General features: G+C 40.4%; 1 protein-coding gene across 1 annotated transcript; it reads right to left on the reverse strand.

Annotated features, from left to right (window-relative positions):
- Positions 1-2,815: 2,815 nt before the first annotated feature.
- AHR (aryl hydrocarbon receptor) lies at positions 2,816-102,151 on the reverse strand. Its single transcript, XM_045003469.1, has 11 exons — positions 101,795-102,151; positions 91,132-91,319; positions 38,561-38,676; positions 28,541-28,630; positions 26,415-26,538; positions 23,016-23,146; positions 22,406-22,608; positions 19,228-19,337; positions 16,233-16,374; positions 13,712-14,972; positions 2,816-5,820 (listed from the first exon to the last, which is right to left on the reverse strand). The coding sequence occupies exons 1-11, from the start codon at positions 101,848-101,850 to the stop codon at positions 5,665-5,667; spliced, it is 2,577 nt and encodes an 858-aa protein (XP_044859404.1). The 5' UTR covers positions 101,851-102,151; the 3' UTR covers positions 2,816-5,664.
- Between the last annotated feature and the right edge of the window lie 42,028 nt (positions 102,152-144,179).

The following is a 144,179-nucleotide window of genomic DNA, read 5'->3' on the forward strand; positions in this document are numbered from 1 at the left end:
TTCCTGCAGTGTCTGGAACAAAGGGTAAATGGGATGACTCAGGTAACCACAGGTTGATTAGCTTGACATTGGTATCAGATAAAACCATGGCAAGGCTAACAGACACAATTAGTAAAGAATTAAAGGATGGTAGCACACATGATACCACTCATCATTTAATGGAAAACAGGTCTTCTGGAACTCATGTGGGGTTTTTTTTGTTTACGAGATTACAAGTTTGGTTGACAAAGTGCATTAACATAATAGACTTCTGTAAGACAGTTGACTTAGCACTATACAAAGTCAATATGTAATAAGTGGTCTAGCTGATAGCTTGCAAATCATCAAAAGGGAATCTTCATCTTGTCAGAGAAAAACTCAGTTCTCACTTTTTGATTGGGTGCAGCAAAGTCAGATACTTTATTTCTCAAGCAATTGCACAGAGGGAGGGAGTGCGCTAGGACACAGGGTTTCCTCCTCCTAGGCAAGTCTCTTTACAGGTAAACAATTACAGCCAGCATTTATACCTTTTGTTACATACAATAATAAGCAACAGCTGCATTTTGTTTATATATAGGTCATCTTCATCTCTTATTTTTCTGACTTATTCTGACTCTAGTCTACACTCCACCTTATCGTCACAAGGTCTCAACAACTTCTCTCACAGTTCTTTTCCACTCGCCTTACACAATCCTCGCTTCTACAAATCTCGCGTTATTAGCTAGCCTAACTCTTGCTAACAAACTGTCATGCATTAAAATTCCCTACAAATCCCTGTCAGTTCTTTCTCTACTTCCACAATCTCATGAGGGTGCTTTTAGTGGGGTCTCCACAAAGACCTGTTCTTGGTCCAATGGTATTCAATATCTCTATCAGTGATCTGGAAGAAAATATCAAAGCATTGCTGATAAAGTTGGGGGAGTGGAAAATAATCATAAGGTCAGGGCAGTTCTGCAGAGTGATCTGGATCACATGGTAAGCTGGGGCTTACTTGAACATGTGATTGTAATACAATTAAATGTAAGGTCATACTTATAGGAAGAGAGGCTCTATTTTGGACGTCAGGAACTCAGAGAAGGACTTAGGGAGGACATAGTTGATAAACAGCTGAACATTAACGCAGTGTGATGTGATGGCTAAGAACGCAAATGCAATCCTTGCATGTATAAATAGAGAAATATCAAGCAGAAGTAGGAGGGTGTTATCACTGATGCCATTACTGCAATACTGTATCCAGTCGTGTCCACACTTTAAAAAGGATGTTAACAAATTGAAGAGTATTCAGAAAAGAGATACAAGAATGACTGGAGCTTTGTAAACTTAACTTACAGGAAGAGAGTAAAAAAGCACAATCTATTTGGTTTAATAAAAAAGGTTCAGAACTGACGGTGTCAGTCTATAAAGTAGTTACATAGTGTGAAGATTTCTGATACTGGGCACTGAAGATAGATAAATTCAGGCTAGCAATAAGACATTTTTTAAATCAAGGTTGGATGTCTTTTTAAAAGAAATGATTTAGCTCACCCTGAAGTTATGGGCTTGGTGCAGGAACCACTCATTGAAATTCTGGGGCCTGTGTTAGGCAGAAGGTCAAACTGGATGGCCATAATGCTCTCTTTTGGTCTTAAAATCTAGTAACCTGATGGATGGCCTTTGAGTGTTTTCTTCATTTAAAATTAGTCAAAAATTGTGTTAAAATACTCAGACTGTGGGTTATGTGCAAATTGTTCATGCCAACTAGACACTTTTAATCTGTGTGGTTTTGATCAGCTAAGTAACAGGGTACCGGTTCTATTTACCCACCTAATTGAAAGGAGAGCAATGTTTGGAACATGTTTGGATGAATAATCACTTGTGCTAAATTTAATGAGACATTTGAGATTCATTAACATTTTAAAATGCCCAGCAGCTATCCAGATAGTCAGATAGCCTTACTCCAGGAATATTTGAGATCACTTTCACCTTTCAACTAGTTGTAATACTACTGAGAATGGACAGAATATTCTCCTTTTGATAACTCCCTTTAATGTTAAGGACCATATTCCTTTATGCACTGAGGAACAGAAGAGGGAAAGTACAAAGCTTAGGTATCGCTCAAGCCCTCCTCTGTGTGTGGAGGGAAGTGCCTTTTTCTAAAAGGAGTTAGGGATGACTACATGACTCAAATGGAAAATTCATGAGTTGGTAATGCCATCTCTAACTCACCTACAGAAATGCTTATATTCAAGGAGAATAAATGCGTTTTTCCTTTTATAGCAGACTTTGCTCAGTATTTTTTATTAAAAGAGCACAAGATCAAGGTTTTTTGTTTTATATTAACTGTAAGGTTCTCACTGATTTATAATCATCTCTTTGAAAGCAACTGTTTTCCTCAAACTCTTTCCTCATATGTGCATATTTCTTACTTTAAAATGACTGCTGGTCAGTTTGTATATACTCAAAAAAACCTGATTTTTTTTCCTCTCAGAGGAAATGTTACTACATTTTTCATTCATAATATGGAGCCCTATAAAATGAAGTTAATACAAAGGTGTTAAGTCAGATGTTGGGCCTATCAAACTCAGGTTTCCTGGTATCAGATCATTTGGTTAGCAAGTAGTGTCTAATCCAACTCAATTGTTGCCGATATTTAAAATGTTGATAAGCTGCCAGTTACCATTCTGTGTCATTTTGATACAGAACTACAGTTCAAATGTAGGTTTTTATATACAGCACTAAACTGTCTACATGTGCTTGTGTCTAATCCTTTGGAAAGTCCAAAGTCCACAGTGGTGTAATCACAAAGCTTCTGCGATAGACAAAGAATTGTTTGTAGTGAAAGAACATACATATCAGCTACATTCAAATGATTATTTTATTACCATATATTATGTTTTACAAACATTACTGAAGGTCAGTAAGAACACTACAAAAACATACCCTAACCCAAGAAATGTATTGCATGGCATGTGCAGGCATAGCAAATCAGAAATAAGAACTTAAAGCAAAACAAGCCAAGAAAACTGGTACAAAAAATGGATAGTAATACTGATTAACAATGGGTTATATCTTACTCATAACAGAACTGGAGGGCTAATGAAAAAAATCAAAAATTCCTGGGCACTTTTGAAGTAGTTTGGTGTAGATTAATAGTTCACTAACACCCAGTCATAATCATGGGTTTGTTGTAGGCATAGCTACAGAAAATAAACTGATATTATGTATATAACAAAACTAATGTTTATAATAAGGCAGTACACTAGTACTGCTGCTTCCTTGGCACTTAGTGGTAGAACAAGTTTTTGGTTTAGCTAGACTGAGCAGATACATTTTTCTTTATACTGATGTAAAAATGTACATTATCCCTTTGAATCTTTCAGTTTTACAGAATTTATAAGATTGTCAAATTCATACTCTTAAAAGTGATGCACTAACGAGAAATGCAAGCTGTTCTAGAAATTGGTTAAAACTTACCTTAAATTAAAAATTTAAAATGTTAAAATGTGAATCCAGATGCTATTAAATCAAAACTTTGTTTTCAGTGTGAGATCACTAAGTTTGAAACATTTAAAAATTTCATTTCGTGTCCCAAGCTAATTTCTTTTTAGGGCTTTCCAGAATAATGTAGAGTATTAATACAAGTTATTTCCCTGACATTCATTTCTCTCCCTTGGTAACTTTATTTAAAGTAACTGGTAAAGTCATGCATCTGAAATTCTACAACTAAATTTGATATTCTGTCTAGCAGATCATATTACACTATAGAAGGAAATTAGTTTTACTCATGGAGAGTGTGTTTCAAAGAGGAAATCAAAGAAATGGGATGAAAATCTAATACACAGTATTTAGCTTTGTAGTTATTTCAGTGCAGATTGCACAAATGGTGAAATGAAACCTCCCCCATTGCATTTTCAACAATTTTGCAAAATATTCTCTCCTCAAGTTAAAAAACTCCAGTTGTCCTTGTATTAAACAATATGAACACCAACCAGGAGGATGTTGGTTTATTTTTGTTTCCTTTTTAACAAACTGTCTACACTGTAAATTTATATTATACATAACAAACGTAAACATTTCATCTTTATATATATGATGTAACACTTTAAAATTAACTGGTTTAAAATATTTTACAGACGTTTTATTATATATGAACTATACAGCACACAAGAGTATGCAATAATTTGAACATATACATGTTTCTGTATTTTTCCATTATGCTACTATTTTGCACCAAACATTGGTGTCTACAATTCTAACAGTTCTCTCAAATAAAAAAAAACTCAAAGCAATATTTTTAGCTTTTCTGAAAACAAAAAAAATACAAAAATCCTTTTCATTACAAGGAAAATCTTTCTGAACTTGAACTAATTTTTTTTCATTTTTATATTTTGCACATAGATCTCTTTTCAAGTGGGTTCACAAACAAAAGAAAAATCACTTATTTTCCTTTAGAGTGCAATTTATCAGGGATAACATTTAATAATAGCAGACCCTCTCTTCCCCCTGCAATGTTAAAAACTGCAGCCAATCAAACTGACTATCAGTGAAGACATTTTTTTACAAAAGTAAACCTCAATATCATTTACTATTGAGAAAGCTCTTTCCCCATAATTTAAAAGTTAACCCTTTTCAATATCAATTTTAGTGAAAGTATTTGCATAGAGCAGCCTTGTACTTTTATTTCTGAAGAACATTACAAGTGTTTTAACACAAGATAAGGCACATGTTTTTCAGCACTGAAATCTGAAACTAATCTTGAGGCATCCTCCCCCTGCAAAATCTGTTGTTTTTACCCTGTTTTACCTCAAGAAAGCAGACAAGGAGTACAGAACAACAAAACCCTTTACTTGAACTAAGTGTAAAACATTTACATCTCCAGATAAGTGTTACAACTCTGCAGACTCAGAATTGAGTCCAATTTGAAACAGTCACTGCTAAAAACTTTATAGAAAAAAGAAAGCCAATAGCACTGTATATGTTAGTTAAAAGTTCACACAATGTCAATGACTAATGGTTAATGTTTTCTAAAACAAGCTTCCTTTCAGAAATAAGGTAGCTAAATTGTGAGGCACTTAAGATTGACAGTAAAGGAGGAATGCAATGGATTTGCTTCTATAAAACCTAAAATTGCATATCAAATCCTTGTTTTAATCCATCGATTAAAGTGCTAGAACTGGAAATTAAAACAAAAGGAGCTAAAACAACAGGTAATTAATTGAAGGAAAGAGCTTAGTATACAGTAAAAAAATAAGTGCTTTTGATGCTCTTAATTTTAGATCATTCTTTTTAAATTTTAATTAAAAAAAATGAAATCTGGCAATAATCCAAGAGTGAAAACATCTTCCTTTGTGCCATTACAAGTAAGGTTGTCAAAGTGCCCATTTATTTTCTAAATAATAAAACCATTTGCCTTATCTTATGTTCTACAATGTGATATATGTAGTACATAATCCATATTGCAGCAACAACACATTTTCAATCTGACTGACAACAGCGCATGCACACTTTTAGTCAAAGTATAGTTCCTATTTCCACCCCAAAAAGTAAGGTTTTGGATTACATATCCTATTGGTATATAGTGCAACTAGCCTCAACTTATCAAAATGTATCTGGGGCTTTAAAGCCCAGTGTTCATAGCCTTATCAAGCGCTCCTTCACAGGCCAAACTGACATCCATCAAAAACCAGAGATGGGATATTGGCTTAATTACATAAATCCACTGGATGCCAAATCTGAGAAAGGTCTGGATTCTGTCGGATGATGAAGAGGCTGAAGGTGTGTGGCAGTCTGTGTGTTACTGATGACATCTAACTGAGAGGGATATGCTTCATGTACGTTTATTCCATCGAAACCATTTTGGAACTGAAAAAAAAATATGCAGGGGTTACTGACTGCTTTCTTTAAAAACTTCAAAAGCATTTAGTGAAATGCACAGGTAAGATTAGAGATCTCTAATTCTAAAATAGACAGGGACTCACTCTTTCTGCATTCTCTGGCTAAGCTTCTGGTGGTATTTATCCCCCCCCCCCTCCCCACACACACCCCAACCCCACTCCGATTGTGAAAGTAATGCTTCTTCTATAGGGAGCAGAAACTAGTCATGATCAGCTAACCTAGTGCCCCAGGTCCACAAAGTGACTCAGGTGCCTAAACCCAAGATTTAGGCACCAATGCAGTCCACAAAACCCATGCTAAGTGGCTATCTAACCATGTAGGTGTCTAAACTTACTTGGGGACTATATTTTTGCTGTAAAAGTCCCCAAGGTGCCTAAGTTTCTGTAGGTGCCTGGATGCCTAAGACAGGACTAGATCTTAGTTCTTTGATATAGGACTTGACCAAATTGGCATATTAATGAAACGTTAATGTTCATCAGCATGGTATCCATAACAGCTAGAGCACAATAGGCCAGTGTAGGATAGATTCATACCCTCCCTTGCCACAAACTAAATACTCCTGGAGACCAGCCCTTTGCATTATGGCTGGGGCCAATAGAGATACACAACATATTAGAGGGAAGTACAAAGGCACAGTAAAAGAGTCATGTTTAACATAATAAGCATAAGTCACAGCACAGAAGGCAAACTCATGGTCCTGTCAACAAGCCTTCAGTCTATAAACTACAGGCAGGGATTGTCTTTACTACAGGTGTGCACAACATCAAGCACAGATGAATCTTGACCCTTGATTGAGGCATCTAGGCACTACTGCAATACAAATAGTAAATCAAACCATTACCACACTGGGTATGTCTGATATCTAAAGGGAATGGTCTAGCTATTTCTTTATTGTTAACTCATTAAAATATTTCAATCACTAAAATATTTCAATCATACCTTTCGATAGAAGTTTTTATGTGATACTCAAAGGATTAAAAGCTTAATACTGTATATAAAAAAATCCTATACTGTGTCTGATAGCAACTATGTGTCACCTTATGAATTGGGCTTGTAAATCCACGAGAGCTATCTATGGGAAAGAAAAGAACTCACACCCCCCCCTCCTAATACATTTTTCATATTTCCATACATCTCAGAGATGACCCTAGTTAGGGGCAAGAACTGCTTTTGCTTAGGACAGAGTTTGTGGACTTATGGTTTTCCCCCACCTCTCTCCTTCCCCCAAAATTAAGATTACACAAAGATCACAGGCAATATTTTAGGATTATGAAAACTTTTCTGGCATCTAAAATTAAAAAGGAGTTGGCCGTTCCAGGAATTCTGAAACTGGTTCTGAAGAATTAATTATCAAACTTCTGAAGTAGTAAAATAAGCTTAGTGGTTGTTGAATGTAAAGCATTCTTAATGGCACAAGACTCAAGTATTTCATTTGATATACAACAGATATTTAAGACGTTAAAAGTTTATTTTTCCCTATTTACTCAAGACTGTTTGGGGTACTTTTTTTTTTAAGCAACATATTAATAAGAGTTGCTATATAAAAATATATTTTGGTTCTGCACTGCAAATCTGCAGTATGCCTTGAAACTTGTTCAGTTCTAACTTTTTAGTAATAAAACAGAGTTTTTACTCTGTTTACTAATACTGCATGGGTAAATCCTGATTTCTGTGGTCATTTGCAAATAGAACACACTGGACTAGTGAGAAATGGAAAGTTAAGATCATGGGCACAATCCTACTTTTGTTGAAGTTAATGGGAGTTTTGTCACTGACTCCAATGACAGAAGGAGTAGATACCTACCGGTAGGTCTTGAAAGTTTCTCAAAGTCAGATTTTTAGTGTGATTTCCCCGCCACCCCCACCCCCACTTCACTTGTGGAAAGCATAACCTACTTCAACACTACCAATTTCCTCGTCAAGAATGTTACAATTTCAAAATCCACTTAAGGTCATATTTTTGAGTGTGTGGTGGTGGTCAGCTTTTATGGTTCTTCCATGAGTGCGTATTCAATTCATTTATAAATTGGAATGTACCCCACTTAATGCAGCTGGATTTTTTGAATGAATGATCATTACCACATCTAACAAAATCAAGTGAGAGTGCTGAAAAGTTATTAGTCTTGATATTCTGCATTTCAGCAATTCTCTTCAAAACCTCCCCCCCCAATATCCCCCATGATTATTTTAATCAACTGATGTAATGCTTCCTATCATTTTACAAAAATCATTATATGCACAAATATTCCATATTTTCGTGGAAAATAAAGCAAAATAAAATCCTTCTGAGATAGATGCCTCAATTCTCTTTAGAAATACTCACAGAATCGTAATCAGAGACAGGGGGGAGGGATAGCTCAGTGGTTTGAGCATTAGTATGCTAAACCCAGGGTTGTGAGTTCAATCCTTGAGGGGCCACTGAGGGATCTGGGTTTAAAAAACAAACAAACATGTCTGGGGATTTGTCCTGCTTTGAGCAGGGGGTTGGACTAGATGATCTCCTGAGGTCCCTTCCAACCCTGATATTCTATGATTCTATGGAAATATCTACTAAGACACTAGCTATCCCCCACCAGGACAGGATTATTTCAATGTTCTTCATTAAATCCATTTTGTGGTGAGATCACTTATTAATATGTGCATTGTCTGGTAGACTTTGCTGAGCATATAGTAGTAATTAGCAGGGGGGGAATAGTCCCTGTTTATTAAAAGGACACTGGTCTTACAACCACTGGAAGAACTTTCCAAAAGTTGTGGTAGATTCTTAATCACTGGAAACTTTAAAATCAAGTTTGAAGAAGTCCTATGGCCCGTGTTATGCAGGTCAGACTAGATATGCTCAGGGTATGTCTACACTGCGATAAAAAACCCATGGCACTGAGTCTCAGACCCCAGGTTAGCTGACTCATGCTCACAAGGCTTAGAGGACAGGGGCTACAGAATTGAAATGTAAACATTTGGGCTCAGGCTGGGCCATGATATAAATATATTTTAACATAACATTTTGTCCTGGTTGCTTGTCTCCCTTTGATGCATTAACATTACTACAAAAAGGTGAAAAATCAGAACACAGTATTCTAGTGGTTTAGCCATTTTCATGGCCTAACAACTAAATTTAATTTTAACTATATATAATGACAGTACATTTTGTTAGTACTGTGACAATCCACTAAAGTACTCTGGCATGATATTTTTGCTGAGGAATGGAAGAAAAAAATTCTCAAAATGAAGTAACAAAAATGAGGAATAATTAGAGTGGCTATGAGTATTATAGTAAGAAATTAACAACCTACATGTTAAAAAAGAAAAATTAAATTGGTTATTAAAAATAGGCATCAACATAACAATGCTCAAGCATATTTGTGTAAATGACAATCCTGTACTATTAGCAGGGGATGAAGTTGGATGACGCAGGAGATGCTTTCCAACACTATTACCTAGGACTATGAAGGATTAATAGCACCGACTAGAGTGAGACATAGTGCAGCCAAGTGTTGTGTAAGGCCTGGTCTACACTAGGCGTTTAAATCGGTTTTAGGAGCCTAAAACCGATTTAACGCCACAACCGTCCACACTAGGAGGCACCTTATATCGATTTTAATGGCTCTTTAAATCGGTTTCTGTACTCCTGCCCGACGAGAGGAGTAGCGCTAATATCGGTATTAACATATCGGAATAGGGTTAGTGTGGCCGCAATCGACGGTATTGGCCTCCGGGAGCTATCCCACAGTGCACCACTGACCGCTCTGGACAGCATTCTCAACTCGGATGCACTGGCCAGGTAAACAGGAAAAGCCCCGTGAACTTTTGAATATTTCCTGTTTGCCCAGCGTGGAGCTCCGATCAGCACGGGTGGCGATGCAGTCCGAAATCAAAATAAAAAAAAGAGCTCCCGCATGGACCATGCGGATGTGATCGCTGTAAGGGCAGGCAAATCCGTTCTATCCGTTCTATCAGCGCTCCGTTACAGAAGATGAAATTCAGAATCCTTTTTTAAAAATCTCCAGACAGACGCCATAGCAGGGACTCAGCGCACTGCAGCGTGACAAGCGTAACGGAAAGCCAAAGAATCAAATGGATGCGCATGGACTGGAGGACTGAAGCTATCCCATAGTTCCTGCAGCCTCCTAAAATTATTTGCATTCTTGGCTGAGCTCCAAATGCTTCTAGGGTCAAACACAGTGCCCGCGGGTCAGGGCATAGCTTGGCAATCTACTCACCCACCCCCCACCCACCCCCAGAAGCGAAAGGTAAAACAATCCTCTGACTCTTTTACATGTCACCCTATCTTTACTGAATGCTGCAGATAGACGCGATAGTGCAGCACTCAACACCAACATCCTTGCTCCCCCCCCGTCATGGGCGGCTGATGGTACAAAATGATGGAAATCCATCCTCATCATCAGCATAAGCTGATCGTGCAAAAAGATGGAAATCCATCCTCATCATCAGCCTCAGCTGATGGTACAAAAGGACTGGTAACCATCCTTGTCATCAGCCTATTGGCCCTAATTTTTTCTGGTGGATGGATGGTGCAATATGGCTGGTAACCATCCTCATCATAGCAACAGGGGGCTGAGCTCCATCAGCCCCCACCCTTCATGTGTAAAGAAAAGATTCAGTTGCCCCTGGACTAGCAGTGGGATGCTGGGCTTCTCTCCTACACACTGCTTAATGTCCTGTCTGGACTATCATAGCAGCTGGAGGCTGCCTTCCACTCATTTCTCACTAACAAGTCAGTGTGTCTTATTCCTGCATTCTTTATTAATTCATCACACAAGTGGGGGGACAATGCTACGGTAGCCAAGAAAGGCTGGGGGAAGAACGGAATCAACAGGTGGGGTTGTTACAGGAGCACCCCCTGTGAATAGCATACAGATAATAATTTCTGCGGGCTCTGACACAGAGCAGGTGGTTCTCTAGCACACTTGCCTATATTAGGCAGCACTGATTCTATTTTTAGATACCAAAAAGGAGGGATTGACTCAGGGAGTCATTCCCAATTTTTGCTTTTGCGCCCCTGGCTGATCGGCCAGGGGCACTTATGACAGCAGCCAATGGTACAAAACGATGGAAGGTACAATATGGCTAGTAACCACTCTTGGCTTTTGCGCCCCTGGCTGATTGACCAGGGGCACTAGCAGCAAATGGTACAAAAGGACTGGTAGCCATGATCATCCTCAGTTCCAATTTATGGAAGGGTTTGGATGGTGCAATATGGCTAGTAACCATCTCTGCTGTCATGCAAAAGCAAAAGCATGCTTCTGTGTAGCGCTGCTGAATCGCCTGTGTGAGCGGCATCTAGTACACATACGGTGAGAGTCACAAACGGCAAAAAAAGCTCCATGATTGCCATGCTATGGCATCTGCCAGGGCAATCCAGGGGAAAAAGGCGCGAAATGCTTGTCTGCCGTTGCTTTCCCAGACGAAGGAGTGACTGACGACATTTACCCAGAACCACCCGCGACAATGATTTTTGCCCCATCAGGCACTGGGATCTCAACCCGGAAGTTCCAAGGGGCGGGGGAGGCTGCGGGAACTATGGGATAGCTAGGGAATAGCTACCCACAGTGCAACGCTCCAGAAATCGACGCTAGCCTCGGACCATGGACGCACACCACCGATTTAATGTGTTTAGTGTGGCCGCGCGCACTCGATTTTATAAAATCTGTTTTACAAAACCGGTTTATGCAAATTCGGAATAGTCCCGTAGTGTAGACGTACCCTTAGCTTCCTTACTGAACTTTGCCAAAGTATCTTCATGCTATTCCAGTCTTGGGTCTCTCAAGCAGAAGCTACTAATCTTGCAGAACTGTGCTCAATTTTAAAGGAGGTTTTATAATTCTATAATTATATTTTATGTAATTAATGAAAGAATTAAGAAAAGTAACAAGTCTTCATTTTACTTCTGATATGATGTAATATAGACTGTACATTTTCTGACTACATTCTTCTTCCTTGCTCTGTGTATGTTAAATGCCAGTTAATGCTTTAATTCAGAAAATATCTATTCATGTGCACAAGCATTTGTAGGATCATGGCCTTAGAACAAGGGTAGGCAGCCTATGGCAAGCATGCCGAAGGCAGCACGGGAGCTGATTTTCAGTGGCACTCACACTGCCTGGGTCCTGGCCACCGGTCCAGGAGGCTTTGCATTTTAATTTAAATTTTAAATGAAGCTTCTTAAAGATTTTAAAAACCTTATTTACTTTATATATAAATTATAGACTTATAGAAAGAGACCTTCTGAAAACGTTAAAATGTATTACTTGCACGCGAAACCTTAAATTAGAGCGAATACATCAAGACTTGGCACACCACTCCTGAAAGGCTGCCGACCTCTGCCTTAGAATATACACTCTTTGGAAAAAGAATCATTGTCTTTGTATTACATGTCTAGCACAACAGAGGCCCAGTCTTGATTAGTGCGCCTGGGCATTATTACAATAGAAATAAATAATACAATTTAAATGCACTGCAATGCAGATAGCTGCTATTACATTCAAAGAATTGTCTTGAAATTGGAAGTTTTTCTTCCAAAGCTGCTAATGTACTCAATTATACCCAGGAAGAATTTTGCTGACAATGTTGTCTGAAGAATGGCTACGCTATTTTAATGTGTTACATTATTTTGTTTTGCACTCTCCTGGGCAAAATATGGATATGCATACCATCTACAATGTTCAGATAATTCTTCCTTTCTGCTGCATATAAACTGAACAAAAAGGTAGAGAAGACCTGATTTTTTAAAATCAGTAACTTGAGGAACAGGAAATAATTGTTCTGATTTTTTTCTGCTGCCATATTATTCTCCTTTGACTGAGGTGCAATATAGCTAGTGACTCCGCACATTCAAAACAATTAGCACATAACTCCTAGTTTAAATCAGAATTCATTCCTGGTTTTTCTTACATGTGCCCTAAAGATCAAACTTTTCTGTGGAATTAAGATATGCTTCTGAATAATCTTTTCACCCTTTTAACAGTTTTCTCTTTTGGAAGTTTTTTTAAACTAAAAATTGTATACTCCTAAAGAAAATAAAATTGTGTTTTCATAGACAGGTGTATCTTAAAATAATTTATGTCCATGCTCTGCTTTGAACTTCCTGCGCTAGGTTAATTAGTCCCACCAAGCAAGGCCTAACCAATATTTAATTTTTATTTGTGTGCGCACATCCTATTTATGTAACTTGTGTTAATTTTTGTCATATTCTTAACATTGCAGCTTTTAGAGCAAAAGAAATACTTTAAATTTTTACAAAAGTACATGTCTAACATATTTATAAGTCTTAGTTCTTAAAAATGTTGTATTTCTTCATGGGTAAAATATGTATAAGCCAGTTCGCATCTTAACGGTGCACCACATGTTGCCGCACAGTTTGAAACCTCTCACAATACCTGCACATATGTAGGACAGGGATTCATACGATTCCATGCAAGTTATGTAAAACTAGAATTTGTATGTTAATGTGATCTTTAAAATATATTATATTAAGCAGCGAGATGTTGATTTAACAGAAGCTTTGTACTGTAAGAATCCAAACAATGAAAGTTTACCTTTCATATTCTTAAAGTACGATAGATCTATGTATGGTTAAAATGAATTGACAATGAAATGTGCCAGACAATTGTACTGTCAGCAATCTATTTACCTACAAAATAGATGCAAGCATACTCCAAACTTCTGCCACTCTGCTCAGCCTTGGCCTGGAAGAACTAATTCTAGGTTTACTACAACTGCATCAGTTTCAAATCCAATGACTTAGTTGATAATAGGTTCTGTATCCCATAAACCATCTAGTTTCCTGCTAAAAACTATTATAACATGCAAGACAATTTAACAATGACCTTTATCATACCTTATTTAACAATAGTTGTTGACCCTCCATCATAGACTTATACTGCATTTGATCCATAGAGTTGGGTTGAGTTTCTGGAACACACTGGTACATAGACACAGCACCTGCATAGCATGTTTGAGGAGTTACCATAACTGACTGAGAGTTTATTCCACACTCTTGATTCTCGGGGACTTCTTGTGAACAACTGAGAAAATCCTCCAAGCTTGAAGAACCAGTATAGGTTGATCTGTCAAAACATCCTATTGGGAAATCTATTTGGGTAAAATTAGAGAGCTGTGGCACCAGGGTTGTGGGCTGTTTATAAGGCATAAACTCCTGCCTACATGCATGAGGTGCACAGTTGACTTCTGATTTGTAAGCAAACTCTTGAGTAGTGCCATGCATGTCAGAAAAAACATATTGCACTGGCTGTTGCTGTGAATAGCTAAAAGGCACACTACCACCAGAGTTCCAATTTGTGAACATCCCATTGACTTGCATATGCTTCATCTTCTGACATAACTGCTGCTGATGCTGCTCAGCCATCTGTTTTTGGTGCTGATTAAATTGCTGCTTATCCAAATGTTGCTGTACCAAACAGCTAGAGTTCTGAACCATTGTCTGTTGCTGATGGCAACCTGAATACAAGAAGTCGGGCTTATTACTTAGGGAATCCTGAACATAGGTCAGGATTTCATCAGTTATGTCTATGTCTCCAATATCATCCACACAAGAAAATTCTGTTTTAAAAAACTCCTCATCCTGCTGAATACATTTTATATCTTCAAAGTCAATACCCAGACTTTTCATGATGTTGTACAATTCGCTATTTTTATTATCTTGAAAGAGCCCTGTGCTGTCTTCAGTAAGCATTAAATTACTTTCCTGGGGGCAGTTGGTTTGCTCCTGTTTCAAGATGTTATTTCCAGTTGGTAAGAGACTATCCTGCCAGTCACTGCTAAGAACATTGCCCAATTCATCACTGGTGTCCGTAAAGAAGTTTCTCTCAAAAGAAAGTTTATCTGAAGCGGGAGGACAATGATATACAGATTCATCTTGCCTTAACATGGCACCCAGAAGTGAGTCTGGATTAACATATTCTTTATGTAGTGTAGCTTTGGCAGGTTCTTTCCCGGGCGTCCGTTTAACATTTATCGGCAAGGGATCCATTAGGCTAGGCAAAGGGAAGGTTACCTCATACAACACAGCCTCACCAGTTGCAAACATAAAAGGAAGCTTCATGTTTCGCTTGCGTAAATGCTCTGTCCCTTCTTCTTCTCTGAAATTGACAAAAAAAAATACAGTACTTTATTACGGTATTATAGTAATTACAATAAAATAGTATAGTTCTATTTGTTTCCTAGAATTGAAGCATTAGCAAAGTGAACTATTCTATTTGCAGGCACTTAAAAAGTGCCAGTCACTGAGGAATCTGGCTATAAAAACTTAACTCTAGTGGGTAAAATGAGCAACAGATCATGATGTAAGGCAGGGGTCTCCAACCCCCGGTCCGCGGCCCGGTACCGGTCCGCGGCCTCTTAGAAACCGGGCCGCGAACCGACCCAGTGGAGCTTCCGCAGGCATGCCTGCGGAAGGTCCAGCTGAGCCGCGGGACGAGCGCTCCCTCCGCAGTCGTGCCTGCGGGAGGTCCGCTGCTCCCGGGGCTCAGCTGGAGCCGGTGGACCTCCCGCAGGCGTGCCTGCGGAAGCTCCAGCTGAGCCCCGAGAGCAGCGGACCTCCCGCAGGCACGACTGCGGAGGGAGCGCTCGTCCCGCGGCTCAGCTGGACCTCCCGCAGGCACGCCTGCGGAGGGAGCGCTCGTCCCGCGGCTCAGCTGGACCTCCCGCAGGCACACCTGCGGAGGGTCTGGCAAACGAAACCGGTCCCTGGACCTAAAAAGGTTGGGGACCCCTGATGTAAGGGGTTTATTTACTGTAATACTTCCACATGTTAAATCAATATTATGTGTGCAATTCAATGTACCTAAATGACATACTTCATATTCTACTATTCTTGACTTGCAGGGAGCATGGATCTTTCAGCACTGAATTCTCTTGGTATTTTTCATTTCTCAGTGTCAAGTAAGTGTTGGGTTTGTATGGATAATGCTAAATAATAAGTGGAATGGAATTCAGTATGTACTCTCCTGAAGTTAATTCCTATGAGTAGTATGTGTCGTCTCTGCAGCTGCAGTTGGATTTCTTCCAAGGCAAAAGGAGAGAAAAATAGAAGTAGGGTGGATGGAACCATCTTGTGCCTTTGTTTCATTAAATTTACTTCCTGAGAGAAACACAGTGGCATCTGCCATAATCAGTGTTGCATACAATTTGAGATATCAAGGGAGGGATTTACAGATAGAATTATTGCAACACTGGCAATTTTTAACTCTTAAAAAAATAAAACAAAGCTTTTTGCAGCATGTAGAGAACATTCAAAAACAGAAACATTACCCCCAAATCCCTGCATCTTAATAAGATCTATGTCAGATGGTAGGTTGGGAGTTTTCAAGCTAAACTGCTATACTGTAACAGTTACTTACGTAAGAGGTCTCTGTGTTGCAATGACATAATCAGGTCTTCCGTTTTTGTAGATCAGGCGTGCATTTGCTTGAACCCAGGCCCATCGCTTATCTTTGGTAAGAAGTCTAAACACAGTCATGCCACTCTCTCCAGTTTTTATCACTAGAATTAAAAAAGGTCAAATATACTGCTTAATATTTTTTCCAGTTAAGAAATAAACAAGAAAACGTAGCATGTTATATAAATAATTCCACTTGAAAAGCAATTTAAGTCTCCAATTAACTATTAGTATAAAGGTAAGTACTTAATAGTATGCTTCGATATTACAGAATTATGTTCTCAATAAACCCACTGACATGCAATAACCAAACCCATTTGGACCCAGAAAGTAAAATAAAAACAAAATGAATATATAATCTGCCTGCCAAGAAGCTTTACTTTGGCTATGGGTAAATACAAGAACAAAAATCACAATGAATTCTAAGATATTCATGTGACACTGACAAACCAGCACAGTTTAAAATGAACTAGCCAGTCCACCTGCCTGTAAAGGCATGTCAAGAGGCACTGCAATGTAATCAGGTCAATTCAATTGTGTGCTAGTATCAAAGCAATGTTAAATGGGCTAGCAGACACCAGCCCATTCAATTATGTTGATAAGAGAACAAGGAAAATGTTAATGGAATTGATTTTGTCTGTCTGTATTCTGTACGCAGTCAACCAACCATAAGATCAAACATATGTATATACTGTATGAAACTAATGATATTACCTGCACTGTCTTCAATTATCTATCTCTGTTAAAATGAATGGCCGGCCATTACCTTATGTAAACTAATGTAACTGGATTATTTGCATATGGATGGGAAGTAAAAGGTTAACTTCAAAGCAAGTGTCCTTCGTTTAACAATGGAAATTCACAAGCTGTCTGCATTACCTAGTCTTCCTCAGCAGGTGAAAACCCATGCTGCCTCAGTGATACTCACCAAGCTGTTAGCAGCTATAAGCAGCAGCACTGGGAATGATCCTGCCTTCTCTGATCGGTGGGGAGTTTTGAGCCACTGGACTGAGATCCCCAAAAAGCTAATTTGGGAAAGCCTTGAGAGACTTATGGACATTAGCAGACATTACATCTCTGCTATCAACTGGGCTTATATATTCTGATACAATTGTAATGTATTTTATCTGATTTTAACCTTTTTAATAACATTTATTTTATTAATAAATCTGTAGTTAGTTTACTACAGATTGGCTACCAGCGTTTTTAATAATTAATTAATTAATCAATCCTGAAGTATCCAGTAACCTGGGGTGAGTGACCAAAACCTAATGTGTGTTAGTTTTGGTTTTAATAACCTTACACCATAAAGTCCAGTTTCCCTGGGTGGTAAGTTGGGGCTGGAATGCCAAGGGGACGTTCTGCTGAAAGTCACTCCAGGCACTGAGACAATTCAGTACAACCCTCCCCAGTATTTAATGGCACCGTGGTCCATTATTTCACCAGTAGCAGGGACTGCTAAGTACAACAGCACATAAATGACGAAATCCGAAACTCTGTGTTCTAGCAGAAAGGAAACTGTAATTACAAAAACACAAAATAAAATGAAAAACAAGACCACCACACACAGAGGATTTGCTTTGAGTCTAGGCTGGGTCATGGTTAGTTGTTTTATATACTATTTTCATCATATTAGAGATAACAGTGAGTATTTCAAATACAGTTTTCAGATGCTCTCTCAAAAAGTCTATCTGCCACTGCTTCATCTTGCGATCCAACTGTCACTTTTATAGTACATACAGTGGTAAAATAATTGCATTCCTAGACACAAGCGGAACTACAAACTTTTACTTTTTTATTTTGCAAGAGTCCCTAATAGAAAAAAATCTATTTTATAAGGAGGCATTTAGTATACTTAGCACCAGAGTGGGGAAAACCAATAGGGAAAAATTATTCCACGTCTTCCCTGAACCGTCTCCCATTTTAAAAACCAAATCTTTTGAGGTTCTGAAATGTTTGAAATAATTTTCCCTTCAGTGCCACCATCTCCAATCCTGCTCTCAGCCAGAAATTGGAAGTAATGAAGCTACTTTTGTAATATTTACATTCATTGCATGATTAGATTTGATTGAGTGTGCCACCAAATTGTTCTTTAAGGCTCCCAAGCCTGCAAGCTGATCTGAGTGTGCAGATCTGGCAGATTATTAATGGGGCTCTGAACAGACACAAGGGTCCACTTACACATGTGAGCTTGCACAGGTCAGGGAGGACTGTGTGCCTACCGGTCACCCCTTTGGGTGAAAGGATGGGGGATAGCTAACCAATTTGCTTTAGAAATGATCAGTGAAGAGTAGGGTCTAGGTGATTTACTACAGACGTCTAAGGGGATAGCAGGAAATTATTAAACATTACCTCCAATGAAGAGAAGTGCCTGTGGGTCACAGAAAGTTCTCAATTTAGCCTCTTACAGGAAAGCTATCTTAAAATTCATCTCCCTAAGAGAAGTTGCTGAAATAGCAGCAGTTGGGCTGTGGGGAACAGGAACTGTGAACAGCAGGATATGACAGGAACTGGGATATTTAACTAAAATGGGTACAGATAGGAATATTAAATATTTCTTCTTCTCGTATAAACTTGTATGCAGCAGAAGGACATGTACAAAGAAAAGTGTTTATTTTGTAAATGACTAGATCAGTGGTTCTCAAACTTTTGGATACTGGTGATCCCCTTCACATAGCAAGCCTTTGAGTGTGACCCCCTAATAAATTAAAAACATTTTTTAATATATTTAACACCATTATAAATGCTGGAGGCAAAGCGAGATTTGGGGTGGAGGCTGACAGTTTGCGACCCCCCCCATCCATGTAATAACCTCACAACCCCGAGGGGTACTGACCCCCAGTTTGACAACCCCTGGACTAGATTAATTTTGGTTATGTTTCAGAACATTCTTTAGTATAAATGTAATCTTTGCTTTGTTTTAGCAGCCTGCCTCACAGATGGCAAATTACACTTACTTCGGATATGATTCTCAGCACAATGAAGCATATCAGCTGCATGAACAAACTGATATCCTGTTCCTCTCATACACAGCTCCGCTTCAGTGTATCCCAGCACAATTTTTCCTCTGTAAGACAAGAAGGAAAACAAACTGTAGCACTACTGGTGTATCAATGTACAGTATGAACACAGGAATTAATCAGTCAGGGCTAAACATTTCTGCTACAGCAGAGTATGTCATCAGTATTTACAATAAAGATTCTATGCAAGATTTTATGTGATTCTTCTTACAAAATTTAGCCAAAATACATCATGAGCCATACAGCCTTTATTATTTACCTAAGCTGACTTCAGAATACAGAAATGCTTCCACAAAATGAAACTGGATTTCCAAAAATAGATATTTAAAGTTACGCTCCTAATTCTGTATTTTGTTATGTATCAGCAAATAAGTGGGGTAATTTTGAGAACTACTGTGCAAGCAGTAGCTCCCATTTACTGTAACGGGACCCCCTGGTCTGCTTGGCACTTTTTGTGTGTGCATGCAAATCAAGGCATGTTTTACTGGTAGGTGCTAAATATGGCATTAAACTTCCCCCCTAACATTTCCTTACTAGTTGGAGAAAATTGCCCAGAATACTTATCTATCTGTTCTAGCCAAAGGTGTATTCAAGAATATGCCACTTATGTTACTGAAGTGTCTGCGGATGCTCATAGTGTAATTAGGTGGTCTGTGAAGACGTGCTTCCCATTGAATCAGAGTCAGCAAAAGGAGGCTGGCACTGCGTGCTCTAGTTCTGCAGCACAGATGCCCATAATGTCTCTGAACACCCCTTCTCTTAAAAAAAAAATTTAAGCATCTCCTTCCTCCAGGTATTAAAGACCTCTTCCATCTTCTGCATTTCATGCCAGCTGCTACTCACTTGAGCTGCTCAGTGTGAGAGTGCACGCGAACGCCACTGTACTAAAGGGAACACAAGAGTTGTGCTGGCAGTAGCACCATGCTCCATAGAAGTCAACAGGAGTCTGTAAGAGCCCTTGGTGGCCACAGCAGGATCAACAGGATATCATCAGGAATGGGGAGGAAGAATGGAAGAGGCAATAATTTTGAAGGAGCTGGGGGTATCTCCCAGAGAGTTAGACAGTGAAATGCTCAGTGGAAGGAAAGACTGGGGAGAAAGACATCTGGGGCGCAAATGGAAGATGCAAATAAATGGGGAATCCAAAGAAAGGAAGATGCAGTAGAAAGAAAAAGGAAAGAGATGTGGGTAACAAAAGGAAGAGAGAAAATAAAAAAGGAAAGGAAAGGAAACAGACAAAATAAAGAAACCGTTTGTGAATAAAAAAGACAAGAAAAATGGGAGATGGAAGGTAAAACACTAATAAATACAAAAACAAAAATGGAAAGGAAGAGATGAAGATAGCAACCTCATGGCTAGTAAATTTTACTTCTCTTTTATATATTCATATCTACTTTTCTTTATTGGGATTAGTAGTAGTTGGGGAAACATAGGAAAAGCATACTTGTCATAAACAGATAGTTAAGGGTTAAGGTCTCTTTTACCTGTAAAGGGTTAACATGCAGTACCTGATGACCACCTGACCAGAGGACCAATCAGAGACAAGATAATTTCTAATCTCTGTGGAGGGAAGCCTTTGTCTGTGTTCTTTGTTAGAGTTCTCTTTTTGGATCTAAGAGAGGCCAGACATGTCTCCAAGTTCTCCTGGAGTAGTTCCTACTATTCAATAGTGAGTATTAATTAGAAAGGCGGATTAGTCTTATAATTTGATTTCTACATTTGCAATTGTGTGTTTGCTGAAGGAAATTCTTTATTCCTGTTTGCTGTTACTTTGCTTTTACTGAGAAAGAAAGGAGGGGGGATTCTCTCCAGAGATTAATAAGTTTAGACCCTGTGTATTGTTCCATCTTGGATTACAGAGACAAGTTACTTTCTTTTTATTCTTTAATAAATCTTTTCTGTTAAGAACTTGGTTGATCTTTCCTTGGGTGGATTCTCAGGGAAAGGGGAGGAGGGAGGAGGACGGCATCCCTCTGTAGTTGGATCCCGGTATCTCTCCTAGGAAAAGGGAGGGGGGAGGAAGCAGGGGGGAATGGTTTATTTCTCCTAGGTGTAAGAACTCCATGGATTTGGGGCTCTTGGGATCCCCAAGGATTTTGGGGAAGGACTGTGTCCCAATACACGTACATTATTGGGTGGTGGCAGCTTTTACCAGATCTAAACTAGGATTTAAGTTTAGATAAATCCATGCAGGTCCCCATATTGGAACCCAACAGCTCTAAGTGGGGGTGAGACCTATGACAATACTCATATACTGATAGAAAGGGTGGAGGATAATCTGGCTGTACATTATACACCATGGGTCCAGGGGAATCTGACCAGGGTTACCCAATCATAAATGGGAGGGAAGATTTAAAGCATTGAGAACACTGAAAATCTGACCTCAGAAAGGGAGGGAGAAGGGAAAAACTCAAGAGAGGCCAGAGGATTTTATCTTGTAGGAGGAATCAACTTAGTGGGCTTTGTGCCATGCTTGGGGCATGGTTGTGCTACGTTGATCTAGAAATCTAGTAGGGTTTTTTTTTTTTTTTTAAATGAACACAAAATAATGGTTTGGAAACTGGTCCAAAGCACTGTGCAAAACAGTTATTTCATGTGGTTAATTTCTGTATAATTTTGTTTCACTTATAGCTAATTTGCAACAAATCACATTTCCACAGTAGTTTACATCTATTTGAATTGAAAAGGTAGCTGTCTGTAGTGGAGGAGGAGAAAGAGAAGGAAGTGATGAGATGCTTTGGTTTGGGTGAACTTCATCCTCATCAGTGGAGAGTATTCTAAATCATCCCTTCCAGGGGCTACTTTGATCCCTAATTCATAGAGATACTTCTGAAGAGCTATTTTTTGTTTTGATAATGCTCAGGAGACAGGTATTATCAAAGTTTCTGAAGAGGATATCTGTAGACAGTACCCTTTCTATCTACAAGTGCTTTATATCTTCCAGCAGTGGAGGAGAAAAACCTAATGACAAAATACTACTTACTACCCCAATACAAAATCACCTCCAATGCTCACCTAAAGGTATCCATTTAAACACTTTAAAGGTGCAGAGATCTATTTCAGCTGCAAGTGTACAGGGAAATGTAACAAGCTATGTAGACAACCGTGTACCTACTTTGCATCACAGCCTATAGGTGTGAAGTCCAGTTTGTGTTTAGTTCTGAAAATGAAGTTTTTGGTTCGTATCTCAAGGATGGATGGAGGCTGCAGTGGGGTAGCCACTGAAAACAAAGCCAGCTGAGGAGAGACAGGAGAGCCATCCTTCCCTTTCTTGTTCTGTCCATGAAGAAACTTTAATCGCCCTTGAAAATTCATGGCCTTCAGATGAGGAAAATATATAGTGATCACAGATTAGAGAAATATTTATGCATCAATTTATTTAACACACTTCTCTGAAAAGTGGCACTTATTTAACTTCCATCACATTCATGCTTCAGACCTTAATTAATATTAAAAAATTAATTAAAAAAATAGAGTTATGCTGCTATACTTAGATGCCTGTCTTTTAGAAATCTATTACCCCATAAACCCATCTCAAAAAGCAAACACAGAAAACCTTGTGTAAAACAGAACATCACTAGTAAACAAAAGCTGCATTGTTTTGAACTCTATGTAAGCGGAGATTCAGAGAATCTTTTATTTTATTTCTCGGACCCATTACCACCATTCTCTAGTTTTATACACTTTAGGCAATAGTGGAAGCCTTTATATAATTGTATACTCACCAAGAACCCAGATGAATTATCCAGGAGGCACCGTAATCTGCAGACAAAATTTCTTTCCATAAAGGAAGAATTCTCTGGAGGAAGCTGTTCTGGCTTATAATAGGCTGCTGGCTGTGAAGAGTCATTATCTCCTGCAGGAAAAGATTATTTATAAGGGTTATTTTTAGAGAAACACCTAGTGAAGGCTATCTATAACAAATGATCTTCCGCCCCATAAACAATCTCAGGTCATGACCTGAACATGAACAATGTAAATTGGAAACATCCTAAAGACCTACATTGACTGCACCACTAGAAATGGTTTAAATATCAGTTCTCCTGATAGGATTGTGTTTAACTGTTTATCATACTGTAAAATTGTGTCTAACACCCCTCCTTTTTTTAAGTTTATGATTCAGATTTTGAAGCAGTCTTGGAAAATTAGATTTCTCCATGGACAGTGTCCACACTGCCTTACGGGTGGGATTTTCAAAGGGAGTTTGGCAGTCAACTCCCATTTATTTTCCTTGGGCACCTAACTCCACCGAGTCCTTTTGAAAATCCTACAGCATTTCCTGTTGATGCCCAGTATTGCATTAAGAAATCACAACTCTCCAAATCCAACAGGAAAAGTGCCACAGATCAGCTGCTCTGTTCAGTTGTGCATACTGCCACTGGTTAAATGTTTATTTTTATAGAAACGTTCTCCTGTTCATATATTGTGATGTCTCAATAGCAGGTGCAGAATACAGAAATGACAAAAGCAGCAAGATTTGTTGTGTACAGTGCTGATCATGAAATCAGTGTGTAGTTCTATCCATCAGAAGCATGTGCAACTTTAGGATGTGTAACTGAGGTGGCAAAACGATACTGTGTTGGCAATTTATGATAACTATTTGCTGGGGAAGTGACATTCAGGCATTAATTTATACTTCAACTGCTAAGGTCCAAGAAACATAATGCAAAAATATTGCGTCAGTAACATGCAAACTGACCATATGATCTGCATGATTTTACACATTACAATTATGGTACTACGTCTGTTCAATGTCAGTTAATGAAGTACTCTTTGCAGACAATATATACATACACACACACACACACACCCCAAACTGACCTACCAAAATAATTCATATGAACATGTGCAATTGAGACAATTGCCACACAGTTTTCCCTGGGGGGAGAAATAGCTCAGTGATTTGAGCATTGGCCTGCTAAACCCAGGGTTGAGAGTTCAATCCTTGAGGGGGCCATTTAGGGACCTGGGGCAAAAATCAGTACTGGTCCTGCTAGTGAAGGCAGGGGACTGGACTCAATGACCTTTCAAGGTCCCTTCCAGGTCTATGAGATAGGTATATCTCCATATATTATTATTATTAGTAGTAAGAACTATAAGATCTCTTATGCAGTATATACAGCATGGCTTTGGAGTTGTGCAAAGAGCTCGATTAAAATAAACTAATCAGGTGCATGAAACCTACACAAAATTTGCTCTGGCATTTACTCTAATAGAAATTCAACAACTAACAGTATCAATGAAAAACTACACAAAGTCAATTGAGGAAACTGATTTTGATGGTATAAAAAACCCCAAACATTAAATTCTAGATCTCAAGCAAGATCTAATTTGTTGTTTCTCATATATCAAACATAATAAAGTAAATGAGTTGCACATTAGCTACAGTACCATTCTATTACACACTATTTTGGAAGTAATTTTATACAGTCTTGAAACACTCTTCAGCAATACACATTTAACTATCCATGGTACAGCTACACTCAAGAATGTCTGAAAGTTTCTTCTAACTTCCTTAGAAATAGAAAAGACCCAAACGTACACACTGGCACTGCTTTTTTGGATCCAGGGATCTAAAAGGTCATGAAACCTGGACTCTAATTTCAAGGACACTGAGCTTTAAATGAGCCAAGACCACAGGTCAAGGATATTTGGTCTTTTCCTACCTAGCTTAGTAGACATTTACCTTATTAAATATTGAAGTATGCCATCTGTCTGCAATTTAAGGCAGTTCAAGGGAAACTGTAAAATTTTAAATCAAATTTCCTTATGTAGGTAGATTGACCATAATATGGATTATTCCTTGTTTGGTGTATTCAAAGTGGAAATAATCCAATAATAAAAAGGAAGATGGGGCCTGGCCCACATATGTATAAAACTACAGTGCCAAAATGCACTTATTCAAAATGTTTTCAAGCTAATAAAGGTCTTCTGTCCTCTATGTATATAAAATGCCTTGCCCTCTTTGTCATGCAGTTTCAATCGTGAAGGTCCAAATACCATTTTCATTGCTAGAAGAAAAGCAGTACGAAAGCCTTATTAAAGCTCAATCTAAGAGTATCAATGAAGTTAGCATATATGATAATTCAAATACAACTTTTGGATGGTTTTCCAAATAATGTAAATTGTAAAAATGTTAGCACCAAAAAAAGTATCTCCAAACATGGCTTAGCAGGGGTTGGACTAGATGACCTCCTGAAATCTCTTCCAACCCTAATCTTCTATGATTCTATGAAACCACGCGGTTACCTGGATACTGACAAGTTTGGTGGCTTTACTAGGTAGTATTCAGTTAATTTGTTATTACAGGAAGCCAGCCATAAAAGACTTCTCTCCCAGTCCCTATAGGTAAGCTATATATTACAATTGCTTCTCAGTCCAAAAGATCAAATTGGCACCTACCTCATAAGGCCAATTAAGATAGTCTCTGGTTTTAAGGCTTGCGTATTCAGCTACCTCTTGTTCTTTTGCCTGCTCCTACCCAGGAGGGGGTGTACATGAGGAAGACTTCATATATGAACGGGGAATAAAAAGCCACTCTTCGACAGCCACCAATGCACTTTTCCAGTGCAAAGATGTGACAAATGCACCTCTTCAGCCATCGCAGAAGATGGGCCGAAAGTGCTGAAAAGGTATGTCACACAATTTAAATGACGTCCTGACTGAGCTAACAAATTTGATGTCAAGCTCAGTATCAGGAGAGGATGTGTAATAAATGCATAATTTCATGGAAGGGACACCACTTCATTCAAAGAGACATGATCAAGACCTTTCCTCCCTCCTGAGGGAGATGTTTAGATAAATTGATTGGTTGTTGTATGTGTTTGTATCTTCAGTTTAGGAAATAAAACTCACATTTGGGCACTTTTAGAAACATAATATCCATCCTAGGCATCACATTATTTCACCCTAATTAATGAGTAGTGACACGATGTGGAAAGCTTGGGATTTGCGCTTCAAAACAGTATTTTCCACCTGTAATTTTTCATTTAAAGTGAAACTAAAATCTTGTTTATGCAAGAGTCATGTGTTAAATGCTATAAATGGTTATCTAAAATGAGAATTTATGATTTAGAGTACAAATACATAAAAGGCAACTGTAAGCTAGTTGATTGCATTCTCACCTTGTGTTCTCTGTGCAGAATCTGTCAGTTGTGCAGGGTTTAACGCCCAATGAAGCTGACGCTGAAACTCAGGTCTGTCTTCTGTATGAATCAATTCAAATACACTCTGGTGTATAATATCAGACTATACATAAAAAGGAAAAAAAAGTTGAGAGAGTAAGACAATTCTGATGACAGTACCAAAGTCATCTTATTGACTTCAATTACATGACTGGTTGCTGAACTGGATATTACAATCCATCTCACTAGAGATACAATAATATAAGTTTGTATTTAAGAAGAACAAGTTTCATGAAATCATTTGAAAATGCTCATAAAAGAATCCAGTCGTGCTCATTAGAATTGAATTCCTTCTTGTTATAATTTGGTTTTCTTCTGACACAAGCTCAGCCTCTCAATTTATCAAGGTTTTATTTTTCATTCTTCATTGTCCATGACAGCCTAACAGAAATGTAAAAATAAGAAAACAGCTTTGCCATATACAGAAATGAGAATGACAATGTCTCTCTTTTTTTAAAAAAAAAGGAGATAAAGATGAAATGGATTTTTTTTTTTAAAGCACACTCCAGTTTATATAGGAGCAAAGTAAGTACAGTGCCAATCAGGACTTGAGCATAGTTGTTCTAGGAGACAAGGTTCCAAAGAAACTCACAAATAAAAAAGACAAGTATAAACTCTGAATGTTGGTTTTGTTTGCCTGAAATCTTTCCCTATCTAAGGTCCATTTATATCTTTAATTATTAAACTGCCTTATCATCTTCAGTAATGGTGCTTAAGAACGGGACGTGAGCCAAAAATTAAGAACTTCCTGCATCAGTGGTTGAACGAACTGAAGGAAAACTTTTTAAAGCTAAGAAAAGAATTTCAAAAGCAGGATCAGTAAATTAAGATAAATTTCTGTGCTGTAGGTTCTCTTAGAAAATATTTGCTTTCTGTGGTATCAATCATATAAACTCACAGTATCTAAATAACAAGGACATAAGGAACATAAGATGGTTTTGGCAGAAGCAACAGTTTAGCTTAACCTAATTAGTTCTTTGCTTTATCCATGTTTTATTAAAAAAAGTCAACAATTACTAGAAAAACTGCCATAAATACTAATTTTTAAATCTTAATGCAAGTTTTAAGCTTTATTTTTCATTCCATAAGAAATGCAAACTTGACATTTTGCAGTTACAATGTGCATTTCATACCTACTCTGTTTTTCCAACTTTTCTTATTTTTCAACAAAGATGTGTAACTTGAAAAAAATATATATTTTGTTTGGAGCATTTTCTTTTAAGCTAAAATTCCCAATGCCCTTATCCGTTGGTCAAGAAGATAAAAGTTAAGAGGAGATTCTATTAGGTCTAACAGCAACTACATATATCACCATCTAGCATATATATCCATCACCCAGCAAGACAGATCTGTATTAATCCCAGGTGGTGAAGAGGTTAAGTACAACTGTACCTTCTGGATATCAGTATGATCATTTTCCACTAAACAGGATTTTTTTTTTAAATATTCTGCAGCACAACATAATTTGTTTGGCTTATATATTAACTGATATCATTAAACAAAAACTCAGTTCCTTCATTTACACAGTGAGTTATTTACAAAAAAGGTACTATACTTGAAGAAAAATAAATGCAAAAGGAACTAAAAAAAATTAGTAAGCCAACCCAATACATACAGTAATTAAACTAACCTTAAAGCATATATAGTTCATTTTTTAAAGAAAAGTTTCTATTAAAATTACCTTTCTAGTGAATGATGTACCATTCTGCACCGTAAATGGTACAGCATTTCATATGATTTCAAACATTTGTTCCAGCACAGACAATTTAACTGTGAAAGTTCCCTGACTTGCTTAACACAATATTGGAAAAATATTCCTATTTTGCTTGGCGCAAGACCCCTTCTCTACTATATCAGCTAATACTAAAGTAGCATAGTACCAAATTAATCCAACTCTAAATATTTAACCGAGATTATTTTCCATGTAAATTATCGAAGACTAAATATGAGCATTGAAGCCTTAGGAAATCATTAATTAAAATCTTCTAGAAATCAACAAAAACTTGTCAGGGCGGGGGAAGAAGCAAGTAAGAGTGTGGGGAGAAAAAAAATAAAAAAGGACATACTTGCTGGAACCCCAGATAGTCCTGGATAGTTGAAGAGGCATAAAAGACTAGAGCATCTGCTGTAACAACCAGCACAAAGCCATTTAAAGCCTGGAAAGAAAAAACACCAAATTGGTTAGCTTGAAAGACAGAATTCCAGATTAAATAGCATTTCTATAAATCCCAGTGTTTCTATAAACCTACTGGCTGGTTTTGCACCTCCAGCTTTAGTTTGAACTGCAATGCATTAAAACAAAGTATCACTTTAAAAGAAATAAAAAATTTCCCTACTTACACCGTTAGACAATTAAGTCCTGATTTTACCAGTACTTTACAAAGGTATGCAATGCTGTATAATGCAATCTGAATCTTAAATTTTAAATAAAATCCTAAGTACACATTTCTGCATACTGACTTTTAAGCCATCCTTCTCCAAGCGCATAACACTACCATCTAGTTCCTATCTAGCACTTTTTATTATTGTGCAAAATAATAATGCACAGATGTGCTTTTATAAACTGAGAGGACTTAGTACTATAACAATGAACTGTAGTTAAGGATGCAAATATTTATCAAATAACTTCAGAGTGGAAAACTAATAGGCCACTCTAATTTCAAAAGAAAATAAATGCCTGAAAGCCAGGAAATTAACTTATAGTAAATTACATCTTAAAACCTCAGATATTCAAAAGTCAATAAATGCAGGATTAAGATAATCAGGTCACCTAACTCCCTCCTACCTTACACCACAAATCACAAGACAGTCATACCTCTACAAATCATGAACTGATAATGAGTCATGCACCCCAAATAGGTATATGGTAAGTGTAAATTAATTTGTAAAAGGTTAGTTGAAATACTATACTTATATTCTACATATTGAGTTTAATTTCTGATGAAACACTACTGAGGAAAAACACTACAGTAAGTCCTATTAAGTCATTTACACCAAGGATGAATTTTGTCCTTGATGTTTATTACAAAAAAAAGTCCCAATAATAGAAGAAATAAGGGAATAATGCAGGGTTAGCTCAGATTGCATAATAGATTCTCAATTTTAAGTACATAACAGATAAACATCTTTAACATTACCTTTTACTTATTTATAGGCTTATCCACACCACACTACAAGTATCATAATGAATGGGGACTTAAATACATAAAAAAACAAAAAACCACACATTATCTCAGACTTTTAACCCCAAAAGGGAAAAGCACAAAGAGACTTCATGAAGTTCACTAGTAACTTCTCTACTGCTACCAATTTTTTGTTGAAGATGTTGAGTTATTATGGTAATGAGCAGTACTATAAAACCAATATAGATCTAGTTACAACACAATTCTCCCAACCAATGTATGGTGCAAATGGAACTTTAGCAAGGCTTAGATAACCCAAACCGTTTGCACAATTAACGGATAAAATACCTCATGTGCAGTACAAAATGGAACCAAATCTATTTTACTTAACTTATAGTGCATACAAGCATTAAATGGAGAGGCAAGTAAGTCATCAAGCTCTATATGAGTAAAAAAGCATTTTGCAGATCATTTAAAATATGCAGCTGAAAACCTCTGTACTAGCAGTCGCTGCAAGTAAACAATGTTTTTAAAGAGAATTTTCCCTTCATGAAGAACTAGACAAAGTGGCACCTTATTTAAAGTCACGCAAAGAGTATTTATCTGAGTTCACAATCAATATGGTTCACAGCGATTGTTGTGACAGCAAACAGAACATTTGTGACTTGGCAGCTCATCTAAAAGGTGCTGATTTACTTTCATGGATTCCAGTCAAGATTTTAACAAAAGGCTGTCTCAAGGGACTGAACCAAGTATGTTTTGCCATTTAATTACCATAGTTGCATTTAGAGTTAGACTTTGACAATGTGTTCAAATAAGCACATTTAAAAATCTTGTTTAGTATGAAAAATTATTATTATTAACAACTTCTAGATCACAAAGTAAATGAATGATAAAATACTGTCATGTTTACAAACTAAAATAAGAGAACGAATCTCATTACAAAGAATTACCCACCACGCCTACACATTTGTGGTCCTCGGCACAACTGTTATTTCATAAATTCTCCCTCTTAGGGTGCAGATATTACTTCAATTTGTTCTTCCCATTACCGAGGTTTAATAAGGTCAAGTTAAATAGTCCATGAAATTACCTTTTTGAAGACTCTTTGAGCACCTTACATTTTAAAAAAAAAATTCAGAAATATCACAGTTATGGAACTGTTTAAAAACTTTTCAAAAATGAAGTGCCCTCAACCTATAAACAGGATATTACAGTTCTAGTCCTGGAAGAATAAGTGACAGTAGGAGTTAAAAAGAATACAGAGTTAAATTAATAGTATAGCCAATACAAGAGGTTTGCAGATCTCACAGCTGATTAAATGACATGCAGTAGTTATGTAAAGTGCCTGGTTTTGTTAAAAGATAATATAAATTAAAAGTGACAGTGCAAAAATGTCATTGCCTTTGTCTGGGTGCTCTTTTGATTTGATTTATACAGTACTAATACACCTAAAATAAAAAAAATGCTGTAAACTGTATAGGGATTAAATTCTGGCCCAGCAGCTAAAATTAGTTTCTGTACCTTTTCATCCAAAAGTCAAAGATTCTTTGCTTATTCTAATATGAAGAGACCATCTCTCCAGTCTGGAGCAACATATTGTACAGTGGTTCTGATGCTTAGTTCAGAGAGAAATGGCTATCCATGCCAAAAATGGGTTAATGTTAGGTAAGTGGCAACTTCAGTTTCTATAAAATATAAAATAAATCACTTTCCCAAAGCTTTTATTAGAAAAATAATACATAATGTTCTGTAACCATACAGGTGCCCTACATAAGTTTGAAATCTTCAATTTCTTGTTTGGTTTCAACAGTTTAATCATGTCGTTTATCTGTTTTTAAAAACTGGATAAAAATAAAACTCATTTCATTTTAAACCTAACCGATGGATGTCTTTAGTATAAGTAAGTCCTTTATGTATGTGTGTGTTTTGCTCCATTTAAAAAGTAAACTGGTCAGCTTAATACTTCCTTGGTATTTGTTTGCTGTATCTGCTTAGAGTTAAAACAATAATATGCCGAAGTACCTTTAATTCTGATTAGCTTTTCTAGTCATTGCGGAAATTAGTTTTCATCAATATTAATTTACAGTCATTGTTTTAGGATTTTTTCCCCTTTCATTTTTTTTTAGGGATTAATTTCAAGATGACAATATCAAAGAAACAGCGGTAAAGAAAGGAAAAATGTTGGGGTCATCATTCTTGATGTTACTTTTGAAAAAGTTGGTGAAGATAATTCCTTATTTTTTCCTTATTATAACAACCACCAGGACCCCTGGTCCTGTATAAGGACCACACTGTGCTAGGTGCTATACAAAAAACAGTACCCTTGCTATGTACCATATATACTCGTTCATAAGCCACATTTTTTTAATAAAAAAGGGAAGTGCCAGAGACGGGGGTCGGCTTATGAACGGATATAGAGAGGTGGGACGCAGGCCCTCCCCCCAACAGAGGGAGCAAGGAGAGGCAGCACAGCCAGCAGAGACAGAAGGGAAAAGGTGGGGCCAGAGTCTCTCTGCTTCTGGTAACACTGCTCTCCCCCACAGCCTCCAAAGCAGCCATGCCGCTTGGCCCCACCCCTCAGAGCAGGCTGTGGCCGCACTACCTGGCCCAGCCCGCTGGAACATGCTTCAGCTGCGCAGCCCGGTCTGGCCGCCGGAGCAGTTCCAGCCAGGTCAGAGACATCCTCCCCTGATAAGGTGGGAAGGGATGGGATGGGGAGAGCATGGGGGTCCCAGGCTAGGAGTGGGGTCATGCGGGGGGGTGGTGAAAGGGGTTACTCCCCTGACTCCCAGCTTCTCCCCCACAAAAAATTTCCCCACCAGTTGCTGTCCCGGCCTGTCAGGGTAAGCAGCTGGCGCGCCGGGACACTTTGTTTACTTAGGTTTACCTCCATGCCTGCGGACGCTCGAGGTAAACAAACCATCTCTGACTACCAGAGGCTTATCCTGATGGCTCGGGAGCCAAAGTTTGCTGATCCCTGAATTATAGGGTCAGCTTATGAACGGGTTATAAAAATTTTCCATTTTTACTTATCCATCTGGGGGGGGGGAGGGGAAGGGGTGTTTGGCTTATAAATGAACCGGCTTATGATTGTAGTTTTTCTTCAACTACCACATTATCTGGTTATATTTACTGTACCTGGTAGTCATATCAGTCACTACAGTGATGCTGTATAAGACATGATCTATTCAGTAGGAAAAAAAAATTACACCAGCAAATGAAGTGAGCCTTAATTGTACACCAATCATTAGATGAGCTCTCTAATTCTTTCAAAATTCTTTCTAGCACCTCTCTCAGAAAGTGAGGTTTTTGTAACTAGAAGATGCTGCAGGAAGATAGGCTGCAGTCATTCCCTGAGAGGAGGGAGTTGGGATGGTGGCAAACCCAGGGAGGGAGGAAGCCAGGAAAGGATCAGGGGGAAAGCAGCTAGGTACGACAGTGTTGGCCTTGGCTACTCACTGGAGAACCTCTGAGCTGGAACCCAGAGTAGATGGTGGGCCTCGGTTCCCCTACCCGCTACTGGAGATTTGGCGCTGACCAGGCAGATGACAGTGGACTGCCTGATTTATTCCGAGAAGACTTTATTACATACTTTAGAAGGGGGAACTATGCGGCTGGAAGGCCGAGTCACAAAGAAGAGTCTGTGGTTCCTGGAGTGTGTGGTCCACAGGGCGAGAGGATTACGGGAGACACACCACCAGGGGAGGGCACAAAACCTGGCCGGAGCTAATCTCCAGGGTGCCCAGGAGGAGATGACACCAGCAGTAAGTGCACCCCGTGACAGGTGGAGACGATGCAGCTGGACTTGATTTTGGTTTTGACTGAGGGCTATGGATGATATGAATAAATGAATTTCATACTTAAGAAAATATTTTACTTTTGCATTCTAATATTTATTTTAGGAATTTATCGTCACACATCAGTGACAATCTATTGCTACCTGAATAGTGATTGGAGTAGATCTATTCTCTTTTATCCAAGTACCTGAATTATTATTACCTTTGAAGGACAACTACAAACTAAATAGTGACTAGGTTATTAGGAAACAAACTGTGTAAAAGTTTGAAAGTGCAAGAGGGAGTGTTCATAATTTATCTGTATCATGTATTAAAACCTTTCTACTTTGTGAACAGATATTTAATTAGAACGTTGGGATAGTTTTATAAATGACTTTGATTTTGACTTTTTATTATATCATTATGATTCTTAGTCTTTGAAATCAAGGAGCTAAAGGAGCACTGAAAGAAGACAATGCTGTTGCAGAGAAGCTAAGTGAATTCTTTGCCTCAGTCTTCACTGCAGAGGACGTGAGGGAGAGTCCCACACTTGAACCATTCTTTTTAGATGACAAATTTGATAAACTGTCCCAGATTGAGGGGTCAATAGAAGATAATTTGGAATAAATTGATAAATAAAACAGTAATAAACCAACAGGATGAGATGGTGGTCACCCAAGAGTTCTGAAGGAACACAAATATAAAACTGCAGAACTACTAATTGCGGTATGTAATTTATCGCTGAAGTCAGCTGCTGTACCAGATGACTGGAGGATATCTAATGTAACGCCCGTTTTTTAAAAAGGCTCCAGGATCAGTCCTTTCAATTACTGGCCAGTAAGCCTAACTTCTGTACCAGGCAAATTGGTTGAAACTATAGCAAAGAACAGAATTATAGATTAACATGATATGTTGGCAAAAGAGTCAACACGGCTTTTGTAAAGGGAAATCATGGCTCACCAATCTATTAAAATTTGTTAAGTGTCAACAAGGGTGACCCCTAAACAAGGGTGACCAGTGGATATAGCGTACTTGTACTTTCAGAAACCATTGTAAAGGTCCATCACCAAAGGCTCTTAAAAAAGTAGGCAGTCATGGGATAAGAGGGAAAGACCTTCTCATGAATCAGTAACTAGTTAAAAGATAGGAAAAGGGTAGGAATAAATGATCAGTTTTCCACAATGGAAATAGGTACAAAGGGATCCCAGAAAACTGGGTGACTGGGCCAAAAAATGGCAGATGAAATTCAATGGTGATAAGTGCAAAGTAACGCACATTAGAAAACATAGCTCCAATTATACATACAAAATGATGGGGGTCTAAATTAGCTGTTACTATTCAAGAAAGATCTTGGAGAAATTTTGGATAGTTCTCTGAAAGTATCTGCTCAACGTGCAGCAACAGCAGCAGCAGACAAAAAAAAATAAATCTAACAGCGTGTTGGGAACCATTAGGAAAACATATGGTCACTATATAAATCCCTGGTACGCCCACATCTTGAATACTGGATACAGTTTTGTTCACTCAATCTCAAAAAAGATACATTAGAACTGGAAAAAGGTACCGAAAAGAGCAACAAAAATGATTAGGTGTACGGAACAGCTTCCATATGAAGACAGATTAAAAAGACTGACCAGCTTAGAAAGACACAACTAAGGGTGGATATGATAGAGGTCTACAAAATGATGAATAGTGTGGAGAAAGTGAGTAAGGAAGTACTCTTTACCCCTTAACATAATCACTCAAAATTAATTGGTGGCAGGTTTAAAACAAACATAAAGTACTTCTTCAAACAATGCACAGTCAGCCTGTGGCACTCCCTGCCAGTGTATGCTGTGAAGGCCAAAGTATGGGTTCAAAAAATAATAGATAAATTCATGGAGATTGCAGGGTCATTGATGGCTATAAACCAAGAAGGTCACGGACACAATCCCATGCTGTGTGTCCCCATAAACCTTTGACTGGATGATCGGGGATGAATCAATCACTAGATAATTGCCCCGGTTGGTTCATTCTCGCTGATGCATTTTGCATTGGTCACTGCTGGAAGATAGAATACTAGGCTATATGGGCCACTGGTCTGACCCAGTGTGGACCTCTTATGTTCTTATAAATAAAATAAAAATATCCAAATACAAAATAGTATATAAAAACCATGATTCGTACACAACACTTCCCCCTCCCTCCACCTACTCCCTGATACTAGAAGTGAATCAAAAGTTTCGGTTTTACAATGTGACCTGAACTTGTATTGCCAAATGTAGGCTTTTTCAAACAACCAGAGAAGACAGGATCTTCCAGTGAGCACATCACCTATAAACATTTTAGTCACATGAAGTACTGCCTAGAGCAGCTCAGCAGATGGTATCTTTCATTACACGACTCAAGAGGGTAAGTTTTAGATAGCTAGGTCCAAGATCACAAATTGTTATAGGTTTTAACCAATACTTTGAACTACACCTGGAATTACATAGGAAGACAGTACAAGGTCCAGAAGACTGGTGCTCTGTGGTAACAGGCTGAACCAACTGAGACAAGATATTGCTTTCTATACTAAGAAGCTTTTCAGTCATTGCAAGAGTAAGACCAAGTAGCATGCAACACCGGGGTCGGATTTATACCTTGTGGTCCCCACACCATCTCTGGCGGCTGCCCCAGATCCGAGCTCCCCCCAACCCCATCTGCAGGGGCTTGGAGCTCCAGCCCCCCCCCCCCAGCCAAATATATATTGATTAAAATTATTCTGAACGGTATTGTTAAAAAAAAGCAAAACACTGTTCCTAGACTCTTGGAACACAGTTGTTCCAAAACTGATGAAATTGTAGCGCTAAAAGTTTCATATGTATTTCCAAAGAAAGACATTCTCCTGGCCCTTTCCCCATTCCTTCTAGTATTAATTCAGTTGTTCAAAGAATTTGGGAAGAAGTCCCAGGGAAATAAACAGTTCTTTCTATAAGAGCTATGTTTGATCTTTTGGTTCTTTTTTAACAGAGAATTGTAGCTGTTCTTTTTCTAACCTTTATTCAGCACTATTCTTTTGAATTAAATGTATTGCATTCCCTTCAAGAAATAATTTTGCATTTCTGCTCAACAAAAGCAAATGCTTTTTCCTGGTCAGATCTGTTCTTTATACGACTATGCTGCTTTCTGTTCATGGTTCCATAATCTTCTATATATAGGGGCAATGTTCGTCCCATTATTTTACTGGGAACGGACATTTTCATTTACCAGTTTCATGATGCAATCCTCTGGTAACATCAGTCATATGTAAATTTTCAGTAAGTGTCAATGGCTCACTACCTTTGTTATCTAATTCCGTAATATCCAATTATGTGTGTCATATGGGCCTGCTGATTTCTATATTAGTAAAATCCTTGGAAAACTAACACTTCTCAACTGGCCAATTTCTGCCTTTAGAATTAACAAATAAGGGAAGATTTTTGCATTACAGCATCTTTAATGTATTATTTGCCCTCTCCCCTCATTTCTTATGTTTGTTCCTTACTTTCTCACTCACATTTTTAGCCTGGGAACAAGATCCCCTTGCACTGGAACTGAGGAAGAGAGCTGAAGGCGGTCTTCTGAGGGCTACTTTGCAAATTATAGCATAGGAGGCATTCTGCAGGTGAAACTTCAACTTGGTGGAGTGTGCTGGGGTTGGGGGAGGTGGAGGCACAGTGCATAATGTTGCATAGATCCTTGGCAGCACAGCTGCCCATAGACAGCCAGAGACAGGCTACCATAGTTTAGACAAACTCACCAGGGTTATAAGTTACACTGGCTGCCACTTCAGCCCCTAGATCAGCCCAGAATTTGGGAGGCCAAAAGGTAGCTTTTAGCTGTCAGCTGACTGGGGCACAGGTTGAAGCCTGAGCTCTGGGACCCCATGAGCTTAAGTGAACTGATCCGGGCCAGCCATGGGGTTTTACTGCACTGCAGACATACCCTCAGAGGCACACCCACAGTGTCTTTTCTGGATTCTCCATTAACTCTTTTTCACCTCTAGAACTTAGTCTCATTGCACCAAATTACTTATAGTTCCCCATTTCTCTAAATTTGGAGGACAATCTCCTAGGGAGGTTGTGGAATCTCCAGCATTGAAGATTTTTAAGAGCAGGTTAGACAAACACCTGTCAGCAATGGTCTAGATAATACTTAGTCCTGCCATGAGTGCAGGGGACTAAACTAGATGACTTCTCAAGGTCCCTTTCAGTCTTATGATTCTATGATTATTCCCTATGTGGGCCAGTTCCTTAAAGGTACAATTAAAGCCCTGCCGTATATTGTATTCAATAACTAGCAGTGGTATCTTATGCTATTATTCACATATTCTCAACCATGCATCTTTAAATACATCCACATCAACCTTTAAATAGGTCCGTGATCTGTTAGAACTTTTTTGTTTTGTTTTTTACACTGATCAGTTTAGTTGCATTAGCTACCCAACAAAAACGTGAGCAGAGTTTTGGATACCTTATAGAAAATTTCCATTCCTGACTTTCTGCAGTCCAGATGGTTTTTCAAAGACACCTACTATATTTTCTCCCTGTTCATTCTATTATAAGCCAAATCATTTCAGTAACAATTGAATTTACAATAGAAATACAAATCAAAATTAATTAAAATGGCACTTAGAACACAATAACTTTTCTTGTTCATAAAAGATGGCATGCAAAATAGTTTGAACCCAAAATAAATTCAAACATCTTGAGTATGAAGGTATCAAAAATAGAAAAAAAAAGTGCTCTACAATGTGCTTTTTAAAAAGTAATGTTTAAATAAATTCCCAAGTTAATAGCCTCCAAGTTGGGTTACAGACAGCTAGCATTTTAACCCGTCAATACAAGGCATGGTTTTGTGTATTTGTTGGGTTTTGTTGTTGTTGTTTGTTTTAAATAGTCTGTTAGAAATTAAGGGGTAAGAAAGAATTGGAAGACTATTGCCTGATAGCAGGAAAATAGCAATTGCTATGCTGGATCAGATTTGTGGTTCATCCAGTCCAGTAGCCTGTCTCTTAAATTACCAGGTAACTCAGAGGAAGGTTCAAGAAACCCCATAATGGACAATTACATAGTAATTTGACTATAAGAAGTTTCTTCCTAAACCCCATCAGTTAACTGCTGGCTTATTAAAGGTAACAAAAAGATCTTTCTTCAGCAAATATTATATCCACTGTAAAACATACCTGTAATAAAAGTTCTCCTTCTAGTAGATGTATGCTTTCTCCAGGCTTAGCTGTTCTGCAGCTGTCCTGAATGCCATTTATCTCAGGTCTGGTACAGTTGGAAGATTTTAATGCAACTATGGAAACAAAACAAAACAAAAAATCAGTTTTTCTTTGAAGGTCTTACTAGTAAGCCATGAAAGTGCTAAACTGTAGTTAAAAGAAAAAAAAAACCCACACAATGAAAGGTTCTTACATTAATACTTGGTGTTCATTTCTATCCTCTCAAAGGCACAAAGTGTAATAATATGAAAAACTACGTAGATTTTGGGGGTTTTTTAAATGGTATTTATGGAGCAGAAACACTGCTGCATGTCAATCAAAATCTAGTTGTCACAATGGCAGTTTCCTATTGTCTTGTTATTTATTCTTTATTACATTTAAGAGATTTATTTTTCACTTCCTTTACAATATGTATCTTTGCAATATGTGGCTGTTTTCATTTTACATACTATTATAGGAGAAATCAAGCGTTTTGCTATGCGTAAAGTAAGAAGGCACTTTCATTTTAAACTGGTATAATCATTGACTTTAATTCCCACCCAAAGTCACCTATCTGGCTTAAAGTTTTCATCGTTATTCTTTCAAAATATAAATGAATTTAAGAAAATTCATTTTAGCTAGTTAGGAACTGTTTTTGCTGTAAAATCAACAACACTTTCCTAAGCTGAGTCCAGGAGATTTCAGCAATACTACTACATTTATATTAAATGCAAAGAAAATTATTACATGGTTTCATCAATGTAAAGCAACAAATACTTCTGTAAAATGATAGGCTTGTTCCACAAAATTCATTTTTAATCATTTGTCCTACTAGGCGAACACTTGACCGCAAGTTAATGGATGAATCCTACAGTTATCACTCATGTCACAAGTCCAACTGATGCAAAAATATTAGTGCTCACTATTCTCATCCACTTCAGTATCATACCCTGAAGGCAATCTCATGTTGGCTGTGGCAAATTTCCATCATGTCACCCCTCTTGTCCAACATGCATATGGGGGTCGTTAGTGTGGGAGGGAAAAAAATCAATTATTGAGGCTGCACGGATTACATTTTCACTATGGTCCATTTTCAAGGACTGGAAAAATGCTTTATAGTGAGACTCAAGGAGCTCACCATACTAATCTTATCAAAAGAATATCAAGAGGTGACTTGATCAGTCTATAAATACCTGCATGGGGAATAGAAATGAGGAGAATAGCATGCTGAGGTATAACAAGATCTAGATTCATTGATTCCAAGGCCAAAGGGATCACTGTGAACATCAAATTTGACCAACTGTATTTACTAGCTGGAAGTTACAGCTAAACAAATTCAGACTTGAAATAAGGTGCAACTACTGGAACAATCTATGAAGGGTAATGGTAGATTCTCCATCACTGGAATATTTTAAATCAAGACTGGATGTTTTGCTATTAGTCTAGCTCAAACAGGAATTAATTCAGGGAAGGCCTATGGCCTGTGTAGGTGACCACAATCATCCCTTCTGGCCCTATAATCTCCAAATCATTAAATGACAGACTGTAGTTTGTGTTTCATCTTATTGTGATTTGACCATCCAACTCCAATCTTCCAGCAAAAAGAAATCAAACCTGATAATTCTTATGTGATTTAAAAGAAAAAACAGAAAAAAATAAATTATGCACCAATGTTTACAGATTAAAAAAAGGAACTAACAAGGGGACAATTAATGTGCTTCTCTGCAATTTACTTTTAATGAAAACCTTCAACAACTTTACTAATAGCACACAAATAAAATAATCCAAGTTTTCTTTTTAACAATTGGGCTTCAGGCTAAGCATTTTTCTACTTTCATGTTAAGCTAAATTGTAAACATAAGCTATGCAAGTGGGTAAATACAATTTATAATATTTGCATGCAGGATTCTTTTTCTATAAGAAAATATAGAAATATAGAAAATATGTCCTATTTATAATCTGAAACTTCACTGATTGTCACTTAATCCTGGATTTATCATCCAGTAATAATCACCCTACCATTGCAGGAATTTTCCATTGCAGGTAAACACTAAACCCTAGATGTAGCAGAATGGCTTTTCTAAAACACAGCAGCTTTATGGTTGTGTGTGTGCATTTGTCTTAAGAGTGTGAAATGTGATCTGTTCACACTCATACAAGCAAATGTAAAAAGATTAACTTGATTCAGTTTTGTACTATGTCTACAGAAGACAGCAAGTTGAATACAGACACTTTATAGGAAGAGCAATTCAAATGCCAATGTTTAGCAACCAGAACCTCATCTCTTTAATTCTAAATATATGGGGGAAATTGCGTTTAAGTTAGATCAAACTGTGTTGTAGGTAGATGCTGACTTAAATGGTAAATGGCAAATTAGTTTTAAAATCAGATGTTTGCATAGCTAGAAGTACTGATGGAAAAATGAACTGACAGGTATTTAAATATACATGGAAACTAGGTAGGCTCTTTATTTTCACAATGGAATTTCCACTTTGAGAAGCCTTGCTTCCTGGTATATTCTTGTACTGCTTAAGATACAAGAATCTTACAAAATCAAAAGTCAGACACCACGGAGAAAAACATTGCATAAGCTGTAGCCTCAACTATCAGAACTGTAACCCACTGGTTATGCTGCAGAATAGAGAGGCATGTATGGGAGCTATCACAATTAAAGAGCAGTTGCACTTTTGACCCCGCTCTGATTCCTTTCAGAGTAGCAGCCCTGTTAGTCTGTATCCATAAAAAGAACAGGAGTACTTGTGGCACCTTAAAGACTAACAAATTTATTTGAGCAGAAGCTTTCGTGGGCTACAGCCAGGGCCGACTTCACTCCCAGTCCTTATTCGAGCTTAATTTAATGGTGTCCAATTTGCAAATTAATTTGGAATTAATTAAATTAATTTGACTGAATAAAGACTGGGAGTGGATGGGCCATTACACAAAGTAAAACTATTTCCCAATGCTTATCTCCCCCACCCCCAACACACACACAGTTCCTCACATCTTCTTGTCAATTGCTGGAAATGGGCCATTTTCATTACCACTACAAACAGTTCTTTTTCTCTCCTGCTGATAACAACTCACCTTAACTGATCACTCGCCTTATAGTATGTATGGTAACACCTATTGTTTCATGTTCTCTCTCTCTCTCTCTCTCTCTGTGTAAAATATCTTCCTACTGTATTTTCCGCTGCATGCATCCGATGAAGTGGGCTGTAGCCCACGAAAGTTTATGCTCAAATAAATGTGTTAGTCTCTAAGGTGCCACAAGTACTCCTGTTCTCTTCTCTGATTTCTGAGTACCTGTCCTCAAGTTTTAGGCCCTGTGAGCTGACTTATCTCAGCGTGGAACCCCATGAGTCTCCCGCTTATAAACTGGGTCCCCAGACTACAGAGCTCTGTGTTCCAATCCTGATAACTCACCAAGCCCAAATGGATTCAATACCTGCAAGTCTTTCCTTTGGGAGGTGTGGCCAATGGTCAATACAGTGACCTGAAAGCTTTCATAAAGCAAGTTATTATTTAATCTTAACAGTAGGAACATAGCAAAGCATAAGAGAAAAAGTATTTAAAAACAATAAGAGCCCTATCATATACCTATCTTCCCAGTGGATTGCCATCCCTTGCAAACCGTAGGGCATCCCTCTTTCCTTCAGCTCCCTGGCTCCTAGAGCAACCCCCAGCAACCATTCTCCTCCTCCCTTGACAATATCTCGTGTCCCCACCAGAAGCCCTTTATCTTGCTTCTTGGGCTTTTGATACTCCTATGATTACAAACTGTGACTCTCCCCCTTAACAAATTGGCCTAGTGAGCTCAACAGGAGGTTAGAAGTCAGATATCAAAGCAAATGTGTATAATATTGTCCTTCAAGTGCATAAATAAATGGGTGGCACTCTGAAGATATTGCCCTTGTTCATGCTGACATGCAGCCAGTCCCTGCTTGAATAAACTCCTTGTAGTCCTACCATAAACCCCTTACCACTGCCAGACAAGCAGAGCCCTATTCCTAAGGCTATGGCTACACTTGCACTTCAAAGCGCTGCTGCGGCAGCACTACCGCAGCAGCGCTTTGAAGCGCTAAGTGCAGTCAAAGCGCCAGCGCTGGGAGAGAGCTCTCCCAGCGCTGTCTGTACTCCACCTCCCTGTGGGGAATAACGTACAGCGCTGGGAGCTGCGCTCCCAGCGCTGGGGCTTTGACCACACTGGCGCTTTGCAGCGCCACAATTTGCAGCGCTGGAGAGGGTGTGTTTTCACACCCTGCTGCAGCACTGCAAATTTGCAAGTGTAGCCATGCCCTCCGTGATTACAAAGCAACTCTACATCTGTCACAGAAGGTTTGAAAACTGACAAGATTTAAAGGCAGTCCAAGCTTATGTGATGGTGAAAGGACCTCCCCCTATACTGTGTGTGGAGTGAGGTCCCTCACACCAATTTGGACGAGAGTCTAGCAATGCCGAGATGTGTCTCCTTCTGATCAGACCTCTGATTTTGCTTTCACCTTTTGCTTTGAAAATGCTGCAGCTAGATTAGTCAAAGTCAAAGCAATGGCAAAACAGACAATTGAGGAACATGTTACAAGCACATTCAAGGCAGCATTTGAAGCTGCTAGGTTTCTTCAGTCCTTCAGATAACTTCCTCAAAGGCGCTCGCACTCTCTCTCTCTCTCTCACACCCACACACACTTTTTCTTTAAACAATGCGTGCGCCACAAATCACCAGAATGAAGGCTTTACAATACACCTAGAATTTTAACTTACATCACAGAGGGCGTGAGAAAATTTATTAATATTAGCAAAGCATTTTGAAGGGATTGGATGGAAAATACTATGGATACACACAGTACTGTCACACTGTAATGTTCACTGAATTATGTGCTCTAACGTGTTGTACTATGGCAAAATTCAATGATGGACGTACCACCTTAAGCATTGCCTGCTCTGTACTTTTAATCGGAAGTAACAGTATGAAGACATACTCCTCCTTGGAAGAATAACCACAAGGCTTTTTTGCTAGTAAGATAGGGTATTGCTTATTTTGCCCATACTTAGGGGGAGAAGATCCATGAAACCAGAGAAGCAGCATGGTTTGATGGACTGGATGAAAATGAATCTTTTAAGTTATAAGCCCAGCTCAGTAGCCCCTGACTCTCATGCATCTGGGTATGTTTCTGGGTCTGTCTCAATTTCCCCTTCTGAAAAAGTAGTGAGAATAAATACCTTTTGGACAGATCTCATCACCTTCGCAGTAGCTCAGACAAGTCATTTTTTGTTTCAAGCTAGTCCTAAATTTAAGGCTAAGTACTCAATTTGAAGAAAGATATGTTCTTGCAAGACACCAGAAATAACCTCTAGGAATAATAGAACTGTATGTGTTGACAGGTGGCTGAAGAAAACAGAGGCCTTCAGTCTACTGAAATCAGTCAGGATTAAACAGACCTCTGATCTCAAACTCTTTCAAAGCCAGAAAAGCTTTGTGAATGCAAATTAATCCTGCAACCTTTGCCTGAAAAGCTCAATGACAATCGTAAGAAACCCCAATCTCTGAGCTGAGTTTTTTCCTTCTTATTACAGATGAAGATGCAACTAAAGGGAGTATTTGCAGAGGCAGGCTGACTACTTACATTGAGGTGGAAAGGAGTTAGCAACTTAACTCTTCAACTGAGCATTTTAAAAAGTCATTAAGAAGTTGCTGCTTAAGTCAGGGTCTATGCAATTTTTCTATTAGGTAAATGACCTATTTAAGCCTAAAAATGTATTAGGCAAGTATTACATCAATCACAAGTAGATCTTTAGTGCATCACTCATGCAGCCCTGGAATTCAATACTAAAGAACTTCCCAGAACTGCTTATTATCAAATTTTGGCACAACTCCCACAATTTGGTCAAAAAGGTCAAAGTTATAGTTAGAGCCAGTTTAGTCTGTTTCATAACCCTTTAAATAGCGTCATCAGTTCAACTAATGATTACTTTTTAAAATGCTCTGAAGAGGGGGAGGTTCATAGTTGCTTGAGTAACTACTACCAAACACCCAAAATAAAGTTAATCAATCAAAACCAGACTTATTTCAAAAGACCTAAAGGAAGACACTATTTGGAACACAAAGTTAATATTAAACAACTGCCTAAATCATTAACATACTTTAAACAGCTCATACTAAACTGAAGATTTTTTTTTATTTATTTAAACTGATCTTTTCAAGGTTTTCCCGTAAAGAATATATTAAAAATCCATTTAACATTGATTTAAATCAAATCAGCCTGGCACTTAATGGTAATTTAAATTATTAAATCAGCAAGCAGGAAACATTGATTTAAATCCATGATTTGAATCTTGTTTTACATTTGTACTTTAGTTATTTTCCTAAAGAAAGATTGATGATCATTGGTTAGTACTCATTAAAAAACACATTGATTTGCAACTACATATACACTAAATGTGGTACATTTTGCTAACCAGAAAGATATAATTGTATTAATACACATTTACTTAAGCAAAAATTTATATTCAGATTCTTAATTTTTTACTTTTTATATTAATCTAGAAAATGGTGAATGATGCTTTTCTTAAATTTTCCTTTGCAATTTGTGACAAACTATCTGTACGGAAATTACAATCCAATTAAAAATCCACAATGAGCATTTAAAATTATTTTCATTAGTTAATAATGCTACACAGAAGAGGTAGGTATTTATTGTTATTAATATTAAATATGCAGATGAGAGAAAAAAAGTCTATCCAAACATTTTGCATTTAAAATGAACTGATTTATTAAATAAAAAGGAAGTATTCTACAGCTAATGAACTGAATAATTGTTTCTGATCACAGTCTTTCAAGATTTTAGAACTAGCATATCTCATCCTTTCACAACTAATTCCTATTCAGACAGAAAAAAGTAAACAATGTCCTGCTTTTTGAACTCACTCAAAATGTTAAATTTGACTGCACTAGTCATTTCAGTTGATTGAACTAGTTCAATGCAATTAAGAAAATGTGCTCTCTGCACCTAAACTTCAGCAGTAAATATGTACTGTAATTTATTTATTTCATTTACATTATTGTAACAGATTATAGTGATGGATTCTCCCGTAGCGTTGACAGATGAGCGTTCAGCTAGTATATTAAGTTCTGGGTTTATTTGTTTTTATGGCTTCTCACATGGAAAGCAAGTCCAATCCTGGATTTGCAAATGCGGCTGCATGTATAGTCGTTGGCGGCGGGACGGTGTGAGGCATCAACCTAATGATGCACTCTCTTCTCAAGCAAAGATCTCACATACCACTGAAAATTGGACACAGCCTTACGGCACACAATTCTCCTTCTGGGTCTATTCTGTGCAACTTATCCCCCAAATTTTAATGTCTATCTTACACACTTTGAGGTTGGCCTTCAAGGGTGTCATTGTATCAGAGGATGGGTCAACTCTTATTGTGGGTTCCTATGCTCAGTGGCTGTAGAACATCACTTTCGATATATGGGAAGCCTCCAAAGTTGAGCTCTGATGAGCATGCTCTTGATGCTAAGGATTTGGCACCTCTCAAGGACTTTGGTGTTGGGGATCAGTCCTGGCACGTGATGCTGCAGATGGATCTTAGGGCAGTGAAGGTGGAAGACTTCCAGTTGTTTGATGTGGCTTTGGTAGAGTGTTCATGTCTCACAACCATAAAGGAGTGAGATGAGTACAGACTTTATGGTCCCACCAGAGCCTGCCAAATGCCAAACTGCCCTTTACAGTCACTGAACGATCATCATATAACATGGTGCTGCTGGAAAGCATGCTAACCAGGTAGTAGAATTTCCTGACAGAGCTTAGTGACAATGGTATCATGATGCTTGCAATCTGGTTCTGGCTGGTACATGAGCTCTCTTGATAGCTGTTTGATTACAGTACAACCTTAAAGTTATGAACACCAGTTATGAACTGACCAGTCAACCACACAACTCATTTGGAATCAGAAAATATGCAATCAGGCAGCAGAGACAAAAAAGGCAATTACTTTACAGTACTGTGTTAAAGATAAACTATCAAAAAATATTCACAAGGTAAGGAATATTTCTGTGCTTGTTTCATTTAAATTAAGATGGTTAAAAGCAGCATTTTTCTTCTGCATAGTAAAGTTTCAAAGCTGTATTAAGTCAATGTTCAGTTGTAAACTTTTGAAAGAACCATAACGTTTTGTTCAGAGATCTGAACATTTCAGAGTTACTAACAACCTCCATTCCAGAGGTGTTCATAATTTGAGGTTCTATTTTATGAAGGAGTTTCCATAGGCCCCCGTGATTCACCATGTCAAAGCCTTACTCAGGTCAAACAAACAGCACATACAGGTCGTTGGTTCTGTTCACGAGCCTTCTCTTGTATTTGTCAGGCTGCAAAAGTCACGTGCATCCACAGCCAGCACAAAAGCCGCACTGTGACGCCGCATTATAGTAAGTTTAGATCTAAACGTAGTTTGTCATATTTTCAGATTTAACTTAAAAAATAAACCCGTTTAAAATATATATATATAAAATATCCAATTATATTGAAAATAATTTTCAGTCACCCTTATTAATAAAACTAAATGCAAAACTACAGTGTCTTAGGTAGGAACATGCAACAATGCAGGAAATGCAATAATTAAGGTTGCATGTGCAAGCTAAACTATGGCCCCTTAACTTAGAAATGTATGGAGCAGTTTGAATTACTCTGTACTGCTGCAACCATGTAAGACAAAGGGAGTTTATGAAAATTGTCAAAGTGAGGAGTAGAAAGCAAAATGCAACTAAACCAAATATTTAAATTGAAATACTGTATAATAAAGCAGGTTAATAAGGAAAGGAAGTATACATCAATATATGTAAAGGTATAAACAAAAAAATCTACAACAACAAAATTTCTGTTTGTGCTCTATTAACAGAACAAACTATTAATGGATTGCTAAATAGTTCATTGTCACATTGGTCCAGAGAAAAGGAATCCAGCTCTCATGTCAAATACATATTTAGGGACACAATTAAATACGATGCTTAAGACAAATAGGAATAAACATTTTTATGTAAGTTTTTACAGTGTTAAGTTACATTACACGATGGTATATGTGTCATAGTTCCTGAGATAAGTGCACCTCCGACTCCTTTGAGGGCATTCCACTTATATCTCAGGCTTCTAACGGTCACCTTTCTTGGGGCAGAACCCGTGACACTTTCCATCTAGACCAGCAGGTTAGCCTGCAATTCCTCCTGTAATTCACTGTAACTGACTCAGCAAGTCTGATTTAGTTCAGCATCTGCTGTTCTGTTCTCTCAGGGGCAATGACAGCAATAGCCAGCATCCAGCCACCTTTCATAAAGCAAGGTATGACTTATTCAGATCAACAGCATTACAGAGAAAACATATGTTCAAAACAAACAGCTTATATGCAATGTCTAGCTTGCCAGGTGTCCCCCATCTTCTGCATGGAGACCCTAGCAGGTTTCAAAGTACATCAGGTCCTCTGGCAGGGCCTGTTCCCACAGGTTGACGCTTCATGTCAGTCCCTGAATCAGGTGAGAGTGACCTGCACCCTTATGGTTACTTTATACAGTGTTCAGTTCTTTGTTTTCTTGATCTCTTTAACCAGGTCAAACTAGTATATGCAATTTTCCTTTCCCTCAGGAGTGAGCTTCTCCAGACTTGTTACTTGCCTAGGGATTTGCATTAATTATTCCCCCATCCACACAAAAATGTGATTTTAGTTTCTGCAGGAAACCACTGTAACTTCCCCATGGAGCCAGAATACAATATCAGGGGTGGCCAAACTACAGCCCACATCCAGCCCGTCAGACCATTAAATCTGGCCCTTAACTCCCGCCGGAGAGAGGGGCGGGGGCTTGCTCTGCGCAGCACCCAAGAAGCAGCCGGCATGACCCCACTCTGGCTCCTACACAGCATGTGGAGGCATGGCCAGGCAGCTCTGCATGCTACCGTGCCCGCAGGTGCAGCCCCGCAGCTCCCATTGGCCGCGGGTCCCAGCTAATGGGAGTTGCGGGACTGGCACCTGCAGATGGGGCAGCGCGCAGAGCCACCCGGCCACGCCTCGGAGCCGGAAAGGGGACATGCTTCCAGGAGCTGCTTGCAGTAAGCGCTGCTCGGAGCCTGCACCCCTGAGCCCCCCTGGTGCCCCAATGCCCTGCCTCAGCCCTGATCCCCCTCAATCCCAGCCCAGTGCCCCGTTGTACGCCAAGCCCCTCATCCCCAGCCCCACCCCAGAGCCTGCATGCACCCCCCTCGCACCCCAACCTGGAGCCCCCTCCCACACCCTGAAAATTCCTCTTTTCTGTCCCCACCCCAGAGCCCACACAACCAGCCAGAACCCTCCCCCCTCCCCCACTCCTACCCCCAATTTCATGAGCATTCATGGCCTGCCATACAATTTCCATACCTCGATGTGGCCCTCAGGCCAAAAAGTTTGGCCACTCCTGCTCTACATGCAATTTTTTCCTTTTTGCATTTTTTACCTTTTGAATGATTAACTTTGTAAGCTTAATGTTATACTAAAGTATAACTAAGTAGGCTTTTACATGCAACATCCTAGCATGCATGAGCTTTTATTTTTTTTAAATCTAACAGAAAAAACAAACGAAACATTAATTAAGCTGGCAACTAAAAGGCAACAAATATGATTGCCATCCTTCTCCATAAGCTGCGTGTGTGTTCCTGCACTAGTTGCTGCCAAAGAAACTAGGCAAAGCTATACACGCAGCGTGGTATGTTTAGGTAGCAGTCAACTGTAGTTTACAAATCTCAACTACATGCATTGCTTGTTAGGTTTGGGAGAAGTATGAAAGAAAGTTTTTCCCACGAGTATCATTTGAACTTGTGTGTGAATCCTTCATCCAAGTATCTGACTTTTGGGTTACTAGCAGAAATATTACCAAAAGTTGTACTTCTGTCTACCTTGAAGAACTGCAAAAACCTAAGATAAAAAGATTTTCCCACCTTATGTTCACTTGGCCTTCTATTGCAACAAATGACATATTTTGTTCACAGAAACGATGAGTGGCTAGATTTATAATTTTTCTTCTAATTTCTGTAGCTATATCATCCATTTTGTCAGTATGACCGTTGCCAATATGCACTCTGTTCATCGTTTCAGCAATACCAATGCCCTTCGTTGGATGACAATCCTAATTTGAGTATAAATAGGTTTCACATTCTGATTTTCCAAAACAGGTGATTACCCTGATTTCTATGCCTCCACTTCTTCCAGTCCATTACCACCAAGGATGCCCACACGTCCTAATGCACAACACCCATTTTGTTTTCTTCTTTTATTTATTTGTAATTTTGTATTATTTTTTACAAACCATTTTGTTAGGCATTTGAGGAGGTAAGTTAAGGAAGCTGGGCTAATAAGATGTGAGGATATTATGCTTTATACTGAAGCACAGAAAAATAAAGTAAATTGTGAACAGTCCATTATATTTTTACAGTTTAATTATATATTGTATTTATTATTGTGAAAACACCTAAAATAATGGATAGATTCTTTTAAATGGAAATTAAAAAATAACTGATAAATAATTACTCTGATATGGTGAAGGGAGCTGAGGGAATACAATTTTTTAGAACTTTGGAAGTGGCATAAATAAATGGATCAATACTTTCTAAAGATGACCAAAGAAAAAAATGGGGGAGGGAGTTAACTGTACCCCCTCTTCATGCAAACAAAATGGCCAAACCAATTGACAACCTGAATCCACAGCAGCTATATTATTTGCAGGTTGGATAAAACTCAGATTGTGTTTATTTAAATGGGATGTTTTTTTATTTAAATTGGGTTTTTTTGATAAAATGCTTTTTGAGGGAAAAAACTATCTAAAGATAATTTTAATTAAGATACATTATAGCTCAAAGATATCTCATCATGGAATAGGGATTATAAACTCTACTTCTATAGTACGAGACAATATATTCATGTAATTTTCAAGAAAAGTTTTGTAAATGAGTTGCAATAGTTCCTGGATTAGGGACCCTATTTTATGGGGTTTCATGGGCTTCTGTATAGATTATTTAGGTTAATCTTTCTATCTACCCTATGGGATTCAGTGCTCAGCCTAGATGATACCATCAGAGATGCTTAGTTTTGCAGTTCTCAAACTGTGGATTTGTGTCTCCAGAGATAATATGCTTGTTAACAGCAAAAATGTTTTTAAATAAACAAACATGTAGAGGTGAGAAATTACAGATCTCAACTCTATTGTGTCTGCAAATTTGTGTACAGTGTCAATCCCTTACCTCTCTCTAAAAGTGCAAAGTTTCAAAAAGTTCAATGAACAGAAGACTGTTGGGGACAGAATAGATCTGGACAAGGAGAGGAAGTCTGGAGATAAATGTGAGAAAGGAGGGACAGGCAGTAAAACAAAACTGAAACTGTTTGAGCAGCATATTCCAGAAGTCTTGAGGTCTTTCTGAGTGTAGCCTTCATTGATTTGAGATCTACCATACCATTATCTCACTAGAAGGGAAAACCTATAATAGCAGCAGGCCGTAAGAGAGACCCAGTTTGGGAATAAGAACCATTTGAGAAATATGTTTGCTGATGATGTTTTAAAGCAAGTCACACCAGTGAACTGGTGGAAATCACTTAAGCACTTGGATTCACAGACTGTTGAAGTGATCATCTCACTTTTAACAGCAGTAACTTCTTCTGCCGACGCAGAAAGAATTTTTTCTTCCTTTGGACTAATTCATTCCAAACTGAGAAATCATTTGGGACCTGAAAAAGCAGGAAAGCTTGTCTCTCTTTTCCAGATTATGAACAAACAGGAAAATGAAGGTGAAAACGACTGAGTTACCTGCAGAAGCCAAAATTTTAAGTTTCTCATGTTGACCTGGCTGACACAGTCAATTTAATTTGTCGGTTTTTTTAAATACTTCATTTAACTCTTTTAGTTAAACAGTTTTAACAAAAACAAACCTGATTTTAAAAAAACTTGAATGTTTAACTAAATTCAATAATTCATATGCCTGTTTTATTAAAATATTATATGTTTGCTGTCGAAGAAAAAAAATCCAGAATACATAACATTGTTGTTGCAGTTAAATAAAACAACTTAAATGTCTGTCTGGTGACGTTCTCCAAATACAGCACGGCAAGAAAATCCTCCAAATATTAATGATTAACCTGTTGAATTGGAGATAGTTCACCTCCCAATTACTTCATAAATATCTGCTTCAATTATCGTTGGTAAATGAAATAACCAAACAATCATTCATTTTCTGGTATAGCTGTAAAATTAATCAGAAAAGTTTTCAAAATAAATCACTTTCAAAATGTATAGTGTGTACCTTCTAAAAATGAAACCTACATCTGAGTTGTGAAGAATATGTATTAAGGTTATAACAACCAACAAGAATGCACTTTTATGTAGAAATCCATGATTAAAATAGAGTCTTCCTGACTAGTGATTTAAATAATGATATAAATCAAATCCACCCTGATTATTTGACTCAACCTTAAAGTGGAGTACACCACACTATTTTCCATTTGTTTGTTTAAAACTTAAACTCATTGAATATTGCAATGAAAACTTCTCAGTAGCTGCAGCCATGTTTTAATATTGTCATAATGGTTTCCAATTAAAGGTAAAGGAATCAGTAATGAAAGCAATCAGTGAGCCACCTAGGGCATAACTTTTTGATTCTTTACATCAGGCCTGCACAACTCGTAAAGCGGCGAGGGCCACATTACTCCAAAGAAAACAGCTGAGGGCCGAAACCCCCCGGCCCCGCAGAAGCACCCCTCCCAGCACCTCCGGGCCCCGCGTAAACACCCCGCCCCAGCGCCACCCAGCCCTGCAGAAACAAACCCTCCTTCCCCAGCGCCTCCCCACCAAAACAGCTGTGGGCCAAAAAGGAAGGTTGGGGGTGGGAAGGTGATACTTTATTTTAAATCAACCAGGGGATCCCAGCTGAAGAGGTGGCTGGGAGCCCTCGGGGCAAATTAAAAGGCCCGGGGCTCCAGCAGCCAGGGGAACCGGAGCTTTGCGGGGCTGGGGCAGGGATTTAAAGGGCCCAGAGCTCCTGCCGCTGAGGGGAGCCCGATCCCTTTAAATCCCAGCCCCAGCCCGGCCGCCGGAGCTTCAAAGGGCTCTGGGCTGCCCGCAGCCATGGGGAGCTCTGAGCCCTTTATATCCCCGCCGCGGCCGGTATTCATAGGGCTCTGGGCTGCCCGCAGTGGCGGGGAGCCCAGAGCCCTTTAAAGCCCGGCCGCCGGAACCGCGGCTGGGATTCAAAGGGCTCTGGGCTGCCCGCAGAGCGCCGTGTGCGCAGGATTTAGAATCCCCCCACGGGCCACACAGTGAGCCTCCGTGGGCCGCATGTTGTGCAGGCCTGCTTTACATGCTCCTCACTAGTCTGGGAATGGACTATATAAGGCATTGTTTTAAAAACAAGGATTGGTAGGAGGTGGATAGTAGAGGTCTTCCTCTTGAAATTGTGTCATTGGCCAGTAGGTGGTCAGTCAAAGCTGTATAGGCTGTGATCTGATGGACGGGAAATAGAATCAGAGCCCAACAGTGTTAGTGGGCTGGAAAAACAGTGTCCTGCAAGAGTCTTGTGGCATGGCATAGAGGCTCCTGAACTTGCTTCCAGCTAGTCTAGTGTCAATGAAAGACAATGACCGTCCAAGTCAGTTACTGTGTGTCACAGCTGGGCAAAGCAGTACATTATTATTTATTTCTGGAATCACCCACAATGTGCTAGACACTTTCAAAAAGTTATCTGGCTTTTTACTGATACAAATGGAGAAAGCTCTAATACTTGGAGGAATAAAGGTATATCACTGGGCATGCACTTACAGAATTCAAGAAAAATTCTCGTGTACGTAGGTATACAGTTCCAACTAATTCCCCTCTCAATCAGCAGCATAGCTTCTCAGCTGCTGCAATTAGGGTTTAAACTGAAATCTCTGCTATACATGTGCAGTCCTGCATTTTCTTTCACCCATAACATTTTTTCAAAAGCCTATTCTAAAACTGAGTAAAGCATATACTCCTTAGTGTCCATGCCTTATTATTTTTATTATAATAAAGTATAGCTTATTATGAGCACATACTCTGAGAAAAACAAAAGATAATTTTATGTTTGCAAATGGGAAAAATGTATTTTGTCACCCTTCCATAGTAAAAATTGCTAAAGAGAATTTGTTCAAACTTTGCAAACACACACACTCAGAAAACAAAGAAAAAAATTTCAGCTCTAAAAGTGAATGATTCAGATATTTTAAAAAAGTATATGAGCACAGAGGGTTTCAATGGAAACTATTTTGCAATCTTGACTATAGGGGTTGTCACTAAAACAAACTAAAATAAAGCACTATGTGGTTGCTAAAATAAAAAGTGCTTTGCATATTTTCAGTTTAGTCAGGATAAAGGACTGCCAATATTAAGGTTTCAGTAGTAATTGAATGTTTTAGAGAATGCAGATGGAAACAGACTTACTAAAAATAAATAAAATAGTAAATATTTTGTCAGTGTTGTCTTGAAAATTACTCAGCGTACAATTACAGAAAATCCCCAAGGTCCCTAGTGCTTAAACTTTAAAAACATGTCTTTGTACATATTTTAAATTAATAAGGAAAAGGAGTAGGCAGTCTTTAAATTACTTCAAAGTCAGCAAAATTACTCCTTGATTCAATTAATTATATGCACACTGTCCATAATGAAAACAAAATAGAACAGACTTATGATCCAGGCATAAAAATATATTTTAAAACTGGTACATTTTAATGAAAGCTGACTGCTAATGGTTAGTTTTTGTGTGGTGCTTTAGATTCATATACCACTAATGGTTTAATTTTAAGATAACCTTGGGTCAAAAGAAGTGTAAAATTAATGTTTGATTGCAGCTAAAGAAAAAAACCTTAGACTTAATTAATTTAGCACAAAACAAACTATTTTTGTCATAAGGAAGTCTGTTGCTTGCCCTTTCAAAATTTATGTTTGTGAGCTCCAGCCACTGGTACTTGGTTTCTAAGTCTACGCGAGGGATATGTATATTTATAAATCAGAAGACAAGAGACAAGAACTTGGCAGAAGAAACCTCCTTCCCCATCCCCCACACCGCTGAATTTCACAGGCCAAGACTGACAGGCAGCCCACAATTTCCCAGAAATTACATTTCAAGATCACAAGAATCCCAGTAATAACATGCATTTACTAAATAGAACTCAAAGAATTCTTGTGTTTCATTCTTTGTACAGTATACTCATTTATTAAGTATTCTACTTGATATGGCTTAGTAAAATAAATGAGGAAACCTTAACAGAAGTAGAAAAGCCTTTTTAAAAGGTTTTGATGAACTCCTCTATACTCTTAGAGAGCTAATAAGCAACCTTATCTTACAATCGTCACTGGTACGTTTATTTCCCAGTCTTCCTTTCTATACTCTGCTTTCAAATTCTCATTCTATATTTCATCTCAGTATTGAAAGCTTACTCAAAAATGTATTTCCATATCAATAAGAAACTGTAATATATGCCACCTTAAAAACAGGCACAATGTTGGAAAATTGTCGCACAATTGCCTCTGACCAAGATTATAAACATTTCTTTTCTCATATTAAAAGACATTTACATAGGTAAACCAAAAGCATTCAAATATACACCATATCTTCATTAAAAAGCTGAGATTTCAGTCAAAACACCACATTTAGCATTAGACTAGTAGAGAAGTGACAGGTGGGCGATATGCGTTAATGTTTTCCTGTAATGACCACAATACATACATCTGCTAGTGCATAACTACATGAGGGTATGTTTTGAAAGAGAGGGAAAACCAGAAGCATAAGCTCCTCCTTCCCAACAACCTAAGCCAGTGATTCTCAACCAGGCGTATGTGTACCACTGTGGGTATGCAGAGGTCTTCTGGGGGTACATCAGTTTATCTAGATATTTGCCTAGTTTTATAACAGGCTATATAAAAAGCACTAGTTAAGTCAGTACTAACTAAAATTTCTTACAATGAAATGTTTATACTATTTTATATACACTGTACACTAGAATGTAAATATATTTATATTCCAATTAATTTTTTATAATTATATGGTAAAAATGAGAAATAAGCTATTTTTCAGTAACAGTGTGCTGTGACACTTTTGTATTTTTATGTTTGATTTTCTAAGCAAGTAGTTTTAAAGTGAAGTAAAACTTGGGGGGCATGCAAGACAAATCAGATTCCTGAAAGGGGTACGGTAGTCTGGATAGCTTAGGTCAGTGGCTCGCAACCCATCTGCAGACTTCTCATATTTATATGCTTCAGCTGTCTCGGTACCCATTCCTCCAGTGGAAAATTTCTTAATTAACAACTCAAAGACAAAAGCAATCTTCACTCACAAATGTAGCACAACTTCTTGGATTAATGTTGCAAATGTTACAACACACAAGGTAGGACAGAAAGTGTACCTTATTCAAATAAAATAATGGGTTAAATTATTCAGGTAGATTATAAAGTAAATTTCTGAATCAGAGCTTCATCAAGACACCAGGGTTTTAACACCCTTATTTTCATGAAAATGGCCACACACATAATAGCTATGGATGGTCAAAACATAGGTTTTATACTACGGGTAAAATACTGCCGCTGACCCATATCACCACGAATGACAGAGCAGTGGTTCAATATTGACTCTGAAAAGAATGCTACTCAGAGGCCTTCTACATGCTTCCCAAGATACACAAAAAAAGGCAACCCAGGCAGACCCATCATATTTGGCCATGGTACTCTTACCGATATTCAGACTCCTAGAAACCATTCATCACACAAAGGGCCAGCTTCCTACAGGACACAACCAACTTCTTCCACAAACGCCACAACATTAACAAGCTCCCTCAGAATATCATCCTTGCCCCCATGGATGTCACCTCCCTGTACACCAGCATCTTTCACAATGACAGCATAGCTGCCTGCCTCAAATATTTACAAGACAATGGATAACCCTCAGATATCCACCCTAAACACATCCCCAGACACAGCCATTTCATCGTCACCCATAACAATTTCACATTCAACACACACTTTGTCCAAACCATGGGAACAACCATGGGTACTAGGATGGCTCCCCAATATGCCAACCTCTTTATGGGCCACACTGAAGAAGAATTTCTGGACAAATGCACCATGAAACCAAAGCAATACCTGAGATATATCAATGATATTTTCATTCTCTGGACAAACAACTTGAACACCCTCAGATTTCCAACACAACTTCAAAAAACTACCACCCATCCATTAAAGAGTCTCTGCAACATTCCCATACCAGCATCTTTTTCCTGGATACTACCATCAGCTCCAACAACCAAACCTTACTGACAAGCAACCCATGGATCATCACACCTACCTTCACAGATCCAGTAACCACCCCAAACACACCCAGAAATCTGTTATCTACAGCTGGGCCCTCTGATACCACATAGTATGTTCCGAGGAGAAAGTCTGTGATATACATCTTGACACACAAAACTGCCTTCACCGAACAAGAACACTCCACTAGAGAAGTAGATCGCAGCATGGAATAGGACAACCAAATACCCTGAGAGAACCTGCTTCAATACAGAAATAAAAGCCCCTCTGCCTGCACACCCCTTCCTAGTTGTCACCTGCCACACCACAATGGAATCCTTATGGGGTATCAAACAACTACAACCCAGACTCGATGGGGACTACATCCTGGAGGGAAAAAAAGCCACATACCACACCTTTTCTGAGCTCCCTCTTCTGGCTTTCAAACACACACACACACACAAAAACCGCCCCCAGCCTCTCCAAGCTCATTGTCAGAAGCAACTTCCCCACAAACCAGGACACACCAAATCAAAGCAGTGCCAGATCTGCCAGAACAACAGATGTAAAACCTGCAGACATATCTCCATCACTCCTGTGATCAACACACCTTTCAAGATCCATGGATCTAATATACTATCACATGTGGTGTTTCTCATCCAGTGCACTAAAAGCCCTAATAAAAACCATGTCGGTGAAGCAAGACAATCATTACACTCTTGAACGAACTCACACAGGAAAATGATAGAAGACAAAAACATCACAAACTGTGGGTGAACACTTTTCACAAAGCAATCATTCTATAGCTGACCGATCAGTCTCCTCCACAAAGGAAACCTGCACAACATTTTCAAAAGGCAAGCCTGGGAGCTTAAATTCATAACTTTGCTAGACAACAAAAATCATGGACTGAATAGACACGGATTTATTACAACAATCTATAACCCACTAACCCACCAACCCAGATACCAAATAAAAGTTTTGTTATCTGGAGTGTTTGAGGACTGAGAGATGCTGGTTAGTCAAAAATTCCGGTTAACTAAAAAGCTATACTTACCAATGGAGGGAGGTAGCTTGGATGTGGAAGGGGGCTGGGGGTGTGGGGTGGGTGCTCTGAGAGGAACTTCTGGTGCAGGAGAGGGCTCAGGGCAAGGGGGCAGGTGGTGAGACGTGATAGGGGTTTTGGGGTGCCAAATATGGGCGGTGCTCACCTTTGGCGGCTCCCTGAAAGTGGCAATGTGACCCTGCTCCTCCTACGCGGAGGCGCAGCCAGGCGGCTCTGCACACTGCCTTCACCCACAGGTGCCGCGCCTGAAGCTCCCATTGGCTGCAGTCCCCAGCCAATGGGAGCTGCGGAACCAGCTCGGGGGGGGAGGGGCAGCACAGGGAGCTGCCCAAGATGAGCACCACCTGGATACAGCACCCCAAAATGCTGGTTTCTAGAGTTTTCAGGTGATAAAGTGCTGGATAACACAGCTTTTACACTGTACTGCTCCCTCCCATCTTCTTCCCTATGACTGGAAGGGTATTAACAGGCCACTTCACCTTGAATGGTCCCTTGAAATGGATTAACTACTTACTAGATGGAACATACTGTTTAGCGTATTTAGCTGTGACACTGAGGGCTGGTCCACACTAAAAGCTCTACAGTGATGCAGCTCCATCAGTGCATCTGGAGAAGATACTAAGCCAACAGGGAGCTCTTTTGACTTAATTACTCCACCTCCATGAGAGGCAGCAGCTATGTCAGTAGAAGAAGCTTTCCCGCCAACATAGTGCTCTCTACACCAGCACTTAGGTCGGTGTAACTTATGTCACTCGGGTGTGGATTAGTCACACCCCAAGCGATGTAAATTATACTGAAGTAAGTGGTAGTGTACACAAGCCTTGCATCCGACGAAGTGGGTATTCACCCACGAAAGCTCATGCTCCAAAACGTCTGTTAGTCTATAAGGTGCCACAGGATTCTTTGCTGCTTTTACAAGCCTTGAATAAGTTTCCCAGACCTGAAGAAGAGTTCTGTGCAAGTTCAAAAGCTTATCTCTCTCACCAAACAGAAGTTGGTCCAATAAAAGATATTACTTCACCTAACTTGTCTCTCTAATATCCTGGGACAGACACAGCTACAACACTGCATGCATGCATGCATACATACATATGCCTGAGTCACTTGCTGGTCTCCTACTCAAAAATTAGACTTCTCCTGACATTGTTAGTTTCAGAGACTGACAATATTAGAACAGAAAATAGCATGACTGTAGGCCAAATATATAGGTGCTTGAAAAAAGGAAACAGGTAACAGAAATATTGTTGTTCAACCCACAAATTTCCCCATTAGCATAAGTGATGTTTTATACAATGGAATAGAAGAATCAGACATTGCCTAGATATATTTAAGTAATCAATTTTAAGCAATTAAAAAAATGTTGTCAGAGCAAGTGTCATTATAGCAGTCACAGTGGTAAATGAAATACTTGTATATGAATCTAGTTATGAAACGGTCAAGAATATTTATCAGAACAGAGAGGAAGCATGGTCCAGTAGTTAGGGGAGTAGCTTAGGACTTGGAGTTCCTACTTCAGTACAGACTTCCTGTGTAACCCTGGGCAAATCACTTAAGCCGCTTTGTGACTCAGTTCACCATTTGTAAAATAAAGATAAAAACAGTTTTCTATCTCACTGAGAGTTGTGAGATCAATATATTAAAAATTGTGAGGTGCTCAGATACGGAGGCCATTTAAGTTCCTAAGATAGATATTTGAAAATACTTTAAATTATACCAAAAGTTTATGTATAGAGAACAATACAACTTTTTAGGTACTCTTGGTTTATTTGATTAGCTGCACTGAACAGTGAATTATGAATGATTACCATTTCCCCCCCAAAATCCCCCGATTTTTTTAAAAATCAGTTATACAAGAGACATATAAACATCAGTATCTTTATACATTCAGAACAGAAAAAGAAAATCATGTTGTACATCACAGCTTAAGGCAGCAACTTTGCTGAAGGCTGGGCTTGGAAAGCCTAATAGGGTACTTTCTTGACTGAACTACAGACTGCAAAGGCTGGGCTAGCAATTTACTGCTCATCCTGCAACGTGCAGAAGTTGGGTGCTGTATGCAACTACTCTAAGAAAAGAGAGTTAAGGCTGAACTTACAGGAGGAAGCCTAGAGAGAGGAAGGAGGGGAACTGGAACCTCTGACTACTTAATCCAGTCTTCCCAAAGGGAGAGCCTCTCATGGAAGTCCTGCACTCTAAGCAATCTGCAAATGCCTCCATGTTCAGTCAATTATGTTTTAAAGAAAAGATGAAGGGGCAAACCAGGTGAGAAGCTTTGCAAAGCTTGTCCTATAAAGTCTAATATGCTGGGCTGAGGGTTTTTTTGGTTTAGTGTTAACAATACAGCTTATATGTACTATAAATTAATAAGTATGTCCATTATTAATCATTCGGAAATACAAAATTCATCAACCTTGACTGTAAAAAGTTGGAAGAAATTTATTTACTAAGAATTTATTGCTTAAATTATGTTAGCAGATAACACTGTTAGCCTTTTAGGCAGGCAGCCTACAGCTTCCATATACCAAACAGAAAATTTTGGGGGCTCATCAGCAGGTGATTTTTCTCTTTAAAAATCCTAAAAATAAGAAATTAAACTTTCAAATGTAAGTTTTTTAAACCCAGGGTTGTGAGTTCAATCCTTGAGGGGGCCATTTAGGGATTTGGGGATTAGTCCTGCTCTGAGCAGGGGATTGGACTAGATGATCTCTTGAGGTCCCTTCCAACCCTAATAATAATAATCTATGATTCTGTTTACTCATGTTTTAAATTGCCAATTTCAGTTGCCTTGATTTAAATAAATCTACCCTAAAGAACCCAGAAGGCTTTATTCCTCAGCTCTAAAAAGGAAGATTATATGTTATTTCTCCACTAGAAGTTCACCATATAAATAAAAACTACATACAATTTTCCAAATATTTGTATTACTTTTCATTCTAAATCTAAGCAATATTATATTTGGTTAAATAGCACCTGAATCAGCTGCAAGTCCCACCAACCAAATGTTCTTTCTTGTTTAATAAGTGCCAGGAACTTGATTAGCATAACACTATACACAACAATAAATAAAGCATCTGCCTGAGAAGTGGTCAGCCTGGAGGACAAACACATAAAATAAAGCAAGATACTCTGGGAGATTAAGCATTGTCATTAATTTGGATTTTGTTCTAGTAACACTTCTCATCACAAAGAAAATATTTGACTTGCATGGGCTTGCAGATCTTTTTGAAATAGGGGTGTTTTTACAGGGATTTGAAAGAGTTCTATAAATTAGTGAGATTATAAACAGATAGCATTACACAGTACCCTTGAGCCTCTTGAAGCCACCCACACCTTTACATCACCCAGATTGTACAGAAACCCCCTAAGTTATGACTAAAGGACTATGCATTCTATACCACTCTACAAAAAGATTCCCATATAGTCTCACAAATCTGCTACAGCGTTTTCTATGAGAATTTTTATCTGCTTGTGCATGATGCCTAGAAATAATTGCCATTTGTACCTCTAAGGAAGTTGTTAGACATTGGAAAGCCTGAACACAAGTACTTTTCATTTGAAAGAATTACCATTTTAGAAGTGAGCTGAGCCTGTTGGTAGAAAGCTAAGCTAGAGGGGCCAAAGAGCGCTAAGGCAAAATTTTCAACAATACACTTAATTACATGTGGTAAGAGCTACTGTAGATTTTGTAAGTTAAACGTCTTTATCTCTGATGAATTTTCTGGTCTGTTATATACTGAATATTATTCAGTATTTGTCTTCAGCTGTACATTTGATTTATACACATGGACTCTTCTGAGAATACTGAAGAGTATTTCTTAAGGGATGGACTGTAAATGGCCTTTTCTGACCCTCTCTTTTTTGCAGAGCAGATGCACTTCAAAATGACCTAGCTGTAATTATGCTGTGCCTTGGGGTTGGTTTTTTTTTTGTGGTGGGAGAGGGAATTGAAAAATGATCTTTGAGTTCTTTTAATATAGTACAGCAATTTGTTGATAACATGCATGTTTTAATTTAAATCAGGCTTGGATGAGGTTGGGAAATTATTTCATAACTTAAGTTCAGTGTTTTCCAACTTTACACGATAAACTGATAATTATAGGACAAAGTTTAAAAATAAGGTGATATATAGCTATATGGTAAAAATAAATAAATATCAACAGAAAGTCAAATGTGATAGATTCTTAACGTTTTGAAAAAATAGATTAAGATTTTGATGAAAGAAAAAATATTAATCCCCATTTTCAGAAAGAAATTGGCCCTCCATCAGCAAGTCTCAAAGTCTGGGTCAACTGACTCAGGCTCACGGCATGGGCTAAATATAGCAGTGCAGACGTTCCCGCCTGGGCTGGAGCTAAGGCTCTGAAGCCAAGCAAAGTGGGGGTGGGTTTCAGAGCAGACTCCAGCCCAGGCTGAGAGACTTGCTATCATGGGGGTTTCTTTCTTTTTTGCAGTGTAGATGAACCCTTTAAAGATAAGAGCTCTTAACACTACTTCCTGTATAGAATTATGAATTCCTCTCTGACTTACTCGTGGGTACAAAACAACACTTGTTTCCCAGTCCCAAGCCTTACTGAACATTGTTCAATCACATACTTAACACTTCAGGCTGCTCTCAAGCACCAGTAGACACAATTAAGTCAATATTTCCCAAACTTTAGCACAGTTGGCATCTACAGTTTTTCCCTAAGCTTAAAACAGGAAACGATTGCAGTGTCTCACAACAGTACTGGCAAATGAAGATTTTCTAAGGGTGACTTATGTTCTGTAAAAATCTAAGTGTGGCTTGAGGGAGAGCTGAACTAGAGGTCAACAGCAATGCTGATCTAGCAGAGCAAATCAGAACATGGAAGGGATGAGCCCTTTCTACAAAATCCTGTGTTTATTCTCCAGAAATAAATCTAGTTTTGTTTGCAGAGAAAAGTGGACCCTTAACTGAGAGCCTGAGCACTACAATGTTTACAGTGTTTGTACTTTTCATGCACTTAAACCATGTTAAGGAGCAGAAACTTTTAACTAAATTCCTGGCTCTCAAACTGCTGTTTCTGTAAGAAAATTTGAGATAGGAGTTTAAAGACTGGATGTTGCCGTTATGGTTAGTGTGTCAGCTAAAGTTAGACAAGTTAATGGCAGAAATTCCCTCGTTAGTCCAGTAAGTGTAAGAACTTTTGATGTGGACAAACACATGCATAGAATGAAGCAGCAGGCCATAACTTCTGTTAAAAACTTTTGGCATGAGAAGCACTACCAGCCCATCACCCATACTCTCCTATATCAGGCTGTGGCTACACTCGAAACTCCAAAGCGCTCCCGCAGCAACGCTTTGAAGTGCAAGTGTGGTTGAGCGCCAGCGCTGGGAGAGAGCTCTCCCAGTGCTGCAGGTACTCCACCTCCACGAGATTAGGTTACAGCACTGGGAGCGTGGCTCCCAGCGCTGGGGCACTGTTTACACTGGTGCTTTACAGCGCTGTAACCTGCTGCGCTCGAGGGGGTGTTTTTTCACACCCCTGAGTGAGAAAGTTGCAGCGCTGTAAAGCGCCAGTGTAGCCATAGCCTCAGGTATTTAATTGGTTCCAGTGTGGGGATTACAAGGCTCCTTACCATATAACCTGTAACTGGCACCAGGGTAACAGGGCTCCCTGCCATATAACCCATAAAGCAAAAGAGGCTCTCCCCAGCCTTCCCGCTAGGACTCAACTCTCTCTGCATCCTAGCATGCTCCCTCCCCCCGCCACCCCCCCAAGGTCTGACCTCAGCCCACAAAAGAAACAAGGTCTTACCCTATCATGAGTTAAAGGCCCATCGAGAAAACCCCACGTCTTTTACCTCTGGGAACTGTTCATTTTATTCTCTCAACCACACTGAAACCAGATACAGGGGGTGCCAGCAACTAGATTGGTCCCCCTCCCTCCCTGCCTGGTATCACAACTTGACTAGAACAGATTTAATGGAAAAGAAAACTGATCAGCTATTTCCGTGGGGGGGGGGGGGGGGAAGGATTTCATTAGCTTGCAAATAAGAAAAAAAGAGTCGTAATTTTAGTAAGTTATACTGATATGCCCTCTTGACTTGTAGGAGACATACTGTATTTGATAAAGTAATTACCCAGTACTACACTAGCAGCTGAAAATTCTTCTAATTTGCCTCTCTCTCTCTCTCTATTTTACATATGGTGAAATAAAACTACAGGAAGGATCCTAAGGATGACTTTTTATATTAGCCCTTTCCCTACACTTTAGTCAATTCATTTGTCCCTCTTATTTGACATCAACAACAACAACAAAACAAAACAAAAAACAGGAAAAACTTGCATTGTTTAAAATATCCCATTCCTTTGAAAATTTTATATTCCTTATGTTAGAGTAAAATAAAACTATTTCTTGCTTAGAATGGAAGCATGACTAGACGTTGTATGGACAGCCTACTAAAATTCTGAAAGACTATCGCAACTGAGCTGTATAAATGGATTTTTAATGCAGGAATCAATTATCTACCACTAATTCTTGTGACAAAATATGGCTACCAAAACCACAGAATAGGAAAAAAAGAAGTATGTGCAATCACTTAAGAGACTATTAAGACTTTTAGAACTATATTTAGTAGCTTCAGTCTTAGGCTAATACCCCTTTACTCCTTCCCAAAGGTTACGTCTACACTGCACACCCCTTGTGGCAGTGCATAAAATTCACATAGGCCTGGTGTACACGGGGGGAGGGGGGAAATCGATCCAAGATACGCAACTTCAGCTACGAGAATAGCATAGCTGGAGTCGACGCATCTTAGATAGACTTACCTCCCGTCCTCACGGTGTGGGATCGACGGCCATGGCTCCTCCGTCAACTCCACCTCTGCCTCTCGCTCTGGTGGAGATCCAGAGTCGACAGCAGAGCGTTCGAGGATCAATTTATTGGACCTAGACGAGACGCGATAAATCGATCCCCGATAGTGCGATCACTACCCGCTGATCCAGCAGGTAGTGTGGACGTACCCCAAGCTACATGCCGCAATGAAAAGCGGACTATGTCCACATTGTGGTGTGTAGTTACATGCATCAGCAAAAGGCTCTGGCAGAGGGGGAGGCAGTGAGGAAATGCCAGAGCCTTTCCTCACAATGGGGCGAAAACTCCGGCAGGTCTCTGTAGTGGTGAAAGGCTCCCACAGCAGGACACTTCACAGCTAAAAACAGCAGTTTAGATGGGGGAGGCACTGCTGGGGGAATTAAAGAGCTGTGTAGGGTACATACCCGCAGGATTCAGGCGTGTCTCTACTTGCCTCAGTCAACGCTGCTATTTACGTCTGTGCTAGGGCATGCAGTGTATGCACTCTAACCACCACCAAAAGGAGTGTGCAACGCTGATGTAGCTAATCTTACAAAGTCCCCAAATTAACCCCATATGTTGTAATTCATCTCTCGTAAGCACAACATTCTAATAAAACTATTCTGAACATAACAGCAAGTCTATCATAATCTAAGAGAGGGGGAGCTAAATAAAGAAATCCTGTAATGTTATCAACGTAATGTTATAGACAAAGGCAAAAAGCTCTGTTTTTCTACGGCTAAAACAGACAGAAGTCCCAGATATCGTTAACAGAAAACTAGGCTGTGGGCGCTGTCTCCCAGAAAAAGTACTTCAATATGTTGCCACCTTGGGTAACTCAGGCTTAACAGGGGGAGGTGCCTGCATGGCCTCTAGTTTTTCCACAAAATGTAACCCTTGCCTAGTCAGCTGAAAGACTTGTCAGCTCATCCTGTTGAAAACATGAGCTATCATACGATCACTGTCTCCATTTTGTGGCTGAAGAAAAATACCATTTTTGTAACTGCTTATATTGAGGCACCAAGAGACACTAATGGTGTTGGTTGTACTGTATATTGCTGTATTGTCCTGGCCATGTCAGAAGACAGACAGGAGGCAATGGATGTGATTTAATTAGGCCACAACTTTATTCACTTAAAATATCTGGAAAATACCCAGCAATAAATTGTATGGTGTAGGTAATCATTTCCTTAACAGTTTCCCCCTACCTGGGAAGACAGTTTCCCCCCCACTGGGGAGGACTGTCATTAGCCCTGTCCCTTCCCGTTGCTGGGACTCCACTGCCCTCCCCTTGTATCAGGATTAAGGAAACTGGAAAAAGGAGATAAGCACATGCAGGTATCTGAAGCTGTTGCTGCCTAGAAGTGGACACACTGCCACCACCATCACCGCTGTGAGCTACCAAGCCGTTGATGCCAGCCTAAATGCAGTGAAAGGGGTCTTCTATGGAGCTACCTTGTATAAAAATATCCCCTTCCCCTACTACCTGGTCCAGCCACTTCCTATTCCTCCCTGCTCCATCCAGGTAAACTTTCCCCTTCCTCCCCACTTCCACCATCAATTAGAGAGGCAACCCCCATATGGAGCAACAACCCCCTTCTCTTCTGCCAGCTGGACAAAGGCACACCACACATCTTTGCAGTGAGCACGTTTCTTACAAAGCATGTCCAGACCCCAGACCCTGAAATGGATACTGTTTAGACAGCTGCTCACGTTAGCCACCTAAACATTCCCTTTAAGGAAAACTTGGCCTGCTATAGAAGATTTTAAAAATATTATTTTGCTACTGATTTCTCCAGCTTTGGCTGTATTTATAGTATCAGATTTGTTTTCCTCCTTCTATAGGTAGGAACAGGTAATCTACTGGGGCAGGGGAGGTTGCAGAAAACACAGGTGCCAATTTCTTTTCTAAAACATGCATGGTTAAGGTAATTTAATGATTAAATACACAAACTAGACAGAGCTCAACAATGCTTTCCATTAAAATCACACAAAATATACTTGGCTGTTTAGTCTGGAAAAAAGTCAGTAAAAATTTGCTCTTACATTTACGTACCCAATTGCATTTCCTCCCTCAGAACCTGGTGCCAGAGCACCATTTATTTCACTACAAACCTTTATATAAAAAAGGTATAAAAACCACAGACGGTACCTTTCTGGAACCAGTGCAACTGACCAAATACAAATACCATGTACAGTGTGTTGACATTCAACCTATTTTCTTAGCAGGCTTTCAAACAAAACTGACCCTGTGGACAACATGTAACAATTTTTACTAAACCACTTCAGTAATAACAAGGAAAAACAAGTCAGCCAAACAAAATCTACCTTTCAGAATCACATTCAATTACTTTATCAGTTTTCTAGAAGAATAATTTGTCATCCATCAAAATACAAAGGCAGATTTATTGGCTGGTTTTCATTTGTAAATCTAATTAGTTACATGGTTCATATTGCCTGTTGCATTCAACATTGATGGACACAACTTAATACATTTGGGTAACTTCACTGAGTTGAATATCTCTCTATTTCATCTTTTAGACTTACCAGCCACTGAACCGATTACTTTTAGTCATATATTGAATTTAGGTAAGGTGGCAATGGTTACTTTTAGAAAAAGTGCACTGAAAGAGGTGATAGTTGTAGATTAGATAGTTTCATTGTTATACCAATATAATAAAAACCAGCAGGATCTTATTAAGAGGGATAAGACAAAGATGCCACATTTATTGTAAATACCATAACAAAACAAAAGACAATGTTTTCCTACTGATTTCTATTACTACTTATTCCTTATACACACACACACACACACACACACACACACACACACACACACACACATTCATCCACACAATTATTCATTCAGGTTCTGTATAGATGTTATAGTTACCAGCCTAGATGTTGCTCATGCCAAGTTACTGGCCAGGTACCTTGGTCATGAGGATGGAGCCGAGTATGTGTCAGATGCATCTGATGCTCCTGGAGGCTGGCAGCAGAACCATAGACTCAAAGTCCTCAGTCTTTAGAGTCCAGTTTTATAGGAATTTATTCCTATGTCAGTTCATGAGAGTTGCTTCATTTTGCTGTTGCTAAATCAATCAGCAGGTGGCTGGCTCCATGTTATTAGATGTTTTGTTTTTCCTTCCTTTGAGGTGTGGTGGGTGGATTCCAGTTTGCCCTCCAGGGGTCATCTGGTTGATCCCACTTGACACCTTCTTCAGCCGACACTGAATTTTTCAGGCTGGTGACTCCCTAACCATTCATTCATTGTTTAAACTAGGCATGCATTCACATACATTCTCTATCTTAATTACATCTATTTCACTGTCTCTTTACTTTTTGGGGTGTTACCAATTTATGTGAGACTCCCTGTCTTTTAACAAGCAAAGATAAAGTGAGATGAAAACTTACAGAGGGTGGGGGTCTCTATCTATACACTATAACAGCTACTGTTTTGGCTTACTTAGAGTTAAGTAATGTTTAACAAGTTTTATACCAAGTAACTCTTTGAGCAGGGTTCACACAGACACAGCTGGTGGCTTGCAAGTTAGAGGCTAAATGTTGGGAATCACAAATTTACTTCTAACATAAACCTTACGTTATAAAGTATTAATTAACAATAAATCAATAAATCATTCTTCATATAAACCATGTTTAATATAAACCTTCTTTAATATCCCTACATAATCTATGTTTTTCTTGATAAAAGTTCATTATTTTTCTTGAATTGCTGGAAATTATGCAAGTTTATTATTTAGATATGGATTTCCACAAGGGGAGGAATTCAATTTACGTTGATGGTTATTGGTAAAAAAGTGGCACTTATCTAAGTTTTAATATGGCTGTACCATAATAGGCTTATGACTGCAATTTCATCACAAATGATGGTACAAACTGGGCCCGCCCTGTCGCCTTTGCTCCCCAGTTAACTGGTACATTCTTACATATTAAGGCTGTCAAATGAGCCACACGATTTGCCAAGCATTAATTTGCTAAGTAAAGGAGGAATAATCCTCCTGTATTACAAGGTACTTTTAGCACTGTAAGTGATAATCTTTGCTGTTTATCTTCCCAGAGGAATATCTATATATCATCTATTGCTATAAAGTGTACTTTTGAAGGCAAAGGAAGAACTGCCACAACTTTAGATACTACTATTAGTGTTATAATTTGCATTCTTCCCAATATAGAGACTTCTCGTTTGACCCATATAATGCAATCATAGTTAGCTTTGTTTCTGTTATGAATTGTTCATAGCACCTAATACTAGTGTGATGGGGTGCTGGGCCATAGGCACCTATGCATGTCCCAGTATGCCTGATACAGCCCTTTGACCCTTTAAAACCAGGAACTGTAGTTGAAAGCCACATGTTCTTAGTCATGTGTACTACAGGATATTGTGTATAAGACTTTCTGCCTCACAAGTAGGGAAGCAGAAAGGCAAGGACCTGGAAGGGGAGCCCTCCACACCTGTCAGAGCAGTTGACCTTGAGAGATACCTTCAAGGAGGAGGAGCTGACTAGGAGGAAGTCAAAACCAGGAAAGGCTGGGAAGCCCTGGGAAAAGGACTGTAAGAATGATGAAGCTCTGGAGACAAGGATTGAGACAAGACCCTAAAGAGCAGTGAGCCTGGGTTGCTTTGTGCTGCTTTTAATCTTTGTTGCTACATTAATAAAGAATCCTTTTGGTGGATCAGACCATCATTTTAAAACTACATTTTTGTATTTTTTGTTTAGGAAAATTTCAGAAAGTAGCTCAGACATTAAAACGGCCAACAAATTACAACTGTCCTGAGACATAGCTGAGAGAGCAGAAACGCTTCATTCTTATTCCCACTGGAATAATTCGTCAAATTCCTCTTTTGAAATTAACAGTCTGACAGTATTCTGAGTTATTCATCAGAAATGTATTTCAGAGCCTCACCCTCTAAATGAATTTGGCTATAGCTAGCAGCCCAAAGGAAATTGTAAACCAAAAATGAGACAGCAGACAAACCTTTATAGAAGCAGGGGAATGAAGACTGGGAATTTCTCCAAGAATCTGAATTTTAGTTTTATATGGTTCTATACAATACATGGTTGTAGATTTTTGGTCGGTTGGTTTCGGTTACTAGCTAAAAACCAGGGAATCTTTAAACTAATTGAAAGTCAGAGTGTGAAAAGTGTGAAAGTTAGTTTATAAATGCTGTGAATTCCCATGATCTATATGAATTCTAAGAGGAATACTGACAGTCGTTTCACCCACATTGCTACAGAGTAGGGCCATTTAATTAACACTAGTGTCCTAGTACCACACACACAAAACCAGACATTGATCCTGTTCAAGGAGCTTAATTAGCTTAGACCAGTGGTGGGCAACCTACCACCCGCAGGCGGCACATGGCCCATCAGGGTAATTGGCTGGTGGGCCACGAGACAGCCTTTACATTGGGTGCCACTTCCTGCAGCTCCCATTGGCCAGGAACAGCGAACTGCGGCCACTGGGAGCTGCGGGTGGCCGTGTCTGTGGATGGTCAATGTAAACACTGTCTGGCGGCCTGCCAGCGGATTACTCCGATGGGCTGCAGGTTGCCCACCAATGGCTTAGAGGAACAGATCGGATTCTAATAAAAGTTGGAGACAGAGCAGAAATCTTACAGATATTGTTGAAAAGCTTTGCAGAGGATTTTTTCTGACAGATTCGAAGGAGGAAAGGTTAAGTTGTTTGTGAATAAATGTGGGTCAGCTAAGTAACCTACAATTCTTGAAAAAACCTGCAAATGTATTACCTATAAAGTTCCACTCCTTACCCTTGCACACTTTCTTTCCTCCCCATGCTCATTTATAATCCTTGATCAAATGATGAGGCCCCTTTCCCAGTAATAAATTATCTTGTTTGTAGTGGTGTGGGGCAAGATTAGCAGAGTTGGATTCCTTTTTAACATGTCATCTGCTCAAGAGGAAAATTAAAGGCAAGAAACTTTTTCATTTTCAGCCTGAGACATGAAGACTAAGGCAATGCACCAAGATCCATCTAGTTCAGTCCTGCCTCCAACAATGGCAAGCACCAGAGGTTTCAGAGAAAGGAACAAAAAAAAAAAAAAAACTTTAAAAAGGGGCTTATGATAGGAATTGTCAGAAAACATTATAGGCATAGATACCAGTCTCACCTCCTCCTCAACCCTCCCAAACACCTCCATCTAATCGAATCTGATTGGGAATTTTTCAAGTACATGATTTTTCTTTGATATAACTTTCACTAGATTATCAAAACAAAACTGGTACAAACTTTTAGTCAGGAAATGTTTTTTCATGTCCAGCCTAGAATATCTGGTCAAAATAAGAGACCTGTCCTGAGAATAGCTAACAGACTGCTATCTAAGCATGCACCTGGAGTTAGGAGACCCAGATTCAAGTTTCTGCTCTGTCTGATTCAGACCTGGGACTTGAATCTGGGCCCCGCGCAACCCAGGTGAATGCCTTAGCCACCAAGCTAGAACTGTGGCAGGGAGTGGATCTGTACCTAATCGGTTTGATCAGGAAATTCATCCTATACTTACTTGAGAAATCCTTCCCAACAGAAGATTTTTTTGTTTTTTTTGGTCAAAATTGGCACATTCCCAAAGAGTTTGTTTTGATGAATTAGCATTTTCTGACAAACCATTTCAATGAAAAACTCCCAGTCGGCTCTAAGTCTGTTGTCAATAATAAAACTAAACTTGTGTACTTCTCAGCTTCTGTGAATGTCTCCCCAGCTCTTAGTTTAAACACTCCCCCGAAATATACTTGTTTTTTTGTGCCAGTCAGATTCTATTTTGATGGAGGCTGAGTGGGCTCCTTCTTCCCCAATCTTTCCCGTCTAATAAACTTAACCCCCCTTTTTTCTTTATATCATCTTATCAACCACACTTCGCTTTGTCTACACTAGCAACTGAACAACAAAAGTTTTGTCATTCAGAGATGTTAAAAAGAACACACACCACAAAAGACAAAAGTTTTGTGGACGAAAAGCACCAGTGTGAACAAAGCTACTGCCGCTTGTTGGGGGTGGAAGGTTTTTGTCAGCAGAAGAGCCGACAAACAGCGGTGACACTGCTCATCTTTCGGTGGCACTGCTGTAACAGCACAGCCATGTCACTAAAAGCTGCAAATTTTAGACAAAGCATTAGACTTGTTTGCTCTTCAAGCCAATTCAATGTCTAAAAAACACACAAATAAAACGTAAAAAAACCCTCCTACGAGATTTTTCTGTATCTACACTTTCATGAACACTTTCATTTAACAAAGCAAAAGGTGAGTGTCTGAGACGGTAACCACTTGTCTAGCACAGTGCTCAGAAGTCCAATCAGTCACAATCTTTTCCTATATGAGTGAGCATTTCTTTCTATATCACTGATATAGGAACTTCAACAATAATGCAACATAATAGCTTAATATGAACTGAAACTCCACTTAAATCTTCTTACAAGAAAAAAATGTTAGGCACCTGCAAAGCAGACATCCAATCTTTCCTGGATTGGAGAGTGAGTTAAAGGCACTTCAAAATTTTGCTTTTAGTTAAACCACAAAAATACATGTTAGATTAAATACATTTGTAAGATATATTTCAGTAAAAAGCTACACAAAAACAAATGTACAACTACCTACAACAGAATCAGATTTTTAGCCTAAGAAATAGATATTTCAATAAATCAGGCACTGGATTTATTGCGAGTTTGATGGAAGGTTCCTAGACTGTCTGGATCTGCTAAAATGGAGAAGAATCGCCAAGAATACCAGACTTGGGTTCCACATGGTTACAGACCTGAGAATTTTTTTCTGTCACCAGAACTTAAAATAATTGTTATGACCATATCTCCAGTTCTGAGATTATCTGACTCATGCCACACTTATAATTGAATTTTGCACCACCAGGTTATAGTCAAGTATTCATCAACTAGTTTGCCATTCTGTGCCATAAGTTCACTCTCAAGAGGAAATGCTTCCTACTACATGTTTATATAACACATATTTATGGTGATAAGTGTTTTAATAATTATAATTAAGTGCACTATATGAGATACTATTTATTTTCCTCTATTCTAAAAATCACTGAGTCAGGTCTGTAAGGCAAAGGGCAGTTCTATCCAATTAGAATCTCACAGTTCCCCTCCTGATTTATAATTTATACCACAAATAACTGCAATGGTAATTGATGGTTTATAGAGTAATGCATATAGGAGTTTTAATAACATGCTGCACCAATATTATAATAAAATGGTAGAGGAAGTGAATCACTTTCCTTATATCATCACCAGTAACTAGAACCTTATTTTTAGAGAGAGAGAGAAAAAAAATGCAGCAGCTATGAAATTCCTCAGTCATGTAAAACCAGTGACAAGACATGACTGAAGAGTTAACTTTTCACTCCCCGCCCATGGAGTGTATTTTGGGATTTTGCAAGCTTTACTTATGCAAATATTCTGAAGATTCCAAGGGCTTGATACAAACCTGAAGCTACAGCAGGTGTTCTAAGTATGTTCATTGTCTGCAGAATACTCTCTCTTTTGACTCACTCCTCGAAGGACGCAAATCTTAAGTAAAAAATTGTCATAGCAGATAAGTATTTTAAATATTTTTTTTACATGTATAACAGGTGAAATTCACCTATGTGCTGACGACGACAAGGACCATATACAACTGAAGTCCTTGCAATATGGCTTACATTGAACTTGACTAGTGCATAACTCTTCCACACAGAGGAGACTCATTTAAAATGAACACTATGGACACTTGTTTATCTGTGGGGGTTTTTATGTGGTAGTATTAATAACTATTGAACTCTACAATTAATGCTTATTTAAAGAACAGTCTCCATTAAAAGGAGAACATTTATCACAACATGGTATTTAAAATACTGCAGTGTTTTGTAATTTGTGTTTTAGAAACATGTACTACAGTAGAACCTCAAAGATACGAACACCAGTGTTCCAGACTTACTGGTCAACCAGAAATCTTCTGGAACCAGAAGTAATCAGGCAGCAGTGAAGATACACACATAAAAGCAGCAAATACTTCATTACCTTGGGGCTTTAGCCAAGGGGGTGGAGGGCTAGGGCTGCAGCCGCAGGCTGTGGGAAGTCAGGGCTTCTGACACTCGGGAGCACCAGGGCTCAGGGCTTCAGTCCCACGGCTCTGTTCCCGGTTTCAGCCTCATGGGTGGTGCTGGGGCTCGAAGCTTCAGCCCTGCGGCTCTGTTCCCGGCTTCAGCCCCACAGGGGATGCTGAGACTTGGGGCTTTAGCTATGAGGGGAGCGCTGGTTTTAGCCCCAGAGCTCCCCCCATAACTAAAGCCCTGCACCCACCTCCCCCCAACCACTGAAACTGGAAGCAGAGCTGTGGGGAACCCAAGCTGAAGCCCTGAGCCATGGAGCCCCCTGCTGGGCAGAAGCCAGGAACAGAGCCATGGCACAGAAGCCTCAAGCCCCAGCTCTCCCCCCCAGATTTGAAACCCTGAGCCGCTAGTGCTCCTGAGGGTCAGAAGCCCTGATACCCCCCTCCTCCTGGTGACTGCAGCTTCAAATCCCTCTCCCCCCCAGTGGCTGAAGTCCGTAATGTCTTCTTTGGAGTTACGGACATTTCAGAGTTACAGACAACCTCCATTCCCAAGGTGCCCGTAACGCTGAGGTTCTACTATATATGAACAAAAAATATTTAGAAGCATGACCACAGACAAAATTGGTATAAATCAATTAATTTAAGTAATTTTAACTTTAGTTTATTTTTATACACGAGGCTGAGCAATTTGATGGTGGAATCACAGATTAAGAAATTCTTGAGTTTTATGCATGTAACACTGAAATAATACAGGTTTGCATTTCAGTTTTTTATCTTCTTTTAAAAACAGAAAGGTGCTTACATGCAGTTGCACACCAAATTCAATTTTGTGGACTCTTTTTTGGGCTTTGAATTTAGAAGCATTGCATACTATTTTAAAACTGAGGTCTGTCTCACTAATACCTCAAAAAGAAAGGCCACCAGCTAATTCACCCAAGCTGTTTTCTGAAGCACCAAAGATTTTCCTGAGGTGCCTCCCTTTCAAGTACTGATCTGTCTTGACCTTGATTAGCTTGTGGGAAGACAGTATCAGCCTGAGTTAATATGTTTAAAATTTTTAACTGTTAACATCAGACTAAGTTACATATGTTAAGACTATATTACATAATTTAATAAGTGTTTCAGACACTAAAAAGAATTTGGGGGGGGGGTTAAACCACATCCTGCAATGGTTCTAAGTACCTCGCCAGACATGAAGTCTACTTTAGCATGTCACTAACTGTATCCTCCACCCTACGTTTCTAGTTTTCATCAGCAGAAAAGTTCTCTCCCAAATCACTTGGTAATTGTTATTTTCAGCATCTTTGTAAAAACCTCAGATAGTTTCAATACACCGCTCTTAAATATAAAGGTCTGACATACAGTGTCTTGATAGAAAAAAAATGATGGATTGGATCTATTAAATATGCCTAACAACTATAGAAACAATGGCTTAAATTTGGGCTTCTCTTTCCATTGAGTAATAACTGAGAAATAGTTTTGGCAGGTGAATTTCTACATGCTTCCATTTGTAGAAAGGAAAATGTCAATTGCTTCTAGTGTTTGACAATGAAGCAGGACAGTTTAATTCTTTTATTGAAATTATGTGTTGTCTTTTACCCATAACCATGATAAACAGAATCCTTTGGGTTGGAGTGAATTTTTAAAAGGTCATGTAAATTCATCCCTCGGAATTATAGCAGGACTAATTCAATTATTGCTAAACAATCTCTATTGCGTACATATCCTGCCTATCCTGAGCAAAAACACCCCTGCCCAACCAAAGGAGGTTAAAAGTTGTAATTTCACATACAGCTTCAGATGAACTAGCAACTTAGCCCATAGTATGAGGAGGCAGCACTGCAGTTTATACCTTAACCATACTCCTTTCCTTTGTCTTCAAGTTATTAGCCAATTCAAATGCTGAAATTACATACATACATTTCAAAGAAGGCAGTAATAGGATGGCTGGCTCTTCAAGGGGAACTGGGCCCACCCTCACCTATGACTGATCACTATTCCCCAGCTGAGACAGATCTAGTGATAAGGAGAACAGCTGCAGAAGGGAGATGACTCTGCTGATCAGTCCTGGACCATGGGGGAGAGAAGCCCAGGAAAGGCCTCTGGGACCCTGCAGAAGACCATAGGTCAAGAGAAAAAAAAAGACGCGGTTTATACATGGAACTGCTATTGAACTCTTCTATTGTGTTTGGGAAAAAACTTTGCCGTGACAGAAATGCCTGAACAGACTTTGGGCCTGGCATTAGTCCTTCCTGGACTGGAGAAAGAGAGCAGCCCTGGGTTGCATGTTCCCATTTCTGGAAAGTATGCAGCTACAAGTGTTTTAGAAGAGGGCCTGTAGTTGGCTAGTGCTGCCCAGAGGTTGGGAGGGACTAGCTAAGGAGAGGGTGTTGAGCAGGGCACTCCTGAGATACAACACTATTCAATGGATACCCGTAGCAACCTCCATTTGCAAGACTCCAAGAGTCTCTACCATAAATCAGAACCTAAATAATCATTGGTTGTGAATCCACAGGGAAACAGAAATGCTCCCAACTCCCTCTGCTGGATGCATTCTCCCTTCCTTCCATATCAGCAGATAAATCCAGCCCAATGTTCATACATTAGGATTACCATCAGGCATAGCAGGAGTTAGCATCCCTAAGTGCAAGAATTAAGTTAAAAATATTATGTTCCTCAGCTATGGCCTCACTATGGCTAAGAAGGGACTTCAGCATGAAACTGTTTTTCCTTTTCAGACTGCATAAAATAATACCAGCTAACCCAGTTTCAACTGAGTCAGAATTCCTTATGCATGTTAACATCGTCTTGTGAGTGGTCAAAACAATGGTTCAACCTCATCTGTGTGCAGTACTGGCAGCCCCATGTCAAAAAACAACACTGCAGAATTAGATGGTTCAGAGGAGAAGGATGAAAATGATTACAAGCATGATAAGAAACATTGAAAAACGTTCATTTGACTGAAATTACATTAAATTAAAAGGTTGCAAATTCAAACTGACGAGGACATACATTTTCACTAAGTACATACTGTGGAACTCTCTGCCACATCATCATTGAGTACAAGAATTTAGCACAGTTCAAAGAGATTGAGCATTTATAGAGATAAAAAGTATAGCCATAATTACAATAGTACTAACAATTTTTGGAAGGAATATTCAATCTTATGCTTCAGGGTGTAAACCAATCTCTAACTACTACACATCCTTAGGATAAATGGACACAAATCAGACATTAGGAATGGCAATATACAAAAACCTGTAGGAGAACGCTTCAACCTCCCTGGCCACACAATAGCAGATCTTAAGGTGGCCATCCTACAGCAAAAAAACTTTAGGACCAGACTTCAAAGAGAAACTGCTGAGCTCCAGTTCATCTGCAAATTTGACACCATCAGCTCAGGACTAAACAAAGACTGTGAATGGCTTGCCAATTACAGAACCAGTTTCTCCTCCCTTGGTTTTCACACTTCAACTGCTAGAACAGGGCCTCATCCTCCCTGATTGATCTAACCTTGTTATCTCTAGCTTGCTTCTTGCTTGCTTATATATACCTGCCCCAGGAAATTTCCACCACTTGCATCTGAAGAAGTGGGTATTCACCCACGAAAGCTCATGCTGCAAAACGTCTGTTAGTCTATAAGGTGCCACAGGATTCTTTGCTGCTTTTACAGAACCAGACTAACACGGCTACCCCGTTGAATATTAAGACATAATTTTTCAGGGACTATACCTCTTAGCCCAATCAGAGGTGGTATCCAGCAGATATTACTGAAAATGATTAAATTGTTAATTTACAAAGAAAGTAAGCTGCAATTTCCTAGAGCAGTTTCAGATAACCCTTCTTTTTGTCCAATTTTAAAAGATTACAGTAACTCCTCCCTTAACATTGTAGTTATGTTCCTGAAAAATGCGACTTGAAGCAAAACGATGTTAAGCGAATCATTTCTCCATAAGAATTAATGTAACTGGGGGGCGGGGCGCGGTGTTAGGTTTCAGAGAAATTTTTTTCACTGGACAAAAAACTATTTTTTTAATATAACTCTCTCTCTCTCTCTATACACACACACACACACACACACACAGAGTTTTAAACAAACAATTTAATACTATACACAGCAATGATGATTCTGAAGCTTGGCTGAGGTGGTGAAGTCAGAGGGTGGAATATTTCCCAGGGAATGCCTTACTGCTAAATGACGAACTAGCACAGGGGTCAGCAACCTTTCAGAAGTGGTGTGCCAAGTCTTTTATTCACCCTAATTTAAGGTTTTGCATGCCAGTAATACATTTTAATGTTTTTAGAAGGTCTCTTTCTATAAGTCTATAATATATAACTAAATTATTGTTGTATGTAAAGTAAATAAGGTTTTTAAAATGTTTAAGAAGTTTCATTTAAAATTAAATTAAAACGCAGAGCCCCCCAGACCGGTGGCCAGGACCTGGGTAGTGTGAGTGCCACTGAAAATCAGCTCGAGAGCCGCTTTTGGCATGCATGCCATAGGTTGCCTACCCCTGAACTAGCATTTAGCTAAGTTGTTAATGTAGCCTCACACTCTACAAGGCAGCATGAATGGAGGGAGGGGAGACAGCATGGCAGACAGAGAGATGTGCATTGCCCCTTAAAGTATATAGAGTGGTGTCAATGTACATTGCCTTTAAAAAGATCTTCTCCATCCTGAGCCCTATCCTGTCTCTAGTCTGCTCTATATGGAGAAGAGGTAAGCAGGGGGACACCCTGACGTTAGCCCTCTACTTTCCCCCTCCCCTGCACAGCAAGCAGGAGGCTCCCGGGAGCAGCACCAAGGCAGAGGGCAGGAGAAGCACATGGCAGTGCCGAAAGGGACAGCTGAACTGCCAGCAATTGGTAGCCTGCTGGGTGGCTGCTGCACAGGGAACTTAGGTGAGTGGGGAGCTAATGGGGGGCTGCGGGTCCACCCTGGTTCCAAGCCCCCTCCAGCTAGGTGCAATGGGCTGCTCTTCCTGCAAGCAGTGGACAAAGCAGGCGGCTGCCAAACAACATTACAAGGGAGCATTGCACAACTTTAAATGAGCATGTTCCCTAATTGATCAGCAACATAATGAAACAACGTTTAAGTGAGGAGTTACTGTACTTCATATCACTTCAGTCTTTTAATGGTAAATTTTGTTTTGAACAGAATCTCTTGTGAAAAAAGTTGTCTGACATCCAATCCATCATCTCACAAGAATGGAAGACTTCCTTTTATAATCTCTGCAGTAGGAAACAAATGAATCTAGGCTAATCAACACAAAATTTAGTCTAGAAATATTGGAAGAGCACTTTTTAATATATTTTTTCCTACTATTTTAGATGTCCTGGATAGCTGAAACCTTTTCCCTTGAGGTTTGCGGATAAGATACACGTTATGAACTAACCCATTAGCTAAACTAATACTTTTAAATCAATTTTTATTAGATTTTGGAAGTGTTTATTAATGTCTTTGATCATCTCAAGTAACTCAATTTTAATGAAGTACTTGTCTGGAATTGCTCTAAACTTTTAAAATTACTCACAAAGCAACCACTTTTTAACCAGTAACAGCTTCATTAAAATATTTACTCAGTAGCAACTGTTTTAATGGTTGAAGTTCTATTTCCCTATGAAACAGATTATGTTATAAATGGCCAGAATTATAAACATCTACAGAGTTTAACCATACAAGCAAATCTTATTTCCTTATCAGAGACTAGATAAAAATCAAACAGGAAAACTCACATATTTCTGTTAACAAGTATATGTAACAGGAAAATGCTGAGTCATAACAGAAACACAAAGCATGAAAAGGTGTTTCAGCCTTAACTGATTATATCTTTAAAATTACGTAAGATACTAGCATTTTTAACACTATTAAGTGTTTTTCCTGCCTTCTCTCCCCACTCCCTGCAAAGAGTGATCTTTAGAATTACAAGAAATTCTTTTTAAAACAGTATTCAAAGAAAAGTTCAAGGGGTGATATCCTGGCCCAAAGTCAATGAGGAGTTTTGGCATGGACTTCAATAGGACCAGGATTTCAACAAAGATCTTTATGTACCATGACATTTTAGATTATACACTTCTTTGGAGCAAGGGCTGTCAATTATGGTTTGACCAACAAGCACGGGGGGGGGGGGGGGGGAGCAAACCTGGTTGTGTTTTTTAGGTGCTACTATTATCATCATCAATGCCATGGAAGTAGAAGATTTTAATAACAGCATTTCCGTAATATTGGATTGAGGTGAGATGAGAAGTGAGGTGCAAGAAAGGGGACTGCAGTAGTTGATGCAGAAGATGACTTAGAAATAGACAAGGCTGTTTGTGCCTGAAGAGGTGATACTTTGGAAGAAGCAACGGAGCCAGAGAGAGGTTGGATGTTTGAGGGAGGAAAGAAAACAGGTTGTAAGCTTGGGTGAAAGGGAGAATACTTAATTTGTCACCAATAATGAAAGGAATGTTGTGGAAAGAATTGAAAGGTCTAGTTTTTACAATGTTGGCTTTAAGAGGGCACCAGCATACGCTAGTGCTGATGTCAGAGGCAGTAAGATGTCAAACTCATAATAAGAAAAATCAATTTGAATTTAGGATGTAACTTTAAACTGAATCAATGGACCCAGGAAATTAACTTTCAAAAAGGGAAACACGGTCATGGGAATTTAGGCCTAAAAACCTGAACAGTGTCTGTAAACAAAGTGTTCATTTTAAAAACTTTTCCAGAATTACAAATAAAATCCAAAGCTGTGGCTAAAAAAGGAAGATGAGCAGACGCTAATGTAGGCCCCAGGACTAGGTGCTTACTAGGAACAGCTCTTGGGGCTGCCTCTATGGTGAAAAGGAAAAAACAGTATGAACCTCCTACCCGCTACCAGCTTAGTTTGCTCATTAGGCTCTCTGGCTCCCCTCTAGGTAAAAAAGAGGAAATCAAGGGGCTACCTACCTACTTCCAGATCTAATTTACATAAGGAGTTTATGAAGCACTTTATTTTTTCTATTTGGAAGTTGTGTTTCATTCTTATAAATAGTATTAAAAGTGTTATGTAACTGCATATATATGACATGATATAGTGAATGTAGGAATTCTTGAACATTATTCAGTGAGGAAAATTACTACCCTGATCTGGAAGTCAGGCACAATACGGTTAGAGGAGAGACTTCTTCTGGAGGCTTTTGCTCGGGTGAGAGAGGCTCTATCCCACTCCAGCACCGTATTAAAGCTGTCTGGATTGGAGCCAACCATTGGTGAAATGGCAGCTGCAGACTGGAGCTGGCAGTAGAGGATGGCAGCTGATTGCTGCAAGCTAGAGAAAATCTGATCAGTAGGCTAGGCTGTACTTGGTAGAGGTGGACCAGAGGGAGACCGTCCCCCATATTGCACCCCTTTGACTACTATCAAGTTAAACTGTATTTGAGAACGTGGTTTAGGTTTGTGAGGGCTGTGCTTTGAATAAGTGCCTTAACAAATAGCTAATACATAAAGGCTAAGATTTTGTCAGGGATATTTTTAGTAAAAGTCACAGGCAGGTCATGGGCAATAAAGAAAAATTCACGGAAGTCCGGGACCTGTCCATGACTTTTACTAAAAATATCCCTGACAAAATGAGGAGGGAGAAGGCTCCAGCACCCATGGCTGCTGCTGGGGCTCTGGGGTCACCCCACAGCCCCAGGGGCTGGGCGGCTGCGGGCCCCGGTTGGAAGCACCTCGCAGCTCCGCACTGCCATGGGCTGAAGTCATGGAAGTCTCTGGAAGAGACACAAAGATTGGTGGAGAGGTAAATAATGATGAGAGCAGGGCAGTCATCATTTCATAACCTGGGCCCATTCATACAAAATGTGTTTTAGTACAGATAAATGCCAAGTTATCCAGCTAGGAGGAACAAGGAATGCAAGCCAAGCCTCTAGACGTCAGGATTGTATCCTGGAATGCAGAGACTCTGAAGACGACCTAGAGGTTATAGTAAACAAGCAACTTAACATGAGCTCCTAATGCCATGCTGTGGCAAAAAGGACTACTGAAATCCTTGATGTATAAACACTGGAGTAGTCAGCAAGATGACTTTACCTCTGTATATGGCATTGGTGAAACCAATACTGGAATACTGCACCCAGTTCTAGGCTACGTCTACACTACCCGCTGTATCGGCGGGTAGCGATCGATTTTTCAGGGATCGATATATCGCGTCTCATCTAGACGCGATATATCGATCCCCGAACGCGCTTATATCGATTCCGGAACTCCACCACCGCGAACGGCGGTGGCGGCGTCGATATGGAGAGCCCCGGAGATCGATCCCGCGCCGTGAGGACGGGTAAGTTATCGATATAAGATACTTCGACTTCAGCTACGTTATTCACGTAGCTGAAGTTGCGTATCTTATATCGATTTTTCCCCTTAGTGTAGACCAGCCCTTAGTGTCCACATTGTAAAAAGGATGTTGAAAAATTGGAGAGGATACAGAAAAGATCCACTAAAATTATTTGAGGGCTAGAGAAGGTGGTTTAGAGACAGATTTAACAAGCTCAATCTGTTTATCAAAAGACGACTGAGTGGTGGCTTGGTTACAGTCTGCAAGTACCTTCACATGAAATAATACTGGGTACTAAAGGGCTCTTTAATTGAGGATAGAATGGCTAGAAGCTGAAACCAAATACATATAAATTAGAAATCAGGCACACATTTTTAAAACAATAGAAGCGATCAGCCACTATAAAACTACCAAGGGAAGTGGTGGATTCTCTGTCTCTTGATGTCTCCAAATCAGGCCCGGATGTCCTTCTGGAAGATATGCTTTAGCCAAGTACAAGTTATTAAGCTCAATACAGGGATAACTGTAAAATTTAATGGTCTGTGATATACAAGAGGTCAGACAAGATCTAATGGATCTTTCTGGCCTTAAACCCTGTGAATGTGTGGGAAAGAAGACCTGAAACAATTGTTTTTATATATTTTCATCATATTGAAATCAGCCCTAACACCTGACAAAAGAGTTACATCTACCAGTTAAGCAGCTAATGTGGTGAGATCGCTGCTCATCATGATGCTCTTAATAGTTTCATTGTTACCTTGTGCTTCCCATCTGTCGTACACATCTATTGTCTCTTATCTTTGATTGCAAGCGCTTCAGAGCAGGTACTGTTTTTATATTTGTATGGTGCCTACCACAGTACAAACGGTAAACTACAACAAAAAATTATTTATGTGCTGACAAGAGGCGCAATGAAGTCGTACTACACCAAAGAATGTGTGTTACATTTCAGAGTAAAATTAGGAAGTGCAACTTTAATGAAAAAACCCTTAAAGTAATTACCGTACTTTATGTTGTGCTGGGCTTGCCAGAGTCACTTGTATATGACATAAGACACTAATTTTGAATAGAAATTTCCTTCAATGACAGCAGAATACTGTCCAAATAGCAATAGAAATAGTCCAATAGCAATAGCCTATTAAAAACCACAGGAATTTATAGGAAAATGGAATAATAGACACCAGTCATATAAGCAACATGCTAAAAGTTTCTAAGATCTTTTGACATACATAACTAAAATTACAATTCAACCAATAGCACAGTTCTTTTGTATTATGCTGGCAACATAGGCAGCTTGTTCCAAGTTATGCAACTGTCTCACCCTTATAATGAATTTAATTATAGATAATGCAGTCAACAATTGCCTTTGGATATTATTGGTTATGACTAGTGGGTTACTTGTACTCCATTCAGATTGATGGCAGCTCATTACGTGAATATGACCAACTGCTGAATATCAGACTTAATTACATTATTTACAAACCTGCAGTGCCACTTGTTTAGATGAAATATAATCATCACTACTGAGGCAGGCACAGGAGACTACCCTCTAATCATAATACTGTAGAAATTAAGTGCATCTTCTCAATTAGTTCTGTTACAGAGTACCTTTTTATGTAAATCTGCTGAGTTCAATGGTTTCTTAATTTCAGGACTATTGAAATGACTCCTACAACTTCTATTATGGAAGCACTACTGCATCTCCTTAATATCTGAGAAGCAAACAAGTATATTAAAAGCTTCTTGCACTCAATATTTCTCAAAGCCAGGGCTGAAGAGTCTAAAAGTTAAATAAGAAGAGCTATTAAAATACACTTTATTTCAACTTAAGCTGACTTTTTAAAAAGTATAAAAATAGTTCTGTCTTTCGCAGACTTCCGCCTTCAGAAAACAGACATCCACTCTGGATTATTTAAACTTGGAAAAATGCAAGTGTTTTCTTTGAAAATATATCTATTGTTACAGCAAAAACTTGGGTTTCCTTTCAAGCAAGATCATATGATTACACGTTTATATTTTACTTTCCGCAGGAATTCACATACACCCCCATTTGCATCCTGTTATTCATTTAACGTTTCCCTTCACTTCAGCATGCTGTGTTAACTACATCACAATCACAATGCTAATTTTTGCATTTAACAGGTTTCTGTTATACACAGAGTATTTCAGCTCACTGTACAAAGTATGGTTCTTCTTCATATTCTATATGAGACACTAATAAAGGGCACCATTGTTTTAAACTGCACTTTACATCAGAAAAAACTTATGTGGTACAGAAATCCAGATCTTCTCTTTTGGTGGATCAATCTCTGTTGCAACTTCTATAATTAATATACAAAGTCTTTTAAACAGTGAAAAGATTAGGGTTATTCCCTACTCCTAATATTGCATCTGTCTGAATCTTAGACATTTAGATTTATTTGTACTCTGCACTTTTATTAGTAACACTATAGACGTAAACCTTTAAATACTTTGAGAGAGATTCTGAGGCCTGGTCTACACTGGGGGGGGGGGGGGTCGAACTAAGGTACGTAACTTCAGCTACGCGAATAGCATAGCTGAAGTCGAACTACCTTAGTTCGAGTTACTTACCCGTTCTCACGGCGCAGGATCGACGTCCGCGGCTCCCTCGTCGACTCCGCCACTGCCGTTTGCGGTGGTTGAGTTCCGGAGTCGACGGGAGCGCGTTCGGAGTTCGATATAGACGCGATATATCGAACTCCGAGAATTCGATTGCTACCCGCCGATCCAGCGGGTAGTGAAGACGTACCCTGAGTTACCAGCCATCCGAAGCAATAAATGAAGACACTTGTCACAATTTAAGATGAGACACCACAAAAGATGAGCAATATTTTTAACAGGTCATGCTTCTCTTTTCACATCTAACAGTTTTTAAACTATAGCATAAATGGGTGCTACATATTTACAAACAACTGTGTTGAAGACTAGAATGTCATAATTTCTTTGTTCTTTACTTAGTTGCTGGAATTACAGACTGACAAGCACAACAGGATGAAAATCTAAATGATGGGGTTTTTTTTTTATCTTGTAATTTAAGGAACTGTTAATACACACACACACACACACACACACACACACACACAGAGTTTTAAATGTATGCATAATTAATCTTCTGTCAAAACGTACAAGACACTCTACACTCCATTTCACATATCACAAAGCCCTTTAGTTATAAAGGTAACACTAATTTCCCTGTGGTAGGACTCTTAAAAAAAATAAGTGTTTATTACTCAGATTTGATTAAAGACAACGTTTTATTATCCATATACATATCTATATAGTCTTCTCTAACAGAGAAATTTAAATAAAATGTCAACTTATTTTCATCACCAGAGATAGTCATGAACATTCCAAATGAGCAGAGATTTACACACTTCAGTAGAAATTAGATCAGACAATGTTCAAGTGACACTTCTCCCCCCGCCCCCCAAAACACACACAGCTCCATTCTCCTCCATTAGTACAAGTTAAATACCCAACTAGTTGAGCCAGAGGAGTTTACCTAAAGTCTAATAATACATGAGAGGAGAAAGGAGTTTGAAAACTTTTTAAAAAACATATCAAATGCACCAAATAGCAGCCACACTAGCCTTTTAAAGCTTTAAAATCCTTATAGTGTGAACATATTCCTTTATTGGGAAGCAAAAAGATATTCAGTGATAAACCATATGTTAAGCTAAGGTGAGCAGAAAGGGGGGGGGGTAAGATTACATAAAAATAAATTTTTGCAACAGTAAATCACCAGCATAAGAAATAATAGGAGTTACCTGGATTTCATGAAAGATACCATTTTTCAATGTTGCCTTCCTTATAGTATAGTCAGATATCCTTACATTGTTCTTAATAAATCCAATTTATATCCAAAAATGATTCTTCTCTTTTCAAACTTATCTCCCATTATCAATTTTTTTCAAGACTTCTTTCAAGACACCTTAATGTTGTACAACATACAAATTTTTCAAGTCTCAAATAATTCTAGTTCCAAATATGAACACACTAATTCAAAGTTAGTGATGTAACTTGCAGTACATGCACATATTTCTTGTAGCTTGAAAATAAACAATTCATATTCACCACAGATCAATCAAAACTCTGCTAAAGAACTCACTACTATGCAACAAGATTAAATACAAAGCATATACCTGCAACTGTTTATCTCTAAATGTAGTACAATGTGCTCAATATATATTGTTGTGCGAAATGGCTTTCAACCCAAAAGATGGGATTTTCTGTTCAGTGCTATACAACCCTGCTACAAATCTGAATCTACTTATAGATATGTTACATCCAAAAGTGCATGCAGGCTTTTTTTGGTGCCAAGAAAACTATTTCCAATTAATCACTTTAAATGCATTCAGGCTCTTTTGGCGTCAAGAAAACTATTTCTAGTTAATCACTTTAAATCAGTGGTTCCCAACCTTTTCGTCTGGCAGGCGCCAGACGAAGGACCATGGTGGCGGTGGAGCATCTGCCGAAATGCCGCCGAATTTCTGCGGCATTTCAGCGGCGACGCCTCTAGATGATGTCGCTTGTCAGCGGCACGTGGCGTCATCGAGAGGCGTCACCACCGAATTTCTACAGCATTTCCGCGGCGACACCTCTCAATGATATCTCTTGTCAGTGGCAAGCGGCGTCATCGAGAGGCGCCGCCGCCGAAACGCCGCAGAAATTCGCCGGCATTTCGGTGGATGCTCGACTGCCGGCCAGCACGCGGGCGCATTTAGATGCCCCCGCGGCACCGCGTTGGGGACCCCGCTTTAAATGGATGAAAGCTAACTTTTCATCCAAGCTAGTCAGACACAAAACATATATGAGACAAAAGTAGGGGGCTGAATATGAGGCTTTTGGCATACTACTATACAGTGTGAACTTGAATTAAGACCCATAAGTCTGTGCAGGATTCATAAAAACCCTGGGCAATTTCTGGACCTTGAAAGACCATATAATGTTCTTGAGCAGGCTGAAAACTGCAAAAACTGTAATGGGAAATTCTGAAATCTGGTTTTGTCCTAAGTCAGGACAAAGTCAAAATCCTGGAATTTTGGGTGAAACAAAATACCGTATTTTTCCGTGTATAAGACTATACTTTTTCCTAAAATAGTTAGACTAAAAATTGAGGGTCGTCTTATACACGGAAGTAAGCCGAGGAGAGAACTGCGGGAATGCGAAACTGCCCATACCCAGTGATGAGCTGCCAAAATCCCAACCCCTATCCACCCCCCACCCCACCCCCAAACTCCCCTGCCCTCTCTCCAGGCGGCCGGGGAAGCGGGGACGGGACCCGGGGCCGGGCGGCCGGGGAAGCGGAGCCGGGCGGCCGGGGCCGGGCGGCCGGGGAAGCGGAGCCGGGCGGCCGGGGAAGCGGAGCCGGGCGGCCGGGGAAGCGGAGCCGGGCGGCCGGGGAAGCGGAGCCGGGCGGCCGGGGAAGCGGAGCCGGGCGGCCGGGGAAGCGGAGCCGGGCGGCCGGGGAAGCGGAGCCGGGCGGCCGGGGAAGCGGAGCCGGGCGGCCGGGGAAGCGGAGCCGGGGAAGCGGGACCGGGCGGCCAGGGAAGCGGAGCCGGGGAAGCGGGACCGGGCGGCCAGGGAAGCGGAGCCGGGGAAGCGGGACCGGGCGGCCAGGGAAGCGGAGCCGGGGAAGCGGGACCGGGCGGCCAGGGAAGCGGGGCAGGAGTCGCGCAGCTGGGGAGCGGGTGGCTGGGGACGCGGGGAGCCGGACGGGCAGCAGGAGTCAGGCGGCCGGGGAGGGACGCAGCAGGAGCCAGGCAGGGCCGCCGCCAGAGACCAGCTGGGGTGCATGGCCCTCCTCGTCCCCTCTACCCCTACCTCCGCGTCCTCTTCCTGGGCCTGAGCGGCAAAGTCAGGGGGGGACAGCTGCAGCACGGCTGGAGGGCAAAGAAAACAAAACAAAAAAACTTGTGGCATGGTCGAAACGGCAAAGCAGGAGGGAAAAAAACCAAACAAAAAAACCTGCGGCGCAGCCGGAGGGAGGGACCTGCAGCGTGGCCGGAGGGGCTAAGCAGGGAAAGAAAACAAAACAAAACAAAAAAAACCTGGGGCATGGCCGGAGCAGCAAAGCAGGAGGGGAAAAAAAACCAAACCAAACCAAAAAACCTGAATTTGGGGTTAGAAAAGTGGGGGGCGTCTTATACACGGAAAAATACGGTATTCAGAAACATTTTGTTTTGATGAGGCTGAAGTGTTGTTTCAATTTTTATATTATAAATTATAACAAAAGTCAAAACAAAGCATTTCTATCTTATCAAAATGAAGTATTTAAAAAAACTTGTGTAAAATTTCACTGAAAATTGTTATGTCCTATGAGATCTCGATTTCATCTAAACAGCATTTTCTGATATGTCACAGACCCGCTACCCCTAATCACTCTCTCATGGCCAAGGATGACATACTGTCTCAAGTATCAGAGAGGTAGCCAAGTTGTTTTTGTGGATACAGACTGACAAGAAGTCTGGTGATACCAGAAAGACTAAAATGTATTTGGGCATAAGCTTTCCTGGGTAAAAATCCTAATTCTTCAGAAGCATGGTCTGAAGAAGTGGGGCTTTTACCTACAAAAGCTTATGCCCAAATACATTTGTTAGTCTTTAAGATGCCACCGGACTCCTCATTGTTATAATGTCTCAGTTTCCCTTTTCTCACAGGGCTCCTCAATAACTCACGATCACAGTCCAAAGGTAAACACACACACTCCTTCCCGGGTCTAATTTATTTAGTCTTAAAACAGTGGCCCTCTAGGCCCCCACCCCAGTTCAGTGTCCTCCTCCTTGAATCAGGAGTCCCCAGCCCTTCTTCACCATGTTGGGTTCAATTCAGTCTGTCTGTCTCTCAGTTCAGTGTGTCTTCTTCTGAGTCAGGAGTTTGGTCTTCCAGGACCCAGTCCAACTTCCTTCACTCTGCACTAGAGTCAGTCTCATCCCGTGCAGCAAACACCCGCAGCTGCCTCCTCAAGCCAGCTATTGCTTTTCAGGCTTCTGTTGTGCTTGGGCCTCCTAGCTGGAGTGCTACCAGCTTCCACTTGAGCTCCCTTCCCCAAAGACTCCTTCTGGAGTTTTGTCTGTTCCTCCTTTATTTCCCAAGCCCTCACCTGAGTTAACTACATGACCTCATTCATGCCTACCTGGAAAGCTGAACTAATCTTAACACAGGTGGGTTGAGGCACTATTTCCCCTTAAAAGTGGCCAGCCACCCTGTGATATGAGGAGAAATTGTTCCACCAAACTTTTCGACAAGCTGTAGTGTTGAACAAAATGTCATATGCTGTACTATCCTGGTTTACCACAAAAAGCACTGCATCGACTGTTTACTCACCGAAAGACAAAAAAGCTCAACTTTTTAAAAAAGAGACTTTGGAAAATTTACCAGGGTTAGTTAATAATAATATACACACACACACACTATATGTGGGCCTGCTAACAACCAGTCAAGACAACCTAGAGCAGTGGTTCCCAAACTGTGTGTCACGACCCCAAGTGAGGTTGCTCCATTAGCAGATAAGGTGGCAGCAATCCCGAGTGTGTGGAGAACAGCATTTTACAAAATACATACAAAGTCATGCCACATGGAGGATGCTATTTTGCTCAACAAAATGGAACCCTCCAGTGTGATCTCACACACACCGTGTGTACAAAGTAATGCAGTGAGGAAGACACCATTTTGTAAAGCAAAATGGCAGCCTTTATGCAGTGCGATCTTAGGTGTACAGCGCATGCAAGGTCTCGCTGCATGGAGGATGCCATTTGAAAATGGTGTCCTCAGTGCTGTCTGGGGTTACAGAAAATAATACAACTGAAAATGAGGTTATACAGAGAGAGAGTTTGGGAACCACTGACCTAGGGGAAGTACTTTGGAGAAAAGAAAAAGGCAAAACTATTTGAAAGACAGACCTCAGTAGCATGATTATCAAAGGCAGTGAGCAATCGTATCAGACCACATTACACTTGTAGTGTGGTGTTAAAGACAGGACGTTAAAATGTCACAATTTTGCTGAAAAGGCTTTCAACTAAAAGATTAGCGTCATTTTAAGCTCAATTCCTATACGAATATGGATGATAAACTTTGATTATCCATGCAATTAGAACTTCAATACTATCACAGCAAGTGATATAACAATCAACCGTTTTTTTTGTGGGCATGGTTCTTTTGCACTGCCACAAGAGAGCCAGATTCTGGCCACAACTGGTCAGATAATTTCCACAGTAGGGGAAGCTCTCAGCTGGCGTTAAGCCAGCCACTCCTTTTCAGCCAAGGGGGCAGGCCAGGGAATGAAGGGGCGGCACAGAGCTTCGTTCCATCAATTCTTAGCTGGTGTGGGGAATCGTATGTTGTTGGCACAACACAGAATAGCTCCAAGAATGCTATAACTCAAACCAGAACCAGGGTCAATGCAGACCAGCCCACAGAACTAGGGAACCGTAACTGGTTCCTTATGTTCCTCCCCTCCCCCCTCCATCTTCCTTTGCCAAGCACAGCTTGAGCACAGGAGAGAATTTGCCTCCATTAGTTTCAGAAATTGGCTTCCTCAAGCACATTAGATAATAAACCAATTATGTGATGGGGTTGCAGGTGTTCGTTCATTTTATTCATAACAAAGTTATCTTTGCAGCCTCAAGGAAAACATCCAACTGATGGGAAATCCGTCCGAAAAAGTGTTAAGTTCAACAATTTTATCTCATCTCCTCAAAACCTTTGCAAGTTTGAGGAAAAGGCCTGGAAGATTTATTAAAAGGCAATATTGCTTCCAAATGCAAGATGACTAGTTAAGTGAAATGTAAATAGATACATTTGGTTTTCAAGAAAACACCTGATTTTGTACAGTTACCTCACTACACAACTTGACATGTCATTAAAGTATAGATACATTCAACAATTTTAAATACTAAAACAGGTGAAAGTAACATACAGCGCCAAACAGTATTTTAAAAGCAATCCAAGAAAAATTTAATCCTAATCTCTTACCATCAAAGAAGCTTTTGGTTCTCAGGTAACTCACGCTAAGCCTAAGCACAGACAGTTTATCCAGTTTGGCGATAACATCTTGTGAGAAAGGCAAGAGGCTAGCCAAGCGATCTAACTCTGCATTCAATCTGTCTCTGTGTCTCTTGGATGGATTGGACTTGGCTCCTTCAGATGGGGGCGGCTTTACTCTGTGACAAAGACAAAACACAGCATAAATGCATATTTTTTTTCCCCTCAAACTGATCATATTGCCGTAATTTTTTATTATTTTTTTTTTTAAAAACAGAAAGGTAGTAAAGCTCTGCCATTAAGCTGATGCCCACCACCATAAATCTTTTACATTTTAACATGTAATATGCTTCCCCAAAATGACTTGCACATTCCCCAGCAAAAATTAACTTAGATTGAAGTTAGGAACAACAAACATCAGGTGGGCATCTAAGAGTCCTGTTCGCACATCAGAGTATTTAGTTAAAAGTGTTTGAAAGTTGAGAGATACTGAATAATTTGTTCAGAAAAAAAATAACTCAAATGTCACTCAGAATGTGCCAAATACTTTATATTATACTGAAATACTAGCGTTAATATATATTTATTAATACTTGGTGTAAAATTGTACTCTCACATCTACACTTGTTCACTTTTAGTGCAACATATCTCAATGTATGCTTAATTTTTATACAGTGTTTTATTTTCTGCTTAACACTGCAAGAGTTCTAACAACTTGTTGGATACCAGCAAAGTATACAAGACACAAACATCAAGATGCCCCCTGGCCCAGATATCTTCAAATCTGGGAGAGAGACAGGTGAAAATATGTTGGGGGAGTTCCTGAGAAAGGAGTCACTATGAATGCTTGTAATGAGATTTTGGGGGTGGGAATACGTAAATCAACTCATTAAATCCACTTACAGTTGACAACATACTGAGCACTAAAATACTCAACTCTTAACTAATCACATTTACAGTAAGTATGGCATGACAAATTGGTGAAATATACCATCCAAAACAAAGCAATAGTGTTCTTTTAATTAATTATATTATGGTGTTTATGTAATCTTGCTTCTAGTTTCCATTATCACCCACCTTAAATTCCCAGTGCTCACTCCAAAATTTCCTACACACAAGGTTGTGAATAGGGGACATTTATATTGTATGAAATTATATCTGATTGTTAGAAACAAATAAATTCTGAGTCTTTCAACAGATTAGCTTTGCTCAGATGCCATGTATGCTTAAAATAAAGTTTTCTAATTACAGAGGGATCACTGATTCCTTTTTGTGTAATAAGTTTGTAAAGTCAGTTTGCTACTGCTTAGATTACCTTTACACGAATGTTGGTTGTGTGTGACATGCTGTCTGCAAACACTGTTCATGCCTACGTGCTTCATGTAGTCTAAGTAGTCTTGGCAGTATTTATTTCCAAGTATTGCATTCAATCAAATTAATATTCTGCACTGGCTAGAAATTTAAAAACCTCCTGTAATGAAATTTAGATACCACTGTGAAAACATGATTTGTATTGTAAAACAATTTCATAACTTCCAGTTAAATGCATGAGCCAGAATTGACATCAAATAGTGAAATACATCATGTGTTTTTAGACTTATCTTTCTTCCAGTTCCAATTACTAAGTTAGCCACTGGAGGGGGGTGGGGCAGTCATAAAATTGTCAATATTTAATCTAAATCTAAACCTTCCAAATCTACTTTTAAGGACCATGTCTTCTTATACCAGTGAAACTTGTCCACTACCTCTTGATTGGAGAAAACTTGAATTTGTCTCAACTGTTCACTCTTACTATAAAAAATGGGTTGCTGTTATACACTGAAGGAGTGTATACACCCCCCGTTTTCTTACTCAGAGTTTGTAATCTGATTGGGGCTACAGTACCGAATGTTGATAACACACTCAAAAGCCCCAGGAATAACAACCACTATCACACTTCACTACCATTAAAGCTAAGTTTGTTGCAGAAATAAAGGGTCTGCTTCCCCACTGCTCTGATGGAGGTTAATGGTACTGAAATGAGCAAGAAGGAAGTGATGGAAAAATAAAAAGGGTTATGAAAATTATGTCTATTGAACAGAGACTTATCCAAAGCAAAAACAGCACATCACGTATAGGTGTGTCATCAATTAAAATACACAGTGAAATAAGTATCTGGTTAAGGGCAGTATTAGAACTACCTCAATTATGAGCCCTGACTTTCTGAGGGCCACTCTGAGCCTGAGATCTCTCTAATGCCATATGATGTCAGGCTACCTGCAGCTCACCACAACCCCAGATAATATTAGTTTAAAAGTAATTCTGTAAACTTTTGTTCAGACAAAATGAACCAAATAACGTTTACTTATTCTAGGGAAGCATTCGCGTACCCAAATCTTGACAACTTGCATAATTCTTTTAAAAAACAAAGAACAAAAAAAAAAAACCAGACTACACAACAAAAAGCTTGGATTTCAATATTGGCCAAACAACAGACTATAAGTCACTCAACATTTCCTTAACAATCCCTATTAGTAACACTAAGTTACTGAGTGAGAATTGTTAACATGCATTACTGCCAGTTAATACAGAGCCAGATTAAAAAAACCTATTGCTTGAAGTATAGTCCTGCTGTACCTGCAATGACTGAGCTAACCCATTCATACACTTGTACACTTTTAAGTCAGTCAACCAGGTCTGCTATTCCTGTGGAATAGTTTGTAGCCTCCAATTCTTGGTAGTCATGCTTTTCTACACTGGACTTTAGTCGGTAAAACTTCTGTCGTTCAGGGGTGTGGAAAAAAAAACAACAACACTGGTGTAAACAGGGCTTTGTCAGCTTTGGCCCCCCTGCCTGGGGCAGCACCACAGCATGGCTCAGGTGAGGTCAGGCTTCAATCCCCGCTCCTGAAGTCATGTAGTATTTTTCATTGTCAGAAGGGGGTCATGGTGCAATGAAGTTTGCGAACCCCTCGTTTAGATAGAGTGCTGCACCCTCTATGCATTACAGCAAGTTATCCCTGAAGGAAACTGAATGCTATGTCAAGATTAATCCTTGTATATGTTCTTTTTACAAAAACAGTCCAGAAAGTGGGGGCAGATTTTAAGATTGTTAAAACTGCTTTAACAGTAGACTTCCCTTCCAGTCCTGCTCCTCTACTGTTTAGGTACAGCTGTGAGAGATCTGAATAAACCGAATGGCCACAGTTCCTTGTTTAGTTAGTATCTATTACAGCTGAACTGAAACCTTTCAGTATTTCAATACTTGAGAGACAGACAAGTGCGGTCATAGAACATCAAAATAAAAACAGTTGTCAAAGTATTATTTGAACTATTTTCACTGTTCTTCTATGCCGCATAGTCTTTAATCACATACCTATGTGTAAGTTTAGATTTTGTGCACACACACACACACACACACACACACACACGCTAAAACCAAAGGGCTGTAGCCTTAATTTATACCATGAGGCCAAAGCAGGTTCCAATATACACATTCCTGACTTAAAAATAAAAGTAAATTAAAATACAGTTTTGAATAAAATCAGTTGCTGAGCACCTAAAGATAAGTGAATATTAGCAGGGATCCTAAAAATCCATTTGACACGGAAAAACACAGAAATTGCATTTTTACAGAGAATTTTTACTTTTTCATTGTGAAAAAATAAAAACATAACCATTAACTACATTTTACTAAAAGTACCAGTGTCACTTATTCAATGCTCACAACCTCCCTCTCTTGTGCTCTATTTCTGAACGCACTTTAAAGTTACAGTGGAACCCAGTTTATTTGTTCTAATTGGGACCGAGGCCAGATCGAATAATCAAAAATTGGGATAATCAGGAGAATTAGCAAAGAGCTTTCTATCCCTTATTTTATGAGGGGGGGGAGGGAGGAGGACTCGGAGCCGTAACTGCCCAGGGCTGACCACTGGAGTCCCTGCTGCTGTTAGCCCAGGACCGGAGAGCTGGATAATGGAGGCTCGAATAACTGGGCTTCTACTGTATATCAATAAAACATTCTGTTCAGATACTTATGTATGTTGTGGCTACGGAACCTAAAGTTCAGTGTTTCATTTTAATAGTAAAAAACCATGGATTTTTAATCGGAGAATTTTGTTTTGTTATTATGGAAAATGGGATCCCTGAATATAATACACAACTGTTTTACTCCTCTAAAAAACAGAGGGCCTTTGAGGAGATTGGCAGCACAGGCATCTGTCACATAGCTGACAGACTTAATCCTTGGGGTACTATGTGCTGCAGATGTTTTTCAACCCATCCTTAATGTTACAAAAATGGGGGTGTTATTTTTGTGAATTATTATTTAGTTCAGACAATTCAGGATGTGAGAGAAATGTATCATGTACATACACACCATTTTATTTTAGAAATGAACAAAGCAACATACATTTTAAGGAAATGGCATTGAAATGGACATAAAATGCGTGGTCATCGAAAAAATCCATATTTAAATAAAACAAAAAAGCCTTTCTAAATTAAAATAGGATGATGTCTCCCTATAATCTCAACCACATATACAAAGACATGTTTCCCCTCCTTAAAATTGTTATTCACACCACATCTGTCTATTACCAAAACTGATGCATGTTCACCATTCTCAAACAATACCACTCCACTCAGAGGAACTAAAAACTCTAAGCATGATTTACTTCTTTTATTCTCCCTACCACCATATTCAACATTAACATTACACTCTGGTTCTGATGTGTGAGGTAGGAGTAAAGGATGATGGGATGGGTAATATCTCTGTAGACTGTTGAAAGCCTTGATTTGAAGTTGGGGCACATCTTTCTCAGTGGTGCAGCAAACCTGTTTTGTGGTTTGCCCTCAGGGGTGACAGAACCAATGAGCTTCCAAGCAGCTTTAAAGGACCAGGCTGTTCTAACTCTTCTGTCAATGGTGTGATGGGACTATGTAACCCACGGGTTCTCAAACTGATGGCCATCACCCCTCAGCGGGTCACAAGGTTATTACGTGAGGGGTCGTGAGCTGTCAGCCTCCACCCCCAAGCCCCATTTCACCTCCAACATTTATAATAGTGTTAAATATATTTTGAAGTGTTTTTAATATATAAGGGGGGAGGGTCGCACTCAAAGGCTTGCTGTGTGAAAGGGGTTACCAATACAAAAGTTTGAGAACCACTGCTGTAACCTTTTGTCCTCCACTAGGGAGTATGTATCAACACCCACCCACTCTGTTGGCTTCATCTTAACAGTTCATTTTGATTTAAAGACTGCCTGCAACAGAGAGCGCAAGAGGAGAGACTTCTGAGTACTGACAATGGAAGTTTTGTGCCAAACCCAACAGATTACAATATATAGCTTTTAAAATCATATACCATGGTTGTGCACAAAGAAAAGAATCTTCTTTGCTTCCCAAGATTGTTTTCTAAATATAGCGAAAGACTTTCTTAATATGCTATTTACATGTTCTTTTTAATGTCTCTCTGAAAGAAGCAGAGTACATAATAAATCTGAAATTAAAAATATCAAGCATCTTAAAATGCTGTCTGCTACAAACCATCCATCTAAAGTACCCAAACCATAAATGAATGTGCAGTTTCTAAAAAGAAAGACTGTATACCCGGGGTGGCCAAACTGTGGTTCACGAGCCACATGTGGCTCTTTTTCCATTAAAGTGCTGCTTGCAAGCCCCCTCCGACTCCCATTCTCCACCTGCCAGACTGGGGGGGTGGGGGCAAGAGCTCGGGACCTCTGCCTTGCAGTGGGGTGGTGGGGGTGGAGGCTTCTGTCCAGCGGGGAGGAGGGTTTCAGGGCTTCAGCCCCGCGAGGGCACACCTCCTGGGGCTCGGGGTTTCACCAGGAGTGGGACTGAAACCCCAGGCTCCCAGCAGGCATGCTCTGGCTCTCAAACTTCTGAAGACTGTCGTACGTAGAGGGCAAGTAAGTTTGGCCACACCTGCTGATTACTAACTCTTTGTATTAAGACAGGTTTCAGAGTAGCAGCCGTGTTAGTCTGTATCCGCAAAAAGAACAGGAGTACTTGTGGCACCTTAAAGACTAACAAATTTATTTTAGCATGAGCTTTCGTGAGCTGCAGCTCACTTCTTCGGATGCATAGAATGGAACACACAGACGGGATATTTATACATACAGAGGACATGAAAAGGTGGAAGTATGCATACCAACAGGCAGAGTCTAATCAATTGAGATGAGCTATCCTCCTGCTGACGATAGCTCATCTCAATTGATTAGACTCTGCCTGTTGGTATGCATCCGAAGAAGTGAGCTGCAGCTCATGAAAGCTCATGCTAAAATAAATTTGTTAGTCTTTAACGTGCCACAAGTACTCCTGTTCTCTTTGTATTAAGTGCAATTAGAGATAATGAAAGGTACCAGAATGAGCCTGGAAAGTGAACACCTATCTATAGATGAAGAAAACGCAATGACAGGGAAATCATCTCTATGCTGCCTCTTGAACCACTGTATATATTAATCCTAGCCTGAAGGGTCACCCAGACAACCAAATAAAGCAAACATTTTTCAGGTACGTTGTATATGGAGAATCCATGTAAGTAAGCATTGGACAAAGCCAATCACTTATATTTCTAGTTCGTTTTTCATTATCTAAGAGACATGCAATTAGCTTTAACTGGCATTCTAGTTTGTGAATATATGGCAATTAAACTTAACGCGCCTGCCCCCCCCCCCCGCCACCATTTTCCCACTTAGTGTTTGTGTATTTTATTTCAACAAAAAAAGGAAGTATATTAAATATAAAATATTTTTATCTAAAGACATCATAAGGATTAAATAAATAAAAATTCATAACACCAGGGAAGGGGATTAAAAGTACATAATCTATTTACAACAAATCTGACTTATGCGGATCTTGCATTCCATCCTGTTTGACATTAAATGAACTTCATGGCTTGTTATATATTAATGATACTCCAGTGATTAATAAAAACCCAGGAAACTTGAGAATTTGAATTTAACATATGATATTTTTTTAAAAGATACAAGCCTTGATAAACCTTTGTTAACACCCATAGGAAAATGACCACAGGGGGGAGTCCACATCATTCAATCAATAAAATAGAAAGAATTACATGGAAGAAAACAAAAAATAAAAGTAGAAAAGGTTCCAAGAAAGTGCATGTTCTGTAATACATAGCAAGATTTGGTTGGGTGTAGGTGGTGAAATCTCACTTTGTTTATCATGCATTTTTCTTCTTTAACAAAAGACGCGGATATTCCTACATTTAAACTAGCTATTGTATTTCTCCAAAAATGCAATCAGTATATTTTCCTTTTATACATATTACAGTGATAGTAGCTCTCTACAGAAAGGATTATATTCCAATACTTTGTACTGTCAGGGTAATAGCCCAAGATTTCCTGTGGGGTTCTGTCCTATACACTGTAGATAATAGGAGTGTTTTTTCTGAACTGGCTTCAAATTACTACCATGATTTTCAATTAGTTATTTTCTATACAAAAATCTGAGTCCCCCCCACCCCATTTAGACTTTCTTGTGAACATTACATCATTATATAGATGAGAAAAAAGTTGTTCACACAAATGGGTTGTCTGTATTACAGACAATACATCACTCATGCTCCACTCAGAATTTTGGATATGGCAAGTGAAGCACAAATACACAATTCAACAAAAATTTAATCTCTTCCTTATATGAAAGGAATGTAAAAACAAGCTACATTACCTCACTACATATAATAGTATGTCAGCTCTTGTATTTTAAACTATTTTTTCAAGAGGTTTTAAATTTGCCTGGAAGAAAGCTAACTTCAAGGCAGTTATCCCACAAGTGTCCTATATATTAATTTGAGGAGAATCAGAGGCAAGCTAGATCTTTTTACAATTACGAACAAGCTTCATAACCTCTTTAAAAGTGAGATCTGATAATCTGCTGCTACTCTAGGATTTTCTCTCTTTTTGGCCAAGAGTATGAACTATAATCAGTTTTTAACTGGGCAAAATACCCTCAGGCCTGCAGATAATGTCTCCCAAGACTGCTATCGGAGTATAAATGCAAAATGAATGTAAAATTAAGCATAAAGAGAGGGAAATAAGTATGGAACACTGAACAAATAGAAATTAATCTTGTGCAAATTATTTGTCAATCCCGCAGGATAGCAAATAATATGATTAGTAGGAGGTTTTTTTTTAAACCTGTTATAGGTAAAGCCCAAATTACAGCTAGATTAAAAACAAAAATATTTACCTTAAATTAAGAAAGGTTTATTTTTCACTTTCAGTCCTAAAAAGAGAAGTTCTTTTATGACAAGGACACCTCAAGACCAATATTAAATTTAGTTTCCACCCATATGTTGATACACACAAAAAAAGATATACACATATTCAGATTCAAATAAGGTAAGTGTGGCAAATTAAAATAAAGAATATGAAAGACTAAGCAGCTTGAGAGTCAGACATTTTTATATAGAGATACAAAAATAGAAACAGTTTTCAGATCTGACCAGAATTTATTAGGAAACAAAGCATTAAGACTACTCTAATCAGAAAGAGTGAATAGCTATACAACAGTTCCTTAAATTAAGATTTGTGTGTACTTTAGAGGATTAGTCTAAGAAAGTATGTAAACAGAGCGGGGAAGTTATATGCGCTTGCGCATAACTGTAGAAAAATAAGCATTTCCTATATACTTGAATATCTTGAAATAGGGCAACTATTTCTTTCTAAAACATAGATTTATATTGTTGAACTGTTTTAACACTTCTATGTTTTAGCATAGAAGAGGCTAGCCACATTCACATTAAGTTATATTCACATTAACTGCAGTTTCTGCAGTGTTGGTAGAAATCATTATATATTGCTGTTCACTGATTTATTCAATCCACAAACATAGTAAAATTTCATTTAAAGCAAAATATCCATTTGTACAAATATTTTAATAGCAACAGCTGTGATTGAATATACACTCAATTAACTGATCCAAAACAGGGAGCTGAATGATATAAAGGAACTTGCTTACCCACAGTGTCCCAAAATGTTTTTCTCTTTTACTAGTATGTTACAAGGAACAACTCTTAAATTTAGTGTTTGATTTTATTTTTTATACAGTTTTTTTCAGTAATGCTAATTGAAAACAAGTGCAATTAAAAAAAAAAAGAGTAAATATTTTGTTTTGGCCATGAGTCAATAAGAAATAAGTTGCTGGGGGAAAAACGCAACTAATCAGACTACTTATAAAAGTAGTTAATATATGCATCTTTATGTAATAGATAAATGTAAAAGTTAACGATTTCCTCTAGGCTGAAAGTCATTTCAGATTAAAGTAATCTTTTAGTGAAGCAGGTACAACCTTGGGCCCAATCCTATCTATACTTAGGGGATATAATTAGCTTTACTCATATAACTAAGGGTTTTCAGGATTAGGCCCATCAAGAGGTAATTTTTTTCTTTTTAAGAGGTGGCAGTAATTTCTGATTTATGTTTGTTTGGAGCTAAATGAGTAAGTACCATAAAATATAATCAATCTTTTGGCAGAATAAAAATATTAAGGCAATTGTTTTTTTTTAAATATTCCCAAACAGGGTAACACCTACTGTCATGCCCTTTGTTGAAACGTCCCAGGCGCCCTGTCAGAGACTCCACATTCAGGAATATTACATTGCGGGGGGGGGGGGGGGTGTCCAGGATCTGATGTGCAAGACTTCATACAGAGTTGAAGTAATAAAATGTGCTGTATTAGTTAAAAATCACAGTACCGACTGTGAAATACTCTACTGCAGGGAGTCAATGGTAAGCTACAAACCCATCCAAATGGGGACGACCGGGGCAGCCGTGCGCTTTTCTGGACATGCACATGCCACAAGTCCTAAGCAGCACAGCTAAGCACTGCACTGCTAAGAAACTGCTCCATCTTTGCACTGCGACCGATAAGACATTTTAAAAGCTACATTTGTCATGTAACTACTTTTAACAACTATTTTATCTGGTGGGGGCTTTGTAGCCATCGCTAGGGAACTGCCAGCTTAAATGCCTCCCCGCCTAGATCAGGTAACCCAGCCACACTAAAACCTAAAGTCATTTCTTCTTCCTTTCTCCCTCCCCTCCGCCCTCATTCTGCCTTTTAATCACCATCCTTATACAACTGGGTCATCGGTGCCTGTTCACAACAGGACTCCGAACAGAGCTAACTACAGACTTCCCTGATTGGGGGGGGGGGGGGAGAGAAAGAGTCTGAAAAGGGACCTCTTGGACCCCCAGAAGTCACGCGCACGCCCAGCCCTGCTGCCAGGGGTCCCAGCCCAAAACCGGCGAGAGAGAAGAAAAGCCCCCGCGAAAGGGCCCCAGACACTGCAGCAAACAGCCCCCGGGTGCCCCCGCCTCTGGGGCTGCGGTCCCGGGCAAATCCCAACCCGCGCCCCAGACAAACAAGGCAAACCCGCAGCTGCCGAGGCCCACGAGGAGCGAAGCGCAGAGCCCTGGGGCTGTGGGGAGGCTGGGGGCTGCGGCGGGAAGCAGCGCCGGGGCTGCAGACACCGACCCGGCGCTGGGGAAGCGGGGAGCCGCGGCAGAGCGGACGCTGGGGGCGCAGAGCGCGGCCAGGGGCCGGTTTGGGTGAGCCGCTGACAGCCCCGCAATGACCAGAAGCGAAGCCGGCCCGGCAGCTCCCCCCCGCGCCCCAGCTCGTCGCTTACATTTTCTGCACGGGCTTCCGCCGCTTGCGACTGGCGTAGGTGACACTGGGGTCCATCCTGCTGCTGCTGCCGCCGCGAGTCCCCGGCGAGCCCGCTCGGCGCCGCAGCCCGAAGCTGCCCGGCCCTGCCCGTCTGCGGCGCGCCGAGCGCTGCTCCCCCGGCCGAGGGAGGGCGGGGAGCCCAGGTGATCAGCGCCGGCGACACCCACCACCCCCGGAGAGAGGGGCGGGGGCGGCCGGGGCTCTCCAGCTCCCGCTGCCCGGCTCGCAGCAGCGGCGGCTTCTCGTGCCCGGGAAGGTGGGGGCCGGGCCAGCGCACCCCGAGGCTGCTGCCGCTGCGGGCGGGTGCTAAGATCCCTCTGTCCCAGTGCGGCCACCGCGGGCCGGGCAAACGTCTGTCACCGTCCACCGCGGTCCCAGAGGCGGCCTCCCCCTGCTCTCCCCGCCCCGCGGGGGAGGCTCCGGCGGCTGCCTACGTGAGGGGGCGGCGTGCGCCGCCATGTTGGGTAGGTCACGCCCGGCGAGAGGCCCCAGGAAGGTTCCTGCCGAGCCCAGCCGGGAGCCCCAGGTACCCAGCAGGGAGCCCGGCCCGCCGAGACGGGGGAGGTGATAGACGCTCACCCCGATGCCCAACAAAATAGCTCCCGCCGTCAATGACAACAACAAGGAAACGCACCGCAATCGGGGTATTTCCCGGCCCGACGGCACCGGCCCTGCCTGTGTGTGTAAGGGGAGAGCTGTGCACCCCCATCGCCTCTCCGCGCCCCCATTAACTCCAGGGCCGCCCGCCCACAGCTGGGACAGCGGGTGTGAGCCGCCGCAGGGGGGAAGGAGCAGGGTGCAGGTGAGGCCTAGGCCTGTACCGGGCCGGGGGGGGGGACGACTCGTGCAGCCCCGCCCCGTGATTGCACCTATGAAATTCTGAAAGATAAGAGTCTGTGGTTAAGGGGGGAAGCCATTATCAGTCTACTTTTTAAAGGGGGAAAAAAAATTACAAGCGACATAGGCTGCTAAAGTGCTGCTAAGTCCAGCTGTTCAGGCAGAATTACCATGTATTTTACCTAGGGCTGTTAATTAAAAAAATAATCATGATTAACTGTGAGATTAAAAAAATGATTAATTGCCATTTCGGTTGCACTGTTAATAATGCAATAACATTTATTACATATTTTGGATTTTTTTACATTTTTAAATATATTGATTTCAATTGCAACATGGAATACAAAGTGTATAGGGCTCACTTTATACTCGTTTTATTACAAGTATTTGCCCTTTAAAATGATAAACAAAAGAATGTCTCTTTTAATTCACCTCATACAAGTACTGTATTGCAATCTCTTTATCCTGAAAATAATTCTACATTTGTAAGTTGCACTATTATTTTTACATAACTGCACTCAAAAATAAAACAATGTAAAACTTTAGAGCCTAAAAGGCCACTCAGTCCTACTTCTTGTTCAGCCAATCACTAAGACAAATATGTTTGTTTACATTTATGGGAGATAATGCTGCCCACTTCTTATTTACAGTGTCATCTGAAAATGAGCAGGCATTTCCATGGCACTTTTGTAGCCAGCATGAAAGGTACTTACGTTCCAAACATGCTAAACATTCGTATGTCCTTTCATGTTTCAACCACCATTCCAGAGGACACGCTTCCAATGCTGATGACAGGTTCTGTTCGATAATGTGCCAAAGCAATGCAGACTGATGCACATTCATTTTCATCATCTGAATTAGATGTCACCAACAGAAGCTTGTTTTTCTTTTTTAGTAGTTCAGGTTCTGTAGTTTCTGCATTGGAGTGTTGCTCTTTTAGGACTTCTGACAGCATGTTGCACACCTCATCCCTCTCAGATTTTGGAAGCCACTTCAGATTCTTAAACCTTGGGTCAAGTGCTGTATCTATCCTTAGAAATCTCACATTCACCGTCTTTGCATTCTGTCAAATATACATGGGGAGGAGGTGACCAGCCCTCTGTGGAGAAAGAAGTGGTTCAGGGCTATTTAGAAAAGCTGGATGAACACAAGTCCATGGGGCCAGATGAGCATCCAAGCGTGCTATAGCACTTGGCGGATGTGATTGCGGTGCCATTGGTTGTTATCTTTGAAAACTCATGGTGATCAGGGGAGGTCCCAGATGACTGGAAAAAGGCTAATGTAGTACCTATCTTTAAAAAAGGAAAGAAGGAGGATCCGGGGAACTACAGGCTAGTCAGCCTCACCTCAGTCCCAGGAAAAATCATGGAGCAAGTCCTCAAGGAATCAATTCTGAAGCACTTAGAGGAGAGGAAAGTGATCAGGAACAGTCAGCATGGATTCACCAAGGGCAAGTCATGCCTGACTAACCTAATTGCCTTCTATGATAAGATAATTGGCTCTGGATGAGGGGAAAGCAGTGGATGTGTTATTCCTTGACTTTTGCAAAGCTTTTGATATGGTCTCCCACAGTATTCTTGCTGGCAAGTTAAAGAAGTAGGGGCTGGATGAAAAGACTATAAGGTGGATGGAAAGCTGGCTAGATTGTCATAGGCTCATAGAATATCAGGGTTGGAAGGAACCTCAGGAGGTCATCTAGTCCAACCCCCTGCTCAAGGCAGGTCCAATCCCCAGATAGATTTTTACCCCAGCTCCCTAAATGGTCCCTTCAAGGATTGAACTCACAACCCTGGCTTGAGCCCCCCCACCCCTGACTCAATGGGTAGTGATCAATGGCTCCATGTCTACTTGGCAGCCAGTATCAATCAGAATGCCCCAAGGGTCAGTCCTGTGGCCGGTTTTGTTCAATATCTTCATTAGTGATCTGGAGGAAGGCAAGTTTGCAGATAACACTAAACTGGGAGGAGTGGTAGATATGCTGGAGGGTAGGGATAGGATACAGAGGGACCTAGACAAATTAGAGGATTGGGCCAAAAGAAATCTGATGAGGTTCAACAAGGACAAGTGCAGATTCCTGCATTTAGGATGGAAGAATCCCATGCACTGCTACAGGCTGGGAACCGACTGACTAAGCGGCAGTTTTGCAGAAAAGGACCTGGGGTATTACAGTGGATGAGAAGCTGGATATGAGTCAACAGTATGCCCTTGTTGCCGAGAAGGCTAATGGCATATTGGGCTGCATTAGTAGGAGCTTTGCCGGCAGATCGAGGGCCGTGATTATTCCCCTCTATTCTACATCAGTGAGGCCTCATCTAGTACTGCATCCAGTTTTGGGCCCCACAGTACAAGAAGGATGTGAAAAAAATTGGAAAGAGTCCAGCGGAAGGTAACAAAAGTGATTAGGGGGCTGGAGCAAATGACTTATGAGGAGAGGCTGAGGGAACTGGGATTGTTTAGATGAGAAGAATGAGGGGGGATTTGATAGCTGCTTTCAACTACCTGAAAGGGGGCTCCAAAGCAGATGGATCTAAACTGTTCTCAGTGGTACCAGATGACAGAACATGGAGTAATGGTCTCAAGTTACAGTGGGAGAGGTTTAGGTTGGATATTAGGAAAAACTTTTTCACTAGGAAGGTGGTGAAGCACTGGAATGGGTTACCTAGGGAGGTGGTGGACTCTCCTTCCGAGAGATTTTTAAGGTCAGGCTTGACAAAGCCCTGGCTGGGATGATTTAGTTGGGGATTGGTCCTGCTTTGAGCAGGGGGTTGGACTAGATGACCTCCTGAGGTCCCTTCCAACCCTGAGATTTTATGATTCTGAATTGAACAACTATGCTGAGTTGTCATCCGAGACTGACACAGAACAAAATATATGGCAGAATGTGAGTAAAACCACAAAGCTGGAGATACACAATTCTGCCCCAGGGAGTTCAGTCACAAATTTAATTATCACTTTTTTTTTTTAAACAAGTGTCATCAGCATGGAAGCATGTCTTCTGGAATGGTGGCTGACGCATGAAGAGATATACAAATGTTTAGCATATCTGGCATATAAATACCTTGCAACGCTGGCTACAAAAGTGCCATGCAAATACCTGTTCTCACTTTCAGGTGACATTGTAAATAAGAAGTGGGCAGCATTATCTCCTGTAAATTTGAACTAACTTCTTTATCTTAGCGATTGGCTGAACAAGAAGTAGGACTGAGTGGACTTCTTTTCTAAAGTTTTCTTTTCTTTTCTTTTTTTTGAATGTAGTTATGTAACAAAATTTAAAAAATCCACATTTGTAAATTGCACTTTCATGATAAAGAGATTGCACTATAGTACTTGTATGAAGTGAATTGAAAAATACTATTTCTTTTGTTTATCTTTACTGTGCAAATATTTGTAGTAAAAAATAATAATATATAGCGAGCACTAAACACTTTGTATTCTATGTTTTAATTGAAATTAATGTTTGAAAATGTAGAAAAGCATCCAAAATATTTATAAATTTCAGTTGGTATTCTAATTGTTTAACAGTGTGATTAAAACTGTGATTAATTGCAATAACTTTTTTATCAAGTTAATTTCAGTTAATTGCTTGAGTTAACTGCAATTAATTGACAGCCCTAACTTTGATCATTTTTTCTTCCCTCCTCCTCATTTTCATCTTTTCATTTGCTACAGATCAGCAAGGTTCTTCTTTCCCCAGGTAACAATACAGTTTGTGTCAGAACTCTGAGGCAGAGACAGGAATCTCCCAGTGTAAAACAAAACAAAATATATACAAGTGTTGGCTGAAACAAGAGCCCTGCTGACCTGTAGTGAGAGAGAAGAGTCCAGTCCTGCTTCCATTGAAATCACCTGCACATTTCTCATATGTTTCAATGGAAGCATGACTGGACCCCAAGGAGGGAAATGAGTCAAAGAGAAACACATTTTTCCTTTCAGCAGTTTGGAGGGAAATTTTCTTTGCCTTTTGGTTTCCCCAGCACTGTTCACTTTGGAGTTCTCTACTTCAGCTGCAAGGAGTAAGAAGCTGAGGCAATGGCTTTGGTGCTGGCTAAATGGCTTAAATCTGACTACAGGAGACAGCCAGGATGTAAGGGGCAAAAACAGACAGTAACAACATCTGCATATTCATTCAATGGTTATTAAAAACAATATAAGATTATGCAAATCCTTCTGTTTGGATTTGCTGATAGATGTAATTAGCTATAATACAGGTATTAATATGCTGTGTACTTACTGAGAGATAACGATACAATGATTATGCTAATCAGATAGCCAGAACCAAACAATGCATGGAATTCCATAACTGCAAAACTCTACACTTATGCTTCAGTAATCCTGCAGCTTCCCTGTGTCTGATTGTTGGTACAATATTTGTTCAGTATGGACAGTATGCTCAGTCCTGTACAAAACAGAGAAGATATAGTCCTTGTATTGAGGAAATGGCCATCTAAATAGCACAAAACACATCAGGCTATTATCAGTCTTTTTTGGTGGCTCAATTGTTTTACCTCTCCATCTATGTCTGAGGCAAAATATAGTGAAGCCACTATATTGATTTGACTGCTAAAATAAAATGAAAAAGAGGCAGCAAATTCCAAAGTAAGTTTTAAAATTATATTTAGAAAATTATATATTTGGCAAATAAAGCTTGCAGAAACTTACTTTAAGTGAAGTATAACAGAAGAAAAAGTGTTTCCTGAGCATAAGTTTGTTCTCTTCTCCAGTAGTTTTGTCAAATTCCTGGCCAAACAGATCTGTTTCTCTACTCAAATTGACTGCCATGTCCATGATATCTGTTTTCTATTTACCACTTTCTGCTCCCTCCTCAGACCCATTCACCCATGTCTCTCTCCGCACAATATCTTCCCAAGATTTTTCAATGAAAAGATCAACATGATGCACTATAATTTTTCTTTCCTCATCCCCACCTCTTATACCCTTTCCTCTTTCACCCCTGTGACCAAAACTGAGGTTTCTTACCCGTTGTTGTCCTTTACCTTCCATCTATCATGAGCTCCCCATTCCTTTCAGCCTACTAAATTCCCATCCCCCCTTACAGCCTTTTCCATCCTTAACCTTTCGTTATTATCTAACTCCTTCCCCTCTAAATACAAGCAAGCTGTGATCTCCCCCATCCACAGATTCCTTGACCCCCACCTACCTCTCAAACTACCACTTCATCTTCATTCTCCTCTGCAATGCTAAGCCCTGGTTACAATCATTGCCTTGAACTCTCTTCCTCCAACTCTTCCCTTGATCTCTTCCTGTCCATTTTCAACACCCACTCCATTTACACTGCTTTCACCAAAGTCGCTAACAACCTCTTCTCAGCTGGGTTCCAAAGTCTGTACTCTATCCATGCCCTTCTTGACCTCTTTGCTACCTTTGACACCATCAATCACCCCGTCCTTGTCATCCTCCACCCTAGTCTTCTGCATTTCTGTTTTCTCCTGGTTCTTCTGCATCTGACTGTTCCTTCATCATCTCTTTGAGTGAATCCTCCTCACCCACTGTTTGTAATGATATCACAGAGCTCTGCCCTGCACCCCTACTTTTATCATTCTTCATTTTTGTTTCTTTTTGGATGATCTCATGTACTCATATGGTATCAGCTGCCATCTCCATGTAGACAACTCTCAAATCTACCTGTATACTCCTGCCTCTTTCATCCAATCTGGCATTTCAGCCTGTCTCTATCATTGCCTGGATGTTTCACCATCAATTTAAGCTTAAAATGTCGTAAGTCAAACTCCTAATCATCCCTCATAAACCCTATCTACTGTGCTTTCTCTGTAACCATCAGTATCACCACCATTCTCCATGTTGCTCAAACCTGCAACTGACTCATCTGTAACCCTTGTCCTACTTGTTCAAGCCACATTCAAATCTCTGTTTCTGCCAGCTAGCATCATGCAACCTACAGAAATTAATCTCAGCCCTTGTGGGGAGAACTAAGCACATACGAAAGGGGTAGGGGAGAGATGTGGTAAATTTAAGCCACCTTTGTGCTCCCTGTATGCTGGGGCTATCTTGGGACAGATCTGACTTATGTTCTATTCTCCATGGAACCTGAGAAACAGAGAGTTTTTACAGTGCCACTTCTGCATGAGCCTGGGAGGTCCTTTGTGCAAGGAGAATTCTCAAGGGCCAGTTACAATCACTTTTAGTTCCTTTTATGCTCCCAAACACTGTAAAAGGCCCTTAATGTAACTGAGAGCCTGGCCTAGAAGCTCTAAGCTTATTGAGGCATCTGGGATGTGGAAAGAACCGTCTGTCGCCCTCTTTTTAAAAAATTAAAAAGGAAAAAGATGTGTATCTAAAGGTAGAAAATGTTCTCTAAGTAAAGGAACAAACAAGTTTACTGATGTTGTGCCTACTACACTGTACTGGGTTGCTCTATGACTATTTCCCTTATAGAATCTCTTATAATAGTTATTAGTTAGATTGCAAAATACAAAAAAGTTGATTAAGTTATATAATCACCAGTTTTTAAGAGAATCACACTTCTGTGGGCACAGGAGAAAAGCAGCTTACTCTTCCCCCTCCCCCACCTTCATTGCTGTTCCCATATGTCAATATTTAAAATAATGTCTGTTTTCAAAACTAAGGGCTTGTCTTCACCATCGCAGTAAATTGACCTAAATTACACTATTCCAGCTACATGAATAGCGCTGCTGGAATCAACGTAGCTTAGGTTGACTTACCCCGGTGTCTTCACTGCGCTGCGTTGACAGGAGACGGAGAGCTGGAGTATGGGGGTCGACCGGAGAGCGCTCTGCTGTCAATTTAGTGGGTCTTCACTAGACCCGCTAAATCAACTCCTGCTGCATCGAATGCAGCAGCGTGGATCTCCGCAGTAGTGAACACAAGCCCTAAGTAGTATACTTATGGAGAGGAGACATATGGGGTAAGAGGATGTGAGAGTGCGATGGGATGTATAAACCTTTCAGTAGTCCAGAAGGAATTAAATACTGAGCCCAGATAACCCCGTCCCTGCAGATGCGCAGAGCATGCACCAATTGGAGAGGAACCTAAAAAGTGAGCAACTCCGCTCAGAAGAGGAGGAAGACAGATCTGTCCTGAGGACTCCTGAACAAGGGGGCTGAAGAATCCTCACTAGGAGGAAGACAACTGCCTTAGTTGTGTGTGGAAACCAGAAGTTTTGATCACAACAGTAAAATCATTAGGCCTATCAACAAATAATGAGCAACATATGATTCAGGCACTGCTGTACCAAAAACCTGTAAAACAAGATACATCAGTATAGGCAATTATTTTTTCCATGTGCTTTAAAATTGAATTACTTTCACTAAAATGTCTTTCTTGCCGAGTAGGCTTCTAACTTTAACAAAATGTGTCTTAGAGAGCTTAACACAAGCTTACATTTATGATGTCCAACTAGTGGGCTGCAGTTTCCTTTCTGCTCTCATTAAGAGGCAAGGGTATAACACACAGCAAGATTAATTATATAAAAAGAATTATCTAAATTGGAAATGACAAAGTAGTTAATATCAGCTGGTGTTTCATTTCTGTAACAACAAACCTGAGCTAATTTAACTAATTATAGCTATAGGTTCATGAATTTTAACCTGCCCATGATTACCGTTATAGTAAAATTTTGTTAATTGAAGTATCACAAACTGCAGGTAATGTATGAATGACAAACATTGTCTGTTTTCCACTGAACTTCATATGAAGCCAAATGAGTAAATATCCAAAGTGAGAATATGAGGAAAATGACAATATAGACATAGAGACACAAGGCAGATGAGGTAATATCTCCGATTGGACCAATTTCTGTTGATGAGAGAAACAAACTTTAGATAGTAAGCTTGAAAACTTGTCTCTCTCACCAACAGAAGATGGTCCAGTAAAAGATATTACCTCACCTACCTTGTATCAGAGGGGTAGCCGTGTTAGTCTGGTTCTGTAAAAGCAGCAAAGAATCCTGTGGCACCTTATAGACTAACAGACGTTTTGCAGCATGAGCTTTCGTGGGTGAATACCCACTTCTTCGGTTACCTCACCTACCTTGTCTCTCTAATATCCCAGGGAAAACATGGCTACAACACTGCATACTGTATAGATATAAAGACGTAATCCATAAGGACCAGCCCTAAAACCCAACTAAACAGTTACAAACATTGGTATTTTAGAATATGGTAGGTAACACACTGAGTACACTTATCTGAAAAGAGTGCCAAGAAAGAGTGACTTGAAGAAGATGAATTGAGGAAACAGCCTGCTTTGGAACAGAGAAAAACAATTCTTAGGTATCAGAGTCACCATGAAGTCAAGACTGAACAACTATTTTGTTTAAAGGCACATGTGATTGGAACTTTTGAAGATGATAACTGGGAATCCAGAAGAGAAGATACTTTTTAGATAGTAAGCTTTTTGGGGTGGGGTATTTTTGTACTTTGTACAATAGGGATACTCTCCAGCATGGATGGTGAGTACTGTGATCCAGGGTGCCTGGGATAGCCTTCACTGAAAATGCCAAGGTCAGGGCAGGCTGAAAAAGAGAGAGCAGATTCTCCCAAAAGTGGGGGTTAACAGTGAAGTTAGACTCACCAGTCAATCACAAACTATGCTCCTGATTTCCCACACTGGTTATTAAGAAGCTAGAAAATGAATCACACACTCCTCCTATTGCATTCCAGTTCTCTGGCTCCTAATCAACCAATAGGTCTAATACAGTGAGAAGTTATTTAAAAATTCTGCTCACTATACAAAATATTCTTCTGGTCCGAAAGGGCCAGCCACATTGCCAGATCAATATGAGTTTGGATCTTATCCAAAATAGCATGCGGACTGCCAATCCTTTAGCATTTAAAAATAAAGGTTTATTAGAAAAGAAAAGAGTAAGGAGAGAGTTGTTCAATGGTAAAGCAATCAGATACATGCATAAGACTTCAAAGTCCATATATCAGGTTCTTAGCAATGTTGGTGAGTTTGCTGGCTTGTCAGTCCCTCTGGAACACATCCAAAGCATGGATGGGTCATTCAGTCCTTTGTTCAGAGCTTGAGTTTACAGAGAAGTTATTTCAGAGTTGAGGAGCAGGATTGAAGACAAAATGGAGATGATGCAACTGCCCTTTTGTCTCTTCCCCTCTGGTGTTATCTGGACTGGTGATCTGCTAGGTCACGCCAACTCTTGACTCTGGGAGCCAGCCTTACCCTGCTCTGCTATGAGAACCCCCACTCCTGGGCTGTTCACGCACAGCCTCTGGCATGTAAACTATTTGGATTATGTAACTGAATGACACTAGCCAATATCTCCAGTCTCAGACACAACCCTAGGAACCTCCGTCTTGCAGTGTCCAGGGATGCTCATTGGACGCTGCAAGCTTCTATGAGTTTGTCAATTTAACATAGAAATTGATATGTACCAGGCTTGTTGTGCCAAGGGGAGTCCCTGACATGCTTCAAAGCAAACACACCTCTTCAGGTAGAATAAACAAACAGATTTAGTAACTACAAAGAGATTTTAAGTGATTATAAGTCAAAGCATAAGAAGTCGGATTCGGTCAAATGAAATAAAAGCAAAATGCATTCTAAGCTGATCTTAACACTTCCAATGCCATTACAAACTTAGATGCTTCTCACCACAAGCTGGCTGGTTGCCTTTCAGCCAGGCTCTCCCCTTTGATCAGTGCTTCAGTTGCTTGGTGATTTTGTCTGTAGATGGAGGTGGAAGAGAGAGGAAGCGCATGGCAAACATCTCTCCCTTTTTATCATATTCTTTCTTCTCTCTTGGCTTTGTCTCCCCCCCCCCCACACTTCAGAGTCAGGTGAGCATTACCTCATCTTAGTCCAAAACTGACCAAAGGAAGGGGGGTGACTCACTCGAGAGTCCAACAGCTCCTTTGTTGTTGCCTAGGCCAGTGTCCTTTGTTCCTGTGAGGTGGCTCGGTTTGTCCCATACATGCCCTGATGAGGTGTGAACTGCCCCTCTGCCCTTGGGGAGTTTTTGCCTGGATTTGCTTTAAGCCATGAGGACACATTTTCAGTCTCATAACTATATACATGAAATGACAACCTATAACATTACTATAACAACGATTACTATAATATTACCGTAACAACAATGCTTAGTACATCATGAGCCTTCCAAAGACACTTGACATGACAAACTTTGCATTAGATATCACACAATCATGTTATAAGGATGAACATGGATGTGTAGGGTGTTCCCACAAGGTACAGAACGTCACACCTCCCCCCTTAGTTTACTACAGGAGGGTTAGTCACTGACTAGCTCGAAGGCAGTTTGTGTTATAATTCTCTTGGCATCCAGCCATTGAGGCCATGAAGCAGCGTGCCTCAGTTTCCGCATTCACACACAGCAAACCAGGTTTTTTATGGTTTCTCTGCTGTGATAATCTTTAAACTTGTTTACAGGTATTAACTGAAAAGTAGTATTATCATAAGGTTTAACATCCATGTCAAAATTTTTATCCCCCAAAAAATTAACATTAATACCAAAATTTTTATCACAGATGAGTGTTTACAAGTATCTTTATAATACCACACCCTTTGTTCAGTTAGGGTAGTTGGAGGTTAGATTGTTCATTACCTATGGTGTCCTTTGACTCTCTCCCATGTAATCAGTCACAGGCTGCCTTCTAATCCACATATCTCTACAGCAGAGGAATCTTCAACTGCTCAGCTAAAATGATTTTCCTGCTTCTTTGCACCACTGGAAAATGAGCTGTATTGGTTTCAATGTGGACTCTCAATGTTTATTTGAGAAGTATTATTTCAAGAATTAGCTGTACAGTAGAAATTAGACATTAACATTTAAGAGAGGATTTAATATATAGTGAAGCAGATAGCCAGACTATTTTGTTACTTGCTAATTCAAAATTATCTTTAATCTCAGAGTCAATGTCCAGACTAATGTGTACTAATCAATTAGTGAAGTTAGTGTCTCCTTTTCTATCATTTTCTGAAGGTTTCTGCAGCAGTCTATGTATTCAAAATAGAATAAAGAGTCCAGTCTATCATTTATTAATCCACATGTTTTCACTAGTAGTAAAATTTCCAAAGTATAGTGATTTATATCGTAGAGTAAACCATAAACTCCATAATGAGCTAATCACAGTCCAGGCCTCTAAAGTTGATCCAAAAAAAGGAAAAGAAATGTTTTGTCCTTTTAAAAATTTCTAAGTGATATATAAAGAAATACTGAAAACACACTGTGAGAACCATTTATTTGTTAAAGCTTTTGTTCCATAATCAAAGTGTTTATATACTGCGGGGTGTGGGGTGGAAAAACTAAAAGAGACTTAAGACTGAAAATGTGCTAGCATCCAGCTAATACACCAAAGCTACACTTCTTTTTCAAAAAAATCCAAATATTAGAATGTCTGGAAATGAACAGTTAAGAGATTCACTCTGTAATTAATTATTATATTGCATCACTCTACCTCACTACATTCAGACTCCATACAGTGTTTTTGCTAACAATTAAATTACAGCATAGGAAGAAAGATGGGGAAAAGGGAGGGGTGGTGTTTGTTTTCTTTTTTTTCTGTCACTGGGTATTTTTGGACTCATTCTCAAAGAAACTCTGAGGTTACGCTCCTCCTCCTTTGAAAACCAGAGTACAGGTACTCTGAACAGGGAGGTCACAGCTTCTGTTAGATTGTCATACTTCCTCTCTCTATTCAAGGTCAATGCTGTTTTCTGACAATTGAGTGTGAGCCTCCTATTTTTCATCCGGTCCCCTAATTCCCTCAGACTAGAAAATCAAGAAGACAATATTATCCATGCTAAATGAGAAGATGATGTAGATCTGGGAGTCATAGGTATATTGACAACACTGTAGCCCATAGTGCAGGGATTGGCAACCTTTGGCACGCGGCTCGCGAGGGTAAGCACCCTGGCGAGCTGGGCCAGTTTGTGGACCTGCCGCATCCACAGGTTCGGCCAATTGCGGCTCCCACTGGCTACAGTTTGCCGCTCCAGGCCAATGGGGGCTGTGGAAAGCAGCGCAGGCTGAGGGATGTGCTGGCCGCAGCTTCCCGCCGCCCCCATTTGCTTGGAGTGGACACGGCAGGTAAACAAACTGGCCCACATGCCAGGTGCTTACCCTGGCGAGCCGCATGCCAAATGTTGCCGATCCCTGCCATAGTGTTTCACCCAATGGCCATATAAATATGTGGAACTACAAATAATGAGTCTGTTCATCATATATTGTTTTATGCTGCTGATAAAGCTCTATTAATTCAATATCGTCTGTCCTGACATTTTAGCCACAGACAACAGATTCAGCAAGAAGTTTAGTTCAAAGACAAACTGAAGAAAACAGATTATTTTAACGGTTCAGGAGGATGCCACTGATTTCCTGCTATAAGTGGCAATCTCCTTTCAGATAATTGGGCATAGATCTGTGATCACTTCTATCTAAACATTATGACTTACAAAACAGTTAATGTATGCAATAACCAAAGATCTCACTGGATAGGTCCACCTTCAATTTTCCCTTCTTAGGATGTATCAGTGTGATAAAGTGAATATGTTGCACAAAGTGTTGCCTTTATATGAGTCTATTACTTGTATACAATATATAGCATTATTTTCTATTGTGATCTATTGTGAAAATTTGGCAGCATAAGCAGACAAGGAAGTAGTGGGATACCTTCATGGCTGCTTTTGACCAGTAGGCTGAGACCTCTCTCATCTTTTCTCAGAAATGCACTGTCATTCAGTTACTGCAATATGTTAATCCTGATCATTTTTCCCAAGGATGCTCATAAATCCATGTGAAAACACAATCATGAGAAATTTCTCAAAAACACTTAGTAGGGAACTTTATCAGCACTTAAATCTATTATATCTGCTTTTATGATGGATCCACTCTTAGGATTCTCCTATGAGGGAGAGAAGTTTTTAACATTCTGAAGTTCTTCAAAAAGTTGCATTCAAGGGATGGGAGTTGAAAGGAGTGACTTTGTGAGAGAAAGATGCCCCACCATTGAGTAGGGGCAAGAAGTAATTAGGATCATGTGCATTGTAACGTTCCAAACTATCCCAATAACTACAGTCTGGAATTCAGCCTTAAAATTCATTTTGTCATGCAAGAGGTTTCCTGCCCTCAAGGATGGATTACATTGAATAACAGTGAGTTTGTGTGTGTATATAAATAGATAAAAGGTCAAAGCCTTCATGCAGCAGGATAGAAATTTCAGACCCTGGGACTTCAGAGTATAAATTTACCTCCGTAAGTTAATGAGACAGTCATAGACCTTTGGAGGACAAACTCTTGACTACTAGAGGTACCCAGAAAACAATTGGGAAAGAGAAACTAGGAGCACCTTTAGGGAGAGAGCTATCTTTTGACTAGCTGGCTGAAAGACAGATGACCTTTTCATATAGCTATGGAAGCTTGTCAGGGAGAGGCTGATACAAATCTGGGGAGTCTTCCAGAAGGAAAAGAGTTCCTATCTGCTGTGGCAAGGTGGGAACCTGATGGAAGGAAATAGTGACCAGGAGCTGGACCCCAGAAAGCTACAATAAATTACACTCAAGGGTGGATTAAGGTTTTGTGGGGCCCCTGGGCCAGAGCAAGTGGGGGCCCCTCCCCACGCCTTCTGCCTGCAGCTCCCCTCCCAGTTCTCTCCAAGTGCTCCAGCCGGGGATCGGGGTTGGGACACAGGGGCTTGTTCCGTCCACCTGCCAGCACTCCTGCTGGGGAAAGAGGTTGGGGCACTGGGGCTTACCCCACTCCGCCTGTCCACCCAGTGCTCCTGCCAGGGAGTGGCTGCAGCACTGGGTGGATGGAGCAGGGAAAGCCCCCATGTCCTGACCCCACTCCATGGCAGGAGCGCTGGGCGGGTGGGCAGCTGGAGCGAGGCAAGTCCCTATGCCATGACCCTGCTCCCCCGCAGGAATGCCAGGAGGGTGGAATAGGTCCGAGCATGGGAGCACCTATTTTTCTGGGTCCTCCCAATTGGCTGGGTCCCTGGACACGGGCCCCATTGGCCCAATGTCTAATCCGCCACTGATTACACTCTCATGTATGTCAGCAGTAGTATCTCTATGTCTATGCTGTTGGAACACCAATAAAGTGTCTCTGTTTGTTGGCTAAACATCTTGTGTCCTGGATTCTTTGAACTAAGACCTGGGAACCCATCACACATTTCTTCATGATATATGTCTCAAGACAAATGTTTTGATCAACTCACTGAAAGATTAAAGTTTGTTGGATAAACAGCTTTTTCAGCACTTATTTAAAAATGAAAAATTGTATGGCCACTTTTCTCTTCCTCCACAGGAATATGATCCAATAAGACTTTCCTGATAATCAGAACCTCTTTGAAACAATTTAGAATACTGCAACAGGATACCCCATACTTCAAGAATGTATGTCTCAAAAGCTCATATGTCTGTGCCACACAGGGAACTGCTTTCCCAATCAATATTACTTTCCCAAATAAGTGTGTTACCTTTTCTCTTAACTAGAAAGATTTTCATACTTACTAAACACAGGTCAGCACATGATCTGTATTACACAAATACCAGACTCAAAAATGGATCTAATATCATTTCAGAATTGATTAATATGCTATATAATCCTGTATAATATGTATAACTCATATTTTAGGATTGTCTCAACTGCTTAATTATTGGGAAACAGCATTTGGAACTGTCATGGATCCACTGGTCTGGTACTCTGGGACAGTCCCTGGGGGGACCCCTTTAGAGTTCCAGACCCCCCCTTAGGGTATCACTCTTTCACTAGGGTTAGCCACTTTGCTTCGCAGCTTCCTTGGACTGAACTTAAGTTCCTTCAGCACCCTGCTTCACACTATGAGCTCCCTTCAGCAAGTCCTCCTGAACTGGGCACCTGAGAAGACTTGTACACCCACAGGGAGCAATGCACCCCACATTCAGCATCTGTAGTGACTCTCAGCCAGTGTTGTTTATTAGATGTCTGGAACAGAGTGTAAAAAGTCCTTGGTTAGCACAGAGAGAGGTAAGTTACAGCATGGTCTATCTTGGTCAACCCACAGCCCTCTGACCCCTCTGTTGTCCCAATTCAGGAGAGATTCAACCTTCCAGCAGCCCACACTTAACAACCCTCCACCTTGCCGCTCCACAGTCCTTTGTGGGCAAACATGGCTGGCTTCCTGCAGAGAGGTGGGCCATCCAGTATCATCAGTTGCTAGGTACCAAATGTCCAGGCAATTGGAGTGGCCAGTGCCTTCTCTGACTCTCCATGGACATGGGGCCTAGGCTGCAGTCAGCTAGGCATCCGTCACACCTGTATCTCTGATCTCTGCAGAGAGTAAACAACCTTTTCCCACCACCTAGTTAACAAAGCAGCATATAGCGGAAACTAAGGCATACACAGTATTCAAACAAAATATTACAGAAAATTTCCATTCTGCCACAAGAACTACTAGTGGCATGGTGCAAATGACAATACAGATACCTTTGTGTTAGGCACTATTTTTTTAAAAGCCTAAATAGATAAATAAGGACAGATAAAGGAGACCCAAATGGAGAAGGGGTGGAAGCCTGGGGATGGAGAAGGGATTAGAAGTGGAACTGCCTAGCCAGGAACAGAGCACAGATGAAGAAAGAGTGAAAGAACAAACTTCCAGTACAGGAAGTCAGTATAGGTTTGGGATTTCATCCAGTGACCTTAGAATATAGGGTAGACAAAGCATAAAGAAAACAAGCATGGAGGACAGGGGAGAGATGAAGTGATCATGGAGTTAGAGTGAAGGGTGATTGGGAAAGAGAGGAGAGGGAATGACAGTAGTTGAGGATTTAGAGAAATTTGTCTCCTTAGGATGCAGAAAAGGAAGAAAAAACAAAACACTAAAGAAAAGAGAATATAACATAGTTTCAATAGAAGCATACAGAGCTAGATTCAAACAGCCTGCACAGTACCTGATAGAGGCTCCCAGTAAGAGAAAGTCTGCAGTAGGGTGGTTAGTAGCCACACAAGTTGTTCCAATCGCCAGAGCCAATCAGTGCAGTCCAGAAAAAATGGAGGCTGTGGGGAGGAGGGACGATAATTTGGTGTTCGGGGACAATCACCCTTGGTAGCATCCATCAGTGGCCCTTTAATGGCAAAGATCATCTGGCGTAACTTAAAAACTGCCTCCCTCAGTAGAACCTTCAGGGGAAGACATACATGGAAAAATACCTGCCTCTCCCCAAGTGTGAATCCCCCTGCAACCAGCTAAAAACAATGGCTTTGTTTTAAAGGAAATTTGAGAATAAACTAAAAGGGTGAAGTTATTTTCTGCATATACTGTGCATCTCTGCAGCTGTGTGACTGTCACATTTCAGTGGAGACACCACCTAAGCCGACAGGTGACAGGTTCTCCCATCAGCATAGGTACTCCACCTCCCCATGAAGCAGTAGCTATGTTGAAGGGAAAATTCTCCCATTGACCTAGTGCTGTGGATGCCAGGGATTGGGTTGTTTTAACTGTGTTGTGTCGGGCTGTGGATTTTTCACACCCCGGAGCGACATTGTTAAACAAACCTAGTTTCCTAGTATAGCCCTGGCTTAAATAAAGGTCTGGCTGTGACTAGCGGATATCCTTCTATGGCCTAACCAGTAGTTGTTACAATAACAACATTTTTTACACAAGTGATTAGTGACATTAATCTTGATTATGAAACTGTTGATTGCTTAAATTAATGGCAGTCAGATAACTTCTTCTGGTCCATTCCAGCTTTATTGTAACTGCTGCCTGTAATCAGTATAAGCTGCATGATGTAGATGTAACAAGCCATACTTCACTGATTAATATGTGCTGACATTCAAACGGAAAAGAAAAAATAATCTGAACTCTTTCTAATGTCAACCAGCATTCCGTATAGAGACATGACTTACAGCAGACTTTTCAACAAATAGACATCCCCTCATTGCCAATGCATTCCTAGTTTGTGTCCAAAATTTTTAGAAAATGTAAATATAATATATCTGTAGCCATTAATGATATTATTACTTGTATGCATTTAATTTACTTCCCTGGTATTCAAATGTCCTAAGAGCAGGCAGTATTACCAGTATTTAGTATGTTGTACAACTTTACTTTCATTTCTTCCACATTGAGGGCATGACATATGCATACATACAGAAACCTACACAGAAGCAGATGCATAATATTTATAAAACTCACATATGAAAATGAGAGAAATGATAAAATGATCTTGGAACTGTATTCCTTATTATAACCCACACCACATTCCACTAATCTGCATGCAAAAGAATTCCACTCTGAGTAGCTAGATCACATTCATCTATACAAAGCACAGAAATCATTTGTGTTTAGTCCAGTAGTATTTCTCAATCTCTTCAATCTGTGTAGCCCAACAGAGGCACACAGATACAAACAAATCAGTCCTTTTCAAGCTTGTTGCTTAAAAAAAAAATCAGGCCAAGTGGGTGGCCCTATACATGTTTTCTCTTGTAGCTGAGATCATTTCATAGGTTACATGAGGTGAAAAAGCACAGCTATTATCCCTCTGCAGAAACCTATAGTATTTTACTTCTAATTCCCCTCATTCCAAGAAATAATTTATTTAAAGACAGATTCTGCTCCTCCTGCTCACAGTGAGTAGTAGTATCTTACTTTGCCAATAGTCCTACTGAAGTTAATGGTTCTACTCAAGGAGTAAGATACTAATCAGTGTAAAGATGGCAGGATCTAGGTACTCTTGGAGTTTAATTACATTAGTTGGCGCTTTGCTTAATTGTTTCTGAAACAGTTTCTTCCTTTACTGATTTCTGCCCATAAACATTTGTGAAAACACTCACAACCGAAAACAACTGCTGGCTTTCTTTTTTCTTCAGTCTGAGCATAGTATTGTTGTGTTTTAGAATCAGAGAATCATATGACTGAATACATGTGCTGTTCTGTTCATAGAATCATAGAAGTGTAGGACTAGAAGGGACCTCGAGAGGTCATCTACTCCAGTCCCCTGCACTCAAGGCAGGACTAATTATCTAGACCATCCCTGACAGGTGTGTGTGTCTAACCTGCTCTTAAAAATCCCTAATGATGGAGACTCCACAACCTCCCTAGGCAATTTATTCCAGTGCTTAATCACTCTGACGGGTAGAAAGTTTTTCCTAATGTCCAACCTAAACCGCCCTTGCTGCAATTTAAGCCCATTGCTTCTTGTCCTATCCGCAGAGGTTAAAAAGAACAATTTTTCTCCCTCCTCCTTGTAACAACCTTTTATGTACTTGAAAACTGTTATCATGTCCCCTCTCAGTCTTCTCTTTCCACACTAACCAAACCCAATTTTTTTCAATCTTCCCTCATAGGTAATGTTTACTAGACCTTTAATCATTTTTGTTGCTTTTCTCTGGACTTTCTCCAATTTGTCCACATCTTTCCTGAAATGTGGTGCCTAGAACTGGACACAATACTCCAGTTGAGACCTAATCAGCGTGGAGTACAGCTTGTGTCCTGCCTACAATATTCCTGCTAATATATCCCAGAATGATGTTTGCTTTTTTTTGCAACAGTGTTACACTGTTGACTCATATTTAGCTTGTGGTCCACTATGACCCCCAGATCCCTTTCCACAGTACTCCTTCCTAGGCAGTCATTTCCCATTTTGTATGTGTGCAGCTGATTGTTCCATCCAATTTACTTCAGATCATTTCTCCAGTTTTTCCAGATCATTTTGAATTTTAATCCTATCCTCCAAAGCACTTGGAACCCCTCCCAGCTGGGTATCGTCCGCAAACTTTAAAAGTGTACTCTTTATGTCATTATTTAATTCATTGATGAAGATATTGAACAGAACTGGATTCAGAACCGATCCCTGCGGGACCCCTCATTATGCCCTTCCAGCATGACACTGATAACTACTCTCTGGGAACAATTATAGTAGCTTATAGTAGCTCCATCTAGGTTGTATTTCCCTAGGTTGTTTATGAGAAGATCATGTAAGACAGTATCAGCAGTTTTACTAAAGTCAAGATATACCACATCTACTGCTCCCCCCCATCCACAAGGCTTGTTACTCTGTCAAAGAAAGCTATCAGGTTGGTTTGACATGATTTGTTCTTGACAAATCCATGCTGACTATTATTTATCACCTTATTATCTTCTAGGTGTTTGTAAATTGATTGCTTAATTATTTGCTCCATTATCTTTCTGGGTACAGAAGTTAAGCTGACTGGTCTGTAATTCCCCAGGTTGTCCTTATTTCCCTTTTTATAGCTGGGCACTATATTTGCCCTTTTCCAGTCTTTTGGAATGTTTCCCATCTTCCATGACTTCTCAAAGATAATTGCTAACGGGTCAGAGATCTCCTCAGTCAGCTCCTTGAGTATTCTAGGATGCATTTCATCAGGCTCTGGTGATTTGAAGTGTTTTGCAGTGTTTTGGGCAGTGTTTTGGCAATTCTTTTGCAGAAGAACAGCCCCCAAATCCATGTGAGTTTGCATCAACTGAGATTTTAAGATTTGTTAATCTCAAAACATTTTAGTATGAATGCTTCAGTGTTAACTTTTTAAAATGTCCAAAAACTCTTCTCTTGCCTGTCACCATATTGCCATTCTATACTGTTCTCTAGTAATAATCTGAGTGCAATACTTAATTGTGACAAGTTAGTGATGTTGTAATAATTGTCACAATACCTGTTATATAAAATTATTTAAGAAAAGATATAAGAAGGAGGCAAAGACTGAAATAACTTAAACAGAATGGGTTTTACTGACACCACTCAACGACTCTGATAAGATTAGGACTAGTAAACAAGAGGAATGGAAGTAAATGGATCAAAATTGGTGCTTCAGAAATTAGGCCTAATTGGTGGGCAAAATAATAAGAAGATGGCCCATTCCATCCATCGCCCTGGGAACCCTTGAAAAGAGGCTTTTGGGGAGAAAAGAACTTTTTACCGTCACTGCAGCTGCAGTTGAAGGATGGTTGCTGACACACCAGATTTCAATACTCCAGTGGGAATGCTTGACCAGTGGCGCTGGAACAGGGAGGGCCAGGGGACCATGCCCCCCCCACACACTTTTTACCAGCTGTACGGGTAAGCAATAGGGGAGGCACAGAGAGGAGGCATGGGAGCAGGGCCTCGAGGGAAAGGGTGGTGCGAAGGTGTGGCCTCAAGGGGAATGGGTGATGTGAGGGTGGAGGCTTAGGGAGAAGGGGTGGTGTCAGGGTGTCACCTCGGGGGCTGCACAGCACAGTGCAGCACAGGGGATCGGGGCCACCTTTTGAGTGCCTGTGCTCCCCTCCCCCCCACACACTTTTAGGGCACTTCCGCTGCTCCTGTGCTTGACCACAATTGCTGCACCAGCTTGGCACATGTGAGCTCTGTCATCACCTCTCTCATGTATTCCTTTCCGTCCCTACACAATCTTCCTCCTGCCCTATCCCTCGCCGCTTTTCACCTCATCCAGAAATCAACTGCACTGTATGACACCAGCATGGTGATATGAGACAGCGTGTCATTAGAAGGACCAAACAGATGATGTCCCTAAATGGGAGGTTAGCCAAGGTCCCCAGCAATAGCTGTTGTGGCTGATCTACCAGCCTAAAGCATCCACCCATGACTGACCAGCCACACTGTATCCTGAGAACATCAACAAAATGCTGTATTTCCCCCACCTTTACTATCCTATCTCTTCTCCCCATTCTGTGTCTGTCTGTTTTCTAAAGCAGGAAAGTGGCTATCATTTCCAACTCCGAATAAGTCTGTCAGAATAAGAGACTTTATTCAATATTCACACTCTCTAACAAGAGACTTCCAAGGGGTTTGATTAAGCTTGTTTTGCATAATCACTCGATTCCAGTTTCAATGCTTTGTGCCTTGTTTTGTTTCTTTTCCATCTGTGTGTTTCGATTAATAGATTTCTAATCTTTGGCATGAATATCATAATGTGTTTGCTGTGGCCCTAAGCAGGCTAAGGTCTCTGTTCACGAAACCCTGAACCTGCTTAACGCTGTTTCATGTTGGACAGTGACAAGATTATGTTTGAAGGAGTAAAAATGCAGCCTTATGGATCAGTTCAGAGAGGGCATTCTGTAAGTAAAGAGTGGTGTGGAAGAAGGTACAGAGACAAGCGTGAGAAACTGTAGATGAGGCTGGCAGAGCAGAAGGGGAAATAATGATGCAATAGGAAACAAGATCAGATTAGTAGGAAATGTCAGAGATATGATGGGCCCTGAAGGGGAGGACAAGATATTTAAATATGATGTGATCGGAAGGGGAGACTGGGTGATGTGTTTTGAGTGAATGAGAGATGGGAGGAGAAGTGGGCATGAGTGAGACCAGAAAATCCTTCTTTCCCGCATCTCGTTGTGCATTATTTAGTGGTTCTAAAGGAAGGAATGTTAAAAGCTGATAATTTCATGACTACACACTAGAACTCCTCTTTCTTTTTTAAAAAGCTTGTTATCCTGAAACATTTGTTATGGATGAGATATTACAATACACTGGCAAAGCCAGCAGAGTGTGTTAGCTCTACAAGCTGAATCTCAACAATGCAAACAACTTATATGTTCAACTAGTGAAACTGTCATGCTCTTCAGGCTGAATATTAAGTAACTTACAAGGATGCATGCAGCAAAAATGCCTAATTAAAGATCTCTGTTAGCAGTTCACCTTGTGGAAATCACAGGCACGCAGAAACTGTAAGGGAAAGTACCACCAGGCCACGGAAAATCTCAACATAGGTCAGGACTCAAGACTAATCAACTTGGGAAAGCAATTACTTAGACTGTAAGCTCATTGGGACTAGGAATAGGATTGTGCAAATAAAGGCTTTTCTGGTTCACTGGAAAATCTGAAAAATTGAAAAAAAAAATGCATTTAGGGTCAAACCAAAAACTATTATTTTTGAAATTTTCAATTAATCAAAAAATAGATTTTTTTTGTTTCAGTGTTGAACAAAAAGTTTTGTTTGAAATTAAACATTTTGTTTAGATTTAGAGCATTTAACTTTTTAATTATTTAAAATATATATTTGAAGGGAATTTCTAAACAAAAAGTCATTTCCCACTGACAAAATGAAATATGTCATGTCAAAAATGTCAAAATGAATCGGCTGGAATTTTCAGAATATTAAAAAAACCAAACACATTGGTGAAACTGACCTGAATTTGCAAAATGTTTCAGTGTTGCTGTATTTTCATTTTTGCCTCCCCCTCCCAAAAAGCTTCAGATAAAAAATTTCACCCAGCTTTAACATGGATCAACTTTTTTTGTTGTGTTTGTGTAGTGCCTGGCACAACGGGGCCCTAGTTCAAGGCGGTTCCTGCTACCACAATACAAATAACAATAACAACAACAGTAATAAAATAATCATCAAATCCAGATAGAGAAATGTATTGTACAAGCTCTGACTGGAGAACAGCACTCTAAGTTAAATGGGTTTGCTTTAGGTTCACATTCACTGAATTTTGCACTTCCAAGAGAAATTCTCTAGTCAACTCCTCCCTCTCAATTTACCCTCCCCACCAAAAAAAAAAACAAAAAAAACCCACCTTCCCTTTTTTCCTTTGTTGTCAGAATGTCTTTGGGTCATGGAAGCAGAAGCATAGAGATGCTTCGTGCTTCTTGTAGACATCTAAGGTGTTAAGAGGGGGTGAGGTTCTAGAATGTGTTGCAGGGCGCTTGAGAGATCAGCCATAAGGGAGGGAAGTCCACTGGTTTCCCATCTGTTTGAACATCAGCTGATGTTTTCAAGCTTATGTAAGAATTATCTAAGATTTGCAAATGCATCAAACCTCAAACCCAATGTGAAGTTAAAGTCGGCTTGAGGTTCAAAGCAAATATTTCACACAGCTCTAGTATTAACCAATGGTTAGTTAATCGAGTGTGTGGGGGTGGGGGTGAGGGGGGAAAGTAGGGGATGTGTTTGCTTTATAGTTTAGTGATACTGAGCTCAAATCTTATGAAAGCTGTATTTTTATTTTTAAAAACCTCTTATATTTTCAGTACGTACTGAGTGGGCTTTGTCCAGAGTCTGATTTTACACCAGTGGTTTCTCATCATACCTTTCAAGTGTCCTGTGTTCATTTGAACTACAGTCTTTCCTATCTTTTTCCTGCCAACCTGTCACTGAATCATAGTATAAGATCCAATGCTTCCCACAGTGTAGGATCTGCTCCACGGCATCTCTGTGAGCTCTTACATGCAGAAAGAGAACAAAACACATCAGAGAGAGTGAACAGATGTGGTCATACGTGAATTGCACCAACTGGATACCTAGGGATGTCACAATTCTGTCAGGGTAGTCCCATGTCCTACAAGCCTAGCATACATGACATTTACCACAATCCCAAAATATCTTCAAAAATGATGCAATGTAGTCATAATGAGACTTGCATCACCAACAATGCCATCATACAGTAACACAGGGTAAGCATCTTGTGAAGTAAACATCTGAACCTCATGGTGAAGTGATTTTGGCTTGGAGAACAAACTCTAAAAGATGACAGCCCTTCAACTAAAGGATATTCTGTCATATTTTAGTACAAACTACATGCATCCTTACCAACTGAAGTCCCTAGAAAGTCCTTTAGAGGAAATAAAAATCTAAGTATAATAAACAACTACAAATATTATACAATTTTATTGTAAAGTGAAAAACACACAATAGTGAAGTAATGATAGGAATTAGGAGTCAGAAGGAAGACTGCAATATTAATGTTGGGAGGGGAATATCCAAAGAAGCCTTAGAACAACCTCCCACTGAAGCAAAAAATGTGGTTAACTTAATGATGATTAATGTAAACCTATATTCTACTGTCCAGTTAGGACATTATGAAAAGTGATAACAACAAGATGGGAACGTTCCACTAAATATTAAAGGTAACATCCTGATACCATTAAAGTTAATGAGACCCAGGCCATTCACTTTAATAGAAGCAGAATCAAGCCATAAAATAGGAGGGGCGGGGGAAGAGATCACTTAATATAGATAGTAGGATGCCATTAAAGTGGAAAGGAAGGTAGAATTTAGTCTCAAAATGAGTACATGCACACTATTTGCAAAATCTTGCAGAGAAGACCCATGTAGAACAAGGCATGAAGGGCAGAGTGGACAAGAAAAGAGGGTGTGTAATGTTGTAACTGTGATGATCCTTAGTCTTGGCAGAAATGTTCTTTTCAGGAGATATTAAAGTCTATGGAGGAATAAATATGGCATAGAGGGTTGGGATGAAATGGTTATCTACTTTTTTTTAAAGCAAAGTCACTGAAAGTGAATGTACTGTAGCTAGTGTGATGCCCTATCCACTGGACCACACTGCTCTTCTAATTCTGTGTGAATTCAAGGTGCTGATTCCAATTCACCTCGCTCCCTCTGTGGGACTCATTGGTTTGTTCCCCGTGCCTACTTATTACTTCAGTGATGCTACTACAACTCATTGTAAGGAATTGTCATGTCTGTTGTCTCCTCAGCTTGCAGCAGACCAACAGCAGGCTTGTAGGTTTTGCACTTGCTTCAAGTTCAGATTATGTTTAGGAAATTCGTGCCTGCTTCTGTTCATAGTTCGTGCTATAGTAGGATGCCAGACTGCAGTGAGTAGGTGTTATTTGTCATATAGCAATTCATGCATAGCCTTAAAGTCAATTGTGCCAAACAATTTAAATTTAGAGATGGTTACAGTTTAACTAAATATTTTGCATATAACCCAGGAAACACTATTTCTGGTAGAGACCATGAATTGAGTATTAAGCATAAAATGGCCTGGAAAGTTTATTCATCTTTCATACTTTCGACTTAACTGGTAGAAAAGTCTCACAGTACAAGAGCAGATAGGCATCAAAATGTTTATAAAAAGATTTAAAGAAGAAAAGAAGAAAAACATTTTTCTCTAATTAAGCTCCATTACAGATTTAACAATGTTCACTTCAAGCTCTTAGCTCATTAGGTCTTTGCTGTCCTTTGGTTACATCTAATCAAATTGCCTTGGCATAATATGTAATTCCCTTGGGCTTAATGAGCTGAATGCTTAATATAGCACTGCTAGGCATAACTACTATACATAGTCCTATAAATGTGAAGATTAATTCTTCCTCATATGAATCATGATGCGTAAATATCCTCATTCAGACAATGGTGGTAACTTCTGTTCCTTAAGTGGATTTCAAAAGTACCAGTATGTCAAGATTGCAACAGTATGTCAAGATTGCAAGATTTGTCTCAGTAACCTTTACAATCACTTAAAATACAATTTCAAACACAGATGCAAAGTTCTCCCTTTGCAAAAAGCTACCGTAATACACTCCTACCCAAAAGTGGACTTAATATTTTGGGTCCTTTATCATAATATTATAGGGGTTTTTTACATTCTGAATATAAAATTCAGAATTAGTATTAGAAAATGTTACAAATAAGAAAAAAATTAATTAGTGAAATGGAAACCTGCACCGCTAATCATGCTTTCTAAACCAAAAAGAGTTTATAAAATGAGTTGCATATGATGCCTTAGGAAGCATTTGTAGCTATTATGCAGTAAATAGCAAGATAAGGGATCAATGACGCTACTTACATTTCTTTACCTATGGTAGTTCATCAATATGTTGATCAAAGCTACTGTGCATTAAAACAATTCAGAGTTGTGGAGTATCTAACTGAAAAGAAAGTCCTGATTTTTTTTAAACAAATATAAACATAACAATAAATGTTTGCATTAGTGGAATATATTAAACAAATTTGTTAATGCTGTATGACTTCCGGCATTCTAGTAACAAACTTGTAGACTCTCATTAAATTTTGGATTAATTATCTTAAAGAGATTGTAAAAAAGGTCTCTTTTCCTGTGCAGGTAAATTACGTAACATACTCCAGTGGGACAGTTCCAAGAGAGAGAGATTAATAAGTTAAAACCAAAATTTTCTATGTGTGTTAGCAATAAGACTTTAGATTATTAGAAGTGAAAGTATATATTTAAAGTCTAATTTACTTTCCATCATTTATAGTCTCTCTACTCTTTTCACATTTCAGCAAGCCCATACAATGAAAAAAATACGGTGCTAGTGCATGTGAGTTGACATTTCAGGGTCTCAGTTATTAGCATGACCCTGTTTTAATCTGTGTCTTGTTTTTGTCAATGACACAGTGTGGAAAAAATACACTATTTTATTTGTATTAAATTCTGTTAGGTTTTATTTTTTTAAATATATATTTTAAGGTGTAAACGATGTGATAGTATCTTTTCTAAAATATCTTAATTTAAATCCTGGAGCCACCTACTCTTGTAATGTGAAGCCATTAGAAGTTTCATGGTCTGCCAGGGATCCACAGCATAGGAAATCTATGCAAATTCTGGTGTGGGAGTCCCTCTGAGTTGGTAAGCTAGAGACCATGGGGCTATCCCCTTTGATTGCTATACATGGCAATGGGGCAGTAGGGAAAGTATTCAGGGGAAATATTGAGCATTCATTTTGTCTCCTAACATCTCAGCAGGTTGATGAGTGCTTTCTTTATGATAGACATTTGGGAAGAATGAATAAGATATACAGGGACACAGTGTCCCTGGGTTTCAGCTCTGTAGAGAGCTGAAACAGAGGGAAGCAAAGGCTTTCATTAGGATAAAAAAAAATCTCTATCCCAAAGCAGTCAATCTACCAATAACACTGACATTTTCTCCTATTCCACTTCAGCAATTTATGTCATAATCAGAGGCTGTATTTTAACTACATACATTTACAGTGTCTTAAGTTTACTCCGAATGTTTCTTATTTTAGTAATTCTCTTACTCAACAAGGAAGGTTGAAAATATAACTGTGTAACCTCCTCATAATCTAAATAGAGTAAACCCTTCATTCAATTATTTATTATGACGACAAAAACCAGGGGAAAACAAACAGACATGAAAGGAAAAGAATGAAAAAAAATAATTAAACAAGCTCTGTTTCTGGGAATTTGTCAGGTTTCTTCATTTTCCATCCTTCCTTGTTCTACTCTGTCAGAGTCCATCCAAGGTAATTCTCATTGCCATTGACAAGATCGGCAAGCCTAGTTAGCAGTTCAGATCCACATCCATTCTTTCTTCAGCAACAATGCTAGTAGTTACTGTGTTATGATTTTACAGATTCTTAATTTATAAAAGTTCCAAGAAGAGGTTCAATCTTTCAGGTCACAGTAAATTCATTGACGGCATCTGACTTGGTGTCTCAAGAAAAATGTTAGAGCATGTCTGGGCCACAACCTTGGTTTCTTTTTTCTTTAAAAACAGAAATATCCAGAAACTGAGAAGATGTTTAGGAACAAAGAAAAAGGCCAAGTAGGAAAGAATTCTATAAAAATTCAAAACAGTAAAATGGTCCAAAAAGATCTAATGTTACAGCAAGAAGATAAACAGACGCACCATTCAGCAACACATACCAGCTAGAAAAGGCTCAGATGAAAACCTTGGATCCAAACACACCCAAACTTTGGAAAAATTCAAATCCAGATCTGAAAAATGAATGCTGGGTCTATACATCTAATGTACTTAGCCAAAAACACTAGATCCAAACATGCTCATGCTTAGGGGAAAATTGGATCTGAATTTTGTGGCTTAGGCCCATCTCTAGTAAAATATAAATCTAATGGTTATTTGAATTCTAAAATGTTAGTCTTGTCACTTAATAAAAATAGATTCCACAACCCCACCTCTCAAGGCCTTGATTCAGGAAAGCATCCCTATTCATGAATGGTGCTTAAACAGGCACTTATCTCTAAGTGCATGCTTTGGTTCTGTTGAAGACCATGGTAGTTAAGTACATGCTTTCCTGAACAGGTATGGACTGAAGAACATGCTTGAGTGTTTCTTGACTTACAGCTAAAGTTTGCAATGTCTTTGGATAGTGTTCCAAATAATTTGTCAATTGTCACAATGAACATTAAACTATACTGTAAGGGACCATGGCATAGGCAGCCTGGCCTAGCAGTCACAGCTCAGCTGAGGTCTGTCCACCAGGGACGGGAGTCACCAGGCAACAGTTGGAGGAATCACAATGCAGGTCCCGTAAACAAGAGTCAGGGGCAGAGTCAGGCCAGGGTGGAAGACCAACTATCAGAGGTGGTACCAGGTTAGAATTAAGAGGCAGGAATTGGGTCAGAGACCAGAAATCAGGACACAAGGTAAAGTCTAGCATTGGAGCAGGCCCAGGTCTGAAGAGTTGCCCAGACAACTTCCTGGGACAACCCCTGGGGTTAAGTACAGACACTTGGTCAATCAGAGGGCCGCAGGGTACTGTCACACTCTGGGTCTCGTGCAGGAGTGAAAGTAACTTAAAGGACTTACCAGTATGCCGGAGTCCTGAGCAGGAGCGAGGCCTTAACCAGAAGAGGCGTGGCCTCGACCGGAAGAGGTGGGGCCTTTCAAGATTTAAAGGCCCTGGGGCTCCGGCTGTAGAGGTGGCTGGGAGCCCCGGGGCTCAGGGGCGAATTAAAGGGCCCAAGGCTCCAGCCGCTGTGGAGCTCGGGGCCCTTTAAATCACCATGGGAGCCCTGCCGCCGCTACCCCAGGGCGGCAGGGCTCGGGCGGGTATTTAAAGGGCCCAGGGCTCCTGCCACTGCGGGGAACCCCGGGCCCTTTAAAGTATCGCCGGAACTCTGCCGTCGCAGGGGTAGCAGCGGCAGAGCTCTGGCGGTGATTTAAAGGGCTGGAGCAGGGATCCAGCCACTGCAGGATAGCTCCTGCCACTGCAGGGTAGCGGCAGCAGGGATCCAGTGGTGTTTAAAAGGGCTGGAGTCCTGGGCCCTTTAAATCACTGCCAGAGAAGCCAGTCCAGTCCGTCAGGGCCAGTACGCCGTACCAGCCTGTACCGGCTTACTTTCACCTCTGGTCTCGTGGGAGGTACTTCCTGTGGTGCCTATTCTTGACAGTGATCCCTTGCTGTAAGTCTCACAGGGCTACTGGGAGATCAGCCACCCCAGACTTGGTGGACCTGGGTTCTAGGCAAGGCTTTGGAGTGGAGCCTGGAACTGGAGTGCAGAGCAGAGGAGCTGCAGGTTTTTTCCTGGAGCCAGAGCACCGCTCCAAAGCCCTGGTTCTAGGCCACGAGCCCTCACAAACACACCTTTCCCACCACATTACAAGAGTCATCTCTATCTCTGGATTAGAAAATATATTACTGTTTTCTAAGACAGGGTCAAAATGAGTAAACCCTCCCCTTCTTTCTTCCATTTACAGGAAAGACTGGGTATGGTCAGTCTCTTAGGATCTTAACTGAGAGGTGCTCAACACCTGTAATTGCCACCTCAGCATCTCTTGGGTTAGACCTTAAGAAGAATAACTGACATATAAGCAGTGGAAATTTTATTTAATCACAGTAGTTAGAGCTCAAAAGACTGACTAGAGACACGACAGTCCAGCCCTCTGCTAAGACAAGGACAGTCCCCAGAGAGAGGCGTTATCGGATAATAAAGTGATATAGATCAGTGGTTTTCAAACTTTTTTACTGGCAACCCAGCTGAAGAAAATTGTTGATGCCTGTGACCCAACGGAGCTGGGGGTGAGGGGTTTTGGGTGTGGGAGGGGCTCAGGGCTGGGGCAGGGGGTTGGGGGCAAAGGCTTACCTTGGATGGTTCCCGGTCAGTGGCACAGCGGAGGTGCAGAGGCAGGCTTTCTGCCTGTTCTGTCACTGAAGACTGCGCTGCACCCCGGAAGTGCCCAGCAGCAGGTCCGGCTCCTAGGCGGAGGTGTGCAAGTGGCTCCACATGGTTCTCACCTGAAAGCACCGCCACCCCCAGCTCCCATTGGCTGGAAACCAGCCAATGGGAGTTCGGAGCCAGTGCTCGGGCAGGGGCAAAGCCCCAAGCCCCGTGGCCCCCCCTGCTTAGGAGCTGGACCAGCTGCTGGCCACTTCTGGGGCGCAGCCCTGTGTCAGAACAGGTAGGAACTAGCCTGCCTTAGTTGGGCAGCACCGCCCATGGGACTTTTAACGGCCCGGTCGGTGGTGCTGACCAGAGCCGCCATGACCCAGTGCCTTACATTCTGCGACCCAGTACTGCGTGACGACCCACAGTTTGAAAACTACTGCTATAGATATCTGAGATATGTCAAAATACATGCAGCATACATAAGTCTTACAAAGAAAGAATATATACCTATTATAAGGATTTTAAGAAGTAAACCAAAGAGATACATTTTCATATATAGCTACACAGATCCCATTAAGGTAACGGGAGTCCTTCTGACATACTTCCTCTGATAATGGACCCCTGTTGTGATAAGCCATGCTGTTTCAAACTGCCTAGGGTTGTTGCCTGATCTTGTTTATGCAATAAACCATGTAACTGGCTGTGACATGTTCTCAGATGACTTTCTTATCCAGGCAGTTTATAAAAACACAACTTAACCATGGTAGAATGATGGGTTGTTGCAAAATAAATACAGTACAACTTCTTTAACTTGATAAAAAGAAGAAAAAAGCAGTGTATAGCAGGGAAAACTGATTATTTAAAAAAAAATTACATTTGATAATCAGTGGTTCTGCACTCCTCATTCTAGTCAAGGATTATGCAGGCATTGACTCAATATATTTGTGTCGGTGTATGTAAGTACATTTTTGGTAGTGGTATGGTATGGTCTTAAGTATGTGAATTCTGCCAGGAGTGGGACTGTATCCTCCATTTCTCTCCTTACTTTGGTTTCCTCAGTTGAAGATTCCCCGCACTCCCTATCTCTCCCCCATTCCAAGGTCATGCAGACCAGGTCAACTGTTTTTCTGCCCACATATCTACACCAGCAACACCATCACAGGACCTAACCAGATCAGCCACACCATCACCGGTTCATTCACCTGCACTTCCACCAATGTAATATATGCCATCATATGCCAGCAATGTCCTTCTGCTATGTACATCGGCCAAACTGGACAGTCTCTAAGGAAAAGGATAAATGGACACAAATCAGACATTAGGAATGGCAATATACAAAAACCTGTAGGAGAACACTTCAACCTCCCTGGCCACACAATAGCAGATTTTAAGGTGGCCATCCTACAGCAAAAAAACTTCAGGACCAGACTTCAAAGAGAAACTGCTGAGCTTCAGTTCATCTGCAAATTTGACACCATCAGCTCAGGATTAAACAAAGACTGTGAATGGCTAGCCAACTACAAAACCAGTTTCTCCTCCCTTGGTTTTCACACCTCAGCTGCTAGAAGAGGGCCTCATCCTCCCTGATTGAACTAACCTCGTTATCTCTAGCCTGCTTCTTGCTTGCATATATATATCTGCCCCTGGAAATTTCCACTACATGCATCCGACGAAGTGGGTATTCACCCACGAAAGCTCATGCTGCAAAATGTCTGTTAGTCTATGAGGTGCCACAGGATTCTTTGCTGCTTTTACATTTCAAGTAAGTGTCATCCCACAGCTCTTGTTTTAATGTTCAGTAGAAGGCTTTAAAGGTCTTCCCCCTGTTCTATTGTATATTACTACTGTTTTATATTACTACTGCATTTTAAATAAAAGCAGTCTCTGCAGTTCAGAGAAAAACAGATAAAAAGGATCAAATTAACTGTCTAACACTAATAATGGACTACAGTGTATACTAATGTACAGAAATACAAAAAGAATATTGAACCAGGCCTGAGAGAATATAATGTGAAATTACTGTAAGAGCCAACACATAAGTAGATATAGAAATACCAAACTAAAATTATTGAATGCTGATTGCAAACATGCCTCTATCAAATTATAAAGTAGGTTTTCCTTACTCGTCATCATTGCAGATATAGGCCATGTCTACACTACAGAGCTAAATTGGCGCTGCTGCAATTGATGCAGCAGCATCCATTTAGCGGGTCTGGTGAAGACGTGCTAAATCAATAGGAGGGTGCTCCTCCATCGATTTATGTACTCCACCTCCCCAAGAAGCATAAGAGAAGTCAGCGGGAGAGTGTCTACCTTCGACACAGCACAGTGTAGACATCGCGGTAAGTGGATCTAGCTACATCGACTTCAATTACGTTATCCATGTAACGGAGGTAGAATAGTTTAGATCAGGGGTATCAAACACGCGGCCTGTGGGCCGCATGCAGCCCGCGGGGCTCTTGCGTGTGACCCACCAAGCTCCCCGCATCCCCCTGCCCCTCTGCCTACCCGCGGGATTGCCCCCTGTGGTGTTGCGAGCCCCGCGCCTCTGTCTGAAGCAGCTGGCAGCACGCCCCTTTGGGCCAGGGGAGGAGGGCGAAGGAGGCAGAGGGCTCCTGCATTGCCTCCTTCCAGGCACTGCCCCCCACAGCTCCCACTGGCCGGGAACAGGGAACCGCGGCCAATGGGAGCTTCGTGGGAGGTACCTAGAGGAGCGGCAAGAGCAGCTCACGCACGGAACCCTGAGGCTCCTCCCCTCCCCCAGGGGCTGCAGGGACACGGTTCCAGCTGCTTCCTGGAATGGAGCAGTGCAGGGCCGGGGGCCAGGGCAGGCAGGCAGGGAGCCTGCCCTGGCCCCAGTGTGTACCACTGCCACCCCGGAGCTGCTCTAGGTAAGCAGCACCGGGCTGGAGCCCGCACCCTGCACCCCAGCTCCCTGCCCTGAGCCTCCTGCCACATCCCACACCCCAACCCCCTGCCCTGAGCCCCCTGCCACACACCACACCCCAATCCCCTGCCCTGAGCCCCCTGCCACACCCCAACCCCCTGCCCTGAGCCCCCTGCCACACCCCAACCCCTTGCCCTGAGCCCCCTGCCACATCCCAACTCCCTGCCCTGAGCCCCCTGCCACATATCACACCCCAACCCCCTTCCCTGAGCCCCCTGCCGCATCCCGCACCCCTCCTGCACTCCCTGCCCTGAGCCACCTGCCGCACCCCTCACCGTCTTGCATCCCACCCACCAACGCCCTGCCCTGAGCCCCTGCCGCACCCTGCACCCTTTCTGCACCCCTTGGGGGTAGCATTGGGGTGGGGACTTCGGGGAAGGGGTTGGATTGGGGCAGGGAAGGGGTGGGAAGAGGTGGGGCAGGGGCGGGGCCTAATGGAAGGGGTGGAGTGGGAGGCGGGGCCGAGGACAGCGGTTGGGAGGTGTCAGTGGTGCGGCCCTCGGTTCAATGCACTAGTCCTCATGTGGCCCTTGTGGTCATTTGAGTTTGAGACCCCTGGTTTAGATCAAGTTATCGCAGTAGTATAGACCAGCCCTTTGTGACGTAGCCTCAGTCTCCAGAACCACAGCCTGACTTGTTATTAGCTTCCAGTAGGGACAAGGGAGCTTCTAAGCTAAGCATTCAGCCTTTCAATACTCTCATCAGATGAGCCTTTACATTCCACGTGAAGTCTCCATCCTTACTGCTTCAACTGACTTTTCGTCTGATGAAAACTTCCCGAACGTTCATCAAGGGCAGCTGGTATGCAACCACAATAGTATGTTTTGGCACATGCACTCAGCTATCACCAAAGGGTTCAGCCTCCAACATTTATATTGGCATTTTCCTTTATTGGGGAAGTTGCTATGTGATATATTTGGCAAGTCCATAATTCCTACTGTGCTTATAATTCACTCACAGTACCACTTCCTGTAATTTCTGGATGTCACCTGGGTTAATGGGCATGACACATCTGAACTATAAGCTTTGTTATAAGGCTGAAATAAATAACTGGTTTGAAATATAGAACTTCTAGAAGGGTTTAGTTGTGCCTACAGTTACAAAATTATACAGACTGTAAAGGTCAAGAGAATATAATCATGAAGAGCTAATTCAGAATAAATAACAATCCCAAACCTCAGGCCAAATCTCAGTCTTTACCATTTTAACATAATAAACTCATCCCTTTGTTTGCCTTTTAAATTTTGAAGTCATATGGATAATTATCCCCTATCTCCTTCCTTTGCTGGAATCAATCTTAGCACTTGGATAAGTGTGATAATCTCTCCTAGGCCAATTACAGCCTTTTTTGCAAGTTCTGGGATTTCCAATTAGTTCAGGGGCAAAATTGGAGAGTTCTGCAATTAACTGAACAGCAAAACCAAGCCTGGCAGAGGGAATGGCAGGCCTTCAAGCTCTTCCTAATGTGATAGCACCAAAGTCAGGAATCAAGATGGAGACATTGAGAAAGCCGGAGAGATAATTGGGATACAGAAGGATGTAACTGTGTGTCAGAATGAGCAGCTGTGATGGGAGAAGGATCAGGGTTAGTGGGCAGAAGAGAGGACTAAGAATGGAAGATAGCAAAAAGAAGGTAACACTCCAAATATTAAGTGGATAAGCACTTAAATGTTTTGGATTTATACAAGTTTTTGAGGTTAACCCATCACTATTAATATCAGAATGATGCAATTTAAAAGTGGCTGGAAACTCAGAATCAAACAAAACAAGTAAATACAGCCATTTGATTCCAAGATCTCAAAAGTGCCAGGCTTGTTGCAAATATATATAGGATAAGACAAGATTTCCATTTTTATTTACCAAAAATGGCATTAGCCACACATGCACCAGAAACTTGGAAAAGCACAAACATCAGAGACAGTCCTATTGTGCTACTTTTCCACTTTGCGCTGCTTGGATTTGTCCGACACCAAGAGCATAACATAAATTAGGCCAACCTCAGGAGCTACTTTTACTAACGGCAGACTCACCCAGCCACCAGTGAGCTGTTTTGCAGCCAAAATCCCCCTCGGCAAAGAGAACCAGGTGCATGCAGTGGTCAACTTCCTCATCCTGCCTTGACAGCCCTCCTCCCAGCTGGGAACTATGGGGAAGGGAGAGAAATACAATGCCACTTACATCAGCCCTACATTGATGCAGCATAGGGGGAATTCTCTCCCAGCCTATAGCATACCCTTTTATATTGCCCATGCCATGTATAGGGACCTGAGAGTGGGGCCAGAATTGTCCCCAGTGATTCCATATTTTTGTCTACCCTAACTACTATGCACGAGAAAACAGCATTTGACCCTAAAACAAGATACAGTTACTTAAAAAGCACATGTGCAGTATGAGATAAATGGACAATTTTTGCAGGATGATTGAGAAATTATTTATTTCCTGTTTTGTCTATTTTAAAATGTGTACATATTGCACACACACTGCTCTAACAGATTAGCTTTCCAAGACAGATCTGTCATCTTCTCTATAGTGTTTCCTTGACATTGCTGATTGATTCAGCAAAACACAGTATATGGTTTAAACCTGTGTCCCTTTAATTCAGACCTTGAGTTCTCTGTTGTAGAAAAATCACTCCCTGGTTTTCTGAAGAGCAACAATTGGCATATACCCTTAAATTGCATTGTATTGTCTACTGTAGTAACTGGGAAACAACAGGCATGATACTGTAGGGCTTGGTAAAGTCTGTAATACAGCTATTTGGGAGGCTGGATGGTTCAGGAACAACAGAGCTTTTGGTCATTGGTTCAAATCTAGAATTGGCTGACGGACAAAAACTTGTTACCAATTGACGGGTTTTTTCTGGGGTCAGTCTAGTTCCTATTTGACAGGTGTGGACATCTTAAAACTCTCTATCTTAACTTAGAATCATGGAAGATTAGGGTTGGAAGAGACCTCAGGAGGTCATCTTGTCCAACCCCCTGCTCAAAGCAGGACCAATCTCAAACTAAATCATCCCATCCAGGGCTTTGTCAAGCTGGGCCTTAAAAACCTCTAAGGATGGAGATTCCACCACCTCCCTATGCAACCCATTCCAATGCTTCACCACCCTCCTAGTGAAATAGTTTTTCCTAATATCTAACCTACACCTCCCCATTGCAATTTGAGACCATTGCTCTTTGTTCTGTCATCTGCCACCACTGAGAACAGCTAGCTCCATCCTCTTTGGAACCCCCCTTCTCATCTGCAGACTAAATAATCCCAGTTCCCTCAGCCTCTCCTCATAAATCATGTGCCCCAGCCCCCTAATCATTTTCGTTGTCCTCCACTAGACTCCATTCAATTTGTCCACATCCTTTTTGTAGTGGGGGTCCCAAAACTTGATGCAGTATTCCAGATGAAGCCTCACCAGCACTCCAGTTTGCTGTTTCAGCAAGAAGGCCAAAGACTGTTCCATTCTTTCAGTTGTATACTGGTATATGTTCCCTACCCTCAACATCCGTGTGGAAAATGAGGGAGATATAGGTGCCTCAGTTTACCTGCTTGATATTATTCTGTTTGACTGCATGGCATTAAATTGAAGGAGGCTGTTAGGGTGGAGCAAGCAGGAAATGAAACAATGACAAAGATAAGGTATCTGCTGAGAGACCATTAAGAGTCCTTAAGAGAGAAATGGGTGAACTAGTTATTAGAAAATACCTACTTGCCTGTCACCATTTTACCAAGGCCAGACACTAAGGCCTGATCTACACTGGGGTGGGGTGGGGGAAGCCAACCTAAGATACGCAACTTCAGCTATGAGAATAGCATAGCTGAAGTCAACGCATCTTAGGTCAACTTAACTTGCGTCCTCATGGTGCGGGGTCGACTGCCGCCGCTCCCCCATCGACTCCGCTTCCGCCTCCCGCTGCGGTGGAGTACAGGAGTCAGCAGAGCGATCGGAGATCGATTTATCGCCTCTACACTAGATGCGATAAATCGATCCTCAATAGATCGATCACTATCTGCCGATGCGGCGGGGAGTGTAGACGTACCCTAAGCTCCTAAAACCCTCATCTTTGAGAAAAAGGAGGAGGGAGCGGATGGCAGCAGCTTCTTGGAGACAGACAATGAATCCGTCAGAGCTGCAGCAAGGCTGTAAAACTCAGGCATGGGCTCTGCAGGATGTGTCTTAGGCAGCTGAGCTTACCTAAGTTTTGAGAGAGGTGATGAGCTGCAGGCAAGCCCCAGGCATTCTCCCTACTTGCTGTATACCTTTCGGCAAATGGACAATACACGTATTTGGAAGGAGCTGTTCTGAGTCACGTTTATCAGCTGCTGGTGATAAGCACCTGAAGAGAAGAGTCTTGCAGGTAGCAGCTGCAGTTGGGCCTGTACTGTTAACACAGCTGGAAACAGGACGAGCTACGAGTCGGTTGCTGACCTGTTCTACTGATCTGGTCTGACTCCCATCCCCTCTCCAAGGGTTGCAGCTGTCTGGGGCTGCCTTCCACGCCTTCCTCAGTCACACCTCATTCATTCAACAGGGCAATTGATTACAAAGTGGGGGGAAGATCTGATTCTACTTCTAGCAAAAAGACATTTTTCTTTTCCTTAATTATACTACCTTAGGGGTCCACTATAACATATTACCAAGGGTCAATACCGCTGTTTTGGCGAGGTGGTGGTGGGGAAGCAGGGTTTGTTTCCGCGGGGTGGGCGGTGCTGGGGGGGTTGTGTTTCGGGGGGGCTGGAGAGTGCTGGGGGGGTGTTTCAGTGGCACTGGAGCGGGGGGTTCGGTGGGGCCGGGGGGGTTTCAGCCCTCAGCTGTTTTCTTTGGAGTAATATGGCCCTCGCCGCTTTACAAGTTGTGCAGGCCTGATCTAGACAATCAGTTTATCACTAGAATTTATATCCTCGGTATTTTCAACAGAGTGAGTCACGTGGGTATCCACAAATATCACACCTCAGAACTAAAAGCTGTCGTCCTGGCATTTCTTGACATTTACACCACAGAAATGTTTAACCACTTGATAGGGGAGACGTTACTATATTTGTTAATCTGATAAAAAGCTGACGGAAATCCTACCAAGACTGAAACCTCTAGCTGTCATTTTATACTAGTTCTCACTGGCATAGCTAGCTAGAGTTACCCAGAGCTGAAACTGAGTGCGCTACTTTTGAAACTAACAAACTCCAACTGCAGTGCAATTCGTCCTCCCCTTATCTTTCTGGACCTTTGTGGTTTTTTAAATCCATAGGCTCCCACACCCACGCAGGCCAGCTAAATGAATCACTTTCCTCACCATGAGTTCCCCTACGTCTATCAAGATTTAAAAATAGATTCTTTTTACACTGCATGTCAGAAAGAATATTACTAGTCATAGGGCAAAATGAAATAGAAAGGTGCAGCCAAAGAAGTAAGATTTAACAGAATGTTACCAGTGCTTGATTAACACATAAACTAACTAAGCTACAGTTTAGGGCAGGGATTCTCGCAACAATTTTTTGGGTGGCCTCAGAGTGCAGCCACCAACTCTAGCGGTGGCCTGGTGGGGGAGTAAGGAGGTGAGCAGCAAGCCACAACAGGGTGAGGAGGCAGGCAGGGGACCAGGGATGAGAAACGATAATTGCACTTGTAAAATTAGTATTTCTATGAGTAAGTCTGCTAAAGCAGCATTTCATAGGCCAGCTGCTATTTGTAAAATTCTGACACTGCTTTCATAGTTTATTTAAATATATAAATAAATAATCTCACCACTGATAAAATTGGGAAAAATGTAAGGTTGGAGATGGCAGTGTCATGAAGCAATCCTGCCAAGCTCATACTCGTATGGGACTTGTCCTAGGAATGACGTCATGTATAGCATCCTCCTTGGCTGGAAATAGCCGGAAGGCTGCCATCTTTTGTTTACGGTCCAGCATGCTCAGTCATATAGTGGCTTCACTCCAGTTTTTCTTCGATTTCTTAAGTGTTAGTGTGTTCTTTCTTCTTTTGATCTGTACATATGTACAAATTTTAGTGCACAAGCCGCTTTCTGCTCCATGCGCTATCCATGCTTCACATGATTGAGTTGGCAGGTGGTCTTATGGACTTGGGTCGAGTGGATCTTGAGGAGGATAAATTTGTGTTGGCTTCCCTCCATCAGTTTTGGGAATCTTCACCGTAAATGTCAGCGAGTGCTGATGAAAGGATAAATAGAGGGCTTTAAGAGAAATGAAGGAAGATGTACATATATATCAAAATATTCTGAGTAGTTGGTGAACAAGTTGTTTCAAACTATGTGCGTGTATGATTTATAGGCTATTAAATATTCATTATATTTGCTTGAATATAGGCTAGTTTTTCTCACTTTCTCAATGCCTGTCTAGAGCAGTGGTTCCCAAACTTGTTCCACCGCTTGTGCAGGGAAAGCCCCTGACAGGCCAGGCCAGTTTGTTCACCTGCCGCGTCTGCAGGTTTGACTGATCACGGCTCCCCCTGGTTACGGTTCGCTGCTCCAGGCCAATGGGGGCTGCTGGATGCGGCGCGGGCCGAGGGACGTACTGGCCCCCACTTCCAGCAGCTCCCATTGGCCCAGAGTAGTGAACCACGGCCACTGGGAGCCACAATTGGCCGAACCTGTGGATGTGGCAGGTAAAAAAACCGGCCCGGCTCGCCAGGGGCTTTCCCTGCACAAGCGGCGGAACAAGTTTGGGAACCACTGCTCTGTAGATTACTAGTCTTTTTTTCTAGTAAATTCTTTATTTCTCTTTCACACATCTAGTTTGTGGTGACTCTGTGTGTCCGAGAGGTTTACTCCGGATTAATTAGTGGTCCTGTGGGAGACAGAGGATAGAGAAGCAAACGCGAAAAGAGATTTCTGCCTAGAAAAAAGACAGGCCCTGCTCCATCCTGGAGTTCTCAGCCAGCCCCTCTATCCCCACGGCAGGGCTGTGATCATTACCAGGCTGCTGATTGTCTAGTCACTGGCTCCACACTGCTGCTGCTGCCAATATCCCACTCTCTCTGCTAATGCCTGCTGTCACGAGGAAGTGAGAGTACTGTATTAGGGGCAAACCCCTAAAGCCGGTTTGTACTGCTTGTGATATTGATTTATTGTGTTTTGTTTTATTTGTTTGGAATCCATTTTTTTTATAAAGGAATCCATTTTGGATATAAATGGAGTGTTTAGTCACATGGATAGATAGATGGTTGGGACATTTTCCTGCCTTTTTCTCAACCATTAATAGAAACTTAAGTTGTAAACAAATACCAGACCTAACCGGATTTTCCCGGGAGTTCTAGGGGGTTTCCTCCAGAGGCTTCCCGCCCTAGAACCTTTAAATAGAGCGCAGTTACCTCAGACCAAGGCTGCCCATCCTAGTGGCAGAACATGCGGGTTGCTTTCACAGGTACTCAGGAAGACTCTGATACTTACCATCATCAGCATTATCCAGATGCCTGGAAGCCGCCTAAGATTCGCATACTATCCGGAAGAAGCCTGCCACTATACCAGCTGAAGAACTTAAGGAGGGAGAAACAAGTCATTGAGGGACGCCTTAGTGCTCCTCTCCGGATGCTCTGAGGGAGCCAAAGGACTGAGGTCCTAAGTGACCACCAGAGGGTGACTGTCTACATAATTACTTACCTTGTATTCCCGTGGGTATAATTTGGGTCCTGGCTTTACGCCACCTTAGTCTGAGTTGTTGTACCTGTAAGAGAGATACATTTCTGTTGTTAATGTATTTGTCTTTTCCCTATCCTTTCATTCTACCTCAGTGTCCCCATAATAAAACCTCAGTTGTTTGGTTTACATACATCAATTTCATCGCTTCATTTCTATGGGGGAGGGGAGTATAGTTATTGTGGACGGACTGGCATCTACCCAGGTGACAGATACTGGAGTTTACAGTAAGGCCCAGAGAATCTGTTTTCTATTAAGGAATTCCTTGCAGCCTTATCTGTTATTATCTATTATTATTTTCCTGACCTAACAGCTGGTAGGGGAAAAATTGGAAACACTGAATGATATTACTCTTCTTTCCTTCTTTATTAATTGATTCTCACACATTGGCTGTTCCATTATTTTGCTCAGGATCGATGTCAGATGATTACCCGGGTTATCCTGATTACCCTATTTAAATATAGGCACAACACTAGCTTTCTTCCAATCTTCTAGAACTTCCCCTAACTTATTGAAAAATCAACACTAATGGTCCAGCGACCTCCTTGTCCAGCTCTTTTAAAACCCTTGGTTGCAAGTTATCTGGACCCGCTAACTTTAATAAGTGCTGTTTAACATCCTCTTGAATTACTCTTGGAAAGGAAAGTGTTTGCGAGTGCCAGATACGATCACATACAAGAAAAAAGAAAAAAAAGTCAGAAAAAACATGAAAGAGCAGGTACAGAGCAAAAATGAAGAGGAGGGTAGTAGAAAGAGATGAGGTCTTGTATCCTGAGTAGGTATACAGAGCATCAGTCTTCTCCATGCTACATATCAAATAGGTTTCTCTTGTTCAATGGAAGTGAACAAAAAAATCCCTCTATACTCTGCTGTACTGCTCTGGTTTGTTATAGATCAGGTCAAACATATCAATAGCCACCAGACCAAGTTTGGGAACCCATTTAACAGAACTGTATAGAATACTACCATTTCACAACACAAGCTTGACTATTTAAGGCTTCCCAGACATTTTGAAGTGCAATTGATGTTAGAATTTTAAGAACTGAGTAATGCAGTTGGATTTTATTATTGGCAAGTTTGCATACTATGCACTATCCCCAATAAATGACACTAATAATGAAATATAGTCACTCTTTAAAATAGTCTTTAATATGGTGCCATATTCTGTCATTTCATTTTTTCCTCTCCTTACATAAATTATTATTTCTGGTTATGAATGCTTTGTGGTAGTATGTGTTGTGTAGCTGTGATGGGTTTTTTTTCTTCCAAAACTGTTATGCATTCAGTTTTATTTATGTAGAAACTGTCCAGTTTTCAAGCCTTTGCTTCTTCCTTGTAAATTCTTGAAGGAGACACAATTTCCAAAACC

Source organism: Mauremys mutica, chromosome 2 (assembly GCF_020497125.1).
Source record: "Mauremys mutica isolate MM-2020 ecotype Southern chromosome 2, ASM2049712v1, whole genome shotgun sequence".
Taxonomy (NCBI): Eukaryota; Metazoa; Chordata; order Testudines; family Geoemydidae; genus Mauremys; species Mauremys mutica.

Coding starts and splice junctions, on each gene's coding strand:
- AHR (XM_045003469.1), bottom strand. CDS start 101,850: ATGGACCCCAGTGTCACCTACGCCAGTCGCAAGCGGCGGAAGCCCGTG. Junction 19,338..22,405: donor CCTATAGGCTGTGATGCAAA/GTAGGTACACGG, acceptor CTTGTCTTACAG/AGGAAAAATTGTGCTGGGAT. Junction 14,973..16,232: donor GCAACACAGAGACCTCTTAC/GTAAGTAACTGT, acceptor TGTCAATTTCAG/AGAAGAAGAAGGGACAGAGC.